Source organism: Calypte anna, chromosome 3, assembly GCF_003957555.1.
Source record: "Calypte anna isolate BGI_N300 chromosome 3, bCalAnn1_v1.p, whole genome shotgun sequence".
Lineage (NCBI taxonomy): Eukaryota > Metazoa > Chordata > Aves > Apodiformes > Trochilidae > Calypte > Calypte anna.
The window spans coordinates 75,224,753-75,368,931 of record NC_044246.1 but is presented as its reverse complement, the minus strand read 5'-3'; the positions used below and the strand labels follow the sequence as shown (position 1 = coordinate 75,368,931).

General features: G+C 41.3%; 2 protein-coding genes across 4 annotated transcripts; one reads left to right on the top strand and one right to left on the bottom strand.

The window, feature by feature from the left end:
- The first annotated feature begins 26,552 nt into the window (after window positions 1–26,552).
- Window positions 26,553–27,863, top strand: POU3F2 (POU class 3 homeobox 2). The gene has a single exon (XM_030447909.1). It carries the CDS (start codon window positions 26,553–26,555, stop codon window positions 27,861–27,863), a length of 1,311 nt encoding a protein of 436 aa, XP_030303769.1.
- Window positions 27,864–47,929: 20,066 nt separating this feature from the next.
- Window positions 47,930–108,183, bottom strand: FBXL4 (F-box and leucine rich repeat protein 4). Of its 3 annotated transcripts, XR_003987404.1 has the most exons (10): window positions 108,100–108,129; window positions 102,302–102,322; window positions 101,088–101,606; window positions 91,737–92,082; window positions 83,013–83,257; window positions 73,127–73,340; window positions 62,835–62,906; window positions 61,342–61,654; window positions 52,850–53,762; window positions 52,309–52,328 (listed from the first exon to the last, which is right to left on the bottom strand). XR_003987404.1 is itself a non-coding variant. In XM_030448220.1 (9 exons), exons 3-9 carry the CDS (start codon window positions 101,594–101,596, stop codon window positions 53,599–53,601), a joined length of 1,863 nt encoding a protein of 620 aa, XP_030304080.1. In that variant the 5' UTR covers window positions 101,597–101,677; window positions 101,985–102,322; window positions 108,100–108,183; the 3' UTR covers window positions 47,930–53,598. The 3 variants fall into 3 exon arrangements, 2 of the variants coding, with proteins under 2 accessions (XP_030304080.1, XP_030304081.1); XM_030448220.1 differs by having other exon boundaries at window positions 47,930–53,762; window positions 101,088–101,677; window positions 101,985–102,322; window positions 108,100–108,183; XM_030448221.1 differs by having other exon boundaries at window positions 51,965–53,762.
- Between the last annotated feature and the right edge of the window lie 35,996 nt (window positions 108,184–144,179).

The following is a 144,179-nucleotide window of genomic DNA, read 5'->3' as shown; positions in this document are numbered from 1 at the left end:
TCACCCCCCACGAACACTATTAAATCCATGAGAATCAGAACAAGGAAATTGTCAGGGAGAGGCTGCGATTAGCCAGGATCTCGGCTAGAAAAATAGTTTATGAATTGTCATAAAAATTTAAAGCTCAGCCTCACATTAGCTGCTGCAGTGTCTCTGCTCCCACCTACAGTACAGTTCATCTCCCTGTCTTCATCACTGACTGTGCCACGTACAAGGGGGAAATCTTCTGAATGTTTCCCCAAAATTAAATGCTGAAACAGCATATCATTATTTTTGATATTCAAATCTATTATTAATAAGCTATACACTACAAAAAGATTCAGAACATGAGTGATACGTCTCATAATTCTGACCTATTAACAGAAGTACACGAGTCTCCCTGGACCAAAAAAATAGTTGTTAAAAAAGATGAATCGCTTACTCAAATCAAAATAACATGACAGTTCCGTGAAAGATTTCAAAATAAAAGTTAATAAGTTAATGGATTCATTTTATTCCCCCTAAGATGCAAACAGACAATGCAGAACAGTCAGACAACTTCCTATTAAATAATATGAATCAACTACTCCATCATGTTTATATTAAGCAACAGGCAACAATGGGCTCCCTGATAATGTAGTAGGGTGAGCCTGCCAGTAAGACAGCAAGGACAAAGCACACTCAATTTTCTTTGGAGTCAATGAGTACATACCTAAAAGTCAGTCGTTTACCTAGTGCAGGTGGAGAAGTATTTCTCCAGACCAGGCCCACTATTTAAGCCATCAAAACCTTTCTGCTTTGCAATCATTCCTGATCCTCATGCTTCAAGTGGGACTCATCTCTCCAGCTGACCTGTCTGCCACATCAGGGCAGAGTGTGGGGAGCCCCCAGCACCCGCTCTCTCAAACACCTGTCCCAGGAGACAGCATGGTTCCCTCTGAGGATACCTAAGAGATGCTGAGGGGAGCCCAGGTGAGCAAGTTGAACTAGGCTGCTCACTTTTATGTGGCAAAAATGAGGGGAGAGGAAAACCACACTCAACCTATGCTGGAGAAAAGCATTTCTCAAAACTTTGATTCAAAAAAGAATGGTTTTTCCAGTGTGAGGAGAGTACAAATAAAACATTTCCCCGATATAAAATAATTCTTCTGGTTTCTTTCAACTGCTGTAGCCCAGAAATATTCCGGAGGAGACACCTGGGAAGAGAATTGCCTTTGGGGAGTGGAGTGACTTCCCATGGCCCCATGGAAGTTGTGTTCAGATTTGGATGCATTATGTGGGTTTGATAATCAAAGTCTTTATATGCACAAGAGTTATTTTAATAAGAGCAAGGGGTAACAAAAAATCTTCTCATAGAAAAAGGGCTGCATTTTATAGGCATAAAGACTTTCTTTACCTACTCAGAATAAAGAGATGTGGAGGTTTTAATGTAGGAAATCAAGAGGTGAAAGGATAGGAAACAATTTGTGGTTCCTGCCATTTAAGCATGAAAGGGGCACATGAAGAGGCATTGATTTCAACCACACCAGGCTGAAGGGTGAGGACTATTCACACAAGAAGGCTCTGGAGGACTGGGCTTGTAAACTGCAGCCTCTTGAACAAAAGACTGGGGCACCTTTTTCAAGAGTACCTAAATCTGGTTTTCAAAAGGACCTCCCCCCCCTTAATGCACTTAGGATGTATCTACCCTTTCCCAACAGAGCCTTGGTTAAGAGTGGGGCTTTGCATCCCTAACAGAGGAAGAGATGAGAGGGGCTGTGGCCAAAGCAGGGCTCTTGCAGACTGCTGGTGTGGAGCTGGCTATACCAGCGTGGGTGGTGTTCTGGGGGCCACACAATATCCTACGTTTTTCATTCCCTCAGGCCTTTTCCAAAGTTACCTTAAGCTTGCAGCAGGGGTCTTATGGGCTTTAAGCAGCTACCAGCTGTATTTATGTGCTTTGTCCCTTGAGTAGGATAAACAGGTTAGCAATTAACTCAAGCTTCCTGACCTCTAGTTGGATAACCAGATTTCTAATTATATTTTCAGTGGCAGTGAATCTCAAGTGTGACAGTATCTGAAAGTTTTCACTCCTGTGTAGTGTCTGCAGCTCTATGTGGAAATTGGCAACCAAGAAAGTACTGGTAAAACAGAATGCAAATTTTTACCCTTCCTGGTACTTCTGTCTCCTTAGCATTCCCAATTTTTCCATTGTGCTGCTCAGAAAACACTCACCCTGACTGGTGATTCCTAGTACACCAGGCAGCTCACATGGAGAAGCAAAAGATTCTGATAAGTATTTTATTCAAAATATTCCTTTTTATATAGTAAGATCTTTATGGTAGAGAATATTCACAGGAATCAAGAAAACAAGAGCAATGACAAGACCCACATCCTTTATAGATTGTTTTCAATATTTTCTCAATAGAGAACCATGTTGGGACACTTTTTATTTCTTTATACAGCTATGGAAATATTATCTATGATTTTTTAAAAAATTCTACTCTGCTACTTACTCTAGGAGCATAACTGACCTTCAGAAAGGTGATATAGTTGGAGGGACAACTCTGGAACTGGCAGAGCACATCGAAAAAAGAGTATCTGGATGGCCTAATGCCAGAAGCTAACAGTGACAAAGCAGAGCAATTTGGAAAATCAGCTTGCTGTCATCCTGTATGCATGTAGCTCTTGAAATAAAACAGTGATCTAATATAAAGGAAGTATATGGATTTACTCTGACAGCAATGCCAAGCATCCATTCTAAGCAAGTGTCACACAGGTTGTTTTTTTAAGGGGGTAAAATACACAGCAAATTAACTACATTCACATCTTCAGAAGAAGTGATGTTTGCACTGATTTTTCCATGTGATTTCCTACTAGCTGTACAGAAAATGCATGTCTGCCTCTGACCCCACTTCCTATTTCATTAGCCATATGAACTGCTCTTTTTGAAGACAGATGTGGATGTATGGTTCAAGACCTGCATCAAACACGGAGAAAAATAAACAACTTACTTAAAACAAGATTCTTTATCATAATAGAAGCTGATTTCGATTCACACCACAGATACTTCCACATTTCAGGTTTCTGTGCAGTGAATGGATTAGTCTGGAGAGCCGTGCTGAATGTCCCCTTCACTAGGACAAATGGGCATTTACAGACTGGTAGATTCCTTCCAAAAAAGGTGGAAACTAAAGTAAGATGTGCACACAATGAGGTAATATCCTACAAAGGACCATGGCAAAGTCATTTTAAAAGTCTCATTTTGCTTCCCTCAATAGAAAAGAAACAAGGACAGGGGTGAGCTGATTAGTTCCTGCTTAGATATTTCCCTCTCAGTTGCCTCCTTGCTCCTCTCACCTCTTCACCAATTCTGCACAGCAGGAGCCAGTTGATTACACACCTGCTACCACCCATGTTCTTTTTTTTTTGCCTGCTCTACCACTGCCTCTCCTCCCAACAAAAGTTACTCACACAGTAACTCTGGAGAAGAGATACCCAGTGAGCTGCAGTTGCAAGAAATACACATTTTTGCATTTATGTAGAAAGAAACCAGGATGATTGTGGTACAGAAAATAAGTCAGATGTGTTCAGAGGGAAGTATACCTGAAACAGAGTGCAAGAAAGGAGGAGGATAAAGAAGATACATGTGAAATATTAATTGGTCTTAACTTTAAAGCAATGGAATAATTCTTTTCAGGGAAAACTGTGGGATGATGACTTAAGGAAGAGCCTTACAGGTCCAAATAAACTGTGTGAAAGATATGCCTAGGAGTCAGTTCATGCAATACATCTTAGCAAGGGATTAAATACAGGGGATGAGAAATACAAGGGATGAGAACAGACCCAGAAGAAAGGCAAAAGTGTCTGTGAACTTCATGCCCATTCCTGTCATGAGATTCCAGGCAGAGCAGAGCCTGCTCAGCTTACATGGCACAGCCATAGAGCTGCCCAGATGTCTGCCATGTAGACACAGACACAAAAGGAACAAGAACACAGGAATAAAATTGTTGCAGAGCACAGATTCAGGGCCCTAAACAAAGGTTTTAAAGGAAAAAATAATGGATTATGTCATGCGTACCTCAGAGAGCAAAAATATGGGGATGATTCTGTTCTTCAGCTGCCTGAAAGACTCCCAAGTCAATCAAGAATAAATAAGTAGGCCAAGTATTCCAACATGAATTTGAAGTGAATGTACAAAAAGAGATGTTCCATGATTGAGTCTACCCAACAGCCATGTTCTCTTCCTTGCTAACCTGCTTCTAGGATTTAACAAAAAAAAAAAAAAAAAAAAAAAACCATGAAAAAAAAAACCAAACCAGACATTCTGTTTCTGAAAGTTCTGCCCTGGCTTTGTCCTTGGCAGAGGTGAGGCAGGCTGAATTCTGCAACTAGCTGACCAACCACAAATACTTTTTGTGCTGTGAGGCAAAGGCAGGAGATCCAGTGGTTGCTGTTGAACAGCCAGCAATAATAGTGCGTGCTCTCCAAGAAGCTTTATTTTTTCCCTACCCCTAGGTTGGAAAATAATTGCTGCATGGGAGGAATGGCTTTTTAATGACAAGTTATATACAGATGCCAATATTCATATAGTTTGAAAAATTAGTACTAACCTCTTGGGCAGCTTCAGAGAATTTTTTCCTGTTGCAAGACGAACCTCTCTTAGGGCACAGCGCTCTGAGGTTCAAACAGGTGTTCCAGCAGAAGCTCACAAATAGTGCTCTGAGTCTATTGGCCTCAGGGTTAATTAGCCTGTCTCAGTGCTACTGCCCCAGATTCCACTGACCTCTCCGCTGGCTTGCTCAGGAATGAGCTGAGCCTTTTATTGGCCCCCTAATCCTGCTCATGCGCAGTTGGGGCCCACCCTAATCAGGCACAGGTGGGCTTAACACAAGCTCATGCCCACTCCCTGGCAATTAGTGGCACCTGGTTGCCTCATTTCACTACATTTTCCCCTTTCCAGCTTGTGTGTTAAATGCTTTCACAATCCTGTTAACAAATCTCCTAGACAACTAAAAGTTATCTACACCAGATTAAAGCTAGCAATGAAAAGTGGCACTCATCCATTGACATGATCCAAAGATGCCATCACACATAATCACACTTTTAATGTATAATAAAACAATACTTCACACATTTATGGAGTGGAATAAAACCAATCTATTACTGGTGCTTTCTAGTTTGGTTTAGTTTCTTGGAAAAATAATGTCTTAATAAGAGCCCTTCTCACAGAACTCATGCAGGTCTGAGTTAGAAATCAGAAGCTGAATTTATGAAATAACCTTGGCAGTAAATAATAGCACTCCTACAGACTGGGATTCATCACACACCTGTGTGGTAGGGAATGGAAGTCAGCTTCATCAGACTTAGAGTATCAATCACTCCTAGGATGCAAATTCCATGAGATACGGAAGGTTACTTTACATAACCAGCAGAAAGTATTTGAATCAATGTAATAAAAGCCTCTACACAGCATAGTATGACCTGAGAGTGTGCTTAAGAACATTCTTTTTTAATCATTGTACATATGAACAGAAGTAGGTGGGTGCACTAGCTCCTAGCTGTGGACATACTACACTTTATTCAAAGATTTATTCAAGGATGTCAGTCGTGAGTGTTGACTCTTGTCAGAAGAAGTCTCTCTTTCCTACAAATTAGCAGCAAAAATCCCATGCCCTTCACTAAGGGTGGGTTTTCCACCTTCCGTGTATTTTTAGTGCTCCACTTTTGTGGCTGGGACTGCTGCTTTACAAGTGTCCCCAAGGGACAGAGAAGATTTCACAGCCTGCAGCTCTCCATAGTCCTGTCCCTGTCTATTCCTCCATAGGCACCCAAAGGAAACACCTCCATTTCCATGGAGCCAGCAGCCAAGCTCTGCTGACAATTCAGCCACTGGGTGAGGTATAGAGGCAAAAGCTAATTTTTTTTTTTTTTTTTTAAACATCCAGCCCAAGAGGTTGGCCAGTCCCTTCTGAACAGCTGCCCTTGGAGGCCGTGCTGGGGCAGGGGTAGCCAGCACAGCACCCTCAGCTGGGATGCTCAGCCCTTCACTGAGCTCTCTGTGGCAGTCAGAAAGGTAGTCAGGGGTTCTGCTGTGCCAGGCAAACACTGCAGTCAAAAGCAGACAGGCTGCCTTACTTTTTTTTCCTTCAGTACATAATGTGATACTTAGGTTCCATTAACTGTATGTACAGTCTCCTATTTACCCTGTTATTTGGTAAAACTGTATATCAAGGCAAACCTCTGTATCATGTATATTGCAAGTGATTTCTGACACCAGGATACCTCAGGAAAAAAAAAAAAGATGCATATAAAATGGAAAAAATGAAGATCTCTTTTTCATTCATGTATTTTACTGTCATCAAAGAAGTACAAATATATACATAAAAACATAAATCTTAAAACTCATTTTATATGCCTTTTATATAGTAAACAGAAGTGTTTACCTTCAGTTTCTTATTTTATTTCTTTTGAAAGGAGAGAAACATAAAAAATAGTTTTAAAATTAGGCATTCCACTGCCACTTCTTTTCTATTGCACTATTTATTGATGCTTTGAGGTTGCAGAAAAGAAAGGATGTAAATGGCACTTCATTCCATAAGTCTTTGGGTCAAACTCAGCTGTCTACCATGCTGATCAGGTTGCCTTTTTTAATTTGGCAAGGGCTAGATATAACCCATCTTCATATTAGATTTTGGAATATAATCCTTGTTATCTAAGCCCATCTACACCTGTCAGCATACAGATTTCGATTTTTCTTGTCTTGTAATTTCTTTTTTTTTTTTTCTTCAGTTTCATACATACCATCCCCACCCTCACTGATGTATAAACTATCAGGCTAAAAGATAATAAACTTGTTTCGCCTGCATAAGCATTTTGAAGTGAAGCAGTTTTTATGTTATAGGTTTATCTTTTTACTAAAAGGGAAAAAAAAAAACAACACAACAACATTGGAAACAGTTAAAATGTTATGCTTAATGCTGACTTACTATTTATCTTTTTATAGCATCAAATCCTAAAGAGCATGCTGAAGAATTACTGGAGAGGAACAAGGGCTCTTCCAATGTGAGAGCAATCAGATTCGGGCAGTGCTGCTGCAAGGCCTGCACGGGAGCACAGGGACAGAGGGCTGGGGGGATCTGGGTGCTGCAGTCACATCCAGAGCTGGTTGAAGTCACTGCCAGATCCACTATAATGCAACTGAAGGTCTCAATTCAGAAAAAAAAAAAAAAAAAAAGAGAGAGAGAGAGAAGAAAAGAACAAAAAAGAAAAAAGAAAGAAAAACAAAAAGAAAAAACAAAAACCTCAAAAACAAAGAAAATGTAAAAAAAAAACACAAAACAACAACAACAAAAAAAACAAACCTTACAGACACATTTAATTCAGGGCACATCAAATCACCAGCATCATCTACCTGCTGGAAATTAGGTACATATCTAAATCTTGAGAGGAGCAGAGCTTTCCTTGCTATTACATTTCCATTGGGGCGGGGGGCCGGGGGAGGATGTGGGGGTTGCATTCCAGAGCACAACAGCAACATTCATAACAGCCTTCATTCCTCCTCAATAATTCTTCTTCCTATGTTATACAGAGCAGTCATTTAATATTTGTTTCTAGATAATTAATTTGGAAATGCTTTTCAGTAAAATTGAACAGCTCGCTGTGTATTCAGCATGTACCACAGGAACCTGGATAACCTGGGGCTTATGCAGTGCAGAGACAGAGACAGAAACTATAGGTAAAATGGAGAAAATGCAGATTAATAAAATTATTTTTTAAACTTGAATGAACCAGAAAACCTAATTTTCCTCTTTGCAGCAATGGCTCATCTCTAAGAGTTGGTAGATGCAGACCAATCTGTTGAGTATCCAGTGTGCAACCAAGAGTTCTGCCTTTGTTGTGCCCTCACTGAATATTATGAAACATATAAGACCAGAAAAATAAAAACCCTCTGCTCTCAGGAGTTACATTTACTCTACTATATACTTTTTTTTCTTTTCTTTTCTTTTTTGTTTTTTTTTTCTGGTGGGGTGGGTGTTGGCAGTTGGGTTCAGTGATCTTAGATGTCTTTTCCAACCATAACAATTCTGTGATACTCACCTCAGACTCTCATTTTGAAGCTTGATTGAGAAGCAACTGAGAAGGAGGAGGGATTTAGCAGTCAAACCCTGGCTCCTTGTTATAAGGTTTCTGCAGCTGTTCTGTGCCCATTGGCATAGACAAGTTGGGTCATCAGAAAGTTCTCCAGCCTCTTCCAGTGACCTCATGTCTCATAGGGCCAGGAAGGTCAGCATGAAGCCCTGCCATCATGACAGGGGAAAATATAATATTAATTGGAGTCTGTGGATTATCTGCATTGAGAAATTTGGGGGCACCAAGTGAGGGTAACTCAACGTTGCACTGCACAATACTGTTCTCCTCTCTCCCTGACAAAATTAAAAGGGGATGTTTATTTTCATTTACAACCAGAAGACTGAGTGTAATGAGTCTGTGCTCTAGCAAATAATAGGTAAGATTTCCTATCCTCGTGAGGGCTAATTTTCAATGATGAATGAAGATTTCCACCCACATTATGAGGGAGGCTTTGGGATGAAAATAATGCACACACAATGCATGGTTAGTATCTATCATTGCCATGTGTAACTAAAATCTTTCAAAACACATTTGGTCATTGGATAAGGGATCACTCAACTTTGGATGTCCAGCCTTCATCAACTGGGGCCAGACATGTGATCACACAAGAACATTTTCATTTATACACACAAGAGAAGAAATTTAATTCTGGCACACTGTAACTTTTGAAGGCTCAGTTGTTCAACCTTCATACCCCTCAAGCAGATGGAATTCGGGAGGAGGAAAACTATTACTTGCTTTAAAATAAATCTATCACTGGGTAGGAGAAATAAGTCCTCCACTCACAATTAGCATTGTGGCACTATTCCTCGTTTGAAATACTGGCAGTAACAGGCTGTGTCTTTTATGCAGTGCTCACAAGTGGTGTATGGGAGCACGTGCAAGCACTGTCACTTCAAAGCCAGAGACAAATGCAGAGAGGTGGCACTCCTGGATTTTGTCCTGTGTCCCTTAGGAAGCTATAAGCCCCCCCCATTCCATTTCAGTCTCATACTCTCTTCTATTTTGGGCCCTAAATCTTCCCTTGCCCTCGTAACTTACCCTGTTCCTTCTCTGCTTTCCCCTTTCTCCTCTTTTCCCTTTCCTGAACCCCCATCTTCCCTAACATTTTTACTACAGTCTTCCCTCCATCTTTCTGCACTCCAGGTAGTTTCCCTCTCTCCATTACTCCAGCCTCACCCTGTAAGACAAAACACATAAGATCACAAGAAGATGACCCTTACTACACTTCCCCCACCCAGAAACACAGAAATATAAAGTCACCAAAAAGAGGTTGCAGGGAAAAATCCTCCTCCAACCCACTCACTTGAGATCTTTCTGCATCCATGATCTGGTCATAACCAGGAGAAAGAAGAGGCTGAAGCATGTTAAATGCATGGGGAACCTGCAAGGACTGTATTTGGCCCAGGCTAAACAAGGACCAGTAAAAATTTTCAGAAATACCATAGTTTGGTTAAAGGCAGTTAGTTTTTTGTCCTACAGAATTCTGGGTTTCTGTACCAAAGCATGTGGTACTAGATCTTCCCAATGAAATAATTGTGGCAGCTTGCTAGGATGTTCAAATACATCATGTTTCCTTGGTTTCTCTCACTGAAATAATTGAACCAAAAAACTGACTGCTTCCAGGACAGTTTGCCTTAAGTCATGGACTAGCCAAGAAAAAAAAAATAATAATAACAAAAAGAAAAAGAAAAAGAAAAAGCTCTTTCATTGTTGTAAGTTTGGCAAGGCTATATAAAAAATACTGCCTGTCCTGGGCATTAAGAAACTGCAAATCAGAGCATGCGCAAAAAGCCTCACAGATTAGCTGTAAAACCAAGACTTTTTTTTCCAACAGCTGTAAAAGCAGGCACCTGCTGTTAAGGTGGTTTAGCTTTCTCACTGCATTTGCAAGACTTCCTGTGCACACTTTGTAACTTTGCAAGCTTAAGAAGCATTCCGTTTGAAATGGAAGATAGGCTGCTTATATTTTCACTTGTCTCCTGGATCTTGATCAGGATGAAAACATCAAGCACTGAAACATTCAAAACAAGACAGATGGCAAAACTATATAAGCAAGAGGAAGCAGCATCTTATGATGCAAAGCATCAAGGAACATACCTATAGGTGATAACACCAGTGTGTCTATCACGTTCCTCAGATCTCATGATAAAATTCCAGCCAATGAATCTCAACTCTGTGGTAAGTTATGTGTTCCTTTTCCACTGCTTTGGATAATATTTCATGGCAAAGCAAGTGATTTAGAGGTAGCAGTACTCAATATAGCAAGAATAGATTTCAGCTTCTTTCCTACCTTGCTTTTTTTCTTGCCTAAACCTTTGATAAAGCTGTAACATTTCTAACCTGGCAGCTGCCCCTAACAAGTCTCAGTGAATTCTATAAGGATGTGCATAAACATTGAGATCAAGGCTGAGACAATATATGAGGAAGGACTGAGAGGAGTGACACCTTTTTGGGGCCAGGCTCCATGGAGATGCATACAAGTGCACCTCTGTGCAGCCCCCAGTACACTGGGAGCTCTCTGGGGGCTCCAAGCTGCAGCAAGGATAAGAACCACACTCCCCTCTACCAGGTTTGCAAGAAAGAAGCTCGCCAGACAAGCTGCTTCCAGAAATGCCAGACCTGGCTGCATTCCGGAGGGGAGGGAAAGTCCCTGGGAAAAGGACTACAAAAGGAAATCTCCTGGGTAAGCTCCTCTCCAGTCCACTCCTCTGCTCTCTAGGCTGTCATGCTAGCTGCTGGTGGCACTTCTTCCTCTGCTGACTCTTTTCACAGAAACTGAGATTAAGCATAATAACATAATATGTGCTGACTTAATATCCAGAGGAGTTGCTAAGAGAAAAAGAAGAAACATGAAGAAGACACTTAGATGGACACTTGTTCCTGAACTTCCAGATTCCTGCAGCTTCCAGAATTGTTTCCTGAATATGTACCTTATCCCCTCCTGGCCCACTTTCTAAATGTCAGACTTTGGTATCTTAAATGCAAGGATGCTCCTTACATATCCAAAACTTCTTGAGACATATATGGTGAGGAAGTGATTGATATTACTGCCAGCAAGATATGAGTTGGCAGTCTGATAATAATAAACTGAGCTATATGGAAATAGTGATGGAAAGAGAGATATAAAATGTACAGGGCAAGAATCCCAAATATCTTTTCTTTAAAAAAAAAAAAAGGGGAACATTTCAAGGAAAGTATCAGCACCTGTTGTTACATGCTAAAGGGGAAATCTTTCCACTGGATCCACAGGCCAAGTCTGAGATAAGCAGCTGGAATGATAAGTTATCTCTATTGCAGCTGAGGAAATATAGATGTTTCAGATGCTAATGGTGTGTCAGCAGGGAAACAGACACACAGCAGACTTGAGTTAAGTAAGCCTGGGAAGGTGTTTGTTCGTATACAACATTTGCAGAGAAGGTGACTCCTTACCTCACTCCTGGCTGCCCAGAGGAACTGCTTATAAGCAAAAATATGCTTGGACAAGTCAAGCAGAAAGGTCAGGTGGGGCTGGGGGTGAATCCCCCCAGCCATGACAGCCTTCCCATCAGTGCTGATGTTCCCCACCACTGGAAGCATCTCAGGAAGGATTTCAGCCTTTCCCTCTGCTCCTGCAGACCTCCATGCCTCACCATCACCCTGCCAGGCTCCTGCACTGGCACTGGCAGAGGAAGAGCACTGTCAGCTTTCAGAGAGTACAACCTGCTGCAGATCAGAGGAATCAGAGGCAACTTGTGCATCCTCTTGCACTGGGCTGGATGGACAGTAGCTGAACTGTTCCCAGCAGATATTTGTCCAATCTATTTTCAAAATCCTCCCACTGCCACTCTAGGCAATCTATTCTTGTGCTTCCCAACTGAAAGTTAGAAAGCTGTTCTTAATGTCTAATCTAAATCATAAGTCAACTTTAAAAATGACAAGTGTGGTTTAAAGTTTCAAGATTTTTCCTAATAATAAATGTGGGTTTCATTTTATTTATCTGTTGGTTGCTGCACATTCAGGGTACCCTCAAATCACTTTTTAAAGTGTCCCTCCAGAATCATGATGTGTAGAAACCGTATTATATTTTTTCACAAGACCCAAGATTGTAATTTAATTACATAAATCCAGGAGTATTAGATTTAAGAGAAAAAAAAAAAAAAACCTGTGATAAAGTCCTTTGAGAGATGCCAACACTTAATTTAGCTGTAAAAAAATCTACTTTAACTATTCTAATCATGTGAACATTGCCTTTCAGTAGATATTTGGCAAGATCCCACACAAATGAGTTAATAGCAATAGAGGTAGGCTCCACCAAAGATGAACCCATAGAAAACTGTGACTTGGCTCTCATGCTTGAAGTCCAAAAAATATTAAAATAACTGGACTCACTTTTTGCTTCAAGCTTTTCCGAAGAGCAGAACCTGGTTGCTTATCAGCCCCGACACAAATGCAGAAATGCAAGGAAAACACAGAGAAGCTCTTATTCTTTATGTCAATGGAATCAGATGTGAAGGAAAGCTACAGTACCTCAACTTTCTAGGTACACACAGCTGGGCACTGAATTGTCTCTGGAAATGATCATATTCAAAATTTACACCCTCAAAACTTGTTATTTATCACTGGAAATGTCTAACTTTTTACCTAGGGTGTTGCATTAATTTTGCTTAACTCTAGCATCCATAATGTTGTGACCTCTTTGTGAGTTACCTACCTAGGCAATGCATTTCAGCCCAAAGCAGACAATTAAACAGATCCAATGAACTGTGCCTTCTCATTTTCTGCAAGAGGTCCTGGTGTTGCTGACATCTGAACAGAGGGAAGGAGAAGGAGGAGAAGGAGAAGGAGAAGGAGAAGGAGAAGGAGAAGGAGAAGGAGAAGGAGAAGGAGAAGGAGAAGGAGAAGGAGAAGGAGAAGGAGAAGGAGAAGGAGAAGGAGAAGGAGAAGGAGAAGGAGAAGGAGAAGGAGAAGGAGAAGGAGAAGGAGAAGGAGAAGGAGAAGGAGAAGGAGAAGGAGAAGGAGAAGGAGAAGGAGAAGGAGAAGGAGAAGGAGAAGGAGAAGGAGAAGGAGAAGGAAATAACGTGGTAAGAGAAGAGAAGCTTCCCCTGCCTACCATTTTCTATCAGCAGGTTAAGGCCAGTCCCTTTCCAGGTGCCCACTGGTCTGGACTGTAATTACAATAACCTGGAGTCCAATTCCAGGTTGAGAATTCCCGCTGAAAGAAGGGTGTCAAAAACTGAAGCATAGCAACACTGAGCTTCAGCCCCCCTCTGGGTATCTGTCTTACACTGCTTTTTTAGTTTCTTTTCTGTACCTTCATCAAACAGGGGAAAGGGAAGAGGGCTTCTGGCTATCCTGCACAATTTGACTAGTGTTCCTACCACACCACATTAAACATTTGGCATGCAGCTACCATCTTTGCATGTCTCTGAGTAAACATATGTATCTTTATGTATATATATATATATATATGTATCTATATATACGCATAGCACTTGCCTTTTTTTAATGGACATAACAGTAAGTTGCACTAAAACAAAAAATCCCATCTGTCCATCTTTTGCAGTCTAACCTAAGACAATAAATATGGTCCAATGCAAGATCCAGGAAAATTAAATTTAATGAAGAGGTACAATAAATTCTATTAATTGTGTCTTTTGATTTGAAGGCTTGTAATTTCCAAATAGTCTGTATTTCCACCCTCAGCATGTCTGCAGGACATACTGCATCATGCTAAAAGGTTTCTCCTGTGTCTGGAATAGCCAGATCTGCCGTGGTACTTACCCCATCTGAAGCCAGTCCCTCTCAATCCTTGGACTTTATTCTTTGCTCCACTGTAGAAGAAAATTCTGCCTGTACCTGCTTTTCACACCACGTCTCCCCCTTCCAACTTCCAGAAGTGAACCAAATATGCATCTCTGTCTTCTTCTTTTTTCACCCCACGCCTTCCCCTCCAACTCTGTGCCAGGGAGCTTTATGCCTGACAATACCAAGACTCTGACCAAGTAGCACAGAGCAGCCAGGAGAGGAAGATGCAGGCTGTGTGCATCTCCAGCAGCACTGCACTCAGTTATTGAAGGTTCACACATGCATTCAGAGGAGTGAGAAGGTTTTTCAGGAAGGAGAAAACCCTCAAGGACACCTGCCACTGCTTTGCTGCATAGATACAACTTGTTTGCTTCCAGGTTTTTTCCAAATCCCTTTCAACTTGACCATAACAAGTTCTCCTTGCAGCCTGGAGCCTCAGTGCCCAGATCTTTGTTCTCATTCCCAAACCTCTGAGTGACAACGGAAAAATTTGGCCTTATTGATACAATCTGGCAAAAATTATAACCAGATTTTTTTTAACTAAAACTGTCAAGCAACTAAAGCAAGAGGCAGCTCTGCCACTCACACCTGTAATGACCAGGATTCATTCAGAGAGGAGGTGAAGAAAAGAGTGAGGTCTTCATTTTCCAGCCTTAAAATAAAAGCTTGTAGATTTTAAAAATTATTTCTCTTTTTCAGCAGCAGTGAATAGAGATCTCTCCCAAAATAATTTAAGAACACTGGATGCTGACCAGATTTTATTGGATATTTACTGGATTAATTTATTGCTTTCATGTAAAAGATGTCTTTAAGAAAAAGGAGGAAAGGATATAATGGGGCAGGAGCACAGGAAGCCCTGCAAGAAACATTTGAGAGCTAATAGAAGACACTAAAGCCTCTAAATTGCCCTTGAATAGATCAGCCTAACCATGATGCACCAGCCCAAGAGGTCTGACCCAGCTAAGTCAAAACTCTGGAGCAAAAGGACTATCCCTGGGACCCTTCTGTCTGTATAAAGACCTTCTCTTTCAAGAGGAGTGCAAGTTGTCCTGAAGCCATAGCACGGAAAGCAGACTGACAGAGGGTCTCCCAGGATTATAGGTGCCAAATGCAAAAGCTATTGTCAGCTCAGAAAATTCTTTACTGACAACGCTGAAGAAGAAAATCATGTGTTACCAACCACCCTCACCACACATCCCAAAATGTGCCATATGGCTGAAAGTTCTACAACTGATTTTGCCGTTCCTCGGGTACTGGTGTGAATTGACAATGAGTCTAAAATATAAATTACATAATCTTTTAACTTTTTGTGATATATAGCATCGGACAGCTTTGCCTGGGACAATCCATCATGAGCTACTCTTGTTGACATTTTGGATTCTCTCTTCTGACCTTGTCCTTCCAGCACAGGCATAATTGTGCTTATGATAATTTTATTCCCAGTTAGGCAGTGATTTTGCACACCTTTGAGTTACAGAATAACTAAGCAACCAGTCCGCTGTACAACTGCTGAAATGAGGCACCTTGAACCAATCTATGCTGAAGTGCAGTCCAGTGTTGTAGCAGTAAATAAAAGTGAGTAAACTCACCTCTCCCAGTGCACATAAGTAGCTTAACTCTCTTTAGTCATGTTTACTGTTGACTGTACCACAGGTGAGATCTCAGCTGTGGGCTCCCTCCTGAGGAAACACCAGCCATGTGTTTGCACAGGAGACAACAGAGAGGGGGGACACAGAGCTGGGGGGACAGGGACAGTTTCTACAACCCAGTGCTCACTATGTGAAGGGTCCAGCAGGCAAAGGAGAGGGGTCCAGACTTATGTCTGCCACCTAGCTCACGTGCAGAAAGCTTCACATTTCAGTCAGGGAGCTGGTGGTTCAGGAATCATCACTAATGTGTCCATGCACACATACCATCACGGGGGTTGAGGGATTTTTTTTCAGAGATGTCACACTTAGTAATTACCTAGGGTGATGGGCAAATCTTTTTTCTTGACTGCTCAGTGTCACTTTAGTGGTAATATACAATTATGATGGTACATGAATTATTTGAGCTGCTCCCTTCAAAGACTGATTGCCTTTCACAGGCTGTGTGTGGGAGTGGCAGAGAAGTCCCTGCTGTTCTACCTGGTGATGGCACCCCCAGCCAGTCAAGCACAGGAGCAGAAGTGAGACCATCTTTTCACCTTTAGCAGTGCTCAAGCCAAGGTCTCAGCCCACCCTGCTCTTGACACAAGAGAGTGAATTATCTCCTTCCAAATGACCTCTTTTACACAAATGTGAGAAAATCAGCTATATTGCAAGGGTTCAAAATTAAACTTCACACTGTCACTCAACACATCAAAGAGAAAGGAACATCCCAGCACATCCACTTCTGCATTTTCAGGGAAGAAATGGCTATGTCAACTGTAGCCTCCTTTCAACAGAAAATTTTTAGACCAGTTATTAGATTACCATAACTATTAGGCTATTACACTCCTCGTGTGATAACTGGGTAACCAGATGAGTGCAGGTGTGTTTTACTTGAAAACCAGAACATCACCCACTTACTTCTGCCTTCATCAACACATTTATCATCCCCTTCAGTTCTGCCACTAAAGCCGATGGGAAGAGATGGAGGGACAGGAATCAATTTGACCAGGAGAAAAAAATAACCTTCTACAGAAACTGTTGTTGTAAACTCGAAGGAGTGGCAAGTAGGAGCTATGCAGGAAGCTAGTTGGTTTGGGTTTTTTGTTGGTTTTTTTTTTCTGCTTGCCATGATGTTATTTTGTGTTGTTTTCTGTATCTACTTCCTTTACATGTGTTTTCAACTCATTCTGGCTGCAGGGGTTGCTGTTCCTGGAGTGTGAATATGTTGCTGGAGACACTACTCAAGTTCATAGACTTCTTGCATCTACTAACTTCCTCTGCCCTCAGCACTCTTGACACCTGTCAACCAGACTATTTGCCATCAGATTTTAAATAAAAGGTATCTGTAATTTATTAGAAAGACTTGCTCCCTGGAAAATAGAAATTTGTTTTTAGCAGTGGTCTAGCTGTTTGGCCTAAGCTTCATACCTGAAGGAGAGGTGCTTCTGAAGCTCAGGGAGGCAGCCCAAGAACAAGACAGTTTCCTCTTATCTCCTCCACAGCCACCTCACCTACTCGGCTTCTGTAAGCTGTTACTTAACATAGCACTAAATGTAATTGGTTATCAATGCAGTCCAGAAAGTGAGCAAGAGTTACTAATAGGCAAGACATGGATGTTTTAGACAAATTCTGATGCTCACAGAGAAGTGGTAACACCGCAATAACAGAAACTGAGTTTCAATTGAGTTGAAAAAGCAATTATCTGGTACTATGGAATGAAGTGAGAAGAAGGTAATATTTTATAATATTATCATTCCTGTTTTTCACAGCTTTTTTAAGGTGAGGAGGGGTTTCTGTGACCTTTCCATTTGACTCTGAGGCCACCAAATGCCACTGCTGCTCTGCTGCTCTGCTCCTTTGCCGAGACAGCCTCTGAATAGTAAAGCTGAGTTTGATCCTGGCTTTTTTTTTTTTTTTTTTTTTTTTTTGGGGGGGGGGGAGCTTTCCTGGAGGCTCAGCACAAATGTAGACACGAGGAAGGACCGGAGAGAGGTCACCATCATCCCCTCCACAAGGCAGAAGATGCTGCAGAGAAGATAAGGCCACAGGGCCACCCTGCCCAGCAGGTGCACAGCCACACAGCTCACTCCCACTCTTCCTCCTCTTCTTTTCTTCTTTTTTCCTTTTTTTTTTTCTTTTTTTCTTTTTTTCTTTTTTCTTTAATGTTTAATTATTTTTTTTCCCTGCAGAAGTGGAGGTTAAAACCCTGAAACCCGAAACTTTGAAACCGAGCTGTTTGGCCCCGCCTGTGGCACGGCCCCGCCGCTCACACCCGTGTCCGCTCCCTGCCCCGGGCGCCGTCGGGATGGGGCGGGAGGGAGGGAGGGAGGGAGAGAGGGGAGGTCGGGCCGGCGCAAGCGGCTGCCTGGGATAACAGTGACCCGTGGGTTATGGGTGGGTGACCGCGGAGCTGGAGGAGTGAAGGGGGAGGGGAGAGGGAATTCTCAAACTTTTCCCCCCCTCCCCTTCCTCCCCCGGGGGTTAGGAAAAGACAGAAACCCGCGTATCTGCGTGGGGGAGCGAGGGGGAACCGCTGAGGTTTTATTCTTGAGAGAAGCAATTAAACACAAATTAGTTTCACTCGGGCGGAGGGAAGATAGCTCTGTCTCTCTGTCCTTGCTCCTCCGGGGAGGCCAGCAAGTGCAGCCCGTGGGCCAGCCTGGGTGCCCGGGGCCTGCCTCAGAGCATCCCCGAACGAGAAGCTCCCGCAGCCCCATCCGCACCCGCGCACTCTACGCCCTCTTCCGCCCTCACCGGTCTCCGGTGGATGGTGGGTGAGAGAAATTCAAGCTAAAGGAGAAGTTGACCCCGAGCTGCTCCCCGGCCCCGCTCCCAGCCCCCGCGATGAGCCCCGGGTGTGCCCCGGTGCCGGGGCAGCGGGACGGGGCCAGGAGCGCCCGCTTCGGCCGGAGTGTACCGGCGACCGAACAAGCTTGGTCTCCTCAGTCTGCATTTTAATCCTGAAATCTGGAAATGGAAATTGTTTGATGTATGAGGAGACGTTATCTAATTAGGGCGTAAGAAATTTAATCTTTCCAGCAGGCAGGTCATATAATTAATGTTAATTTAACGCTCAAATTCTCAGTCATTAATTTTTATTCTCTTAAATGTAGTTTGGCAGGGCCCCCTGATCCATGGCAATGGATTTTACTGGATGTAAGAGCACACTTGGTCTTTGGAGTGAATTACTGCAGCCCTTCCTATCCCAATAACAAGATCACATCATGTATGCATTATTAAGCCATGTAATTGAATGGTCCATAGTTTGCATATCAGACTATTAAAATAATGTGTTTTGCTTTTCTTCCAACACGTAATGTTAAAGCCTTTGCGAATATTTGGTGATTCTGATAATTATCACCAAATTACTACAAATGTTCTCTTCATTAACGTGATTTCTTTCAAGCATTTTTTAAAAATGTGAATAATGCATTAAGTGGTAGCTTCTAAAGTGTTTTTTAAATAAATCTTGTCAACTACAATTCGAGAATGAGACACACAAAAGAGAGAAAGTGGGAAACAACAGTTGCATGGGAAGAGAACAGTTCTCCTATAAGATTGGAAAAGACGACTTGGCTTTTTTCCCTATTTCAGATAAGTGACCGTACACCTTTTAAGTTTCACTTTATCGGGAGCAAAAGTGCATGCAATCTAAAGAACTGTCGATTGCAGATGATACAGAACAGATGGAGGAACAAAGTTGGAGCTTTTCCCTTTTCAGGGAATAGATGGGGACACAGGCAGACAGACAGAGAGATTGATTTGAAAAGATACTGACCTCTCTCCTTCAGCTGCAATTTAACTTGTCCTGGAAAAAAAAAAAAGAAGGAAATCTGCCTCCTCCCCTGCCTGCTTTCCTGCCTGCTTCCTGCCTCCCCCCCGCTACAAGTTCGCACTGTCATCTGAACAAACTGCTGCGCCGATCTCAGAAGGTGAATAATTCTCAATTAACTAACTAACTTTCTTCTTGCCATCTTTAGTCACTCACTTAACTAAATCTTAAGCCTTCGAGACCTTTCATTATTGCCTTCCCCCGCCACACTATTTTCAAAGTTCAATAGCAAGGCAACAAAAAACACTGCTGCAAAATAAGAGTCTCTTTTAAAATTAAAGAGCTGTTCATTTGCATTAGAAGAAGTTTTTTCCCCCCCCTCCTTTAAATTATTTAGGCACATACACACACACACACACACACACCCAAAAAAAAAAAAAAAAAAAAAAAAAAAAAAAAAGAGAGAGAGAAAGAAAAGAAAGAAGGAAAAAAAATTAAAAAGCGCACCAACCCACAAAACTCCCCACAAAAACCCACGCAGTTCATGTCAGGATCAGTATCACGGATGCTCTGCGGGGTGCGAAGCCACTGTAACCAAGTGAGTAAGCGCTGGATCAGGTGTGGTGTCGGGCTGTGTGACTCGGGACATCCCGCAGCGCTACGTGTTTGCTGCTCTGCAGCCAAGATGCGCTCGGGTCCCGCCGGGCCGGCCCCACTTCTCCTCGCTCCCGGCTGGCGGGCGGGCGGAGGAGGATGCGCGGTGCGGGAAGGTGCTGAGCGGAGCGCAAGGCCTCTCTGCGGGGCCGGGATCGGAGCTGGGGCCGGGGCCGGGGAAGCCTGGGCTCCTCTGCGCACCAGGAATTCGGGACGGCCCAGTGGCACGCTCTTATTTTGGTTGGGAGAGGGCAGAGCTGCCGGCTGGATCCGGGAGAGCGGACGGAAGCGAACTGTGCTCCTCTGTTTGGTTTAGGGTTGGGTGTTTTTTTTCTTTCCCTTTCCCTCCTCTCTCTCTCCCCTTCCCTCCTCACTATAGCAACCAACGCCAGCCTGACAAAAATGCACCCTCTGTGGACAATGGCCCAGCCTTTCTGCTCGCCTCGCTCCTCTTCTTCCTCGGTGAGCGAAAAAAAGTTTCCAGCTCCTCCGCCCTCCCCCGCCCCTCATTTTCCCTTCTCCCCCTCCCTCCTTCCCCTCCGCCCCCTCACACACACACACTCACACACACACACACAGGGGCAGGCTCTTGAGCAAATCCCGACGCGGGGCGACAGGGCCCTGCAGGGACCGGGTCGACCCCCACGTGGGAACCGGACGAGGGGCGACGACATGACATACAAGTCTCCCTCCGGGGAGGGGGGACCCCTCATCCCCCCAGCCTCCCTGACAGCAGGGCAGGAGATTTCTGCTCTGCCTGGGAGAAGCTGCCCCCTGTTTCATTGGGCTGGAGTTTAGAGGGGGGGGATGAAGTGATGGGGGAAAGGGGTTGGCAGGATCCCCCTGGGCCGCCCCCAGCCCCGTGGCCATGTGCGACACAACCCTGCGCGATTGGGGCCGGAGGGGTGCGGTCCGCAGCCCCGCGGTACTCAGCCCCGGACGGCTCCTCCCGGGATCGTCGCTTTGGTGGCGAAAAAGAGCATCCCCGGTCTGTAAAAGCTTCTGCTTTGCACCGCGAGTGACAGAGCGTGACAGTGGCGACCGAGAGCGCTCTGAGAAGGCGCTTAGGGAAAGGAGCGGGTAATGTGTCCAAAAGTGCCCCGAAAGCTGGAAGAGGGGGAGGGAGGATCGTGTCCCCCAGAGAGAGAGGGACGCGATTGATCTGAGCTCTTTCCTGGGTGTCTGCTTGTCTCCATCAGACCTGATCTCTGAATGAAACAAATATAAAAGCAACTGTTGGATTTTTCAGAGAAGAGTGGGCACTTTTTTCTCTCTCTCTCTTACTACTTATTTTTCCCCCTCCTTTTTTTTCCTTAAAAAACAAAACAAACAAACAAAAACCCAAAACCAAAACAAAACAAAAAGCGGGAACAAACTGTTGCTGTGTTTCGTCCTGCACAGTTCTCCGGATGGCGCAGACTTTATAAAGTCCCGTCTGAAACCGCTTTCTCTTGTCGGAGAGGCTGGGTCTCCTCCCCTCTCCCGTCTCCCACCAATTCACCTGCTTTTCACTCCAGAAGAAACAATCGTCCAGCCCCATGGCGGAGTGGTCATTTCCCAGCCAGACTTTCGAGCACTAAATTGCAAACTCTGCAGCATCAGGGTCTGTCTCCGAGAATTCAATAAACAAGCTGTATTTAACTCCAACCAGAATTTATCTCGTAGTCTGATGGAATTTGTCTTTTTTTTTTTTTTTTCTGCCTCTTCCGCTTCTTTTCCCCCCCAAGGCCTCATATTCACCACTCAAAATTTAGCAGCCTGCCTTTGATAAATTACTCAAAGTAATCCCTACAACAGCTAAGTCTGAGTAGTTGACGTTGTGTTAGAAGTCTTCATAGCGGTATCTGTCTATAAAATATTCACTTGCGGACTACAAAGGGTGGATCATTTTTAATGACAAGATTCAGAACTAGAGGATGAAGGGAAAAGATTAATATCCGTAAATTCAAATAATTTAATTTCAAATATTGAACTTAGAACATTATATCCTACCAGTTTAAACAGTGATGCAGATAAAATAGCAGTCTCAGATGAATGAAGTGGACGGAAGAATAGAGTTGTTGGAAGTGTTGGAAATTAACATTAATACAAACTTTACAGGGACTTTTTTTTTTCTTTTTAATTCTACACTTTTCTATCTTCTGGGATAATCATTATTCTAGCAGGGAAAAAATGTATATGATTTTACACGTGTGTATATAAATGCAGGGAGAGAGATTTTCTTTCCTCTAGAGATATGTGAAGAAACCTATTTAGACGGCGGATTTTAATTTCAATGGGTAATGTGAGCTTGTGCAATCAAAGTTATCAATTTCTGTCCTTTTTGTTTAGATTTCTTAGTTAAATGTGTTTGTTATATCTACCCCGAGGAGAAGCAACTTGAAAGTGTAGCTTTTGAGTCATCTTATAAATACATCCCTGAGGCTGCGGTTCTTGCAGCTTTAAGCAGTTTTCATTAAAGCAGCCAGCTGCCTCTTTGTGTAGATTGGATTTTTTAAAAGCAATCACTTGTGAAGCCCCGGCCTCAGTTTTGTCTCTCCGCAGGCCCTTAAAGTTGAAGTTTCATTCATGGCTTGGGTCTCTCCACCAAATCAGACTCCTTGGAGCAACACTGGAAAGAGCCACACCAAAGTGCAGGCTTGAATACCTCACAGAGAAAGGTTAAAAAGGAAGCAGAGATCAAAACAATCCCATCTCACAAAAGGTGCATTAAATGCTCCCCAGTAATAAGCACAAATCTTCCAAGTTGGCCTTTAAAGGTTGGAGCACCAGGAGCCTCACGTTTATTGCACCCAGCAATTCTCTGAGCAACTCGCCGCGTCTTTCCACTTCTAGTGCATTTCCTCCTAAAACAACATCTAATGGGAAGATAATAGAGACGCAGAAAGCAGGCGCGGGGATTTTTTTTTTTTCCCCCCCTCCTTTTCTTTTAGCTGCGTGAGCCTATCTCAAGGCTTTTAAACCAGAGTTTAAAATAAGCTTTTCACCTCCAAACAGAACAGGCATATGCAACGTATATCACCCACTCTACAAACACACGCAATCTTAAAAGCAGGCAGGAGCGTGTGTTGGAAGTGTGGTCCCCCAGCCCCCCAGAGCCGGAGAGGCTGACGGCTGGGAACCGGGGCTCGCTAGGAATGAGCCGTTTTCCTGCTGTCCTGATGGAAACACAGCTTTCTCTCCGGCATTCAGGGAGCTGAAACGCCAAGGGAACCCAACGCCTGGCAAGCCGGAGCCCTCAGCCGCAGCCCGAGGCCGGTGGTGGCAGAGGACCCCCGGGCCGGAGGGCTCCCGGACGCTCCAGCGTCCCTCAGCACGCACCTGATGTGTATGCAGCACCTCGCCTCCCAGCCAGGAGAGAGCTCCAGTTAAGTGGCACTCTATGTATTTTATAGCGAATATTCTCGAGTAGCTGCACTGCAATGAAGGAGATATCAAGGAGGCCTGTCAGTTCAAAGCTTTTGGGGTTGTTTGAAAATCTTCTTCACGTCAAAGTAAGCAGCCCTAGTATTTGAACAGCTGCTTTGAACAGTGAAAAGGGCTGAGCTGAATCAAAACACTGCAGTGTCTGCCCAAGACACCGCATCACCTTCAACCTGCTTTTATACGAGCAGAGAAAAGGAAAGAAAGGCTGGGGAGACCTCTAATCCCGCGGGGTCAGATCCGCCAGAAAGGGGGCACATGACTGTCTCTTTCACATCCCCAGCTCCTCGGTCCCGATCGGGTCCCCGAGCGGCGGCCGGAGCTGGAGCTGGAGCCGGAGGCGGCGGAGCTCCGCGGTCGGGCGCTCGCTCCCCGCTCCCTGGCGCTTCCCTCCACGGGGGGAGGACGGGAGCGAAGGATGCTTAAGGAACGGTATTAATGACAGGGCTAACAATGATGGGGAGGATGAGGAGGTGGAGTCTGCGGCGGCTCTGAATGCACCGGCCGCGCTCTTCGCTGCTCCCAGCTGCGACTCCATAGGCGTGCGCTCAGCCGGGGAGGGGGCAGGAGGGACGGCGAGGGGCTTTGCTGCGAGGGTCGGGCTTTGCCCGCCTCCTCACGCCGTGTTGCTGCTTCGGCAATGGTGTGATTACCGTTAGCCTTTGAGATTTGCCGCTGGGGATGGAAGGGGGGGACAGGGGTAAGAGTCAGGCAGGACGGTGACTGCAGGCATCACCTGCCAGGAGACCAGGAAGGAGGGAGGGCCGGGGGAGAGATCCACGACAGGAGCAGGGCGGGCTGGATGGGGCTTTTTCCACCACCCAGGAAAAGGAAAGGAAAGGAAAGGAAAGGAAAGGAAAGGAAAGGAAAGGAAAGAAAAGAAAAGAAAAGAAAAGAAAAGAAAAGAAAAGAAAAGAAAAGAAAAGAAAAGAAAAGAAAAGAAAAGAAAAGAAAAGAAAAGAGAAGAAAAAGAAGAAAAAAGAAGAAAAGAAGAAAAAGAGAAAAAACTGATGGCTGGAGCTCGCTGACCCCCGCGACCTGTCTCCTCGCCGTGGCAAACCGCGGGCAGCACGGTGCTGCCAGCACCCTACGGGTGTCCGTGGGGCGTGCACACGCCGTGGGGCCGGGGCACAAAGGAGTTCCTTCGGGCGGTCAGAGGCCCCTCGAGTAGGTCCGGGCTGACTATGCACGGCATGTTAGAGGCGCCCGTAATGACGTGGCCCCTCGTGTCGCGTCCACGCGCGAACTTTTGGCAGCGGACTTGGAGGCGGGCTGGCGGGAAAGCCGTCCCCGGCAGAGCCTGGGCGGCCTCGGGAGAGGGGCGGGTGTGGGGTGCAGGGATGCTCTCCCACGACGACGGTCCCCGCGATGTTTTGGCGGAAGCTTGCTGCGGACTTGCCCCGTTGTTTTGTTTCAACTCACTGGCTTACACCTAATTGGGAGGAGAGACACGAGAAAATCAGCATCAAATTATAAAATTCCTGAGTGCCCCGTTGTTTCCACACGGGAAACAAAAGGCAGAGCTTCACTTCAGAGGCAATGACTTCCCTCCCCTCGACACAGGCGGCACAGGCAGTATTGTTCTTCCTTTCGCCTGTACGTCGAAGAAAGGAGGGGGATTGGGGGGGGGGGGAACCCTTAGGAAGAATCTCCACTCTTTCATGGACTAAGTTTGCACCCCCCGCTCCTCCTCCTCCTCCCTCCCTCCCCACCCCCCGGCAGAAGGAGCTCTTGATACGCCACTAAACTAACGAAACGAGGTAACTCCTGCTGCGCCCCTTGTCTCAGGGCACTGGATATCCTGTTTATGCTGCTTCTGTGTATATGTTTATGTGCAGGAGCCCATCCCCCCGCTCCTCCACACCCCCACGCAGAGTAATATTTCCAGGCAAGGAGCCTTTTCCAGCGCTCGCGTTAAATACGATGATTTATAAACAACTCGCAGAAGAAAGCTGTTTCTTGTTAGTAGTAATAAATTCCCCGGTCCGCCCTATTGTATTATTTCGATGAAGATAGCGGGAGCCTGAGACGCGCACCTACCCCCGTGAGCAGCTTATTTTCGAGACAAAGCTATGGCTTCCAGCTCAAAATCGGGCAGTGAACTCTTTCCACAGCGGCCGGCCCGGTCGCTGCTCATTCCTAGGAAATCCGGATCCAGTTCCAGGGTCTCCTTCCTTCCTTCCTTCCTGTCCGGGCCGCAACTTCTTTTTTTTTTTTTTTTTCCTTTTCTTTCCTTTTTTCCTCCTTTTAATTTTTTTCTTTTACTCTATCCCCCTCCTTTTTTTCTAATTATTTTTTCCTCTTCCCTCTTCCCCATCCCCAAATCTTCCGTATGGATACGGAGCCTCTGAGGCGAACCCGCAAGCACCCCGTCCCCCGTAGACGGGACAGGTAAAGCAATACCACCTGCGCAGCCTCGAGGTGCGAAGCCCCGACGTCTCCGGCGTCGCGGTATGCGCCGGAGACCACCGGAGCCTGGAAGACACCGGACAGTGAGGGGGCCGCCCGCTGCCCGCCCCCGGGGGCGCGGCGCTGTCCGGCCCCTCCGGCGGGGCTGTCAGCGGGGCGGCGCTGCGTGCGCTCGGCCTGGCGGAGAAAGTTGAAGGCGAGCGGTCGGCCGAGCCGGCATCCCCCCGTCCCGGGGCAGCACGGGCGGCCACGGCGCACAGACCCGCGGGGCCCCGGCAGGGTGCGAGCAACAGGAGCCGGCGGGCGGAGCGGCGGCGGCAGCAGCAGCAGCCTCCCGCCGGCCGGCCGGTCTGGCGGAGCGGGGCGGGCCGGGGCGTGGCCGGCGTCCGAGCCCCCTTCCCTTCCCTTCCCATCCCCTCCGCTCGGCTCCGCTCGGCTCCCGCGGCCGCCCCACGCCCCGCGGCCGCAGCTCCCCCGCGCCCCGTTCCCCCTCGGAGTTGGGTTCCTAAGGGGCGGTCGTGGGCGGGGCGAGGGGCGGGGCTCCGGCAGGGGGGCGAGCCAATGGCGTGCGGCGGCGGCGACGGTTGCCAGGGGCGCCCGCGTCCGTCAGGGCGCGGGGAGCCAATGGCGTGCGGCGGCGGGGCGGGGCGGCCGCGCGTGCCTTCGCAGTGGGCCCCGCCGCGCGGGCCGGGGGGGCGCGGGCGCCGCGCGGCGCCCGAGGCGAAAAAGTAGCTGTCAAATGCGCGGCGCCTTTAACCGGCGCGATCAGTGCGGCTCGGCGAGTCATGGCGACCGCAGCCTCCAACCACTACAGCCTGCTCGCCTCCGGCTCCCCCATGGTGCACGCCGAGCCGCCCGGCGGCATGCAGCCCGGCGGCGGCTACCGCGACGCCGGCGCCCTGGTGCAGGCGGACTACGCGCTGCAGAGCAACGGGCACCCGCTGAGCCACGCTCACCAGTGGATCGCGGCGCTGTCCCACGGCGGCCCCGGCGGCGGCGGCGGCGGCGGCGGCGGGGGCGGCGGCGGCGGCGGCGGCGGCGAGGCGCCCTGGTCGGCGGGCGCGCTGGGCCAGCCCGACATCAAGCCGGCGGTGGTGCAGGCGGGCGGGCGCGGCGACGAGCTCCCGCCGCCGCCGCAGCACCCGCCGCCGGGGCGGGCGCCGCACCTGGTGCACCACGGCGGCGGCGGCGGGCACCACGCGGCGGCCGCGGCGGCGGCGGCGGCGGCGGCGTGGCGGGCGGGCGGCGCGGCGCACCTGCCGCCCGGCATGGCCGCGGCCAACGGCGCGCAGGCGGGGCTGCTGTACTCCCAGCCGCCCGGCTTCACCGTCAACGGGATGCTGGGCGCCGCGCAGCCGGCCCTGCACCACCACGGCCTGCGCGACGCCCACGAGGAGCCGCCGCCGGGGCCGCCCGGGCCGCCGCACCACGGAGCCGAGCACCCGCCGCCGCCCCACGGCCCCCACCCCGGGGCGGGAGGGCCGGCGCCCACCGCCTCCGCCGCCGCGCCCCCCGGGCCGCCGCCGCACCACGACCCGCACTCGGACGAGGACACGCCGACCTCGGACGACCTGGAGCAGTTCGCCAAGCAGTTCAAGCAGCGGCGCATCAAACTGGGATTTACCCAAGCGGACGTGGGGCTGGCGCTGGGCACCCTCTACGGCAACGTCTTCTCGCAGACCACCATCTGCCGCTTCGAGGCCCTGCAGCTCAGCTTCAAGAACATGTGCAAGCTGAAGCCTTTGTTGAACAAGTGGTTGGAGGAGGCGGACTCCTCCTCGGGCAGCCCCACCAGCATAGACAAGATCGCGGCGCAGGGCCGCAAGCGGAAAAAGCGCACCTCCATCGAGGTGAGCGTCAAGGGCGCGCTGGAGAGCCACTTCCTCAAGTGCCCCAAGCCCTCCGCCCAGGAGATAACCTCGCTCGCGGACAGCCTACAGCTGGAGAAGGAGGTGGTGAGAGTGTGGTTTTGTAACAGGAGACAGAAAGAGAAGCGCATGACTCCCCCGGGAGGGACGCTGCCGGGCGCCGAGGACGTGTACGGGGCCAGCAGGGACACGCCGCCGCACCACGGGGTGCAGACCCCCGTGCAGTGAACTCGCGGCGGGGGCGCCCGGCCCCTCCTCCTCCTGTCCTCCTTTCCCTAACTTTTGATTGTCCTCCTTTTTTCCTTTTTGTTTTTCTTTTATTTTTTTTAATTATTATTATTTTCTCCTATCTTAAAAAAAAGAAAAGACAAAAAAAAAAAACCCAAAAAACCCCAAACAAACAAACAAACAAAACTGCGGGGAAAGAAACAAAAAAAAAAAAAAAAAAGAAAGAAAAGAAAAATGAAAAAGAAAACAAAAAGAGCGAGCGAGCGAGAGGGCGAGCGCTAATCACAGCAGACAGACAAAGCACCTGCGCCGGACTGTCCCTTAGACGGCAGCAGGTGCGATGCTGTATTTTGACCTTTCCAGGCAAGTGCTCGTACACCGGAGTGGAGTGGGTACCGCGCACAGGCAGGCAGGAACCGGCAGGGCAGCGGCAGGGCGAAGCGGTTCGCACAGAACTCCCTTGCTCCCTTGGCTAAAAAAAAAAAAAGAAAAAAAAAAAAAAAGAAAAAAAAAGACGGGGCTGCCCGGCCGGGGGAGGGAGTTGGGGGGGGGGGATGGCGAGAAGGGAAGGAGGAGGTGGGGGGGGGTGGCGCACAGCCACTTCGGGTCCCCTCCGCAACCCCCTCCCGCCACACAAAGGCAGATTGCATTGTGGAATGTCGCTCGGTGTTGGCACATGCTGCTGTGTTTATTTTCTGTGGATCCCCTGTAGGAATATATATATTAAAAAAAAATAAAAAAAAAAAAAAGGAAAGAAAAAAAAAAGAGAGAAAGGAAAAGCTATCCCTTTTGACGTAGACAGTATTTAACCATACCAATTTGCACTGCAAGAAAATCGAAGTTTACATAAACAAAAATTTTTTTCTTTTTTTTCCTTCCTTTCCGACCTTAATTTTGCAAATGACTTGCATTTTCCATGGTGAGCGTTAGTCAACCAGTGACCGGTCTACAATATGTTACTGTGTTTTAGCCTTTGCTTTATGTATATATGTGAACTTTTGTTATAAACAAGTCTTCTTAAATATGTGTAACGCTTATTTTCTCCTTTTACCGTAGCAAAAAGAATGAGTATATCTGTATGTATGTATACATATGCATGCGTGCATAGATGTACATATATACACATATATATAAAATCTCTATATATACACATATAAATGCACCACCAGCTTCCATTCTCCAGAGAGGTGACTCTCTTAATTGCTTAATATATGCCTTCAGTGGCAAGAGTTGAGTTTGGAGAAGGGAGAATAATGCAAATCGACAAAGTAAACTTCATTTTCAGGCAGTGTTTCCGGGGGCCGAGGTGCAGGCAGAGAGGGAGGAAAAAAATATAGGCAGCCCTTCCAGATTGTTACAGTGTGGGAGAGCAAGGCCCAGTGTGGGAAAGGCAGAGATGAAACAACACATTTCCAGAGTTTTCCTGGAGAAAGTGGCACTTCCATGAGAAGGAAACGGGATTTTTTAGCTTCACCCCTACCCTAGCCCCCTTCCCTTGCTCTCTTTCCCTCGAGGCTCCCCGTGTGTGCCTTTGGAATCCCTGGTCCCACTGCCCAGGCAGCGTGTGCCCATGTCAGCCCCCAAACTTTTTTTCAGTGAGCAGTTTTGCAGCAAGGCAAAGCCAGGGAGAGCCTGACGATCTGCTGGGCCCGAGGGGGGGTGTGCCCGGGTGCTTACACCTGCGTGTAAACACACGCTGCCCACCCCCCATCCCTGCTCTCCCACGGAGACCGTGTGCGATTCTTTTTCTCTTCTACTTTTCTAAATTTTTTTTCTATTCATATCTAGCCCCCACCCTCCTCCTCTGGTCAGATTGCGGTATAATTTATTGAAGGAAAGGACCAGTTTTAACTTGAGCAGCCTTGTGTCCTTCACAGGGGAATGAAATGAAGAGGGGGGAAAAAATGCCATTTTTTTTCAATCCGCCTTTTTTCCTTGATAGTTTTAAAGTGCATTTCGTGATATTATCTCGATGGGAAATGGCTAACTTTCAAAAAAAAAAAAAAAAAAAAAAAAGATAAAAAACCCACGGGGACCCAAAAAAAAAAAAAAAAAAGGAAAAAAAGAAGGAAAAAAAAAAAAACAAGACAAACAGCTCTAAAGGGAAGCGGAGGAGCGGGACCTCAGAGCAGCGCATGTATGTGCGTGTGTCTGCGTGCGTGTTTGTGTACTTATGCACACACACAGCTATGCATATACATTAGAGGAACTTTAAACTATGATAGTTATAAATTCATAAAGGGATCATTTAGTCAGCACAAACGGGTGCTATAGTGACAAAGCTTTTTTATAATCTAAAAGTTTACTTAGTGGAGTGTTGGACAATTATGGAGAAAAAAGCAGTGAAGCATTCTCTCGCAGGACTCTCCTATAAATATTGCATTCAGTAGCTAAGGCTTTAGAGTATGTTTCTCATTGTCTTTTAAAGCGCCTGTGATATTGGGTTTTCTTTCCTTCTTTCTTTCTCTCTCCCTTTCTTTCTTCTTGATAAGACAGATGATGATTTCTAAGAGGCACATGTATTAGCCTTTTTCCTAGTTTTCCAGCAATTGTTACAAAGATCGGGGCACTAAGCTTTTCTCTTTTCTTCTTTTTTTCTTTTTTTTTTTTTTTTTTTTTCCTTTTTGGATTTATTGAGCTGCTTGTTATTTAAAGTATTGAGGACTAGCGCCTAGTGAAGTGAATCAGATCAGGGCTGATCCAGTGGTAAAGGGAGGAAATGAACTTTCAGACACTTATTAATACGTGCGTAAGGTCAGAAAAACAGAGTCGAGAGGATGTTTGAGAAAAACCTCAAACTCCAGATAGGTTTACTAAAAAAAAAAAAAAAAAAAAAAAAAAAAAAAAAAAAAGTTACCACGCAAACCTTACCACTATGTATATATGTTTAATATTTGTCCTTTGAAATGCAGAAATAGTTTCAATGTTTTCTTTGTCTATTTTTTTTTTAATGCTACCCAGGGAAATATTTTCATATCATTTTTAAGTGGCCTGCCTCCATGTATATTTATTTCTTTGAAAGCAAACAGGTTCTGGAAACTGTTTTCTGTAGCTTTAAATGAGTAGGTGAACAAAATCTATATGGGATGTAATTTTTTTTTTTGGTTCAGTCTCTTTAAAAATACTTTGTTTTGGTACATTTGGATGTGCTTGTGGGGAAAAATAAAAACGCAGAGATCCTTATATATTTATGTTAAAGTAATATTTTATTATCTACATAAAACAGAAATGCACAATACCTTCATAGTTTGTTCTAATTATTGAAATATCTTTATTTTATTTTTAAAGATAGCACAGATTTGCATAGTTCTTAAGATTTGGAGGGAGAACACCCCAGTACTTATACTGAGTTGAGTTCTGTGTAAAAGCACCGCCATTCCTTTATATTTCATGGAATTTTTGGAATAAATTTGATGCCTATACTGAAGGGTTCCATGCTCATGACTTCCAGGCTCTTGAAGGAGAGCCTCAGGAGCTGTGTTCATTGTGTCTCTCCGCAGATGAACCGCAGCGGTGTGTTTGGAAGCTTTGATTTCTGTGCGGGTAGGGGTGTTCTGCCTTGGATGCTGGTGGGGAGATTTGCTCCTCAAGTTAGTTGCGTGTTCTGGCGGAAGGCGTGGAGGAGAATAGACTCTCCTCGTTTCCTTTTGATAATCTAAGGGGTGAGAGGGGGAGGAAAAGAAGAAAAAAAAGGGGGAAAAAAAAAAACCAAACAAAAAAAACAAGCCAAAAGGCGGGGCCTAATTATGTTTAAAATCGGGAGGAACGATGTGGCTGCCCAGCGGGGCTGGCACGCCCGGGGCAGGCGAGCTCTCCCCGGGCTGGGCCGGGCCCTGGGCCCCGCAGCGGCGGCACCCAGCCGGTGGTGCCGGGGCTTTCAGCTTAGTGGTCTGCGGCTCCGTGTGTGTAACAACACGGTCGGGTTTATCTCGAGGGGTCCCGGCTGGGGATCAACTGTGCTGGCGTTTTGGCGGGCGATATCAAACTGAGCGGTGCTCGCTTATGCGGCGGTGCGTTCGAGTCCTTTTTGGCCGGTTCGGTTATCTTAAGTGCAATATCCTGCTCTTCTCCCACCCTTCCTCCTTCACGATAGTTTCTAGGCTTATTAGATTTAATCATCTTTTCTAACTCCTAGTCAATATTACACTCATCCCGAACAGATTCACCTAAATGATCTTATCAATAGTTTCGAAGAGAAGTGACAGAAAGAAGAAGTGTTTTGTGACCGCAGACGTGCTGACGGGTAAAATGTTGAAGCCGGCCTATGGATTTAAAAGTCCTTGGTCAATAGCCCGCGGAGCCAGCTGCAGAAAGCGAGCAGCCTCTGCCCTCTGCAGGACACTCGGGTGGGCGCCGAGGGGATTATGTCGCCTTCAACGACAGGGCCCCGCTATCGTCGTGCGCTCCCGTGTCGGGTGGGCAGGAGGTGACTTGGATGTACAGTGATAGTGTTAGTGCCCCGCTCGGCGGGACAGGCCCAGCGCTGCGAGAATGGCCGCCGGGAACCGGTGTCGGGGCGCGCAGCTCGGGGCCCGGCAGCCCTCTGCGGAGAGCCCCGAACTGCTCCTCCGGGGATCTTTGCCCTGGGAGAGGCTGACCAGATAGGAGAGACTTCTCTCGTCCTTCCCGGCTGGTTGTGTGGAGGCCGCTCGTTTGCGGGGTGAGGATGGGGTGTCCTTTTGCCTGTTTCCTTGTCTCATTTAAGAGAAAGAAAAAGGGAAAACGGTGTAGCCGTAGGATGCACCTTCTGCAGGTGGATGTCAGGGTGCGTGGCAGCTCCCCGGGCTCCCCCACCCTCATTCCCAGCAGGGGCTGTCTGTTGTAGATCAGATGTCAATAACAAAAGCTCTGTTTCCTCGGGTCGCTCCCTCTAATGGAGGCCGAAACTGGAAGGCGTGAGGAGATTGTGTATCCCGAAGCCCTTGAGTCGTAGTTGCCCCCCCCCGTGTCCCCGGCTACGCGGGAGAGAGAGGCAGCGGCCGGTGCTGCCCGCCTCGGGGAAGCCCACCGCCGCCCAGCCCTGCCTGCTCTACCGAGGCCGGGCAAGGGGTAACGGGGGTCTGGAACGAGAGCAGCGGGGGAAGAGGAAACAGTGCGTCAAATCCTCCAAGTTGCGGGGCAGGCTGGCGGGGGTACCTCTCCAGGTGATGCGCTCGGGACGAGCAACTTGCGAGAGCCCCGACGGGGACAGAGGCCCCGGTCACCTCCGGCTCCTCACCGCCGTTTCTCTCTCCGTCTGGTTTTGTTGCCGGGATCTCGGAGTCCCCTCCCCACCCCCTAGAACCCCTTTCCAATGCTCGGTTCCTCGGGTGTGCTACGGGCCTGCGAGAGGCCCCGGGCATACGGCGGGACAGGACGGGCTTGTCTGCGACTTCCTGGACTTGTGCCGCTGGCCTTGGCCACGACCCCCAGCCTGGGGTCGCCCCCTCCTCATGCCCCTCCACCGGGAGAAATCCCTCTTTCCCCCGGCTGCCTGCCTGTGCCAACCGAGGCGGCCCCAGGCCCCAGAATTTTCTCAAGCCTCCTTGTTGGGGGTCTTGCGGCTCTTTGTTCCGGTGCCGTCGGTGCTGTGTTTCTCAGGGACCGAGTGACCTGCCCGAGGTGGGGAGGCGACTGCCCCGATTGGCGATGGGGCCCGGAGGCGGCGGGGGGAGCGGCGCTTAGTCCGACTTAAACCTTTGAGTTTAGATAAAGCCATGGGGAGGATCCCAGACTGGGCCAGGGCAGCGCCTTGCGGGGCAGGGGGATGGGAGCAAGGACGGGGGAAGTTGTCTGCGGCTTCAAGTAGGGTGGACAAGACAGTGGTGACCTTTTGCTACCTCGAAAATGCAGAGTGAAAGTTGTGGTCTGTCTTGGAAAACGTGGCTCTCCCGCATCCTGTGCTCCTTCGTGGGTTATGTGTTTATGTTTCGGTAGTGGAGGAAGCCCCCTCTGCGGCTCTGGATTTAGTCCCGAGATGGGAAATAAAAATAACCCAACAAATTCTCAGAGTTGCGAGAGCGAAACTGGTACTTTGTTCTCGGGGCATGGCCATGTTGTCGTCGGGGACGTAGAAAGATGCTCCGAGAAAGGCGAGTTTCAGCTTGGCTCGGCCGCGCTGTCGGGGCACCCGGCAGTACTCGGAGAAGCAGGTACTTCTCCAGCGAAAATTAGAGCAAAACCAAAGCGTGCTTTAGCATATGGTAAAATAGAAAGCAGGAACTCTTTCTCAGACCCTATTTCTCATCAAATTAAAAACCAAACAAGTGGGCTTTTCGGCAGGCGAGTCACTGGGTTTCCACACCGCACCGGTTTTAGCCCGTCCTGACCCGCCAACAGCGAATTCCTCGCTACAAAGTCCGCGTAAATACCCCCGAAACTCGGCCGAGTGTCCCGGGGTGTCTCGTCGCGCCCCTTGGCCGGGGAGGCCGCCCGTGCCGACGCAGAGCCCCTTCCCCTCGCTTCCCCTTCCTCCCCCGGCGATTCTGCAAGGCCCGGGCCTCACGGCGGGACACAGGTGTCGGATCCTGCCCTCTCGTCGGCGGGCAAGGGAGAAGGATGGGGCGAGGGTAGAGGCGAAGGAGCGGCGGAAAGTCTGTGTCGGTGCTGCCGGGGGGGCGCGGCGGGGCGGCGGCGGGCTCTGCGCCCTTGTCCGGGGGTAAGGCCTCTTATCCCCGGGGAGCGGGAGAGTTTGGCCGGGGTTTATCCGGCCCCTCCGTGCACAGGACCGGTCCCCGCCAGGGCAGAGTCGCTGCCTGACCGGGACAGGAGGGTTAGCTCTGCCTCGGCCCTCGAGGGGTGCAGCCTATGGGGGGTAAGGGGGCCAAGCCGGGGGACCCCACTGCTCCCACGGTGGGACCGGGGTCAGGGCGGTGCGGGCTATTCCGAGGAAGCGGCTTCTGCGCCGGGGCCCGGCTCCTGCCCGGCTGCTGTTCTCCCGGCGGGCCATCAGCGTTCAGCCCGGCTATATCGCCCTATGTACCCCCGGGCATGTCCGCCCAGATGTAATTTTTTAAGGATTCAAAAGCCTGTAGGCCAGTGGGAAGTTGGCGGCCGGTGTTATCTTCTTCTTCTCCTGGCAGGGCGGTAAATCCTGGCAGGAAAAAAAAAAAAAACGGGCAGAGGCAGCTCGTAAAAGTGGCGGCGAGACCGCTCTCTCCCTCCTCTTTCCCGTCCCGTCCCGTCCCGAGAGTTGTAAGAGGCGCTCGTCTAAAAGTTAAGACTTGTTTTTAGCCAGCCTGACTCATTCATTAATTCCCTCTCCCTCCTTGATTCATTCATGTCTGCAGTCATTCATTGCCAAGTCCATGGAGGCATCAGCTCCTTGGTCAGTAGGGGAGACGTACAAACAAGGATGGTGCTATTTATTTCCCTCTGCCTGTGGATTTCTAAGACGTTCAAGCAGGCACAATCATTAAACTAATTTGTATTTGATTGTTTGGGCGGACGGGGGTGAATTTTATTGCACTAAGCATTCAAGCACGCACGCATCGCTGATTACCAGTATACATTAAATAAAGTTGTTTGTACACATTGTCTTACCACATATAGGCAGTCTTATTATTCTAATTACTCTAATTAGTGCATTGAAATGTTTTCTACTTGATTTGAGGAGACAGTGATTAGTTCTATTACTTCTTTTAACTCTTATTTCATGGAAAACTGTTGATGCATGTTCCAATTATCTTGTTTTTCTCTTTAATATAACGCGGGCCAAAAATATGATGAAACGATACCCTTGGCGGGCGGAAACTTTCATCTATTTTCCCTTTGTGAAAGAGCTTCCATTTTTTAATAGACCCCCTCCCAGCAGATAGACACTTCCCCCACCCCACCCCAAGCGATCGCAAATAATGATTTCTAGCCAAAGCAGAAGGTTTCTTCTTTACAATTTCTTCTGCTAGTGCTTTGATACTTTATGGTTGTAGAATTTACCTTTAAAGGGGAAAAAAAAAAAAAAGAAAAAGGAAAAAAAAGTCTGAGGCATATTTTCTGCGAATGTATTTCCTAAGTTTTAAATTAAGGTTACTATTAATTGATAAGAGCAGTTCATCAAACACGGTACTTGGATAGGGAATTGTAATTAAAACCTTAATCCCATTTGAGACTTTTTTTTTTTCTTAAACACTTTTTTGAGGGATATCTTCTTCTTCTTCTTCTTTTTTTTTTTTTTTTTTTTTTTTTTTTTTTTTTTTTTTTCCCTTTTCCGTGGCTGTTGCCGTTTGGAACACGGCGTAGGTAAGTAATCGGAGCTCAGACCCCACCAGATCAGGGAGGTTATTTCGTTATCAAAATACCCATCTCCACTATTGAGCCAATAGAGGTTTTGTGTCGACTTTTGGGGATGTGTGTGTGTGTGTTTTTGCCTTTTGTGTTGATGTGCCGGACACTTAAACCCAGCCGGTGACAAAGCAGGCGGCGGGGGACGGAATCTCGCCTTCCTCTCATGTTACAGACCCGGAGACGGTACCTCTGGGTCGTAAAAACACTGCTTTTATTGTTGGTGCCTCCCCCCACACCCCAGACGCCCACTTTAGTTTGTTAAATAAATACTTGAGGGGAAAAAAAAATGTTTAAAAATAAAATAAATTTTTAAAACAGAAAAAAAAAAAAAAAAAAGCCAACCGTCCCGTAAATTCTTAGAAGTCCTGGTCTGGAGGGAAATCTATGGAGTTACCTAGGTAAACACTGGGCCTAGGCTGCTTATACTTTTAATATTTAAACTGGGATTATAGCGGATCTGAAGACGCCTTCCTAACCTTTTCCAATTGCCCGTGCAAAGGAGAAACCCCGCAAGACACACAAAGGGCCGAGGCGGCCTCTGAGAAACGTCTCGGCCTCTGCTGTGGCTGGGGAACGACTTTACCACCACCCACCCCCCGAGGGACGAGGTGGCGGAGGAAGAGGATGGAGCAGGGGGGGGACGGGCAAGAGAATATCGGAGGGAAAGCCTCGTCTCGCCCCGCCGACCGGCCTCAGCATCAGAAGCCTTTCGGGAACACACCAAGGGGCCCCGGCTTCGGCTCCGGTCCAGGCCCCGGGAGCGGGCCCGCGCCCGGGGCCTGGACCGGAGCCGAAGCCGGGGGCTTGCGTGGAATGCGAGTGCCCCCTAGCGGCCTCCACCGCCAGCGTGACGGGAACTCCCCCGGGAAGGGCAGGGAGCATCACCCTCCCCACCCTTCCCCCCCTCCAAACACACACCCGTCCCTCTTCTTCTGGGTAGGGGGAAGGGGGTGCCTGAAATCCCATCGTTTCATAGGATCACAGAGCTTTTTGGGTTGGAAGAGTTCCGAAGAGTTCCGAACCCCGCCCACCAGACCAGGTTGCTCAAAGTCAAGTCCAACCCGGCTTTGAGCACTTCCAAGGTGGGGGCAGCCACAACTTCCCCGAGCAACCGGTGGCAGCGTCTCACCACCCTCACACTATAAGGAATTTTTTCCTAATGTCTAACCTAAATCTCCTTTCTTCCAGCTTAAAACCATTACCCCTTGTGCTATCACTACATGCCCTTCTAAAAAGTCCCTCCCCAGCTTTCCTGTAGGACCTTTCAGGTACTGGAAGGACACTTACAAAGTCTGCCTGAAGCTGAACAGCCCCAGCTCTCTCAGCCTTTCCTTATAGGAGAGGGGCTCCAGACCTCTGATCATCCTCTTGGCTCTCCTCTGGACTTTCTCCAACAGCTCCATGTCCTTCCTGTGCTGGGAGATCCAGAACTGGACACAATACTCCAGGTGGGGTCTATTGTGAGTGGAGAAGAGGGAGTGAATCACCTCCCTTGACCTGCTGGCAATGTTTCTTTTGACACAGCCCAGAATATGCTTGGCTTCTGGGCTGCAAGCACACGTTGCTGGCTCATGTTGAGCTTCTCGGTAATCAAACCCCCCAAATAATTCTCCAGAGGGTGTTTTCCATCTATTTTCAGCCCAGTCTGTATTTGTGCTTGGGATTGCCCTGACCTAGATGCAGGACCTTGCACTGGGCCTTGTTGGACTTCATGTATTTCAACAGACCCACCAAATGGCTTCACCAAATGTTCTTGCTGAAGTCAAATTGCCCTATACCATCGCCAGAAGCTTCTAAAAAACCTGAAAACCTTTCCCCTTTGGATGGAACCTCCATTTCCCAGGGAGGGAGAACCAGAGACAGCGTTGGTTCTCCGCAGGGCCATTTGGGTTCTCTCTCTTGTCACCCAACACACCAGCAGCCACCTGGCACAGCTGTGACACTGTCCCTAAGCTGCCTGGCAGCTGTCAGGGATTTGTCTCCACAGACCCAGACCCCAGCAGCAGCACTGGCTGGTGAGACCCTACAGGTTTACAACACAAGATGTATTTATTTCAGTGCTACCAGCATCATAACTACCACTTCCTATGCTATGCATATAGGTGCTGAAAATGTTAAAATTTTGTCACTATCGAGAAACCAAGCCATCCAGACATTCTGCTACAGCAGACTTCAGTGCACTGAAAACAGATAAGTGACATATCACGATCGCAGAGTCTCTTGCTAACTCAACAAGCAAATGAAGCTGAAACAAAACAAAAACAAGTTTTAGAAAGAAGTGAGTGTTTTGCACAGAGCTAATCACTCTAAGAACAGCCAATACTGTATCACTGAGCAGACATGGGAGAAAATAACCTGTTTTCCAGTTGAAGATCAGTTGTGGACCTGTTCAGATAATAGAAATAAGATGCTATGCATATGGCTGGAACTGGAAAGGTAAACAGTGTTACATCTTCCAGTACAGTCCAAGACTGCATCAGTCCTAGATGTGGAGATAGCTCTGCTTGCAGTAGGTAGAAAGCCCTGGAGAAGACTCAGCCTCCAAAGGAAAAAGCTGGCTGTGTTTCAAGGACCCTTCCTAAACTGGCAGATAAGTAAGGATTGATTTATTTACTAATGGGTCTGGGGAACTGGGTAACATTGACCTTTTACATACTAATTTTGCTAAACAACCTTAGTGTACAAGTTGTATCACAAACCAGATAGCTTTAATTTGGGGTGGAATCTAGGCCTTAAATCAATCAGTCCCTTATTGAACATATGCATGTCTATCTATTTGAATCGGGCAAGAAGGAAGACAGGAAACCCATCCTGATGAAGGGAGGGAAGCATTTCATGGAACCTGCAGTAGGTTGATTGGCCCATTCAGTTTCAGTACTGCCACCTCTCCAGCTGATCATTCAGAAAGACAACAGCAGCAGGGTCCAGGACACTTTAAGTGATGGATCTACAGGAGTAGGTTAGATTTCACTTCCTTTCACTTCTCGCAGGCTCTACCCACAAGGCTGAAATCCATCTCCCTCCTGGCCCAGCACTGTGACTCCTGTCACTGCATCTCCAGTGACAGGGCAGAAGGGGGCTCACCCAGAGCTGCTCAGCCTCAGCTGCACCTTCAGGTGCCCATGGCTTGAATCCAATGCTTCCCACATCCTCGCGGTGCTCTAACACCAGACTTGGACCTAACATCTAGCAGATCAAACAAGGGTATCTGCAGGAGGTGGTCAGCACCTACTAGTTAGTCCTAAATGCACAGCCTGAAAACACACATCCACAGGCTGGCACAGGCAGAGGGAAGCCCTGTCCTCTAGATGTACCAAACACTTTCTATTTTAAGATCAAATTCGGCAGTGTCCAGAGAGTCTGAGGTAAGAGAGACACGCTGTAGAGTTTGCAGGAGTTCTTAGAGGCAGCAGATGTGACAGTGGTGAGTACTGTAAAACACGAGTAATAGCCTCATTGAAATGCCATAGTCCCAACATGTTACCTAATACAGAGAGCATTCTGAATAACTACAGCCCATTTTCTGATTTCTGTTGGTTTTTGAGACAAAATACCCCCTTGCTATTTCTTTATCAGAGGGAGCAGCTTCTCTGCTTTTCCTGGGCAGATCCAGCTGCTCTGTGCAAGCAGGGCCACCACAGGCACTAACCATCAGGCAGATGAAAACATACAAGAAGGAGCTGGACTCCCCTGACACTTCCAAATGTAAACTCATAATCTATAGAACATTTCAGGGGAAAAAAAGGTTTTTTAAGGAGAAAGTGTGGTTTGGAAGAAAAAGATGTGCTAGGGAGCAAGGTAATACACTTCCTTGCAAAGAAGAGAGTGTGTATTTTCACTTAGTCTTTTACAAGACTGTATGGTGTTACAACATACTGTATGGTATGACACAAGCCACAGATCAACTGGATGCACACAAGTGATTCACCTGCTGATGTGTGGCACTAAACCACCCTATCCCAGAACCACAGTTGAATGTGTCAGCTCTACTAGCTGCCAGAGCTAGGGTTCAGTTCCTGCCAACTGAAAGATGTAAAAACCACCTAAGGACAGTGTCCTTAGGAACACAGAAAAAGGTGGGCTGTCATCCTACCCCCGTGCAACTGACTTCTTGCTCTCAGGTGACAGATAGCACCTGGTCATTAGCTGGAGATCAATCATCTCGATCCATGCCTTCTTTCTGAAAATCTGTCACTCTGAGCAGTGGAGGCAGAGCTGCGAAAGCCTCTGTGCCTTTTGGAGAGCAGCAGAACACCCAGGGATCAATACTTTAACTGGAAAGCTGCTGTCATTCTCTGAAAAGACTGAATTATTTAAAAGGATATATATAAAAAAATCAGAGCGGCATTGTAGATCTCTAGGTTTGATCAGTGACCACAGCATTTTACTCTTACACATCCTGAATTTCACCGATTTGAAGAAAATTATTTACTCTCGCATAAAATTTAAGTCCTCCCAGAATCTCATTAGTAAAAGATACAGTAATTATTACCTGATCACACCCAGATGGAAAGCGAATTACAACTTTAATAACCTATCCACAGGTCAACTGGCAGGCACAGCACTGATGTTGAAACAGTCCAGGGTTCCCACCTGAAGGCTGTGCACCTTCCCACCCCTTTTTTTTTCCTTCCCCAATCACATAGAAAAAATATTATCTTATGCTTAACACCAGGTAGCTCCTGAGAAAAGATTTGTTGGCAGAATCAAAGTTACAACAAATCAAGTTTATCAATGTATTGTATGGATAAAAATAAATATACAAATGTTGAAAATAACATGTCATTGCCTTCAATGAATCCTCAGTATGATGGTCTGGAAATTTTGCACACAAAACCCTTGCAGCTACTAAACAGAAGTGACTGCAAAAACACAGTAAAGATTTCTCTAAACAGAGGTAACACACTGTAAGTTCTCTAAAGTTCACCTCAAAGTGCACTCATTTTACATACCTTCAAAACATCCAATTAAACAGTTTAGCATTCTGACATTTTGCTGTAGTCACTGGAAGGGAACAGCTGCTCCCAGCAGCACCATCCTGGGAACAGGTGTTGGAATGGAATCGCAGGCACCAGACCCAACCATCTTCAGCAGCATCTGAAAGCAAGAAGGAGAACTGCTTGCATCATTCACACTTTCTTAAATGTAATGAAACTTTTAATTCCCATTCCAGTTTTCATTAGCTCTGAGCTGCTTTTGGTAATTTTCAGCAATTGTTACAGTGACTAATTTAGACAAGGTCCTCTTAATCGTTTCATGAGAGGCTTCCCACTAATGGCTGTCCAAATTATGTTTATTAATGGATACAAGTACTGAAAAAACCAAACCAGCCAAATAACAACAACAAAAAACCTCAGTGGAATTGCTAATCACACATTTCTGTGACATTCAGTATACTTTTAAAGTATAGACTATTTTGATCAAGCCCTGGGCCTGTAGCCAGTTAACAAGTATAATTCTGAACATCATTTATCCTTTTGCAGAGGAACTATTCTGATTGTACCACTGGGCTCCAATAGCACTCAGAGACCTATTGGCCTGAAGTTTGAACTTAAATTATTTTTGCATTTGCATCCAGAGAGATGGACACGACCTTCTTACAAAAATGCTGCTGGACTTATTTTAACTCCTAAAGAGGTCTGGCAGTTCAAAACTGCATGGTCCTTGTGTCAGTTCATTCTTATTTCTAGCTCTTCAAGTCAGTGAGGGAAAGTATTACATTAAAATCCATTGATAATAATAAATGTTTGCGTTGTCTATGATAACCATATTTGATTTTACCAGTGAATAAGCAATCACAGCATGCATGGTACCAGATTTACAGTGTTCTGTTTAAATTAAATGAAAACTGCCAATTGCATCTTAAAGTAACAGAAACAAGTTCATATTTTTTAATGTTTTCATGAAACCCCAAACTTTCCTCCCTCCCTCTGGGCATATAACATGTAAAGCTACAAGAGTACAGAGAACATGCTACAGCTTTCACTTCCCCAAATAATAACACACTCTTGCCAAATAATAATGTAATAAAGCATATTACAGGCTCTCAGGCATTAAAGTCTGGAAATCCTAAAATATTTTGGAATCTGGCTTTATCTATGCAGTTTTTAAACTGTTTGCACCGTCAGAAGTGCCACACAGAGGAACAGAGACACCTGACAATCTCCTGGTTTATGTGTGAATTTTCACCACTGTGAAAGCAGCACTGTGAAACAGGTTTCTGGCAGAAACAGGGCAATCAGAAATTACATCCAAAATGGCACTTGGCACATGTCAAAAGTCAGCTGTGTTTTGTCCAAGATGCACAGAAGCCAGGTCCAGTCTTATACTTCTCAATAACCAGTGGCACCAGCAGCTGGAACTTGCCACTGGAAAACAAGTTTTAGTGTGTCTGAAACTGTATTGGCCTGAGGCAAAGTTCTGACACAGAATCTGAACACTTCAAGTAGATGCTGGAGATTAAAAGTCTTAATAAAAGTTTCCTTAGATATGCAAGAAAACAAATCAAAGCTTCGTATTTGTTTTAGTAGGAGTGTTGTCTTGAACAATTAACAGTATCAGGCAAACCTAACAAATAAACTATGTCTAGAAGAAAATGGGCATTAATCAGACCAACACCAATTTCTGAACCAATAAAAACTTTTTAGATAATTCACAAAAAAAAAGGACAAAGCCCAGCAAAACATGGACAAAGCCAGCGAGATGGACAGTGGCCTTGAGAGCACCCTCAGCAAGCTCACTGATGACCCCAAGCTGTGTGGTGGGGCTGACATGCTGGAGGGAAGGGATGCCATCCAGAGGGATCTTGACAGGCTGGAGAGGTGGACCCATGCCAACCTCATCAAGTTCAACGAGACCAAGTGAAGGTCCTGCAGCTGGGTGGAGGCAATGCCAAGCACCCATACAGGCTGGGCAGTGACTGGCTTGAGAGCAGCCCTGAGGAAAAGGGCCTGGGGGATGCTGGTGGATGAGAAGTTCAACATGAGCCATCAGTGTACACTTGCAGCCCAGAAAGCCAACAGGATCCTGGGCTGCACCAAGAGAAGTGTGGCCAGGAGGTTGAGGGTGGTGATTCTCCTACTCTGCTCTCATGAGACCCCACCAGGAGTACTGCATCCAGTTCTGGAGCTCTTTTTACAGGAGGGACATGGATGTGCTGGAGTGTGTCCAGAGAAGGGCCAGGAGGATGATCAGAGAGCTGGAGCACCTTCCCTATGAGGACAGACTGAGAGAGTTGGGGTTATTCAGTCTGGAGAGGACAAGGCTCCAAGGCGACCTTATTGTAGCCTTCCAGTATCTGAAGGGGGCCTGCAAGAAAGCTGGTGAAGGACTTGTTAGGATGTCAGGCAGTGACAGGACATGGGGGAATGGATTCAAACCAGAGGAGGGGAGATTTAGATTAGCAATTAGGAAGGAGTTCTTTATCATGAGGGTGGTGAGACAATGGAACAGGTTGTCCAGAGAGGTGGTGGAAGCCCCATCCCTGGCAGTTTTTAAGGCCAGGATGGACAGGGCTCTGAGCAACCTGATCCTAGTGGGAGGTGTCCCTGGCCATGGCAGGGGGTTGGAACCAGATGATCTTAATGTCCCTTCCAACCCTGAAAATTGTATGAAAAGTTATTTGTTTCAAACTCAACATTTATGGTGTCCTGGACACATCAAGTCCGACTGATCACCTGTGGGAAAACAGTCTGCGGAGGCTTAAGGATTCCATGTGCACATCAATATGATTGTATGAAATCGCTTATTAGCAACTTGCACTCACTTTATATAGAGAAGCCTTGTTTACACCATCTTATCATGCAGGTGGCTTTGTATTCCAATTGCACATACCATTCTCACGGAAAGATTCTTCTCACATAATTATTTTCCTCTTCTGTTGCCAATTAAGTTATCTCTTCCCCAGTAGCTCATTCTCAGAAAGCCTCTAACTAGGCCTCAATAACCATTAACCCAATGTGGCCTAAATTGAAGTAAGTCAGGATTGCTCACAACCTGGATATTTCTGAACTGTTTCCCCAACAATCACCTGCCTCCTTCTGGTTCTTATTTTCAAAGCTGCAGAACTCTAACATCTTCACTAAATTTAAAGTCTATCATAATATTTAAGTTCCACAACATTTGAACACACCTGTATCACTACCTATATAATTAAAGGGATTAAGAAATATATTATGGTAACATAACTTTTGTTAGAGTAGGGAATTATTCTTGAAAGAAATTCAGTATTTTTTTTTTCTTGGCGGTCTCTCTTGGTACATTGCAATCTAAATATTCTACTTTATATCCCGTATATTTGTATATGTTGCCTCCAGCTCTGTACCTGGATCACAAACCATTTCAGGCAGCAAAGCACCTATTTTGTGCAATGCATCTAGTTCCATGTGCTTTCTTAAGGCTACAGCAAGCTAAACATTAGACAGTAATACACTTTCAAAAAATAAATCCATAAATAAATAAAGTTACCTCACAAATTTTTATGTAAAAACATCCAGCGTAGCTTCTTTCAAAATGAAGTGATAAAAATATGACCAAACTGTTCCTCTGAATGCATCATATTTTGTGTTTTATTTCACTATTTTTAAAAATGAATGCACAAGTCAAAGAATGTAGACTAATCATTTATGTTTTATTTATTCCTTATTTCATGTACACTTGGAATTTTGCAACACAAAGGGAAACAAATTAAGTGCAAAGCAAGATAAATATTATAGCTTGAATATATTTTAACACATTTCTGTCATCTCTGAATTAGCAGACACTGACAACTCAGGACATGACTTTCAACTCCTTTATACTGGCAGTAACAGAATAAACCTGTACAACACAGCATTATGGCATTTTAAATGATCCAACGTATCAGAATAAACCAGGCTTAATTTACTCAATAGAAATAATTGGTGTGTAAATACGTAATTAGCTTTTTAAGATAAAAATAAACCATCTTTGAGATCACAATATAAGGCATTAGATGATTTCTCTGTAGTAAATTAAACTGTTTAGGAATACAGGACTAACATCTCAGTTTTGTGTTAAAGGAAACCCTTACCTTAACCCACAAAAAACTACTGAGTGATGCAAGTCAAAGGTATTCAAATGAGACCCTAGAGGCCTGGCATCCATGCTTGAGCTGTGCCTGCATATGCTCAGAGACCTTTGGGTTTACAGAGAGAAGATGCAGTAGTCAAATCTGAACAGGAGTAATACACTAAGAACATAAATTCTCTTTACCATGGGTCAAGCGGCATACTGAGAGAGGAAAAAATAATTTTGAAATGTTATCAAGTGCTTGTGGAAGTATAAAAAAAGGACACAAGCCTCAGAGGGGAATATGAAAAAAAAAACCAACCAAAAAACCCAGCAACATGCAGGAAATGCTAAGGTAAGAAGAGCACGAAAGAGAAAAATGGGGTTAATGCTGAATGTGTATGACTTCTTAAATGACAGCACAGAGAAGAGATTTGGGATCTAAGACTGCACATACAGACACAGCTCTGAGAACACAGACTATATTTAGGGCTGCAACAGTGCAAAGTAGTGGGTGACAGCTTCGTGGGCTCATACAGCTTAACATCAGGAAGCAGTCCTGAAAAAACACACCAATGAACTACTGCTTCCACCTCCCACTTCTGGTGTTGCCAACCACTGCCTTCACCATGTTTTAAATTTGCTCTTACTAGTTTTGTAATCTAAACTCTCCTCTGTTGCTCAGAGGATCTTAGAAAATTTACTGAAGCCAGTTAGGCCTGGCATATTCTCCTATGTTCAAAGCAGCTCTTCATACTTAAGGGCTTGAACCACCCTCATGAGGTGAAAATAAACAACTTCAGTTTAGAATTCTTTACAACACAGTACTGAGATGAACTATAAAAGTTAGGGAACCTTGGAATATAATCAAGAGTGGCTATCTATGCTTATGCTACTTTGAATTAAAACTCTTGCACAACCAACATTGCTCCCACCTGCCGCTTGTTATTCTTCTCATTAAAGTTAAATGCCCTCTTTAATATCTGACTTGAGAGCGTAAAAACAAACACACAAATAAAAACAAAACTTTAAACAGTCAAGTACTAGAAAATAAAACATGTTCTACCTTCAGACAAGTCATTTTGTAGGGAGCAGTCAAGGTACAGTTGAATGAACAGAGCAAAGGAAGCGGTGGCCTTTGGGGAAAGCCCCATAAGCTATGGGGGTAATTGGGAACACCAAGGGGTAAGCAACTTCTTTTCTCTGAGCCTGCACATGCCAGGCCAGTACACACAGTTCAGGAAGCTCCTTTCCAACAGGAGCTTTATAACCACACAAAGGGCCTCAGCTTCCTCAGAGGTCAATTCAAGACCACAATTTAAGATTGATCTTCTGATCTGAATTACCCTGTGGAAGAACCTACCTACCAGAGCAAAGAGAACCCTAGGAGACTAGTTTAGTTTCCTAATTTTAGACATATAAAATTAGTTGTTACAAATACCCTCCAGCTCTAGAAAATGTGCTTAGAGGGAATTACCCCTTTTGTCCTTCTTGCCTTGTTATTAAAAGAGTAAAACTTGCTTTCTGGCCTAGCAGAGCTATTTACAGATATTGTCAGAACTATTGCTCTTCCTTCTATTGCTGCTGTTCTACCTCTTACAGAAATTATTCCCTTTAAAAGGTAACACAATCATAACATTCTTCAAACTCCTGTGGTTGCAGCAGAAACCAGAGCATCCCATTAAATCATGAATGCAGTGCAAGTAGTTTGTTGCTGGTTATTTGAGGGGGGGCAGGGAGAGACCTATTCTTTTTTAATTAATGCAGGTGCTGGGTTCAGATATTTAAATTTGAAGGCTTGGCAATGCCATTCCTCCTTATCTGCACATAGAAATAAATGTGAACAGATTTCTCCAGGCATCTCACACATGGCCCTTGTGAAGACCAGGGCAGTCTTGATTCACCCCAAGTCCTCTCTCTGCCTGAAGAAAATGTGGAATTCCACAAGATGCTAGAGCTGTAGTGGCTGTAGTGTTCACTCTGAAGAAGACAGCCCATCACATTGATTTAGCTGAGAAGTCTCAAGAGACAGCTGGTAACGAGGATTTATCTGCATGTGAGAATTAAATCAGAAAGTGCAAGGTCTGCAAACACACCAATTCCTAGGTATTTTAGTGGAAGGGACCTCTGGATATCACCTAGCCCAGCCTTCTGTTGCTCAAGCAGGGCCACCTAGAGCTGGTTGCCCAGGACCACATCCAGGATGCTTTTGAGTTACATCCAAGGAGGGAGACTCCACAGCCTCTGTGGGCAAGCTGCACCAAGGCTTGGTCACTCTTACCCAAAAACCATAGAATGGTTTGGGTTGGAAGGGACCTTAAAGATCATCAAGTTCCAACCCCCCTGCCATGGCCAGGGACACCTCCTGCTAGGATCAAGTTGCTCAAGGCCCCATTCAACTCGGCCTTGAACACCTCCAGGGAGGGGGCAGCTACAGCTTCCCTGCACGTGTCATCTGGTGTTCAGATGGAGCCTCCTGCCTTCCAGTTTGTGCCCAATGCCTCTTTCTCTGGTCTATGGGAATCTCTGAGAAGAATCTGTCTCCCTCTTCTTCTTCTCACCCACACCCCCCTCCTCCATCAGGTATTGCTATACATGGGTAAGATTACCTCTGAGACTTCTCTTTACCATTTTTACCCCGAAACAGCAGCTTATATGCCTTCAAAAAGGGACCACTTGAAAAAACCCTAAGCACTTCAGTCTTACATGTGTCTCTGCGTATGCATTCACAAAATCATTTCAGAGTATACCAAAAAATGCAGCTGGGTAGTGCCAGGTGAAGAAAAATATTTTTATGTAGTTCATAATGAAACAGAGACATCAGAAATTACCGCACAAGCATGTAGCCAAAAGGTCAACATTAAGAGCATCTAAATGCTAAACAGTGACTTAGAAGCATGAGCATATGAATGTACAAGAAACTAAATTTCTGGGAAAGGTAACAGTAGGTCTAGAACAACGCACTGACACTCCTCATAAATTCTTACAAATAGTGCTGGCCAACATTTCATTGAGTTTCAAATAAATCTGGGTGAATCCTATTTGTTTCTTTTCTCAGCTTTCTTGACAAATGCATTTCTTCGGCATCAAATGAAAAAGAGAGCTTTCAAATAGTTGAAGGTTTTTTATTTTATTATTATTTGTTTGTTTTCAGAAAAGGGGAACAAAACATGCACATGAAAAAGTCAAATCTTTACAAAGGATTTCATCCAATTTAGGATGTGTCTCCTAACTGTACCATTTATTATTCTGAAATGAAAACAGGACAGGGAGAAACCAGAGCTACATTACTCAAAATAAAGTAACAGTACTTAGTCCATTAGCTAAAAGGGAAAAATCTCACTTGTCTGCTATTACTGAAGTTGAATCTTCTTCAAAACATCCACTTCATGCTGAGGCCCTTCTCTGCAGACCATGAGGGTCTGTAACATGCAAGACTCATGCCTCAGCCCTTCCTAATGTCAATTACTACAACCTATCCCATGCTTGGTAATATTTAGTAAAGAGCTCTTCTTGGATTTCATTATCAAGTCAGAAATCTTAAAATCACAGAAATCATCACCTCGGTGAAGGACAAATGCCCTCGTTTGGGAGAAATGTTGACTGTGTCTAGCACAGATATGTACAGATGCATCAAACCAGGAATTTCTAGTCTAATAATTAAAAAAGCTGCAACTAATGGGATAACTGCAAAAGAGTAATAAGGAACATGTAAATCAATATATAAAGTCACCCCTGTACTCCATGTAATAAAAATGCTACATTTCATCTAGTTTTTGTAAATTTAGAAGTCCTGCAGATGTGACGTGGGACACTTAACCCATACAATGCAATAAGGATACACAGTAAGTACCAGGACTAAACAATTGTATGCATTTTGCAGATGCACAGTGGGGAGCATTTCTAATGACAGGAGAGAAGTTAAACTAATCACAGTCTTAATTATAGCACTATGAAAGATTATCAAAATAGCTGCAATACATTAATTAAGTCTGCCTGTTAATTTCATGCATTTACAAAACTATACATATAGCAAGTCTGGTACATGACTTTTCAGAACAAGGAAAGGGGATGCATTTCCACACACACACACACAAAAAAAAAAAATCAAAAAACCCCTAAACAAACAAACAAAAACCAAAACCAAACCCAAAAAACCCACACAACACCCAACAAAAACAACAACAACAAAAAAACCCAACAGCCTCCCCCTCAAAAAACCACCAACAAAACAACAAAACCCAAACCAAACAAAAAACCCAACCCAACCAAACAAAAAAACCCCAAAACACAAACCAAGACACAGTCATTGGCAAGGGAGTCAGGGGCATAAGTAAAATTTGGCATTTCAAGTTGTTAGCATCTCTTTAATTTGGTGCTTTCTGGATGGATTTTGGAGGGTTTTGAGGTTTGGGGATGTTGTTCCAGTCTTGTTTTTTGCTGTTCCAAGACAGGTAGTACAGCGCTAGATGGAATTAATCTGAGTTTAGTGTTTCAAAGCCAAATACCTAACCTGAGCTAAATCACAGTCTCCAGAGAGGCACTCCAGAACATGATTCATTCTACTTTCTTTAAATATCTACCTAGAGGGGAGATTAACAGCTCTCCAGAGGTGTCCAAACTCCCCCCTTAAAGTAGATGTTTAACTTTCAGAGAGCTAACATTCAGTGAGGTGAATTATATCACTGTATGCCACGATTACTGGACATCTTTTATCTGGAAAAGGTGGCACGAGAACTCTAAGAAAAGAACCAAGCAGAAAATACAAGTTGGTGTTTTTTGGGGGGGTTTTTTTTGTTTCTTTTTTTGTCTGAAATTTCCAAGATTTTCCAAAATCTCCAAGTACCTGGGGATTATGAAGTCCAAACATCTCTGCAAAACTGTTCTTCCATGTAAGTGCTGCTAATGTACTTAATAATTTCCATAGAGCTACCTAGCCAAACAACTCAGGATTATGAATACAAGCAAACTACTGAATTGAAGACTTCAGGATTTGGGAAGATGCTTTAAATGGTAAAATTAACACACCAGTTTTTAAAAGGACCAAAAAAATGACATATCTAGCTACATGCCATCTCACACCAATTTAATGCAAAAAGTATAGAAACCCCCATTTTAGTTTAAGAACATGACCACTTCAGAAAAAGACTTTTTTTTTTTTTTTGGACATGTTAGCAATGGGGTTCTTTTGCACATCTGTTGCCACAGCACATCTTTTACAGTGCTTCAGAAAGACAGAGAAGATGAAAAAATGAAAAAAAGATTTCCCCCTATATGACTGCTCCAGAAGGAGGCAGTCCACAGTTGTTATTGGAATTTGCATTCCCCCTACCCTGTAATACCTTTCACGTGTAGACAAACCAAAAGGCACTTTGGCAAAGCAACACAGGAAATCCAGCACACCTCCTGCCCAGGCTTTTCCTGCTGCCCAGCTGGAGAACTGTCTCCAGGTACAATAAAACAACAGGTGAAACCAGAACTGCTAGGAAACATCTTTTGCTTTTACATTCACTTCACAAAAGTAATTCTTACATGAAAAACTCTGAGATTTAGACATATATGTATTGGTATGTACACACATACAAAAATTTTCATATATATAAACATGTGTGTGTATATATATAATTTATGTGTACATATTATAAATAGATATACACACATAAGTATAAAATAGAACTGAAAAGACAGTGATCTACTCTTGCTTCTTTGTGTCATATAAAGAAGGTCTAAAAGCATGTTGTTTTCTTTACCCTGGATATATCAGAAACGTCAACCCTGGTCTCTCCTCTCCTTGCTGGAAGACTTCTTAGACATATAAAGCCATAGCTAAAAAAGCTTCTTACCCATTGATTGAAGGTTACAGTATACAACTATAGGTGGAAGTCTTTACCATTTAATTCTCACCTATTCGAACTATCTGTTATCAGTAGCTAAGTTTCATAATCTAAATAAAAAGCAGACTTCAATTTGTCTTTCAATTGACAGCAGTTTCTAACAAAAACAATTTAAAGAAGGCACAACATAAGGAAAAAAAAATCCATTAGTATGAACAAAATGTCAATTTAAACCTCCTTTATACTACCTAAAAAGCAAGAGAGAATAAAAACTTTTACACATACAGGATTACAAGACCACTCATTTGATTCATCACTGATGCTGTACAAGTGAAACTGTTATTTACCAAGTTTACCAGTTTGAAGGCACAATTGCTATCACTTCATTCACATCCCATTCTATTTACACTGAAAAAACAAACAAGAAGGATCTTTTAAGAAAGAAAAAAAACAAATGCACCCTGAGAAGTGAAATTTCACAACAAAATCTTTTAAAAAAATACTTTTCTTTGTAAACTCCTATTATCTGAACCTGTTTTCTCCTATAACTAGAACAATAATGTTCACTACTCAATTACAATGAAAAATATTACTTGCAGATAAAAAAAGCTAAATGTAAAATTCCAGAAAAATAAATCAATCCAATCCTGACTGAAAGAAATGAGGTCTCACACAGAGTAACACCCAAACTGGAATCTGTCAGTGGGGGAAAAAAAAATTAAAATCAATCTGAAGATCTGACAATGTCCTGTTTTCTGGGAAAAATATAATACACGGAATGGAATTGTGTAGTTGGAAATCCCACAGTGCCATCTGTGTGGAATAAAAAAAAATATCACAAAACCAACTGTGCATGTCCTTCTTTGGATATAGAATTCCCCAAAGACTGTAATATTTAAAAAACTAGTCTTTATAAAATCAGATAACTGTCCTGTAGCTGCTTCACAACAAGCTTTACAAAGGACTGGCACCAGCACAAAGAGTTCAAAGCTTTCATTCAGGAGTCACAGAGATTGTCAAATCTTTAATGATTTGTGGCAGTTCTATGGTAGCTGTTGGTTATTTACTGCATAAACTGAAGTTATTCTTTGTCAGTGATGTTCGGTGCAGCAACATGCTTCTGCCAGACAAAATATTTTTCTTCTTATTCCAGTAGGTAACAAGTGCCGTCAAGACAAGAACAGTGGAACCAATATCAAATGACAGGCTCCATTTCATAGTCCATATTCATCAATAATGGCTAAAAAGGTGCAACTATAAATTCAGGCTGTACAGAGCAACATGAGTATGTTGCTATACACTAGCAATTTTCTTAGAGATGAAGGGCTTACCATCCTTGTTGCTGTTCAGAAACAAAAAATAAAAGAAATTGTAAAATTACTGAGAATAGTTTGTTTTTTTAAAAAAAAAAAACACAGCAAAAAACCCCTTCATCCATGGAAATGCAGAAGGAAGATGCCTCTAGAATTTGTCCATGGGCTGGGTCCTTCCTTTTCCAGAGGCTAAGGTGTTAAAAGAGAGAGTACAACAGTACTTCGGGTGATCACCTCTTGGATAAACACACAAAAAATTAAATAAAACCCCAAACCCAAACCAAGTCCAATACTAAGGTTTGGCAATTATTAAATCAGGTATTATATTTCCATTGCTGTTTTACTGAACAAAGCTGTCTGGTTTTACACTTGACAGTAGATTTGATTCCACTATAAGGGACATTTGCTAATGCATTACCTAAGTTCATGTTTTTATGGTACTACGTATGATAACCAGATGTATCACAAATTAAGCCTTGACCATAACAGAAATTTGAAAAGAATATTGCTCTGGAGTTTTCCAAACATAACTGGTTAGGAAGTTAAGTACCTGACTCAAACTTTACATCCAATACCAAGATGCAGACAGTCATTTTCTCTTCCATTTCTTCTCTAGGTTCAGGTGGAAGATTCTTGCACTTTTCTGTTGTGTAGCTTAGGCTGGACTTTAAAGCATCACTACTTCTATTTCAGGTGGATGAAGAGAAAATTGCTTCAGACAGAATTCATAGCCAAAAGAATGAAGAAGACAAAGTGCCATTCCAACCCATTCTTACACAAGTTTAAACAGGTTCTCAAACAACAACTTATAGCCCAGATCATAACATCTTATACTACAGACCAAACTAGAATGCTACAGTATCTGTGTATGTATATAGAAATACATTTATATACACACACACAAACATATACATGGAAGGGCAGCACCCATCTTTTCCTTACTGCTAAATATTGAACTTCTGCTTTCACCTGGATATTAACACAGATTATTGTGTTTCACATCCAATAAAGGGATATTTAAGAAGATGTTTTCAGTTTTCATCTCATTCAAGTCACACATGGCTGGTATGTAAAAACATGCAGTGCCACCTATTAACATGGAGTAAAATGATCCTCAAGTACATTACCAGGTCTTTAAGAGATGCATAATATGTTTCAATGTGTTTTACCCATTTGTGTAGATAATTAATACTGTCCATTATTTCACAGGGGATTTATACTCTTCTTAAAAACAAAGTCAGCACAAATTCACAGGAAACAGTTCTGTCAAATGAATTCCACAGCAGCATATGTCGTGAGTCACTGGGTGAAACTCTTTTTTATGAACACATTAGGAAAGTTGGTGTTCAGTTCTAGGACAACTCTATTATCAATCTGTGAACAGAAGGACACATCAAGTAGAGAAAGATCTTTACAAGACTCCAGCAATTTTCTTAGAGATGCAGGGCTTACCATCCTTGTCCCTGTTCAGAAACAAAAAAATAAAACAAATGGTAAAGTTACTGAGAATAATCCTTTTTTTAATAAGTGTTATAAGTTAAAAGTATTAAAAAAAAAGCTGCTAATAGTGTGTCATGAAAAATGCTACTCTAACACAATTTTTATATAGATTATTTCAATTAATTTCGAATTATAAGGTTCTCAGAGACAGTGCAGAATTCTTACCTTCAAGAACGTACGTACATCCTGTACGTACCACCTGTACATTTGTAACTCAACTGCTTAAGTAACTCCATCATCTTCTACTTGGGGACAACTTTACAACTTCAAGGGGGAACTACAGAAGGCAAGAACCTACAGAACTTCCCAGTGATCAGATGCAAGCAATGCAGTATGGCCACACTCATGTTCTTTGACTCTCCTGCTGCCCACACTGACCAGCACAGCACACAAACTGCTGTGGGCTTCTCCAGTTCCAAACACATCAGCAAAGCTCCTAGGACTCTGCAGCAAGTGTGTGCAGGATGCACAATGGACAGACATTTGTTCAACAGACTACCAATCACACCTACACGTACAGAAAACACACTGTTTACCCCTCCTGAAAACACGGCCCCAGTGTTGCACAGGCCCAGATCAAGCACAGGATTCAGCCAAAAATCAAACTGGTTTTTATAAGCCTACATCCACACATCCATTATAGCTGATGGAAAGCTAATGAATACTCTCAAGTGGTGCTCAGCACACGATTCGGGTGACAGGACATTGGGATGTGATCCAGTTGTCTCAAGTGCCCTGTGCTCCTTGGGGTTCCTCACACTGTGTAGGACATCCCCACAGAGATGGCAGACAGGACACTGGACCCAGAGGAGGAGTCTTACTGGAATGGCTGAAAGCCAGGCAGGTTACACTGGGCAAGTGAACCAAGCTGGGATGTCTACAGTGGGGTGAAATGCTCAACAAGCTCTCCTGGCTCTAGAAAGAATTTATATATCCAACATGACTGCAGACACCTGCTGGTTAATACTTCAATTTACACAGCTCCATCTTGAGCTGAACTGCACCTCCAAAAGCCATCCAGTCCAGGATCTTGTCTATGGCCAGGGAAAATCATCCTTACAAAAAACACAAACCAAACCAAACCAAACCAAAAAACCCTAAACCAATAAATAAATAAAACCACTAAATCCCAACCCACAAGAGCACACTTTAAAGCTGCTTTTGCCTTTCACTAGTGGATCTTATCAACAGCTAAAAATTACCAGTTTAGGGAAATCTGAATTTACCTCTTGTGAATGCTATGACTTTCCTGAACTTCTTTATGCTTATGTCCCCTTCACATGAACTCTGTAATTTAACTATACAATGTTAAAAAAAAAATCAGCATTAAACCCACTGCCAATTAATGGCAATACTTAAGGGGCAATGAATCATGAAGACGCAGTGAGTGAGCATTCCCAGTTCACTATTTCTACATCACTCACAATCCTATGGCTATCTCACCTGTTCCCCAAGGCTGTCTGTTTTCCAGGCTCTTGTATCTCGGATCACCCATGTTGTCTTGTTTCTGCACTAATTTAGTACTTTGGAAACTGGATGACCAGAACTATACAGTGTACCAAGTCCAGAGTCTGGGCTGTAAGAAGTCTGTATAATGAGGTCTTCTGGTGTTTTCTGCTTTTCTCCCTTAAGAAATCCTAACCCTTTGGTTGTCCATTAGAATGATGTTCAGTAACAAGTTGATATTTTCCAAAAATTATCCACAGGATCACTTTCCTACAAAACAGTAACTAATATAAAGCTACCTCCCATATGCTTAGTTAATGTTATTATGCCTCATGTGATTACATTGCACTTGAAAGAACAGTTTTCCTTCTGCTTTATCATCTGTTTTCCAAGCATCATAAGATCATTCTGTAATTTTACAGCATGAAGTTCTTCAGCTTAAGATTTTTCTACCCTGAATAACTGTGCATTACCCTCTGGGGTACAGCACTATTCAATCTCTTTGCCTACATGACCTATAAACATATCAGTACAGACCTTTGTTAACCACAGTAGTGATGTTACTACACTGTGAAAAGATGATATATTCTTATCCTCTGTTGTCCATCTTTGAAATACTCATTAAAATCCAGACAAACACAGCTGAAGTACAAAACCAGAACAACCTTAGCTAAAGCTTTTGAAAACCCAGTCCTCTATGGATTGTATCAGTGCTCACTTCCACCAAGAGCTCCAAAAAATTCTAAAAGACTGGAGAGACATGACTGCACTATCCTCACAGGGATGCATCCATTCTTCAAAATATTGTAATTGTCTTCATGTCCACTACCTGACAGACTTTCTTATGCTGCTTTATACAGACTCAATAACAATCTTACTGCTTTGTAGCTGCTAACCTGCACCCTTTGCAGAAGATTGTGCAGTGTCTGTAGCCCTTCATTCCTCTAGTGCTGGGGCTGATTAAGTGACAGATCACCCACCAGAAAGACTTCCACAGCCCTCCATTTGGGTTCGTTTAGAACTGCTGTATAAATATAATTTATTCCTAACAATTTATTATTGCTCAATTTATTGATTTCTTCAAAAGCTGTCTGTATTAGCATACCAATTTAAGGCAGCTTCCTGGGCTAACCTCCTGCCTGAAAAGACTGGCTCTGATATAGAAGTCTCCTTGATCCCCATTGCCACAAACATGAATGGACAAACAGCAATTCTCCTGCAATGGCCTTTTTGTACCTAAGTGACCCTCCATATCTGGAGTATCTACCAACCTCAATAACTCTCCTGTAAAATTCTAACATATCTGAAATACAGTTTTAGCATTTACCTTTAGCCAATGTTTCCACAGTATCACACAGTGCCTTACTGTGATTTTTTTTTTTTTCATTTTCTAGAGTTCAACTTCCTATTTTCCTCTGAACAGGATTAATGTCCAGAGAGATGCCTCTGGTTTTAGTAGTCTGATGTACTCTAAGCTCTGTAAGCAAAGGGATATCCAAGTGTGGTTTCACTTCTATGGTAGGCTCTTGGATTAGTTGCTTTGAGGCATCATTTAGCATCACCTGAAAACAATCTTTGCCATGATAGCCCCAAATTTTACCTCATCAATGCAAAGGTAATCAAAGCTGGTCATCACTACTGTGATTTTTAACTCTCTTATCATTGTATGATCACTGTCACCATAACTGCCTGGAGGTTGCTTAAAGTCTCTATAGCCATACACAGAAATTCTGTAATATGCTTTATTTTTTATTTCATTTGACCATAATTTTACATTAGTACCACTATCATACTATGAGGATCTGCTTTTCCATTCCAACCAAAACTCCAGGAACACCACATTGCACTACTTAAAATTTTTCCACCAAGCCTTAAAATTGCTACTGCATCAGCACCTTTGTTTAAAACCAGTCTTGTTTACACATAACTGCTTCTAAGCTTCCAGGTCCAAATGTGCATTTCGACAAAAATGCTAGAGAGAGATGTCTAGACACAGATTTTTGGTGTAGGATGTTCTTCATTCCTTCCTACCTGAACTTCAACAGTTCTCCTACCATTTCATTTGAGACCATGATTTTTTAACAGATTTGTAACTAAGGCAACCATCCTAAGTGGCATGTTTTACTGCACCCCTTTCTCCTCAGACTTCAAGTTTTATGTTAGGAAACACCTTTTTGTATAAGCTAAAAAGGCCATCAATCTGGTTGGGATTTGGTTATTCACACCACAGAATAAGCAAACATCATCCCTAGTCTTAATTATACAACATAGAGTTAGTGCTGCATCTTTCTTAAAATGACATTCAAAAGCATTTCAGAGCGTAATATAGCATATTTGAAAGACTGATAATGTATCCTGATAGTTACCTATAGAGCACATTTTTCTAGAGTTTGGATACTTCTAGATCTTTGTTATTTACCACAAGTTTTCCTACATAGACTAGTTGGTCATTTCCCAGGATAGATAGCCAGTATAATGAAACCCGCTTTTCAATTTAACAAAAATGCTATTCTGTGGAAAAATTCTCTGGTGTCACCTTGGTAAAACACCCTTCTTATTAATGATTTCTTTGATAGAATAATTATGTTTCTAACTGTAAATAACTTCATTGAGATCTATCACATACCCAACTCTTCAAATTCTAGAGATGTTCGTGAGACTTGTGCATGATGGCTATAAAAATTGCTGGAGTCCCAATTTCTAAGCAAGGGGTAACCACTACACAAAAAATAGTATTTAAGAGTACAGACACTGAAGTTAACTAGCACTACTCCCTCAAGTGTTCTTACTTTTCCTTTCCTCCCCTACATCAGCCAGACTCGCCTTTTATTATTTACATTTTATTCCATCTATTGCCCACAACTCAAATTCTAAATTTTAACTTGCCATACATTTTCATGTTTGAATTGACTAACTATGTGTTGATGCTCTCAACATAAAGCTGAAAATTTTGACAGCTGGCAAGGGGGCAGTTGGGTTTTCTGTTGCTCAGGAAGGTGTGGGAGGTGTTGGTATGTAGACAGGAATACAAGAATTTTGCTGTAACAAGGGTGTCTACTTTTCATTACTCTTTTTGTGCAGGACAGGCAGTTAGGACTTCTGGAAACAAGGTCAAGATGATTTATTCTTCATCCTTGACAGCAGCTTGTAGCCCCACAGCAACAGAACTAAGCAGCTGATATGGCATACAAGAAAAACTTTTGGCACTGCCAAACCAGGCTGTCACCCAACTTATCAGATTGCTCAATACTGACCACAGTTTGAAGACTGGTTCTTAACTACAGGTATAGAGGTTTCCACTCACTTTTGGTAGCATTGAGAAATGTACATCATCACTACTAAACTGTCAGATGGCCACAGCTGGATCATTCTACTGCAGGGTGGAAACCTGCCATGTCAGTCAGTGGGGAAAAAAATGGGAAAAGAAGGCAGCTAAATATGTAATGGATTAAAGAAAGCTCAGGACTAAAGCTTCAAGAAGCACACCCTCATGTACCCAGTGACACACATCATTTTTCCTTTTCTAAACTGTCCTATAATACAGCAAATATGGATCCAAGTCATGATTTCTTCAGTTTTGTACATAGACATTACTTTATGAGGTATATTTTACACAGGCACCCATGAAACAATGCTTTAAATGGGCCAATAATTTTATGAACCCTTCCAATCTGGCAACTTTCACCCTCTTTGGAGTCCTCTGTGTAACAAGGGAATTGCCAAATAACAATGGAGAGACTAAGGTAGCAAACTGCAGGACCTACAACCTAAAAACAGCATTCAGGGTATATATAACATCCACTTTGTAACACTTAAACGAATCCTGAAGCTGTTGTAGTGATAAATAATCTACAATTGAATCAAGAAGTTTTTCCCTGACAGGTTCTAACAACTGCAGAGAGAAACCAGTGTAGTATTGTCAGTACTGGTGACTGCAGTGCAAGGCAAAACATTCTGATCCCTACTTAGGTAAGCGCCTGCATGTAGCAAAAAACCCTCAAGCTCTTACACTGCTTTGTTGAGACAAAAGAAGTTCCCCTACAGCATGCACTGCTAACCTATAGCAGCAATACTTCTATGCCCTTCACGATGCATGTAGAAGCCAGACATTTCTGTACTTGGGAGATGACAAAGGATATAATGAGTGCCTCTCGTTCATTCACATCATAGAGAAGACACACTGTTCAAGGTTACTCTTGCAAAGCTGAGCACTGACCCCAGGGCTCTGTCAGCTTCAGACCTGTTGTCACAATTCTGCAAAAGCACAAAAACATAATAAGCATTCATATAGCTTATAGTAACAGGATGGCCCTACATCAACCACCAAAAGTTAGAGCAGACAGAGATTTATGACTTTCTTGGTACTCCTGCACTGTGAGAGACCAGCTCTTTAGTTCAGACAACAGAGACTTCTGCATTTACATGGGAACACCTGGAAACTCTACCTCCAGCTGACACAAAACTGTTCTACTTGACTCTCTCTTTTAAGCACTGTAAACACTGTAATGGTTCCCATATTCAGATGAACAAATGAACACGGGATCCTTGCTGCTGCTAAAAAAAGCTGGGTAACTCCTTCAAGTATGTCTATTGACTCGTTTACAGAAGAAGACAACCTGCCCCCCACGCCCCAACTAGGTACTCCCCCGAATGAACAAAGTGAAGCCTGGAAGGTGGATATTTAGGTTTTTATTAACATCCTGCAGATAATTCAACTGGATATCCTCTGGAGGGCACCCATCTCAGCCCAGACTACAGTCTCATTGATAAAGGTTGACTACAAATCCACTTGATTCAGGATTACTGGGAAGCACCCAGGGAACAGAACAAATTCCTTTACTACATTCGGATGTTATTTGGCCACAAAAACCATCAGTAAGATGTTAAATTGAATTCAAACATGAATTCAAATGCTTGATGTTGCAACAAACCTCCACTGCTGGCTGAAGTAGCAGACTATCCATAGGCTCAACACAGCCAAACTACTCCTGGGGCAGCCTCTGGTGTACTGAAAAGGTCAGAACACTTTGTGGGCAAGACACAATGCTATTGTAGCAGACATGCATGGAAGTGGGTGGTCAGGAGAACACACGTGTTTCTGAAAGGCTCCATTCACTATAGCAGTTTGAACATTTTTCTGAATAGGGAAATGTGCCCTTGATAATCTAGCTACAAAACAGATTTCCTCAAGGATATGGAAAACACATTACCTCTTGTGCACATATACATCAACTCTCTACAGTTTGTGCTAGGTGGAAATAAAGTTTTATCTGTTCATCCTCCTTTCCCATGTTGGTCAGAAGGCAATGTTCTCAGTCAGATGAGTAAAACCTTATTTCATGGTAGAAGAGTACACTAGCTATACTCTAGTGACAATTAAACAAATATGGCAATTTTTTTTTTTTAACCAGAAATGCTTAAAGTCTTAAACTTGACTAAGACTTGCTTAATAACCCTGCTGCCTGACCTTATTTTAAAAAGCAAACCCTCATATTCCACTATTAAAAAAAAAAAGACTTGTGCAAAACTACATTTCTCAAAGTCCTTGAGTCCAAACTATTTACTTTATATTTCTAAAAATATTTTAACTATAGAAGACACAAAGGATTAGAAATTCACAATTTGCTACACTTTTTGCCCCTCATTACTTCCTCCTGCCCACCTTTACAGAAAGTCCATTTAAGTTTTGCTGTTAATTACTTTTTCCTCTTTAATGAGTCAAATTTGCTTCCTGGAAAAAATGACAAAGAAATTCAATATTGCTTGGTGTATCTGCATTGTGTAAAAGCAGTAACGTGTTTATCAATCACACAGTTGCGCTATATACTTTGTCACACTTCACAGAAATAAAGAGGAGAAGAAATCAGACCTTCTGATAACCAAGATATCCAGTTTAAAAAACTAATGTGATGAAACTGAAAATTATTGGAAAAATCTCACACTTAAATCTCAGTTTAAGCATTTCATCCTAAGCAATTAAATTACAAAGTTGGTATAAATCCATTGGATTCTAAGTCAGAAACTCACTGCAGTGAGTAAACCTTTCCTACATTTTTTTGATATGTTAAACCAGAAATATTTAAGACGTTTTCTTACCCAAAATATCCAGCTGCCGTAAACGTGTACAGTTAGCAGCAAGCTCCTCAATGTCTGTGTCACACACAGACCTGTTGGCCGTAAGAAAGAGTTTTTGCAAATTTGGGAGTTTACGTGCAAGGTTTGTGAAACAGCCTGTACTGCTCTGCAACGTCGGGCACCAGCCAAGATCAAGTTCTTCCAAAAGCTGGCAGCCTGAAGCTAATTCTGCTATTCCACTTTCAGTTATGTTTTTACATCTCCACAAATCCAGACTGCGAAGCTTTTTGCATTTTGCTCCCATCATGCTTGCTATAAGATCATAGTCTTCAATCTGCAAGAAAAGCAAATGCTTTGTCACATATACCATCTTTCCAGACATACATAGGTGTTTCAAGATTTGCTTTCTAACACACCTACAGATCTGTCTTGAACATTTGTCATTCCTAAAGAGCTCTGAAAATTACACGTGGTAAAGCACAGTGAGGTTTACTTTTACAAAAGATGAAAATAAATTTCCTAGTAAGCCCCTGACGCAGATGGTTTTAAATTCAATTATAAAGATCGGCGAAAATGCAATGAAAAGTTCATTTGCTTTAAAGATCTGCTCTTTTTATTGCATAGCTGTTCTTCCTTCAAAAGATGATTAAAACTGCTTTTATGACCATAGGCACTGTCACCATAAACACACAGATTGAAGAATGTGCTTATTCCCATTCTAGGTTGATCTGTTGCTCCATCTCCATATCGAAGTCCTATTAGTTACCTTCAGCAAGCCAAAGGTACTGAAACAGGTCACACTACACAGGCAGAAACAATGAAATTCACTATCAAAACTTGCTGGAACACATGGACTGTTGGAAAAATGACACCTCTTCTGTCCATGAGTTAAAGAAGGGAAGGCTGAGCCACTTCCACTTTGTCACTTGCTTCTGGAGCTAGGAGGACGGTCAGCTAGGTCTCCCTAATGAGTGACCTGAGGTGCCTACCACTAGGGACAGTGTAAGCCAGAATCTCACTACACACATCCTTGCCACGTACATGCAATACAACTCAGATCAGAGCCCTGCAGGAGTAACTGCTGTCCCTGTGTTCTCTTTAAATGTGCCCAGAAAGTCTATGACTCAAGCGGCTTTTGCTGAAAATAACTTCTGTCATGGTTATTACTGCAGGGTCAGACACAAGCGTTAGTCTGCTAAGAATGTTGATTTCATCTGAATACAAATGCACAGCTTTGGAAAGAAAATGATTATGCATTCAAAGAATGCTCCAAAACTTAGAAAGAGGCAGAGTAACTATGAGGAAGCCCACAAGTTATGTTTTAAACCTACTAAACTACTATGAAACCCTTAAGTACATGACTAATCTGCATTCATCTTGGACCTTTCAGGAGAATATAGTATAACATCAACTTAGCATTTAACATGTCTTTGTGCAATGTAAACCTAAGTCTAGTTCTAAAGCAAGTATGCACATATACAACCCCCAGCCCCCACCATGGAGTTAGTGCTCACCATGACGCAGCTGCCGAGGCTGAGGTGCTGGAGCTCTGAGCAGAAGTTCAGGATACTGAGCAGGGCTGTTTGCTGCCACGGAGGAACACATCAGAAGGGAATATGGAAAGCGAAACAAAGAGAAGAGGTCAATTAGACATTAAAGGCTGTCACCACATTTTCTGAAATACAGCTCAAAACTCCGTTACGGACACCACAAATGCCACTTAATGAGTCCCTGGGTACTCTCCCTATTGATTGGCCTGAAGCAAGGGTAATCGTTACAAACCTTTATGCAACTCAGTTTGGATGTGGTTTTGCCTTGCCCTGAAGATACCTATGCACCCATGACCTACCCGCTCCTTTCCCACAGGAGAGCTGCTGAAGGAATGTGGCAAGTTCAAACACCAGGCAAGGCCAGCCTGGAAACACAGAGGGCTGGCAATGTACCAGAAAGAAAGTGGAGGCTCTGACATTCACTGATGGGCTGCAGCCTGATGGAACTGCCAATAGAGCTGTGCGGCATCAGGACCAAGCTGGTGACTTTAATGTCAAAGGAGTCTCCATGCTGACAAGGATGCTGACAACCATTGAGCACCTGTCACTACTGCATGCAGACCAAAACAGATATAATGTGTATTTTACAGTCATGTTCCTGCCATTTAAGATGCCCATGTTTTTTTCAGAAAGTACGGCACACTCCTCAGCGTGAAACTGGACTGGAACATCAGATGCATCTAACAAAATGTAAAGTACACTGCTGTTCTGTTCCACAACGAGGGAAACTTTATGGGTTATTATTTGTTTCTAAGGTACAGAAAATACTCTTCAGAATTTTTTGTAGTCATACTTCATTCTGTAGTTGGAAATAGACAGTGCAAAAAAGAATGCTGTCTGGGATTCACATCACAAGTAGCTGAGAATCATATTTAAACCATTCACCACTTTAGGACTTTGTAATCTGTATGAGCTTGAAAACAGGAATTAGATTCACAAAGTATTAACCATAGAAGTCTGTTGATGTCTACAGTACATAGAACAGTTAGTAAAAAAGAAACCCTAAGCAATATATAAAGGGCAAAATAGTCTACTGCTAATAAGTGGAATTCCTATGAGAACACTGGTCAATGGTGCTTGTTGACAATATTTGACAACGATAGTACATATGGGTAGTATAATTTGTTTTTATACATATTAAATAGAAATTTACTTATTTTTCAGAAAGTTTATGGCAAAATGCTTTATTTAGTTTCCTCAGTTGGTTTTACTCTAATGAAATTTGGCAGGAACATGATCCTTTGTCATGCCACCGCTTGTACTGTTTGTAGTCATACAGCATGTGTGCTGGCAGACACAGAATAGGGACATAGAATGGGGTATCTATGAAGACCATTTCAAACATCTAATTTAGGTGTTTTCACAAAGCAATTAGAAACACTCAGCACTTGACATGTTTGGAACATGAACTTCCAACTTGGACTTCTAAGATTTTTCCCAAAGGCAGACTACAAGCAGATGTTATGAATCCTCACATATATCTTTGCAGAACTCTTACAAAGCTACTGTATGCTTTGCTTGCTTGACTTTCATTCATGTTTTTAAAGAAAAAGGTAGCTAGAGAATTAAACACAAGAGTTACTATTGAAGAAGTAATACTTAAGAACATTTTAAAGGTAGTGAGTGTGTAAATATTCAATACATTTTAAGTAATGTACTTCTTAACCAAATGCTTCATTTGTATCATTAAAAATTAATGAGTAGCTCCAAGAGAATGAGACATGGCCATTACTATTTAACCCAGTGAAAGCTATGAGCTTTAGAACCTACTCAGATGCACAAATTAAAAGCAAAATCCCCAGAACCTTCTCTACAGACCTGAAATATCAGAGCTTAATAAATCAGTCTCTGACTGCACACACAGTTCTAAAACAGGGCTTCTGCAAGTATTCAGGCAACTCCACCGGAAAGATTTGTACCCTGATGCATTCCACTAGAGTTCTTGGTAATGGTTTAGAGACTGAAATTTTAAACACTGACTTGAAAGGATGGGAAGCAGCAATTTCTTTCCATAAAATGACACAAACAGTGAAAAAGTGAACAGTCTGAACAGCCTGTGGGATATGAGATAATTCCATACTTCCTCTTCTTAAGAAAGGGGTCAAGTAGGTGGGAAGACTAATATTCACAGTTATCTTGATTAGATAACTGAGCTACTTTTGTCCACTTGAACATGAATTTGATGCATCTCGCATAATGCCTTTTTTAGTCCTTCCCTAACTTTAGACTGTCCTTCCTGTACTGATGTGCACTGAGTCCACATTTTCAGAGGTATTTTCACAACTTATAAAACCTACAGTATTACTTTAAAAAAATTACTTAGAAAAACACAAAAATGTTTTTAAAAAACACTAGGAATGAGGGTAAAAGAAGGGAGTACCTACTCAACATTCATCATAGCAGTTATATTAATGCCTCTTCTAGGGTCCACACATACCCCCACACACAAAAAAATCAGATTTTTTGTGTATGCCACGAAAGAAGAAAAAGAACCCTTTGTGCATGCCTAGTTGTGCCTCAGTCACTGAGGTGGCAAAGGACATGAAGGACATGAAGATAGCAGAAGAATGGCAACTCACAGAATCCATATGCACTACATATAGAAGGATTACCATTGTAATAACCTGTCTGATTCAAGCCATCTGTCATTACAATTCATCTCACTGCCTTGCAATCCGAGTGCTAACACACCTATTTAAGCAAAGGAGAAGAGCAATCACCCAACCCTGAAGCTGTAACAGGGGCCAAACTTCAGATGTTAGAGTGCTTTATATGAGTCGAGAGGTCACCCAAATTCTGAATCAGCAAGCTCGAACATGGAGGGAGTCTCATTTCACTTCCTCAGCCAAGAAGGGACAGTCAAATAAAAGACTGCTCATATAATGCTATTCTTGAGCCTAGCAGCCAAGTCATGTATAATTTAGAGATTTTTTTGAGTTTTCCCTGAATAAAAGCTAATATTTGGCTTCATACCTTGCTTCTCTTTAAACGGATTGGGAAAAGAAAAGAGTGGATATTATTTAAAAAAAAAGAACAACCAAAACTAAAACAACCCCCAAAAGGCCCCCACAACAAAAACCCACCCAGGAAACAAACTTAAAAGTAAGAATTACTTTGACTTGTGGAGTAATGTCTGGCATGACCTCAGTGGAAGAAATTTTTTCCACTATCAAAGCCAAGACAAAAACTTCTAAAATAATAATTTTTTATAAGATGGCAAAGCCAACAGGAGCAGTCCCAAGGGGCCAAATAAAGTGGTCTACCCTATCCTCCATTCCCAGGAGATGTTTTAGGTGAAGAAAACGCAGCTGAAGCTCTAAGAGAGAAGACCCTGACATCAAACTGACCAGAAGGGTCATGATGCTGCTGCTAAACACAACCTTACAGAGCAGGTTAGAGAAACATTTTAAAGTACAGCAGTTAGTTCTAAGCCTCAGTAAAGGGAAGCAGACTGCCTCAGCAGTCTCTGAAGTCTTTAAGAACAGTTTAGACAAGCACGTGTCAGAAAGAACTTCAGGAGGATTGCTCCTGTCTTGGACAAGAGATGAGATTACTGCTTGTAATCATAACTTAATCCACCTGAGAGAAGTGAGAGGTCTGGCCAAACATCAAAGTCCTCCACTCTGTAATTCAGGTCAGCCTGGAAGATGTGTTGTGTATACTTCAAGTAAATAACTGATACTGGACTAGCTTGGGTCCTGCCTCTCTTTACAAAGACTTCAGACATTAGACCTTAGACATCACACAAGTTTTGACTTAGATGTTGCACGAGTGTTGCTGGTTTGAGCAGCCAGCTCACCTGTGAAGAAATCAGATGCCAGAGTAACACACTTTGCAAGGCTGAATCTTGCTTGACTTTTTTTTAGGAATCTGTGCATTCATGATCCAGCAGAAAGTGCAAATAATTAGCAGTATGCTAAGGAAAGCATCCAACAGATAACCTTTTGAAGAGACATCATAAAAACTACTTTTAAAATTGTTACTTTTCAAGCTGGAAAGAAATAATGGGAAGTTTTCTCTGACATAAATTGGGACCTCTTCCAACCTCTCAATGAAACAACTCAAGAGACCAAATAATTTTCATTTTCTTATTCTCCTGCAATTTTTTTTAGTTAAAGTTTTTCAATGAAGTGAATGATGACAGAAAGTCGTCTTAGTCTCATGAAAGTCCACTTCCTTTCATCTTTAAAGATGGCTTTCATTGCTTGCTATGTTTTTAATCTGGGAGTTACTAATTCTCCAGTTAATTATTTTGTCAAAGATATGATTTATGCAAGACTTAAATTTTGGTTTTTTAATATTAAAAATTTAAGGGATAGAAAAAAAAATATTTAAGTCCTACCCCTTCAAAATGCCTTGCCCAGGAGGAAAACCAAAGCTGTATTATTTTTTGTATTTCCAAATGACAACCTCATCCCTCACTGCCCTCTATCCTTTTGTCTCCACTTAGATTCAAATACTCTTATAACATTAGTTACAGGCAGGTATCAGCATGCCTACATTTGAACACTCACAAGACTAAGAATACTCCATTTTTCCACAGAATCAAAGAATTAATGTAAAAATTCCTAAAGATAGTAATTTTTTTTTCATATGTAAGTTACTTATCTCTTCATCAAAAGAATGCATCTTGAAGAGTCTTGGCTGTAAGTTGCCTTTGCATATAGATTTATGAGATTGTTACATATAATACCAGGTTTTACCACAGTATTTACCCATGTGCTTAGGTAGCATTTTTGTCTTATTCTACAGAACTATGTAAAAAGATGGTAGAAAAATCTACTTTTAGATTAGAATGAGGGGTTTTAAGACCACATTAACAAATAGTACTGGATATCATATGTAGACAAGCTTATTCCACAATCAGTTTTTCACAGGATGAATAGGGAAAATATCAAAAGATTTGATCAGCCAGCTAGCCAAGAACTGTGGAGCCCCAAATATCTTAATCAACAGCTATCTCATGCTGGTGGTATACAGTTCAAACTTAAATTCCTCAATACATTTAGCTAAAAGTTGAGACAGCAATTAGGCAGTTAGTGTAGGATATTGAACAGTTTGTATGCATTTGATACTGTGTAGTTACATTTTGGGAGCTATTTATCTGACAGAACACCTGTCAATATTATTCCATTTAGTAACAACCAATAATCTGAGTGAAAATTCAAGACAGAAGATTCACCCTTGCCTAATTGACAAGGGGTAAATGTAGTAATGAGGAGGGAACTCTGTAGGATAATCTGTTTTCTCTCTTCCTAATAAAAGCCACAGACTTTTAAATGAATTCCTTAAAATTTCCAGAACCTGAGAAGCCAACAGAAAGAACTCTAAGGCCATGCCTTTCATGTCTCTCTCATCCTGACAGTCTCATCTTGGAAGCCACCTGTTCAGCAGGTAAATCCAAATATTCTCAGAAATGCACAGAAAGGTTTCTCTGTTTATGATCTGAGCAGTAGCTTCCCTTTTGCTCCCCAAAGGCTTACATTTACAGAAAGGGAGGTTGGGACCAGCTTTGAACAACTGTGGAACAGACTGGACCAAAACACCTCAAACTTCAGCACACACACATTAGGAGTGCTGCTTCTACAGCTGCACATACAAACCCCCTTCCTGTGCAACCACCCTGCCTGGCACACAGGTATCACTGCACAGACACCACTTGGTACAAAATTACTTTGGCAATTCTCACAGGTAACACAAGGCCTCCAGCATGCAACAGACTAGGAGTACTACTACAAGTACCACCTGTGGTAAAACCCCCCAATAAATTAACCAAGAAAAAACACATGCAATAGCAGACAATTTTATTTCAACCTGAGTGTTGCTACTGCTATAAGAATCTGCCATTACAAACACTTCATGCAAATGCAAAAGGTGATCATTAAGATTGTAAAAAAAATTTTTAAATCTATATAAATTCAGAATACTTCCCCCATCCCCCTTTCTTTAGCATTATACAGCACAATAAGAAAGCCAAATCTCAAACTTTTTGGATGCAGGTTTCTTTTTGGCAATGACCTTTTCAAAAATTCTTTGGCATCTGCTGTTCTAATATAGTTATTAAAAAGCACATCAGATGAAAAGTCAGAATTCTGTAAGTGTCTATTGAATCTATTGAAGATTCATTTTGAAAAATACAGTGGGGCAAATCAATACTGCATATAAAAAAGTTTAAAAAAAAATCTTCTTCATGAATTCCAAAGTATTGTACCCTGACATCTAAAAGCCAACCTCCTGGAGTCTCAAACAAGCAATTCATCTCACAGAAAGAAGAATGTAATATGTTAATAATATAGATACAAAAAGATACAGAATTAGTGAACTATGAGTCTTATCTAAATCTGCTCCAGCAAAGAAACTGTAAATTAAGCTTCTGGTCATTTTATTTTTGTTGTCCTGGGGTTCTGTGTGGTTTGTTTGCATTTTTTTCCATATATAAAAAAATTTTATATTCCCCCAAACAGTATTGTAAGGCATTAAGATAATTTCAAAGTTATGTACTTGTTGGTACTATGATACTTTGAAACAACTATGTTAAAGATATGAGGGAATTTGAGAGGTTTAGAGGTGAGACTATATGGGTGCTTAAAAAAAAAAAGTCATTGGTTTAATCAGTTAAAAAAGAACACAAAATTAACTTTACATACTTACTCAGCCCTAGCTTTTGTTTTCAGAAAAAGTTCTCATCTATTGGCTTCCCAGAAAACATACATTTTCAGACTACTTGTAAAATTTTGTGCTGGAAGGATAAATATTTATCCTCAGTACCTTACTTTTGACAGGAAGAACACATCTTGGGAGAGTAGATGAGCCTTCAATAAAACACAAAATACATACTATATTATTTCTGTACACTTTAATTGGATGTAGAGGTCTAAAAAGCTACTCAAGTTGTTAACTTTCTTTCGATTTCATCTCTTTTCACTTTCGTGAATGCTAGTTTTCAGTTAGTCATGCTACAAGCTGAAAATGGCAGGGAAGCACATGCCAAATTAGAACTCAATTGTAGCCAAATTTGTCTTATGCTTAAGTTATTCAGTTCCCTGAGCCAACTGGTGCCATTTCATGATGAAGCAAATAGAAGTCACCTCATCCTTTACAAGGAAGTTCTTGTAGCCTGAAGGAAGAACAAGATACCTAGGCAGTGACAGACAGAAATAACCTCTGAAAGTCTCCAATCATTTAGTTCACAGAAATGCTTATACCTTTCTTAAGCAAGCTTTCTTTAGCAATCATTTTCTCATTTTTTCCAAAGGAAAAGGCTCAGTTTTATAGCCACCTGAACTTCCTGCAACTTAGAAAAGCGTGCTGTCAAGTGACAGTATGGCAAGTCCTTTTACACACCTCTGTGTAGAGTACCCTGTACAGCACCAAACACATCAGAGAACCTCAGTGTCTCAGCTGAGACACTGCCACAGCTACAATGACAAAGTTGCTGTTACATGCATTTTATGGACAGAAAAAATGTAGCATACAGAAACAGTGCATCTCACAACTGGCTACTGGCCTCATCATGTATCAGGAGAACAAAGCTCAAGAGCTATGTCTTCAATTAGTGCCACCAGCACCAAGTCACAGAATATCGGTGGAGCACTGGAGTGGGAGTTGGAGGGGGTGTTGGAAATGACACCTGGAGACCATTTATCCCAGTCCCAGATACCTGTCTCCAGCTCATTGGCCTCTCCAACCAGGAAGAAAAAAACCTGTCAACAAATGTAAGAGCCAGTCCCTTTTACAGCTTCTGTCTGTAGAAGGAGATAAAGTCCCTCCGACCCTGCCCTTTATTACCACAATCACAAGTGTATTGAAGTGATGCTTTCTGGATATAGACATGAACACAGACAAATTTTATACACAGATTCAAAATAAATATGGCAGCAAAACCAGTTTTCTCCAAATTACAAGCTAGCAACAGAACAGGAAAGAAACATGATGAACAGGGAGAGAACTAGAATATACATGTTCAAAATCAGCCTCCCACCCCAAAAAGTACTTGGATTCTTTTGGGGATGAAGAACTGGACAGTGAGAAAACTTTTGCCTCCAAAACTTTATGACACCAGTTTAAAAACAGTTGCAATGCAAACACTGTATGAGCATCAGGCAAGAGAAGAACAAGAGTACAGAAAAATGAAGGTGGAATGAATCTTGAGATAGATGTCACCTTTCAAAAGTCAAAAAACTTGCTTCCTCAAAGAAGGTTCACTGTAACTTGCAAGCTAGTTTTCAGGATGTACAGGGGCACCTTCTTGTTCTTTACAGCTACTTGGCAGTGCCAGGGACACAACAGGGACTGGGACACAGCAACACAGCAATTACTGAATTAAGTCAATGAAAATAATAGTCTCTGGAGTTAATTCAATTACTGTACTTTGGTTTTGCTTCATTTGGTCAAATTATGCCCTCCCTTATGTCTGCAAATCTATTTTACACCTTCAGTCTTCTCCCTCATTCTTCACATTACAGGCTAAACTCAGCCCTCTGAGACTGACACAGGATCAGGAGGCACCATCAAGGCCCTGTGCTGCATGATTACTGCCACCAGCTCAGCCTCCTTCCAAGAACCCACATTACAGAGCTAGAGGCTTTTGCTTTTTTCCACTATTTTTTTGCAATTCTTAATCCTGCACCCAAGGCAAAGAAATTTCATCCAAGCAGTCCAGACAGTAGCTCTCAAAAGTGTAACATGACCCGTATCAGGTTATTTCTGAAAAGCTGGTAGAAAAATCTTTAAGGCAGCATTTAACTCTACTGTTGTTCTGTTGTTCAGGGTGTAAGAAAATAAGAACTGTCACATTTACTACCAAAGTACTTATGTCTCTTCTCAGTATCTACAATTTTCAGTGTCCTCTCTTACAGCTACGCAAGGTCCAAATTTGCTCTTGGTTAAAAGTATTCAAGATAAAATTATAAATAAAACACTTGCTTTAAAATTTGTGCATAAAAGTCCTTTGTCCACTGTAATTTGATTTACATTTAGATTTTGATATTTCAACTGTAATTTTAATACCAACTTCTTCACACATTATAAAGAATGCAGAATATAATGCAATATGAAATATGTAAGTTTACATTAAAATTTACACCCAGCAATACAGAGACTGTAATTGTGGCTTTGGTTTCTTTAAAACACAGCTTTGGCTGTACTATTTATATGAATGGAATACTCCATGATAAGCTTTAAATTAAGATAATATTCATACTCAGACCAAAAAGATATGCATTGGCAATTACTGTATACAATAATACCTCCATTGTTCATTGTATTCTTCAAATGTATCAGTGCCAACAAATGCTTCAATTATGCTGTGAGCACACCCTCAGTGAATAAATATGAAGGCACTGGAAGCTTCAATTCAGAAGTTTGAAATTGGTTTCATACACAGAAACTGTCATTTAATAAGTCAAGGAAATGACACTGTATATGGCCTTAAAAATCATAAGGGTTAGGATCAAAGACCATAAACTTCTTCAGATGGTACAGCTATCTTACAAAACAGCAGTGCAGTAAGTAGCACAACACCAGAAAACTTTTCACTAAAAAGTTCCAATTATATATTGGAACTTTGATGACAGACCATAAAAATATTTTAAAATACAAAACTTATTCAAAGAAAACAGCAAAAATAACAAGAAACTGTCATAACAATTGCTCAGACAATTACATAATATGTTCTCAATTTTATTAAGGTTGTTTTCATCAACATTTGTTTTTTTCTGTACTTAACAAATAAAAGTCACTAACAGGCAGTTAAGTAATTGTATAAACAAAGAAATTCTGTATTGTAAGTGCAAAGTATTTTTAAAAATTGTATTCCATGTCTCAAATACTGCTAATATAAAAAGACAGTAGGAGTCTAATAATTAGCAAGTCATTCTAAAGGAGAGTATATTGAGAATTACAGAAAGTTACATAACATGACAGTTTCCCAGTTATATTGCCAAACACAGCCTGTCTGGAGTACGCTTCAAAACAAGATAAAAGCTTTCACGTTTGTGATTTCACTACGCTGCTTAAAACAGCTGGTGAAAAGTCACTGATCTTCCATACAGACTTTTTACTTATTTTTATTAAATCCAGAAGGTACTTTAAAAAAAACAAAACAACCCTATGGTTTTTGAAACTACCTTTGAATTTTTTTAATTTGCATATAAAAATTGAACTAACTTAATTCACATCTTAATTGATGAAAAAATATAACTTTACCAGGATTTAAAGTAATTATTGCAAAAGTTAAAAAAAATATTTGTTCCTACCTCCACTTTTGTTCGGTAGAGAATGAGACGCCTTAGGCTGCCCACTTTGGCTATGTGGTTGAAAGCTTGGGGTGGTATTTTATCACATGATGAGAGATTTAATTCCTGAAGATTTGGACACATTTCAGTAATAACCTCCAAGCATGTTTCATTGAGGAAATGGCCACAAGACAATTCAAGACGTACTAGTTCAGAACCACAAACCTTCAAGAACCTGTAAAACATACATTTTAAAGTGAAAAGGTGAGAGTCTGGATACTGTCAAAAACTTCAGGAAATTTTCAACAATGGGAAGCCTGCAGATCACAGCTATTATGTCATCTCAGTTAACGAATAGAAAACATGATTAGGTTAAAGTAAATTAATCATAACCATGATGAAGAAGTTACTTCTGAAACAAATCTGTACAAATCTAGAAGAGACCAAACCTAGTAGGTGTTGAGTTATTCAAGAGCACTATTATAAAACCAAAGGTAGTTTGAGAGTCAAGGCTGTTTCATTAACTTGATACTGTACATAACCTAGATATTATACAATGTTTGGTAGAAAGAAATATTTTACTACATTTTTCAGAAACATGGAAAACTATATAATGCTGCACATAGCATAAGGAGGCTCATGTCACTATAGCAGCCTTAAAAAACAATCCTACCTTGAAAATTAATTGCAAAAGAATCATTGGGGATGAAAACAATACAGAGAGGGCTTTTTATTAAATAAACATTAGTCTTGAAAACTGTTTTGGTTTAGAAAGTTCAAATATGCTTTGTTCTTGTGAATTGTTCTGAGATAATGGAGCAAAGTACAACACAGATAAAACATGAAATGCTTTTGAACAGTCATAAAGCCACTTTTGACAACAACCCACAAGTTTCCGCCAGTAAATTCAGATTCTCTTTATCTCACAAAAATCTGCAAGTGTAAAAGGGGTTAAACCTATACTTTCAAATGTACGGATATTGAGTTCCTTTGATTAATAAATCAGTCAAAATCAACAGCAGCTGTTCTAGAACACAGAGATTCCTAAGGACTATTCCATGAGTCTCACTGGAATTTAAAAAATGTTAAAGATATGAGAAGACAAACTATCCAAAATTTAGAAACTGATGGTCTCTGCATGAATTAAACCTTCTGTCTGACATCTTGCACAAGAAATTCAAGCTCTATTATATCTAATGCAAGCTTTAATTAAAAAGCATAAGCTTATGTATGACCCTTTCTATTACAAAGATCACCTTCAAACCCTAAATCAATCACTATTCTTCTAAGTTTGATATTTAATAAGAAAAATCCCCACACATTTGCAGTGATTTTGTTGAACTTTAATAGGTTCTCTAGTAGAAAAACCTAAGTTCCTAACCTATGGGCAGCACTGGATTCCCCTTGTTACTTCCTACAAAAATGGAGCTACTTGTGGAAAGCATTAGTTCCTTAAAACAAATATTTTGATCTGCTCTATTAGCAGTTCTATCCTAGAAAAACCTTCATGCAGACACAGACAGCAGCTTTAGGTTCTGACACTTTCACTGCAAAGTTCGTATTACTTCTTAGGTTTAACTGATAGAAAAGCCAGAGAGATAGGAGACTTCTGCTTGCACAAAAACTCCTAATGCTGCAATGAAACAGGTATTAGGACAGGTATAAGGCTTGGCTCCTGCTGAAACAAGCTGCTGGTTTTAAAAGCAGGCACATTCAGGGAGGGGTTCCTCAATGATGGTAACATTAGCACAGGACCTGAAGTCTGTCTTTCAAGATCCTGGTTTTCAGACCTTCTACTTTCCTGATTTTTTCATTACTTACTCAATTCATATTTGCCATTCTTCATCAACTTTTGTTATTTATTTCATCTTGCACATTACAAAGCCTTAGTTTGATTATGCAGATCCTAGACAACAGAGGCAAAAAGAGATTCCAGAATGGCATCTCTATCCTGGAAGGTTTCCAAGAATCAGTTGAAATACTGTCTGACCCTGATCTAGCATTGGGGACACTGGCACTTCAAGTGAGAGCATGGAGCAGACAACCTGGAGAGATCCCTAATATCCCACATTTTCACAGGCCTATGCAAACAGAAACCAAGAGAGGTCTGAGACATGAAAGGGGAGACCATAAGCTCCAGAATCATTGGGCTTGTGCCAAGTATGGCCTTCAAATCATCTCTTCCACTATTTTTGTCAAAGTCTCCAGTCCCTATTTAGAATTTACATCATTTTGTAAAATCAGCACTTATTTGCTGTTTTAATACTGGGTAAAGTGAATCCATCTAGACTGGTAAGCCTTATGGGTGTCAGAGCTGAATGACATGACAATTCACAACAATTAGCATCAAGTATTTTAAACATTAAACTGTTATTTTAGACTAGCAGTAGAGTCCAGCACTGCCATGGAGAAATACAGGATGGAAATCTCCAAATCTCCTAGAAATGAGAGTAGAGACACATGAATCCATTATTGATTACCAATTAGCCTATTCCTCTATTTAATGAGTGCTTAAACAATACATTCACGCAGTTTCTTTCATCAAGAAATTATCAGGTTTGTTTGAACGGTGATATTTTCCAAAAAACCTTGTCAATTGCCACTTATTAAACCTCTAGCTTTTAATTTGCTGGAGGATAAATATTTTATGAATTAGTCCATTACAATAACAGATGTTAGGTTAACTGCCATAAAATATAACAGCGCTTGGCCGTTATAAATGTTGGTAAAGATCACCATTTTTCTCCTACTAGGACTGTGAAAAGTTAACATGACCAGGTCAGGGAAACACACAGGTAACCCCCTAGAGACCTGGAGAACTCCACAAGCTTAAGGGAGTTATTACCCTCGTAACATTTTATTTGAATTCATTACACTTGAAACACACAGACAGAGCAAACACAGCAGTACCAACAGGCAGTGCACTTCATAGCTTTGCTGGTCTTTTTGGAAAAGGTTATTTAGGAGACATTAAACAGAAAGGCAAGGGGGATAAGGGACATGAAGGGGGGTAACGAGCTGACAGGCATGAAAGTAAAAACATGAACAGAAACATGAGGAGGAATCTGAGGAATGCACCAACTAGCACAGGGTAGAGAACATCAGTGAGAACTGCAGAGTTCTCTGAATGATGAAGGGACCCCAATCGTTATTTGCACTCATGAGGCTGCTCAGGACAGAGGTTTTTGTTAACATCTTTTTACACAGATCTCCAAAGCCATCTGGCAAGGTAGAAAATTGTTTCTCATGCTTTCAGAATACGTGTGCATGGTATTCATAGTTCTGAGACTTAGCAGACGCTGGATGTCTGGGTCTGACTTGGCTCATTTGAAAACAAATCCCCAAAAAAGCACCTTCTACCCAAATCAACCTATCTTCAGAAGCCTCTCCTTTAATCACTGACGATTGACTGGCTCCTATTTTTAGTCTCTTTTCCTTTCTGCACAGCCATCTATCCCTTTAATATTGCTATTATCAATATTTCATACACAATTTCTGATGTGATTTCTCTTCATCCCTTCATGTTTATTATGAAATATGACTGACTAAACAACCTAGAATGAACATGTACATTTGTTTTGCTAGACACTGGATTGGTCCTTTTTTTCCAAGTTTATCCTCATCCTAGACTGCAGTATTTCAGGGGGGGTTTTTGGCTGTTGTTTTTGGGGGATAGGGTTGGTTGTTTGGTCTGGGTTTTCTGTTTTGTATTGTTATGTTGTTTTTTTTAATAAAAAAGCATTTTCCATTACCTTCTCCCTGCTCACATGAACTGCTGCTCATTTCCCCCCACCCGTTTCAGCTTCAGCTTTTGGGAAGTTGGTCCTAGTGAAAACCTTCCGAAATATCAAATGTATCTATCAGCAGTTAGGAAGCTGTTTTTCATGCTGATGTTAAACCCACCATGATCAGGAGGTCACTTAGTCTATTAACAACTTCCAACCATGTAATTCATGCCTATCTCTTAAGCATATCCAAGGAGCCTAAGATCTACAATTAAAATAGTAAGGTACAAGAGATAGCACTCTTTGTGTCAGAACTAGCTGGATAAGACCTTCCGAACAAAATTCTCAAAATACCTTTAGACATATGCTTGTTAATGTTGTGAGCATATCACATTTGCTCCAATGGTTTCTAATGGAACTTTATTTGGTCTAAAACCTACACTTAGCTGTTAGCATAATCATAAAATCATAAAATAATTTGGGTTGGAAGGGACCTCTAAAGGTCATCTAGTCCAACCCCCCTGCAGCAAGCAGGGACATCATCAACTACATGGGATTCCTCAGAGCCTCACCAAGCTTCACCCTGAATATCTCCAGGGATGAGGCCTCAACTACCTCCCTGGGCAACCTGTCCCATTTTTCCATTATTCTCACGGTAAAGAATTTTTTCCTAACATCCAACCTAAATCTACTCTTCTCTGATTTGAAACCATTGCCCCTCATCCTATCACTGCAGACCCTTGCAAACAGTCCCTCTCCAGCCTTCCTGTAGGCCCCTTCAGCTACTGGAAGGTCACTATTAGGTCTCCCCAGAGCCTTCTTTTCCCCAGGCTGAACAACCCCAGCTCCCTCAGATTGTCTTTGAAGGAGAAGTGTTCCAGGCCCCTGATCATTTTCGTACTCAATACGAGCACTCAACAACCCATGGTTCAAAGTTACTGAAACAAGTCAGGAAACAAATCTTTCCTGAACACAAACAGCTACCTAGTTTTATATTCCTTCAGTACAATTAACCCAACAGGTTTCAATCATGCTTATTTTACTCAACCCATTTTCAATTAATACCTTGGGTACTCATTTTGTAGTCATTAACATATAAACCAATGACTTTGGTGTTCAAAGGGAAGAGGAAAAGGGGGTAAGGCAGGAGGCAAGTTCCATTTAAGAACAACATTGGGCTAGATTGTTTGCTTGGGTTTTTTTTGTCTTTAGCACTTTCCCTTGTAGTGTTATCTTGCACTAGCATCCAAACCAGGGGTGTTACCTCCGTTACGTGAGAGATACAACACTGTCTCATTTTCCTAGCCTTTCTTGCTTGGAATCCCCCTTCTAGAGCCAGTATTTCATGAAAATAACCACTCCAGTTTGCTTCAAGCCAACCACATACTTCCTCCAGCTACTCAGGTCTCTGTTTTCCAGAGCCTGCCAGGAGACAAGAAAAATGTCAAAGAATCCATCAATAAATAAATAAAAATTAGTTGGATTTTGTTCCTCCTCATTTGATTTATAGGATCTTCAGGTCTTCTCTTTCTTACTGTATTTCTACCTATGTGATTACTTGCACAAACTCTGCAGAGCACTTCATTATCCTGACCTGTCTTGCCATTACAGTCTTACATTTGATCCAGTGGCTCCAGAGTCACCACTTAATATACCTCCTAAAGTCACATTCAAGTATTTTATATTCACAGTCATGCTTCTCCTTGTTAGTATTGCTGTGTTGCACAACAGCAGCATCAATTACAGATAATTTCATTAAAAGTGTTAATTTTGGTATAACTGGACAACAAATGAGTACATAAGATGTGGAAGCATAAGAAAGAACAAATGGTAATAAAAGTGCTGGTAGAGCTGTGTGTGCTGGTGGAAGTCTGGTTAGCAGATCAGCAAGATCCTTGAGCATGTGTATGTGCAGTTTCTCAGGAAACAAAAGATTAGAAGATGAAGGACAGAGGTGACCCAGGATGGTCAAACTACATGCTGGACAAGTTGCTCTGGACACATGCGTCAGCTGTCTTAGTCCATGCAAGTACACACAAGAGTGAGAGGAGTAAAGGAATTTTGCTTTTAAAACAAAAGTTACCTTCCCTTCCTCTCAGCTATTCTAATTTTCACAATATTTTTTTCTACCCTAGCATGTATTACACTTTTTTGTGTCAGCAAACCTTAAAATATTGCATGCAAGTAGGGAGGATATTAGGTACCTGTCCCTGTGCTTTTCTCAACAGTGATTAAACCATTTCAATGAAAACATGCCAAACCAAACATTACTTAATCTCAGTAATAGCAACTCTAAGTTTTACTAAAAAAATGTGGAAATTAAGGTATGAGTCAGAGATTATTTGTAATGAGAAAATCCCTGTAAAGTAACACACTGGTCCTATTTTCTGTGACTGAGATCTGATGTATGATTCAGTTATTTCTCTGCCTTTCCTGCTAGTTTGACTGGTAGTAAAGCCTCAGGAACTTAAACACTGTCTAAATACACCTCTCAAACTGCAACTAAAGCCATGTAACATTAATAACAACAAAATTGTTACAGAAATATACCTGCCTGTGCCTGACATGCAAACATTGCATCACTAACCTGAAAACAAACCACTATTAATTCATTTTCACAAAATGAAATGCCAGAGGTAAATAAAAATCCAAATACCTCAGATAGTTAAAGCAAAAGAGTTAGCAAAACAAGCCAATGACGTTGTCAGTGATACAAAGAAATTTGCATGCAGAACTCAGTTTTTAAACTATCAACCTCTTTGAGCTGTTTAAACCCCTAAGAGCATTTATTCAGCATCTTGACGTTTAGCATAGCTCCAGCCAACTTGCCTCACTTTTCCTATATAGGTCTTACCCTCCCACACTGATATTCCCCTGGCATGAAGAAATCCACCAAACCCCTCTAACACCAAGAGAAATGTAGTGCTGTTTACGTAATGCTTGCTGAGAAATCTTTGTTTATTCCCTGTCATTTTGTATTCCAGACACTTGAGACTGCACAGATACTGATTTCATTTGTCTTTCACTTTTCCAAACACTTTTAGTTCAATCTGAACGAGCAAGTTTAGTTAGTTTAAATTACATGCTGAAATGAAAAATTTATGATAGTCATTTTTAGCCTGAAGGAGTAGATGTTATCAATAAGTTAAAACACCTTCAGCTTTGCCTCAGGATGTTAATATGCCTGAAGCATTTTATCTTCCCATGGTAATACAGTATTTGCTTCAGTCACATGTCTTAAAATCACTCTTTTTAAAAATTTTATTCTTCAATACACTTTTGCATGAAAATATATTTTTTAATTATCTTAGAATCATCTCTACATGAATCTTTTCAAGCAACGCACACATTTACACATGCTAGTTCTTTTAAGACTCTCCTAAGAAACCACAGGAAAAAAAACCATATTTCAAAAGCTATTTTGCCAAAACAAAATTCAAGCAAGAACAGCATTTAAATGTGCCCTGATTTGCAGAAATCATAACCTGAACTGTACCATTGTGAGAAAGAAACGACCAGTTTTGAACCAGCAGTGTCAACTGTAACACCAAATACTGAGAAAAGTGCAAAAATACAGAAAACAAACTAAAAGCAGGTCCTTTAAAAAGTGTAATACTGTTACATATGAGGACAAGGTGTCTTGCTTTAAGCATTTTGCCATTTAAACACAACAGTATATTTGTAGTCTTTGTGAAGTTATTTACAAATTTCATTTAGCAAATGTTTTTTCTTCTTGAACTGAAAAATATGGGTTGGCCTTTCGTAACAGTCCTTCAAGTTCTTACATCATCTTCTCTACGTCTCTGACTGGTTGGCTTGACAGCCACTTCTGGTGCAACTTAACACAAAATTCATAAACCTCAAGTATTGGAACAACAAATTTAGGCCCATTTCAAGTAAAAAGATGACTTCACCAGAGATATCCAAAATAAAAGATGCAGCTCAGTACTGCATAGGTACACCTCACTGCCTTATTTAAAAATTTTATTTGCAGAAAGAAATTGAGATTACTAAAACCAGAGCGGGAGCCAAAGAGAGCAGGATAAACCAATAAACTGAAAAGAAAATTTAAGCATGAAAGACAGTTCCTTGGAAAGTCGAAGTACCTCTGTTCTTTGGAAACTGTTTTGCACAGTATTTCTTACCAGTCAGGCTGGGCGAGGAATGTCTTGAAGTTCAAAATAAAAATTGTGGGGTTTCATGACTACATCTCCTGAATGCTGCAATATGCACATGGTGGTAGTATCTTAATGAACAGCTCGGGTAATAGAACTACAACAGTATTTGGTAGATTTCTCCTTTAAGGTAGCATCTTTCATTAGGAAGCTACTTTTTTTAAGAGTTACATGAATGCTTTTGAAAAGCATGTGTTGTTCTAATAAATCTCCTGTACTAATAGATACTTGCATAGCAAATGAGCAGCAAATTTTCTTTCCCTAGAGGCCAGCAAATCCAAGACATGACAATGAAGAATGCCAAATGAAAATAAGTGTTTAGAAATTTTACTAAAAATGATACTTCTACAGAAGAAAGGGTTGCAGAATTACTTCTTTGTTAGGAAAAAGAAAACTTCCAAAACCCTATCTAGTTGCAGTGGAGAAATTTTGATTCAGAAGTGAAAATTCAGAGCTGAAGTCAAACCTGAAAATTATTCAAATTTACAATTGAACTGTATCTTCCATTCCCAGACAGCATCTCTTCCTAGAAATCTGGATAACTTAACAATTATGCCAATGTCCAGGAACACTTTTTCCACATTATGAATAGATATCATCCATTACAATACAAAATTATCATGTTTATTTACAGATTAACTGTCAAAGAAATATATGTATTATTTTAGAAATGGTGACTACAGGTAAGTGCTGTGATTAGTTCAGCACTTCATTTAAAAAGGATTAATTAATAATAAAGACATTTTCAAATAAATGGAAGCCAGAAATAACAACAATACAAACTGCAAAGTTTGTAAGTCTCTGAATTAATTTCTTTCAATAGTGCAAAGACTTTTAGCAACACTGCATGTTCAAAAAATGCCAATGATTTAGTAGCTAAGTATCATAAAGCAAGCATTTCATTATTTCAGAATTGAATTCTCAATTAAAACTCCCACATTTACCCTCTGCACAATGTATCTAATATGAAATCCAAACATAGAAGAAATGTTTGTAACCCATTCAACAACTATCTGATGTCTACCTCCTTTTTCTACCACAAAAGAGTACAGGGTTTTTTGCTTATACTGGAAAAAAGGAAGCAACACTCATCTTGACAATTTCTTCAAATTATTGTACTTTCCCAGGGAAGGCACCCAGGAATTAAAGTAAAGAGAACGTCTAAATACTTGATTTAACTTTTTTATTCAGAAAACAAATGAGAATTAAAATTCTTTATAGATATACTAAATATTTCTGTTCCTTATCAGTCAAGTTCTGCTTTCACCTGCCATTGCTGACTACCTCTTAGCTGAAGCTGCAATTTTTGTTTAAATGAAATGCACTGATAAGATGCTGTTTAACTAATGCAAATGAGTAAAGAAGCAAGAAGTGATCTGCTAAGAAAGCAGAGAACAAGGCTGTTATACAAAGAAGATTCCTCGTGAATTTGCTTTCTTAATGACCTACAGCAACAGTATATTTTCAGCTCAGTGGAAGATGCACACGCAAACCCCCAGTTTCCCAGCAGAGCTAATGTTTTAAATCATTTTTATTAAAATATTTGCATTTACATTGCACTCCAGTGATTACTTAGGGCCCATACTTTGTAAGCATGCACTGCAATCAGTTTATTACTGCAGCCATTCTAATACAGTCCTACTGATGAATCATCTGTACAAAGAACAACCACACACATTTCCTTCATGAAAAGGACTTTTGACAGCTTAGTTCTACTGGAGACTTTTAGAAGCCCAGGAGAAAGCAAAACAATGCTCCCCTTAGAAGAAGCCTTTCAGTCACAGGCAGTTTGGCACATGCAGACTCTACATATTAAAATGGACTTTGCTGCTGTAATGACTATATTACCATTTTAACTGTTTGTTTTTTCTACAGCATAACAATTACACCCTTATAGTAAACCCAAGACACTGTCTTTCAAGAAGGTTTCAAATACATATTGAAACTACTGTGCAGCAGCTCTGCAAATTGAGCTTGTCAAAACACTTCTGTACATTTAGCACTGACCTGCTAAATCCAGAAACAGAGATGGCTCCCCTGTTTCCAGTCCAAGATAAATTCAGCCACTGGATGAGAGTGCAGCGAGACTGTAGGTATTCCAGAGATGTGTCATTAATCCTTGCCCAGTAAGGTTGTAAACTGAGATGAATGTACTGTAGTGGATCACAGCAATGTTGATATAGTAGCTTACAAGTTTGCGCTAGTCTACACAGGTCTGGTACTGTGAGGTGACTCAAAATCAACTGGATGAGCTATATTAAAAACAGAAAAAAGTCAAGAGATGGTCATACAGCACTTGAAACGCAAAGGGAAAACTGCAAAGGAATAAGAAAAGATGTTCTAACTTCAAAGCAAAGTAAATCCTTTTACTTAAAAGTAACTTCTCGAATAAATCATTGATTAACTATTAAAGAGGACCGCGCTGCCTTCTCAAATTGACAACATATTAGACAAGAAAGGAAAAGAAGATCAGTGTTTGAAAGTGACAGGATGCTTTCAAATTAGAAGTTTCTTTACCCATGCTAATTTAAACAGTGATATATATGTAAACACTATGTTTACATACTTCCCTTCACAATGTCTGCACTGCCATTGATCAGAACACTGAGTTGGCATCCTCCTTCTCTGGATTTGTTTTTTAAGATGGCAGCGTATTTGCAGAGTACATGGAAAAAACACACTGTGTCCCAGTTTCCGCACACCCTGAGCTGATTTGTCTGCTTCTTGCTCCAAAACTCTGTGTTTTGTCTTCTGTCTTCTACCTTATGTAGAAGGTAAGCTAGGTAAAAAATTCAACATATTCAGATCTGCTTTTATGAAACTATCTTTTTCTTGCTGTAATACTTGGAGTGCAATTCTATGCCAGACTGAAATCTGAAAAGCAAAACCCCTTCTCACCTTTACCAGATAGAATAATTTCAGCTTCAGAATACCTAGTCTGACTATACCACCAAGTTTTCCTAATGACTTATCTCACACGCAGAAATGAAGAAATATCCCCCATTTCCTATCCTGCTCTGTTTTCCCTTCCACAGGAAAATCATCACAGACAGACACATAAATACTTGGTTTAGTAAATTAGAAAAATACTTTAAAAATATTGCCTTAATTTAGAAACTGAGAGAAAACGCACTTGTAAAAAGAAATCTAAAACTGAATGTTTAATAGGGCTGTCTTTAACAGCTCTAAGTTCCTGCACTGCAGTTTTGTAGCAGTAAACTGACCAAGTGTTTTGAAGCAGAGTGGGAAACAATAAATTGCAGAAATGAATTGGTGTAAATTATAATCAAGCAACCCACAAAGCAGCTTAAACTCAGGAAAGTCCTGTGGCCCTTTCAAAAATAACATAACATTTAATTTTGATGTCTTGTAAGGATTCATAACACAAACCCACCAAAAAGTAGAATAACATTGACATAAAATGAAAATGAAGCTTTTTGTGAGATCCTAACAGATTGTTCTTCCAATGCACCAGTTTATTATGCAGCTAGCTTCCGCCTCCCCTCCTCCCCCCCTTCACTTTTGGAAGAGAAAAAACAAGAAAACAATCCAACTTCCTGTGAAATGAAAAATGTTACTTCCTACTCAGCTCCAGATTTAGTATTTGGATTTTGAACATAATCTATTACTTCAAAAAAAATTTAACTTCAACTCCAATGCCAAAATACAGCGTTTGCATATAGTACAGTTTCTCTCAAGCTCGATTTCAAGCCTTCCCCTCTTTCCCATAAAAACAGCCCAGGCTTTTTCCCTCTGCAGGTGCCTGGAACTCCTCACCTCAGCTTAATTCCGAGGACCCACGCAGACATTTCAATGTGACAGCAATATATGTAAGTATATATGCATATATAATGATATATAATATATATCATTATATATAATATATATTATAATAACCAAGTTTGCTCCCAACTGACATTGGACATTTTGGTATCTGAGAGAGAAAAAAAACTAATCAGGAGCTAACACAGATATAATTCCAAGTTCAGATCTTGATTTTTGCTTGTCTTATAAAGACCAATACTTGAATTTAAAAGTTGTGTAACAGTTTTGCTTAGCATTCTAATAGTAGATACCTACACATACACCTATTTTTCTAAGAACATCAGTTAACTTCAAATAATTTTCAATATTCTGAAAGACAGCTTTAAATTATTTTGCAATCTTTTTCCTAGTCCATGCTTCATAAGTCACCTAAATACATATTTTCTAAATGCCTTTTAACTTGATTTTTCACATTCTTATTAAATTTTCTCAGAGCAGAGAGCTTAGCAAAGGCTGCATAGTTAGCTAAATTTATGTTCATAATTAATTTGGTGTAATAATGCCTGATAGAAACAAAATAACACAAATAACATCCAATGAAAAAAACCTGTTTTGTAACTTCTGGGCAGTAAAGTTAATGATGAATGAAACTATAAATTTCTCACCAATGTCCCTTTACACTAATTGATGATTTCAATGAGAGTTTCATAGTGTATGGGATGTTGTGACCCTCCTCACCTAATATAAATCTTTTACCACATGAATATCTTAATCAGAAAAATAATATTTTTTTTTTTACTGAAATGATGCTAATTCATAATATCTAGAATGAAAAATATAACAAAATGCCACTACTATGACATTAAGATATAAAGTACTTCTTTTCTGGCTTTTGATTAAAAAAGATAACAAGGCCCAAACCTACAGGCCAAGAGCCATTAACTACTGCTAGTTGGAGTCTGGTGTCTGTCAGAATTTCACTTTCTATGTGTGTTTACCCTACCATAAAGTACAATTTGAAAGCATAATGCATGTGTGACATGATATACTCTGTGGTGCTACACCATGTTCATGGCAATTCCAAGAATGCTGCAGTGTTGACTATCTGCTTTGAGAACTAATTTTGTAACAGTTTCTAGCAAAGAACAGTTTCTATTCTGTATTTATGATAAATTACTACAACCATTGTTATTTCACACTTTCTTATAAATAGGTCAGTAAAACCAAAGATTATTGGAAAACCAATACAAAGTAGCATAAATGGGAAAAAAAGATACAATTTACACAACTCTAGTGCCCTCCTTAGACTATGATGGACCAAAAGTACAGAAGTACTTTTTTTTCCCACCTTCCAGGGCAAATACAGCATGTGCCAGCTTAAGAGGTGTGGTGAGATCAACACACATAACAGTGGAAACCTCCAAAAAGAAGAGGTTTCTAAATCAAAGTTCCCCACAAAAATTCAACAAACAGCAGTATACAAATTCATTCTGTGCTGTTTTAGCACAAAGAAGAAGCTGACTCGTAACTGATCCATGCGTGTCTACTGTCATCACAGTTCCTGACCGCAGCATCGTGCATATCCACATGTACTTTGAATTATCAACTTAAAAATACAACTTTAAAACCCCAGACATCTCATCTACTGCAACATTCACTAATAAGCTCAAACAGGATTTCCGCCACACTCTTCAATACATGAGGCAAAACCTTACCAATGGTGTAGCTTCCTAATAGTGTTACCCACCTGAAAGCTTCTTCAGCTTTTTAAAGCTTTTTTTTCTGACTGAGAGCAAGCAATGACCATTTGTACCAAATAGGTATTTACATCACTTTGTGGATAGAGCCCAATAATGCAGATTTGGATTTGGTTAGAAAATAATTGTTGGACAGTGGTCAAGCCTAAAGGATCTGCACTTTCTACAAATTTCTTCTTTCAGTTCTTCAGTGTGAGTCCCTCCAGTCTGAAAATTCATTGGCCTAGGAAAATCACTCATTCAGAAACATGCAAATGCAGGTCTTACACCTTTTTTCTTTCTGCAGCTGGTCTATAGCTTAGACTCAAATTAACTAGAATCGATATTAAGACATGCTCAGATAAAGGACAAAAGTGCACAAGAAAGCAAAGAGAAATGGTAGGAAAGAGAAGATGGTTTTCTAGGGATTCTGACACTCCTCAACATACTTTCAGAAAACAAAATCCCTAGTGTCACAATCCTACAGCTTGCACCAGCAAACACATACACATTTAATAAATAGCACACGTGAACACCTGAAAAGCGCATCTTGCAACCGTTTCACAGAGCAACCATTTAAGTGTCTCTTTTCTTTATTCTAAAATATTTTCTTTATTTTAATAATATGCTTTGGCAGAGCAGGCTTTACATCACCAGGCTGTAAGCTGTGATGCCCTGACCAATGAAAAGCTGTAAGGGTTTTAAGCCTCTTCTTGAAAAGAACAGGCTGCACAATCGAATAATCAAGACTCCAGAAGGACTAAAGAGAGATCTTCTTCATGTGCCATTGCTCTGAGCTCAGACTGCTACAGCAACTAGCAGTATATTGGCCATTAACTGAGCAGAATCTTGTGCCATACGGTTATTAGCTGCTAAGACAGCTTTTAAGCCCCCTGTGAGCTTCTCTTTCCAAAGAAAGGCATCAAATCTTGCTGATTATCTGAAAGCCTACAAATATTTATTCTGGAAAAATGGAAGAAGTTTACCTTTGAGGGAAAAAAGTGTACGATACTTAAAAATGCTCCTGCTTACTGCTGCAACTCTTGTATCTAAGGTTCATTCCAGGGATGAAGATTTTACGTTCAAGACCCATTTTCCTGAACACAGGTGCCAAATCCACATTTAGTGGTGAAATTCACTTCCCCAGTAGACATGAACAGCTCATAAATGCTGAGGAAAAAATCTTCAGCTTCAGGAAAAACTGGCTTCAAGGAATGACAAAAATGTCATTTATATTTTTAATAGAATTTCGACATAAAAAGATATCTTTCAGACTGCAGCATGCTGAATTTCCTCTGACTCTCCTCTCTGAAGAATCTAAAGTTAGGTTCTTGGTACCTGGCACATCTTTATGACTCTCAAACTGCACAACAGGTATGGCAGGCATTCACCACCTTTCTCAAAGGCTTTTAATTTGTTCAGGCTTTTAGGTCTCAAGCATTCCTCCAAAGGCAACTAAGGGTAAAGCCTTATCACTTCCACCTTACAAGCAGCACAAGTTAGTCAAAGATAACTGGAAAGAAAGACAAGGACATGCAGTCTCTGCTAGAAAACCCTTCCTCAATTTTACGGTAATTCTAGGGAACAGATGATGGTACAAGTGCTGCACAGCTGCTCAGGGCTGGTTAACACTGTCCGTGAGCAGGAAAGGAAAATTCTCTCACTCATTTCACCCAAGATTTCACACTTTTTCCTAAGTAAGTCTGTGCCCTAGGAGTCAAGAATCTCTCTTCTGTTGGCAAGAGCAATCTAGACTCTTACAATGGTTTTTTTGGCTGCTCACACTGTTGCAAGACATTCCTAATGCCATTCCGAGGAACAGCACAATCTACAAGCAGATAGTCTGTGGAAGTTTCAAAAAGACACTGAAGGTAAAACAAAGGCTGAAGGAACTGCTACCTACATTAAGATTAGCATATAAAATCACTCAGCCTGTGTGTTCTATGAATAATGGAGGGTTGTATGAAAAAGCCTGAAGCAGCTCAGATTAGGAATCTGAGCACAGGTATGAAGACTTAGGACAGTTACATGTTCACAATCAACATGAATATATAAAAAAACCCAGAATTTTTCATGTAATGTATCAGTCAAAACTGGAAGGAGTCAGCAGTTGTCTGTCTTCAACATTACAAGGATTGAACACTTCCCCAGAAAAATCTGACACTTGTGAGTCTTGAAGACAGCATGCAGTGTACTGTGCCCATATCAAATGCAATACAAGACTGTCATACTACAAAGTACAACATTTTTGTTGTTCTGATACCCAAACCTTTGAAGCTGGACCAAGGAAGTAAGAGACTGGGATTTCTGCCATTACAAAATCAGTCCAGAAATAGTAATTTGTAATTTTCTCATAAATATGCCACCTATATTTTCAGTTTCTTTATATCAAAGAAGAAAAAAATTGTGCTTGGTATTGATAGACCATATAAATGCATTCATGAAAACAAACATGTTAAAAAATGGATTAAAAAGGAAGCTGGTACACAAACAGGAAGGCAGAAAAGCACAAGAAAAAATATGAAGGTAGAAGTTCATAGGAATAACAGGGCCACACAAATACTACTTAAAATATAATCTTAATATGTGGAACAGAAAGGAGATTATTCAATCTTTATGACAGTCTACTATATATAAATTAATTTATCCAGCCTTTCAAACAAGACTTCCTACATTTAAATCAAGTTTTCTCTAAAATTCATTTATTTGAATGATTGGTACCAACACATTCCCAAACTTTCAAGCAGTTACACGTTTTAAGGTGCTCTGGAATCAACTTAACCTTTGGATATACAATGTGCTTTCTTTAATTCAGTACTGTTATGCAAGCATCAAGAAAAAGAAATAATATATTAAACACTATATGGATTCTGGGGAAAAAAACATCACCAGCAGAACTAACTCAGGATGAATCACAGAATCATTAAGTTGGAAGGGACCTCTAGAGATCATCTAGTCCAACCAGTTAGTACCCTCATTTATTACTCCATTGCAGAAAAAAACCCAAACCAAACCAAAAAAACCAAAACCCCACCAAAAACTCAAGAACTGAAGACTACTTAAAATAGGACATAAATACAGAGGAGAAAGACGGAGTTTTAAAATTCTCTTCCTCTTTTCTCTTTACAAGAGCAGCAAACTTCTGCAAATTATTAGGGCACATGATCACCTAGACATGGCCTTCATGTATTAAACTGGGATACTTACAGACATAAGTTGTGAAAAAGCAAAACACTATTTTATTAGGTCATGTATTTTTGAAAGTGCCCTGCAATTGGTGACAGCATTCTTCACCATCTTTGCTTCTTTTTCAAAAGTGAGTCTAATTCAAGAACAAGAACTCTGAACATTTGATGAGTTACTGCAGTAAACAAACATTTGCTTCTATGCCAGACAGCAGTACTCCAAAAAGAAGGAATAATCATATCTCTGCCCAAGACCAGAGGTCTCACCACCAAGTAAAGGCTCCTTTCCACTGTATGCAAATTCAGTTTACTTCAGGAGAGGCGAAGATAATTATTTCATCTATCAATTCTTACTCCAACTACAGTACTAGCCTCTGTAAATGGCTACACCTCAATGAGAATTTCCTGGCCTGCACACAATATTCAGCAATCATACTTCATAATCTCATTATACTGGAAATTACAGGAAAGAAAATGTTTGTCTACACTGACTCTGAGCACACTTGCAGCTGCCCCGCTGCCAGAGAATCTGAAAGGAGTAGTTTCTTCACAACAGCTTTCTGTGCTAAAGATAAAATAAAAAGTAGCAAACATAAAATTAAGACAGTGTATAGAAGCCTGGCTATAATACTTTTTACCTGCATCATGATTCAATATTTATCAGGATGGAAGAAGATTATTTCATAGTAACAGGGAATTTTGGCAGTTCCAGGAACAAAGTTCTGGGGTTTTATGAGAGATAAGAGGAAAAGAAAGTTTTAGCCTTACCATTTCCACTTCCAGCTCTCAACTCGTTTTTTTCATATCTCTGTATCAGCACACGCTGCCTCATTGGGCCTGCCTCACTTTTCCTTTATGATTCAACTGCTCTTTGTCTCAGCTTCACTGCCCTTTGCCTGCAGTTGGAGAGTTTCCATAGAAAGCAAAGGGTATAGCAGACTCTGAACTGGTAACAATCTTCAAAGTACTAAGAGAAGGCTAAGTTGGTATGTGTGGTGCCACTACTCTTCAGTGCTGAAAACATGGAGCTCAGTTTGGCTCTAGCTGAACCAAAAACCAAACAAGAACAGATAAACATAAGAATTCGTGTAATGAAGAAAAGGCTTCCTTAGCTTTTCCCTTGTTTCCCTTTTGTTCTCCAATAGAAAATGGTGGATGTATTGCTAAGTAGTTAAATGACAGCAGCCAATCACTTTATTATATAAAAGGCTACTCCCATCTTGATTGGTGAGATGCCTGCTCGAGTGACTTCACATGATGAGGAGGAAAAGGGACACCCAACCATAGCCACTGAAGGGTAAGAGGTATCAAGTCCCTATATATGAATTCTTAAGTCTTTATGATCCTTACAAAACTACAGTTATATTATCTCATTGCCTATAGGCAATACTTCAATCATTGTTCTAGAACTAGTATAAAACCTACTGATAAGTAATTTGTAAGTACTCAACTAGCTTTGTGTAACTGTTATCCAAATGTTTAATTTTTTGTATATTTCACTGTTATTTTCTTGTTTGTTATTCTGACACTATAATTCTGCTACCCTAATATCTTAACACTCATATGATCCAATTTATATCTTCTTAGTCTAGCCTTAAAGATCCTTTGTTGTTTACAATAAATTCTGGTTTATACATTTCATCTGCTATTTTGTTTCATCTGGGACAACCTCCAATGCAAATCTTCCTTGTCAAGCTTGAGGATTGAAACTAGTGGGCAACTACCAGAAGCTTCTAAATCCAAGATCTAGGAATTCAAGGCTAGAATAACTGGTGTAAAAACTGTGTGAGTGGACAGGTTCTTGAGAAATATGCAAAAACTAGCAAAGTGGTTTGCTAATTAATATCCACATATGGAAGTAGACAGTTACATAATTCAAAGAATAGCTATACAATAACTGCAGAAGAGTCACAAAAGCATGCAAGGAGCTCTAACTGGAAAAATGAAAAATAAAAAAAAATCTTGACCAGTACACTACAAAGCATTTTTGCATGCACCCCTAATGATCAAGACAAGTACTTTAAGTATAAACAAGCGTTTCTTACCTCATAAGGCAGTTTGTCAAAGTATCCATTGGACGGCCATTCCCTGAGGGTAACAATGCTGAACTGTTTACTGAGGTTGTCCATTCCACAGCCATACTTGTCTTCATCCTCATCTTCATCAATATCATTCATATCAATCATCGAAGTCTTAAGTGAGAGCACAGGTCTCTCTTTCACACCATGCAATACTACTGCATCCAGTTCAGTATAATAGTCCAGAAGAGAGCTGTTCACTTCAATTCGGATTAAGTTTGTGGGAAAGTTGATCTGTTTGATACAAGGTGTGAACTGCCGAGCCTGGGGACCATTCACCTTTGTAGGTACCTCTGACCAAAGGATTTCCCACCTGTGGAAAAAATATTGCACAGAGAGACAGTATAGACATTAAAATCAGAATTACTGAGAGGAATTCCTGAACACAGTAAGAGTGCTTCTCTGTCAGAAGTATTTAACAAGTGAGAAACATGGTTGAAAAGACAATGAAAATTATGTTTTTGTGTAGATTAGGTAAATATCCTAAGGATGAATTTAACAGGGTGTATTAATTCATGACCTTAGCATACTTCCTCTGCATTGCTAACTAACAAAACAAGCTGTATACTCACAGTCAGGCACTTCTGTTAGAGTACGGTTATTTACACACAAGTTGTTCTACAGGTAAGGTAATTAAAACAAATGGATTACAGATGTCTCCACAATGATGGTGTGTTAGTGTTATGTATGCAGGGAACAAACAGTCTTGCCATGTAACCCAAATATACATTCAACTGATCTCTCACTAAAGTTTTTCAGAAAAATTCAAGTCTCTTGAACATTAAACTTCTTCAGATTGCAGCATTACAAATTATTTTTAAAAAATCTTAACTTTAATCTTTTTATTGGTCTAGGCAAGAAAACTATTACTTTTAAAAAGTAATTCACTGTAAAATTACTGAGGAAAACAGAATCCATGATGGGGTCCTTTGCAAAAAAATTAGAATTTCCAAACTGCTAAACTGAAAAGTTTTTTTCTCCCTCATCCAGTGACACATACATCCTTGTTTCACACACAGACCTTAAGTTACCTCCAGTAAATTACAGTGCAACCTGCTGCCAATTGACTAATCTGGAGAATCAAGTCTTATATAGATTAAGTTCTCAGTGCTCCCAAACTTGCCACAAGGCCTGAAGAAAGAAACAGGGTCTTTACATCTGCATGGGTGTAGATCCCCTCATCCAGTGCATGGATTTTTGAGATCCTTCAGTCATTTATGCCCAACTTTTCTTCTCTCAAGTCCAGTTAATTCCTAAGGAAGGAAGCCTGCAACAGCACTGCTGCTACTCTCTTTGACAGTATGCTTACAGCAATGTCTCATTCCATGTACATAACTCAGACACTTTTACATTTACTCCACTTCTTTCTGATCACCCTAGTCCCAGCTTCAAGCATTTCTCTCAGGCTACTTGTCCTGTCACACGTCTCAAACACTGCATCTGCCCTCTAGTACCTCAGCTTTCCCTACCAGATACCACTACTCTGCTACAAGTACTGCTCAACACTGACACATACTGCATAACACACATGGAGAAAAATATTTAAAAAATAATCACACATGCTTTATTTTCCAGAAATGGTTAAACTTCGTCCATCACAACAGAAAGTAAAATGTATGTAAGGATTTTCAATAAAACACAGCACACAGTATAAATAATGCTTAGAAGCTTCATATTTGCTACTGTCTCAAAGATAGGAAAATTTATCTGTATCAGCTGAAACTTCCATTTCAGGATAGACATTTCAAAGTATACACAGGTAAATTTTCCTATCCTGCATAGAGCCTCTCTCTACAAATACCTTACAGTAGAATGGGAGGCCTGCAGAAGTCTTCTGTCAAGGGAAAAAAAAAAGTCATGAACTAAAAACAAATATGCAAGACTGGTGAGTATATGGCACATCAGAAACTTCCAGTATAGAAGCACTGACAACTCTAGCCTAAGTTTAATAGTTTTTATAGGAGAGATTTATTACTACGAAGATTTTGTTCATCTAGGAAATGAATGTCAACTCATGGCAAAAAGTAACAGATAAAGTCCCACTGCCAGGGCCTCTCAGACAGGTCGATTCCCTAAGCAAATACTTAATGTTGGCAATGCACATGACCTTTCTTGAACACATCCAGTTTGCCATCTGACATTTTGCTTAAACACTTTCATATACCCACTCAAACTATCCTTAGGGAAACTCAAAGGCTATTTTTTCACTAATTTAGCACATGCCAGACCATCAACTTTTAACAGAATTTGCGTCAGTTATTGACTTCTCATTTGGTGCCCCGGAGAAAGGATCATCTATCAGTAGTGGAGCTGTGGAAAAAAAAAAAAAAAAAAAAGCACCTGGAAGTCTAAGTTCATCAAACTTCAGATGAAAAACCACCTTCCGCACCTGGAAGTCTAAGTTCATCAAACTTCAGATGAAAAACCACCTCCTGCAAGCAGCGTCTCTAGTTCTCAGTCTTTTGTAACAAACTCAAGAAAAGGAAAGACATGTAGCTTGACTTTATGATGTTGTGAAACTCCCCTTTATTGCTTCTGAACAAGACCAGTGACTAACTTCCACTGCCCGGTCACACTGTTCTCATCAACAGCCCATTAACCTAAGAGTTTGCTGGAAACCCTCAAGTCTACCAGGTTGATTTGATATTTGTTTCTATCTTGGTGGCACTGCGCACAAGAACAGGCGACAGAAACTGCTCTGAGTCCAGGGTTAGTATATTTGTATATTCTGCCTGAGTATTGGCATACTCTTAATATGTAATTCATCTAGGATCAGCACACTGACACTTAAATGACCTAAATGTAATCTGAATGAGAGTGAAGTCTCCACAGTTGGAAGTGGGTTTAAAAAAAAAAAAAAAAAAAAATCCCAAGAGGCTCCAGTAAGAACTACATTTCTGTCCTGGACCTTTTTTTGGAGGGGGTCTATCCATTTCAAACTCTTTCAGAAGAAAGACATTTTGACAGTAAGCTCTGGTTGGAGGGTGTGTACCAAAATCAGTTTCCCTACTAAGGATGCCTGCATTTCTTCCAAGAAAGAATGCTCAATAAACTATTTAATCCAAAGCAAAGAGACTGAACCCAAAAACTACCTGTAAAGAAGTCAAAGGAATTTTCCTCCTCACACCTCCCTCTCAGAGTCAAATGACTGAAGGTAGGACACTCTTGGTCCCTTAGTTCTTCAGATATACAGTGACAGCTGACAAAAGATGTAGCAACGAGAATGTTTTGGTAAGTTTCACCAGGAGCATGCTATAAAGCCTCAGTCTTAACACTGCCATGCAAAGCTTGAATGAGAGGTAGTAACATTCATATTATTTTCTCTAATGATTGAAGAAAAATGTATCTTTAAGTGAAGTTTTTCCATTCAGCTTTAATGGACACGGTTTTCATATGAGACTTCCCTCTACTTCATGAAGATATCAAGAAACTAATTCTGCTCAAATTTCTGATACTAAACACTCCATCCACCCACGTGGTAAAAAAAAATAACCTAAAAATTCACATTCTCTTCTCACTGCAAAGGAAAATACAGGCTGGTGATTTTTAGACTGAGAAACATATTTGCAAGGCATGTGTCAAATGAGAGCACATATCTAATATTGGTTTAATTTAATGGGATCATCCATGAATAGCCCTGGTTACTCCTGAAAAAAATATATAATAAGAAAGATTGTTTGAAAAAGTGGCTCCTAGGAAAAATAATCAGATTCCTCTGCAGCGAGACAAGATTAAACTTTGTCCGCAATCTGCTGAGATTTCTTCCATTGTAAAATTGACATTCCTGAAGAAACTGAATAAAACACTACGTGGTTTTCAAGTAGAAAAATTAAAATACCTTGTCCCAAGAAAAGTTGCAGCTGTGTTAAAAGCCAAAAGAGGTCAAAGTTTCAGACCAACAAGGAGAACATAAGGAAACTCAGAGAATAATAATACCATACCTTAGCTATAATTGCAATATCTGCAACAATTATAATCATTATATGTCCCATACATCCCATTTGCTCTTATGCCCCCAAGTGCTCTCAGCACAATCTCTAGGTTACCTACAGGAAAACAACTACTGCCTGGTAAAAAGCCAGGGATGCTTCAGCCCACTATGTTCAACACAGCCTTCAAAGTTTACCGCAGGCCACATCTGCAAGTTCATAAATATAAAAAGCAAGGAAGACTGATCATGACAACAATTTTAGAACCATTCAGATCAGGGTGATAAGCAGAGTTCACAGCAGCCTAATTACGTTGGGGAAACATGCAACAGATTTTCATTGCTACTTTCAGAGTTCAATTCTAAAATACCAGAGAGAGCCAACAGAACTCCAAAAATACTCAGGGTATTTAAAACAGCAAAAGATATTTGTAGTAACTGCCTTGTCCATATAAGCTTTTTGCATGTTTCTCAAAAATAACTGTCCCACGCACCCAGAACTCATCCTTCTCCAACAATAATCCGGACATGAAAAAGCTGTTTCCCTGAAGATGTCAAAACAAGTTATAAGTAAGGATGCAAATAGCTAGAACCTCAGTTGTGTGTTACACATCAGTGAGCTACAGCCCTGGAGGTCTCTTATCACACTCCACTGTGTTGATGGTATCAGCAGTGTTTTGGGTGCCTTCATCTGAGGTTCACAGGGAACAAAAGGCAGAAGAACCATCTCAATGCCACACTCTACAAATAAGACATTCAGGATACTTCAAATACAGTCCACTGCCTTTTTGGCTTTGCTCCCTTTATCACAACAGGGCATTTTTTCCATCAAACATTTTGATACCCATTCTGGCTGCCAGAAAACAAATCTGCAATATTCCCAGCTGGATTCCCACCTCCAGAGAGACAACTATTGCCTAAATGCAATGAATTTCCTAATGGAAGCTAAGGGAGCCTTTTACTTTGGCTTTATTACTCAGTCTGCTCTTCAGATTGCAACACCTTCTTGAAGCTTCTATAGGCTTCAAGACTTTCAGAAAGAGAAAGGAACCTTGCATGCAGCTCACACAGCTAAAATAGAAAATATCAAACCAAGCTGTTAAACTAGAAAACTGAAATTAAACTCGGAATTTTGCTCAAAAGAGCATTTAGCAAAATTCTAAATTACACGAAAAAACTGAAATTGAATAGAATTGAATGGCAGTAGCACATATGGCAGAATTCTGCCACTGGTACTTCTGGAACTGCTCTCAGTTCAATGATCATGGTATCTCACCTGTGAGAAACAACTCAGTGTTATACTTTATCTGTGGAAAAATTAGGAAAAAATAATCACTAAACAATCTCCAATCTTCTAAGACGCCATCATTGCATAGCAGTAAGGATATATGCTGTGAAACATGACTCCAAGTACTGCCACACATCCCAAACTAGTCACAAAGCTCTGATTTTTTTACTTTTATAAAACAATATGAATATGTGGAGTCACTATAATGTACATGAGATAAGAGAAACTGTCAAATTAAGTTAAAAAAAGACCACAACAGAAGAAGAAGAGGGACCTTTTCTTTTTTTCTCCAAATTAAAAAAAGCGAAAATATTTTTATTAAAAGAAGTTGAATAGCTCCTGAAAAAAATATTCATGACCAGAAACTTCTCCTTTAAACACACACAAACTCTTTCTGTCTGATAGCAGCTAACTATGAGGGTTACCAGAATGATTCAAAAGGGCTGACACCAAAGAAGCCATTTGGCAGTTTCCAAGAGTAAGCCTTCTGGGGAAATGAGAAGGAAATAGAAAGAAAACATTCCCCTCATCACAGAAGTTAGATACATCTTACCCATCAACTTAATACACTATGAGAAAATGTACAAAAAAATTTCTCCTGGTTGGGTTCAGCTCATGCTGCTGTCAGGTGCAGTGTCCCCACCACACCTCTGTGGAGCTCTGCTCCTTCCACTGGCTAAAGAGGGACTCATCATTGTCACCAAACCCTAGAGTACACAGAACATGCACCGCAGTAGAAAATCTCAAGACTACACTAGTTTAACAATCATAGCGCAATAAAATACAAAAAGGGAGGGATTTCTTCACCACATAAAAACTAAGACTGTATGCTCCAATATTCCCTTAATCTCAGATTATTAAATTTTGCTCTTATTTCCTGCAGTCAGATAATCCATGTAAGAAATCCGTACGTAGATACTAACATATGCTAGTATGGTTTAAGAAATTACCAAAGACTTCTCACCAGTCAAGGCATGAGTGGCACTAATGGAAAGCACAAAAGATAACCATGTGTAAAGACAGCAGTTTCTCTGACACTGATGATTTTTAAAAACTGCTTTATGCACAGGAGAGTGATGTAATGTCTTCTGTATTCAAGCAAAAGATATGAGAGGACAGAGAATTCTCAAACTGCTGGAAGCTGGTTAAACCATAATAAAAATACTTCAGATTAACTGTTGTGTTTTAAGGACTAGAATTATTTAGGAACAATTATATTCCCGTCTGAAAAATAAATGCTTGTTTCCATTCCATGAAGAGCTGATCCCACCTCTAAAGAGACTGAATAAAACTGTAACTGACTGCAGTATTCAGTACACCAGCAAGAGAGGAACATAAGTAAAGGCCTTTTTCTGATCACCTGTATACATAGTTCTTTCATGCAACTGAAGCATAAAGTGATCAACAAAGGAATAAACTGGCCAGCTATGCAGGCTATTGCCATTTTCCTACAAGAATATATAAAGTCCCTTTAAGCAAGGACTGCAGTAAATGAACATACAAGAGCTTCTTGTGGGTTAGAAGCTTTTGCACACAGCTTAGTTTTGGATAAGCTGATGTTTTAAATACTAAACAAAGAGAAAACAAAAGATTACTCAGCTGGACAGTATAATCCATTGAGCATAACATTTAAACAAGTCTCAACAGATTTTTTCCTCTCAGTAGTTATGACTCCACTATTAATATGGCCTTCTTTTCATATCTCAGTAAGAACTGATGAAAAACAATCTTTCTAATGACCTGTCCTTTCTACACTGGTGTTCAGGAAGATATGGATCCAGAGCCAGCACCTAAAACAAAGCAGCACTTTAAGGTTCTTAAGTAATAAATTGATTCAAAATTGAGTATTAAAATAGTCATAAGAGGAAAACCAGGTTCTAAGTACCCTTTGAGTAAGTGGAACACAGCCTTTTTTAACACAATAAAACAGGATGGCAGTTCTTCAAGCCCAAATCATCAGTTAAACACAGAATCACCTGAGATTATCAGAATTATTCCACCTTCAAAAAAAATTCTTAGCTGACATCTCAAAGGATTTTTGGAACTGAAAACAAGAGACCAAAAACTGAAGCAGAAAAAAGACTGTACTCCTGTAGCTCTTCACATGCCCCTCACAAAGGTGGGGGCGGTGTGTGTTTGAGAAATGGACAGATAAAAAACAATGCGTATCTCACATGGACAAAGAGTTCCTTCACCTTCCCTTCTAGACCATGCATGTTTGTCTCTATCAGAAAAAAGAAGACAAATCAAACATGCAGAAAAGCTCTGCTGAGGAAAGGTAAGCCAAAAGAAAACCAACAACCCTCCATACACTTCGTTAGCATCAAGACTGCCAAGTATAGACAACTGGTTCTGAGGCTCCCTGAAAGACAACCAGCTTCTCCCAAGTAAGTAAATGTAGGTAGACAGAAGGTACTCCTGCACTCAAATTAAAAGTCCTACAGAAACCCAAACCTAAATGCGTGTTTTTATCAACCAGCACTAGCTGATTGCTTGGAATTATATCCTTGTATTGCCCTGAAGAACACTCTTACTATTACCTTAACAGATTATTATCAAATTACAGAAATAATCTTCCCATAAATCCGTGCTATAATATAAAATACAGAAATAAAATCTACCACAGAATTATAGAATTGTTGTGGCTGGAAAAGACCCTTAAGGCCATCAAGTCCAGCTATTAACCTAACTCTGCCAAGTCCACTGCTAAACCATGTCCCTAAGCACCATATCTACACATCTTTTAAATACCTACAGGGACAGTGACTCCACAACTCCCTGGGCAGCCTGTTCCAGTGCCGGACAACCCTTTCAGTAAAGAATTTTCTCCTAATATCACAAAATAAAGAAGTAGTTCACAAAGCGGCAGAAAGTCATTTCACACTAACTTCTGATCGGTATATATTTACTAGAAAGCTCTGAAACAAACAATGCACTAAACAAAAATAGATGAAAGAAACCCACAAAATAAATTGAGACTTTTTAATACATAACATGATACTCAATTTTCTAGGGTTTATGAACAAACATCAACAGCCTAGAAGCATGGGACACCAAGTTAAACCTAAAATGCTTTTAGCTGTGTCTGTAAAAGGCAGGTCAGGGAAAAAACACCCAACACCCAAGCTAACACTCTTGTATCAATGAAGTGTGCATTTTAAAGGAATAAAATTATTTGCTGGCATGTTAATTTCTACAGGATACGTTTTGTTAAGTCTTTTATCAGTTGTCCTTTGCATTATGGGTTTAGTATAACTTCATGTATTTTTTGATGTATACTGAGTACTTAGAATATACTGATAGCTTTTCCCAATGTTTTTTCCCTGCTATGTGCTTTATCTGTTCTCTTTCTCCTTACATTTCTATTTCTTCACTTCCTCACTAGTAGCTTCATGCCCCATACACAGTGTTGTTCCTTATTATCTTACTATTCCCAAAGTCTGGGGTCCCTGGAATTTCATCAGGATTTCTTACTATACAGAAAACCAATAGGATCAAATCAGCTTCTTTTAGTTCACGAAGCATATGTAAAAATGAAGTGCAACTCACACCCTTTGATCAGACTAAAAATAAAGATCAGAAAAATGGCATCACCTTTTGTCTGACTGTTCTGTGCTTCTGATTTTGGCCTCATTTCCATATGAATAGTTACAGTGCCCAACTGTACTACACATACAACCTAAAGCATGCAGAGAGAACAATTTATGGCTACTTGAAGCAGCATGGTACAGCAACTGTGACTCCACAGCCTCTTCTACACGATTTGCTTTTCTTATTGGTGAAAGAACTCGTAACAGTCATTTCAAAAGTGATTTTTGTACATAACATACGTAATAATTACTGCTCATAAAAATTACAACACAAAAACTATCATTACACAAATTAAATCTGATATTAGGATCTGCATTAACTCCCACCAAAAATCCTCACCTCTGAAGTTGCTTTAAAAATATGTCACCACACTTTTAAAAACATGTAGAAATAAAGAAAACATTAGTGGCTCAGATCCAAACAGAAGTACTGGGAAGTAAAGTTTGTTAAACAGCACAATTTGTAGTATTTAACATCTTACAGGAAAGCATAAAGAAGGAAAAAAAATTACCTTACTTCAGCTGGTGGATTTTGTGAGTAAGGATTTGCAGAGCATGCCAAAATCCTGACTACAGCTCCAGGATGATACGTCTCCAGAATGTGCACTGCAGTGGGATAAACTGGTTCCTCAAAAGCAAGTTCCACATAGTCCTGGCTACAGAAGGTGGGTGGTGTTCTCTTGAACGGCAGCCGAGCACTGGGGCAATGATCCCACCAGGTCCCGTAAGTTCGAAAGACCGCAGTCTGAGTAAAGTCACCAGAACTTGGGTACACGTTTGGACTACCTGCTAAATTCCACATGGTATACGACATGCTGTTTTCACTACCATAGTGAGAGCTGAAATCCAGCACTTCTTTGGCATACTGAACTATTTCAACATTGATAGGTAAGGCCCGGGTGTTTGATTCAATAGCCCTCCGGCTGTTCATTTCTCCTCTGGTCGCTGTCCTAGCTCGGCGCCGAAGGCACATATAGTAAAACATGCTCAGAACTGTTAACATGGGAAACACTGGTGACATCTAGATAGGTCTTAAGAAGATGCAAAAGGTCAGGACTCCTTTATAAAGTGCATTAACTGCTTGTGGTGTTTTGGAAAAGAGCTGATAAAACAGAATGAATAAAAATTGTAAGCAGAAGAAACATTCTTAGAAAACAAACCATACACTTTCTAATATCCTCTTAAACACAATACTGTTACAAAAACATTCATGAACTATAACATTTTATTTTAAGACAGTTATTTTGTTGAAAGAGAAGTGTAGCTTCCAAGTTACTGTGTTTTAAAAAAGAGATTACTATGAGAAAGATTAGCCAAAACTAGCCCTCAAGCAACAAAGAGACTAATGGTTAAATGAAGCATTATTTTCAGGGATTTATTAAGAGAAAAAAAGTTCTCCACTGACTTACAGAAATGAAATCAAGTATGAAACAACATCTGGCCGTTGCACTAAACAGCTGTAGAAGAGTATCTGAAGCTTGACACAGTCCACAAAAATACTGTCTTTACCCTTTGAAATTGTTCATAACAGCATTCATTAATGATAGAAGGGTCACCAGTTTCCTGAAGGATGCTCAGAATTCATTAACATCATCTTCCTTTAAGCCAAGCAACAAAGTAAGTCTTCAGAAGAGTCCTGGCATGAGAAGCAGATTTTCCCATAGAAAGCATTTTATTTCTGATAAGAGGAAATATTTTCATTTATAAGTCAGCTAGACACATATACTTGAGCTGCACACGAGGTCACCTAAAAAAATCAACACAGAACATATTTATCATTGAGGATGCCACTATATTTTATATAATATATAATTACAAAAAAACCCCATCCAAATAAGTAAGCAGGTTTGACTATTAGAAAAAGTCAAACTAAAGGTCTCTTTACTAAATTTTCTATTTACAACAGTGAATAATATTTATAGCTCAATGTTGCCTACAGGACACAGCAGGGCTGTACCGTGTTCTCTGCTAATGAAGATCCTCTTACATATTCTTCTCACATATTTAGCAGCCACTCTATAACTACATGATATGAACTGTTACCATGATTTACCAATACACAACAAAATGTGGTTACCATCTCTGATTTCTGCTAGCAGTACACAATGCACCTGAGCAGTAACACATCACTCCAGAATTCACAGCCTCCAGCACTCTTCTAGGGAGACTCTCACAAACTTACCTTCAGATTAGCATGTTCATGAGATTAGTAAAGCTAATAGAAAGAATAAGGAGTAAAGCTTGTAACCTGTTGGAGGCCAAAACGGGGATGACTAACCATGTCTCAAAATAGAACAAATGTTTCTTCAACAGCCTGTTGCTGGTTTGATTGCCATAATAGACATACTGTGGTAATAACTGAACCAACAGAGGTGACTCTTCTTCTGTAGCAGAAGAGTCAACAATTAACTAAACAACAATTAACCTGATGCCTCACACTGCCCCGCAGACAAAACATATATTTAATGCTTGCAATGGGTACAAGTAACATCATACTTGATATCAAGTTTTTGGAAGCACAACCTTAAAGTAGGGTAAATAATTAAACAAATGGAGGCCAACCAAACTGCCTTTTAATGTTTTCATATAAATCCACTGTGCATCCACTCATTTTCTTAGGTAAATTGCTTGTTTCCAATACTCACAAAACACACATAGAACTACAAACAGCTGTCTCTTGCTTGAATATTGCCGACAAGAAGGAGCTTGCTGTAACAGATGCGGACAGGCTGCACTATTTGACCCTCTTACTCATGACAGTGAAAGAGTTTACTAACAAAGTGTTCACTTCTCATTTTCTTGCCTCTTCTATAATTAGATTTTTTGTTTAGTTCCTGTCCTTCATTCAGTTTCACATGTTGACATAGCTGTCAACAACACGAATTACTCTTGACATTCAGTGTAGAAGAGAATGCATAAGGCTATTTATTGGATCCACTTCAAGCTCTCCCAGAATGCCAAAACCTAATAATGTTGCATTCCCTCCAAACATCCTGTTGAATAACCCTTTAGAAAAGGCACTGGAAAAATAGCAGCACAACCCCTATTTCTCCACCTTAAAAAAAACGCCAAAACCCAACAACAAAACCCAAGAAAACAACTTCAAATGGAAAATTTTATCTTTTCAGCATTGAGCTGCTAAAAGATGTAAGTGAAGATAAAAAATACATTCTCCCTCTGGATTATTCCCATCTTAAGAAGAAAAATCTATTTACGGAATATGCCAACAGACATTAAACTTCAAGGATCTTACTGCTGTCAAGCCCTGGAATGATGTCTAGACCAGCATACCCACCAGACTCTAACTCAAAATTTCACTGAGTAACATGGTGTAAAGGCTGCTCCACGAAAGATACAGCTTTAGAGAGCTCAACTTCAAGAAACATTCAGCTGGGGTACTTCAAGATCAGGTGGAAATCTGTTATCTCACATATGCATGCTACACTTCATGCCTGCACTGCAAACCCCAGCCTTCCTCTGGCCACAGTCTGGAGCTCTTGCAGCAGTGCAATCAAACCAGCTGCGCTCCCTGTCAGCGTTTCAAAAAGCAGCATAAGGGCCTGTTGGTTCAGACCTGTACGTCACATAGCTGCCCAGTTTAGGTCAGGTCTAACAGAGAAAATAACTTGCAATCTCGCTGCCAATTTTCTACCAGCAGAAACATTCATTTGGGTCATTACCCTTCTACCAACATGATTTTTATAAAACCTGTAAATATTTGATATTCTTGAGACCACACCACTTTGTCAATTTTGGATGACATCAGTCAACAAGCTCAAGAGTGGGAAGTGGAGAGAAACAGAGCAGAGCATTTGGCTTTCATAAAAACACATTAGTCAAAACAGCACAAATAGAGGTAAATGGCTTCTGAAGAATTAAAAGCAAGAGAGGATTTTGTAGTTTATAACAAGTAAGAAGAAACAAAAAAATATTCTAGAGGAAGGATAAATAAGCATTAGGACTACAATACAAATAGAAATATATTCTTTTGGTGTTTTAAGAGAAGCATTAAGAATTGTGTGTAGTTAAAAAGAAAAACGAAAAAGTTGAAAGATAATAAGCCAGTGAAAGAATTACATTAAACACAGGTCAGTAGGGACAGATGATAGAGATACTTTTTCAGTAACTACCACAGGTCAAGCTGATTTCCAATTAACGGGATCTAACTTTGCAAAAAAATATAAAAATATAAAACTCAGGCCTGTGCAAAGTACCAAGAAAAACAGATGCAGAATATGTGCATGCAAAATGTCCTCCCCACAGACCATTTGTTTATTTTTAAGAAACAGATTTGGACCTATGCAACTATACTTTCCAATCTCTGGCAGTATCTTTGTCCTCGTGTATATTATTAATTTTCTTTTGTACTGACATAACTATGGCAAACAGAAGCTTCATCAAGGTTTCTTTTAAATGTAGCTCTTTATCCTCCTCCCAAGCAGCAGCCTTCTACACCTTCTCTTTGATTTGTTTCTTTCATATCATAATTTCTTTCTGTCAAGATACAATTCCTTGCACTGAAATGCCCCTATTGAATACCTTCAGCAGCCACCACAGACTAGCACAGAGGGCACGATGGTTCAATTAGAAACTGAAAGCAGTACACTATGAACATACAGTGACGTGAAGGCTGTTCTATGCCTATGTCTCCGTTTTGCACCTCCAGACTGGACTCTGTCCCCAGTCCCTCTTGGGGCTGCCTGCACTCTCCCCTCCCATCTCATGCCTTGCACAGACCCATCTGCTTCACAGAAACCTCTCCAGCTGGCACTGCTGGGGAGCCACGTGAGTCCCCAAGCTCACCCAACCAGATACCAACCAGTTCTGCAAGCAAGCATCATTTTCAGTGTGCTCATCTCCCCAAACCAACTCATTGCCAGCTAACCCGAAATCAGTGCTGGCTAAAGGGGACAGTCTGACTGCAAGTGTCCCAGGCTAGAGCAGCTCCAAGTGTTGTGGTATTACCTATGGTTTTACAAAAGATGCATGAGACTCCAGAGAATCAATTGGCCTAGACCTGTAATAAAACTTTCCTAGGAGAGCAAGACGCTACCTTCTTTCAAAGCACATCACAGTCCCTCAGAGTACATATAGTCTTTCCTATTCATTATTTAATTGCCAACTATTTCAATTACATAGGTAAATGCCCTTTCTCTATTATGATTAATCCTTCTTCCTTCATACAGAAAGTATGAAATCCTTCTCCACATAAAGTCTCCCAAGACTGCAATTCACTGTTTCCTTCTTTGAAACACAACAAACCTTCATAAAGGAAAATGTCTTACAGCTTCTCTATAGATTTCAGGGCAAGAGGCACTAATAAACTAATGCATTCAAAAGCAATAGATCTTTTTATTTTTATATTTTTTGGGGGGGAGTTTATTTATACAAATCTATTTTCCAGCTTCCAAGTTGAATCATCCTATTGATGATTATTGGTATCTGGTTGTTTTTGCAAATGCAGCTCCTGAGTATTCACAATTTCATCCCATGAGAGTAGAAACAGGACATAGTTACATTCACTACCTGGACTGCTGGAAAAAGGTGGGAAATATACAAAAGCTACCAGGGGTTTGGGGGCATATAGCAGACATTAGGCAGACATTAAATATAGCAGACATTAGGCATGAAACAAAATGAATTATATTTTGTCCCTGAGACATCCCTGGCAATGCTTGTGTTAGACAAGAGTCTGTACTATTTCCAGAGAATACTAGGTTTGATTTTTAAAGTCAGAGGTAATAACTCCTCTTTACACCAGCTTTATCAGCTTTGCTAATCTCACACTTGGGACTACTGTGCAGAGTTTTCCTTCATTTGACTGTAAAAGAAACGGCAACATTGACAAATTACAGAGAACATTTAAATGACAAAAAAAAGAGATTGTATTATCTCTGAAGAAAGATTCATGCAATTTAATATACGCGTCTTAGATAAAAGATGGGAAATCTCTTAATTATCTTAGTACATTAATGCACGGTGGGAATACTGGAACCTTATATGACAGGCTAAAACAGTATTCTTACCACAGGTTAGTATCTCTCTCTGTTAATTACCTTGATTATTCCAACATCTACATTCAACTTGTTCAAACTAGAAGCTAATATTAATTAAAAATTAATATGGTCTTACAGCATGCTTTAAACTCAAGCCCCACTTGGTGCTTTTCTTCCTGCAGTGTGTTCTGGCACTAAAACCATTGCTGCTTTACATATCTGCAACCTACAAATTCAGTTTGGGGAAAAAAAAAAAAAAAGGGACATAATGACAATTCTATCTACTTGAAATCTTGCTTCTGTTGCCATTATGAGCAGCAAAACATGCAGAATCCAAGAATTTCAGATTACTTCACTGATCACCTGTTTCTTCCTGCCAGAACCAGAACTGACTGCGTGGTTTAGCATTTCAAGTGCAATGGAGGCAAATGTTCCTTAGGCATCTATTGCATGCCTCAGGTGACCACCCTGCCTTCTGGAAGCTGTCTTCACATGTGACAGAAATTGTTTCTCAATATGTGCAGATTACCAGGTATCCTCTTTTAAAATTGACTCATTCTGCACAAAGCCTAAAGTCACCACCATCATACCACTTCACGTTGAATACGTGCCCTATGGTGAAGCTCTCCCCTGCATGCCAAAACAGTAAAATAAATTTTTTATATATATATATATATACATAGACATTGACCAGTACTTTTGATGAGAAACTGAAGTGCATTTCTCTTGTCATTTTTCTCCTCACAGTGCTGAACTATTTCTCCATAGGGTCTCATTCTGCCTAACACTTACTCGCCTTACTCGCCGGTCCCCTGCCTCCCCACAGCACTGATGGCAGCTATCAGGCCACGCAGTTGCCGCTGCTTGTCCATTCATCGGCCTGCACTGACAATAAAGAACAATCCACACGAAGGCAAGCACCCCAAAGTACATAGCTGAAAACAAACAAATAAATATGGGTAGGTAAGACCCTACCCTGCTGCTGCTGTGTTGTAATCGGGCAACTGAGGTAACAAGGTGTGACTCGTGTAACACGCAGGGACCTCGCACCGACCGAGGGCCCGACGCCCCCAGAGGGATGAACAACCCCTGTCCAGCGCCGCTAGCACTATCTGCCTTCACCACTGCTCCTTCGTTCACTCTGCACCCCTCGAGAATCAACGTTCCGCCCAGGGGAAGGGTCCCGTCAAGGCCTAGAGGCACCGCCGGGGCCCCCAACACCCGGCGGGACCGCCTGCTGCCGCCGCCGGCTCCCTCCCTCAGCCGCCCACAGGGGCCCACCACGACCCCGCCAACCTCCGCCTCAGCCGGGCGGGCGGGCACACACACACCTGCGGCCACCCCTGGGCTGCTCCCGACCGGGCCCGGCGGCGCTGCCAGGCCGGGCGGGGGCGCGGAAAGGGACGCCGAGCACCTGCCGCCCCGACGAGGTGAGGCGCGCGCCCCCCACCCCGGCTTCATCCCTAGGGGAGGGTAACCCCTCCGCTATTCCCCGCCCGCCCCTGCCCGAGCGGAACCCCCACCCTACCCCGTCCGGAGGGCGGAGCAGCTCGGGCCGCGCCGCCGCCGCCGCCGGGCCAGGCGCTGCCGGAAGCCCCGCACGGCAGCAGGGGCGGGGGCGGAGCGGCGGAGGAAGAGGCGCCGCGGGGGCGGGGCTGCCAGATGCGCGTCCCCGACAGCCTCGCGTGCCCGCGCTCTGAGCGCCCGGGGGGGGGGGGATGGAGGTTGTGGCCGTTGCGGCGGTTGGTGAGGGCTGAGGGCGGCGGCGGGTGGGCCCCAACGTGGGCGGACGGCTGGGTGCCGTCTCCCTTTGTTTATTTTAATAGAAAGGCGGCGAAGGGTTGTTGTTCTGTTACTGTTCGGTACTGCAAGTCCTCTCTCTCCGGCTTGTGTCGTTTAAGCCCTGGAGCTGCGAAAGGCGGGTGCTGTGAGCTGCCCTCTCTGTAAGTCCACCTGCCCGTGGCAAGCGCCAGCTCAGGAGCGTTCTCCCAAAGTTTCTTCACAGGTGGCTTACAAGTCTCACCCTAGCCCTAGCCCACCCGAGTCACGCTTTTAACGTGTTTGTTTTGAGACCCGGGCATGTCATAAGGTTTTATGATTTTAATTTATGTTAACGAGTCCTTGCTTCATCAAATTTCAGTGCCCCTTAGGTCCCTAAGTGGCATCTCGGAAAGGAAGCGTCATGTTTTGTTTCTGTATCCCTTAATTTGGTAGATGTGCCCAAGCTTTTTTGCTTCTCTCTCAACTGGAGCTTCTGATTGCAACTCCTGCAATGATGGCCAATATGCAGCCTGTCTCATCTCCTGGTACCTCAAGTGATGTTCCATGCTGGACGGTAAATGGGACTATTCGCTTACTGTAGAACATAGTGATGCTAATTTTGTGTATGTGGTCAAAAAAACCCGTAAAACACAGGAATCCCAAAAAGATTCAAAACACTTGATATCTACAGTACATTTTGTATAATACTTTAATATATATGTATTTATACAGATATAATCAATTGCAAACATAGAAATTAAAAACTTAAGAAAGACTGCTTCTGTGTTGCTAACTGTGGTAGCAGAAGAGGCAACTGTACAACCCTGCATCCCACAAGATGTGTGAGGGTCACCATTTTATAGGTGATTTGTATACCTGTGCACACATTCAGAAATGCACATACATACATACATACAAGAGGGCAGAAGGCTCCTCCGGTTCCCCTGCCGGTGTTCTGAACCCTAGTTCTACCCTACAGGCAGGTGCTAGCTACAAAGTGCTTATAAAGATGTTTTCATACAATTGTTTTCCCAGGCAGTGGCCACCTCAACCTTTGAATCTGTAATTTAAAAATAAACAAACAAACAAACAAAAATAGAAATAAGGCTACAAGTAAATTTGATGAGTCAGAAAATGCATTAGGAATGAAGCTGAACTTTTGCATTTTATTTTGTTTATGTTGTTGCTTTCATTTTAGATATTGTATGTATACTATCTCCCCTTTCCAAATAAAATTAAGAGAAAGGGAACACTTGGAAGGCACAATTTATCTGATCCAATGGAGACTTTTATTTTAGCATTACATGTTTCACCTAAGAACAGAACCTTTCTATTTCCATTTCTTTGATTCTGTAAACAATACAGGAAACTTGTCAAATAACAGTGAGGCTTATCTTCTGTGCATTCAGCAAACTAAATCACCAAATTAATGTCTCAACAGGATCCTTCTTCAGCTTTTGCTCATTATGATAGGTAGTGCTATGGCTTGCTTATTAGGGGAAAGTTTTTTTTAAACCAGTAGGAATATTGTTATTTCAAAAGTAGGTGTAAAGAATGGAAAGGCCATGTAACTGGTGTGGTTAAATGTGATTCAGTTATGTCTGTGTCTGTACCAAAGGTGCATAAGGGAATAATGCAGATAGTGACATTTCAATTACTTTTTGATTCCCAAGACCATAGCTGGGTCTTGGATCCACAGTTAGGTACTTGTCACCTTAAGGTGCCATTGTGATGACTGATAAAAATGTCCAGAGGGAAACTTTCTAAAGGAGGAGGCAAAGAGTCTGCCACATCAGGTATTGTGTCTGGTGGTTGGAGCTCCAAGGCTCTCTCAGGTGTCCAGATTCACTTTCCCAGGCAAAGTCATCATTTGAATAAGCACATGTACCAAAGGGATTTTTTTATTAGAAAGAAGATTAAGTGTTGAAACTTACCTGGGCTTTAGGTAAGAGTTAGGAGACAGGTCCTCCTGAAAATAGTGACATTTCAGTTAAGTTTGAAAAAAAAGAGAAGTGTGTGTTGCTATTTTTCAAGGTACACGCTGAGGAAATATTTTTAAATAAGCAAATCATGCAAAAAACTATCTGGCCTGTAAGGTAGTTCTGTGTGGGGAAACTCCTTATCTGAGTTCTGTTACCGATTTGCAAAGCTTTGTATTTTAAAGTGTTAAATTGAACCCTAAAAATAATGAAAAAATTTTAATCAGTGAGTTGTCTTTAATACAACAAACTTAGACAAGTGTTAACTGCAAAGTAGCACTGAATGCCTGTGCATAGCACTGTTGCCATTGGTGTGCGTTGTTCTCTCTGGCTTCCTCTGATCCCAGGATGTTAACCCAGCATGGGAATACTTACTGACTTTTGGACTGGCATTACTGCTTTTTGATATGTCAAATTACATATATTCTTTGAAGTGGAAGAGAAAGTTTGCTAAGTCAATGAGACTTATCACTTAGTAAACTTAAACACGTGTGTAGGTGTTTCCAAGGGCCAGGCTTCACAAGTCATCGGTTCCTGTGTCAGCTTGAACTTCTGTTTTCCAGAGGGACTTTTTTATTCCCTGTGGGCTTTTTTCCCCCTGTAACAATATTTCACAAATTTCTCTATTCACTATGAAAACACCATATTGCATTTTAATCATATTTGCTGCATTTCATCTCTATTTTCCTGTACTTTTACTGAAAGATGAAGATGTGACACAGTTCTAGTATGTGCTTAAATTTTAAACACAATTAAAATACTGCAGTATTTCACCCATGTCTCTGCATGCTTGCCACTGATTCTCAGTAGATCCCACAGAACTTAGACTCTAGACTCACTGGGGCAAGGCCAATGTCTTGCTATGTCTCCTGTGAAGCACCTGGAATATATTATCAAGTTATACAACAATAACAGTTTCACCATTTGAATGGGTAAGCAGTGCCCTTACTGTGGAAGCATGCCACAAGATAGGTAATAAAGCTTCAAGCAAAAAAGCGTAAAGAATGAGAAAAAATCCTACTTCATCAAAATACAATATAACCTGGACATATGTTTAAAAAAATCTTTCCTCTTTTTGTCTTTCTTCAGAAATATGTGCAATACTCCCATAGCCTGGAAAGGACATGCTGACTGAAGTTTTCATGAGGTTTCTAATGAGGATTAAGGAATCTGAGAGAGTAAAATCTACTGGATGCAAGAAGGTTGTTGCATGAGAATCTTAAGACAAGTTTTAAATCAGAATCCTTTGTCAGCAGCAGTAGGATTCAGTAAGCACAATATGCTAATTTTAACCAGCAGTAGGCTTCATATAGGGATCTAAAGAGACAGAGATAGATACAATCTTATTAAGCTTTTGTGTTGACACTGCACAGCTTGTTACTGTATTCAATTGAAATTTAAGTGGGAATGTAAAAAATCATCTTAGCAAGATATACAGTAACACTGAAACCTGAATAAAAATTGAAAGAATGAGTACGAAATTCTCTCAGCCCTTGGGCTACCACCATTTTCCTGTTCCAGCAAACGAGTAAATGCTCTAGGTGTCTATGCCATAAAAACTTTCCCAGAGGCAATTCTGGCAAAGCACCTACTTTCTTCAAACCTGACCCGTTGCTTTAACCTTCTGCATGTCAGATTTCTAAAGCTAAGTACTCTGGTGCACTGTTAGCTGCTTCTAGTCTCTAAGTTTTCCTTGCAGCCTGCTAGGAGTGCAGAAGAGTATCACAGGCATGTACACTCAAGGAACAGGAACAATTGATTCCCACTTCACAACAACTGGAGAGCTGCAAGGTACCTTTGAACAAGATCTTGTTGTAATTTCATGATGCAAGTTCTAATAATTATCAAGTCTCAGTGTTTTTTCAGGCTTATATTGATTGATAGTAATGGCTAGTAAGTTCAAGCCTCCTTTTCATGGCAGTACTTTTTCTTTAGAAATGTATTTGCCATTTCATATTTTCTTCCACAATGGCTGTATGAAATTACTGGCAGCAAGGACTGGTGATTTTGGAAGAGATGTGTGTAATGTCCACACTGTGGGGTTTTTAGCACAAAACCCAAGGGAATAGATACAGCTGCAGTGCAGTAGCGAGGTGTTTGCAGATCTGAGCCATATTGATTTCAATAACTATATGGCATCTAGCCTCACAAAAAGACATTGTTAGCCTCTCATCAAGCATCACATAACTATTTAAACTCTTTGTAATAAGTTTGTATGACCAGAGATATTTTTATAGGTCAGTTGTGTTCCAAGCCTACAAAGCTGCCAGTGGCTCATCCACTGCTGCCACATTTCACAATAGCATGATCAGTCAAATTAGAGTTCAGCAGAGCTGAAGAGATACAGATGCTAAACAGTAAGGTGATTCGACCCAAGGCTTAGAAACCTGAAAAACTATGAAAAGTACTGTGAAGTTCATAATGCTGTTCCAGTCAGATGAATGTGAGCATTGCTATCAATAGCAATGAATGCAGAAGTTGGTGGTGGTGCTTTGCAGCTGATTTCTTATGCTTCACAGTGGATCGGATAGGCAAAAGTTTTCTTTCAGAAATAACGTGCACCTACTGCATGCAGCAAAGCTGCTTTCAGCCTTTGTTCTAACAGTAAAGTCATGTGCTTATTGTACAATTCTCCTCTGCTAAAGAAATCATGTAAAGATAAAATGTAGAAGTGATGTATTAAAAGACAATATTAGAAAATGTACCCATAAAAATTTGAGGCTTTAGTGCTTACTGTGTTCTGTTTGTTTGTTTTTAAAGGAGGAAAAATACACTAAGCACATCTCAAAGTTTATTTTGTGATGGAACACTTCAGAATATGTATTGGAATTCAGCATCTTATTTCATTGCCTTCTTTTAAAAGAAAGTTATTGCTGAATTTTAGTGAAGGACAGTCTGGGAGCTCTAAATATATGCAAGCACTAAAAAGTCATGGAAGATCAACTGCAGCTTGGGCAGTTCATGACCTAATGACCTCTTGATATACCTTAGAAATCCTCCTCAATAAGCACAGGCACAAAAAAGAAACTCATTTTCTCAAAGAGATAAGCTCTGTTCATCATCATCAGTTCAGTCCTCTCAGAGTTGAGGACAAGTGGCTTTGGATCATCAGTCTGGGTTTATCATTCAAGCCTTTTTCCAGAACATAGAGCAAACCAGGAGAATGGATTGAGAAAGAAGGCTCCTCGAGCCTGGGTGGGTGTGTAAAACTGGCAAGAGGTCTCTAGTTCTGTCTGCTTCTTTGCTTCCAGCAGATAATGTGTAAGAAAAGGGACTGCCACTTCCCTGAACACATAGGCTTTTAGCAGCCAATTTCAGGAAAGACTGAATGAGCTTACTGAGTTTGTAGCCACCTTCCAGTCCTTGCTGTACCAACACCTAAAGTTATACTGCTGTATATATAAATATATGCAATATACATAACTGTAATATACATATACGCACACACACCCCCCTTCCTGCCCACATTGTAGGAAACACTTGTGATCTTAGTTTGTGAAAGTCCCTTTAAGTATGGATAGAGTGCAAATACAAAGTAACAGAGGAGACAGATGGAGCAATAGAATCATAGAATGCTTTGAGTTGGAAGGGACCTTAAAGATTATGTAGTTCCAACCCCTCTGTAGTGGGCATGGACACCTCCCACTAGATCAGGCTGGTCAGAGTCTCATCCAGCCTGGCCTTAAAAATTTCCAGAGATGGGATTTCAACCATCTCTCTGGGCAGCCTGTTTCAGTGTGTCACCACCTTCATGGTGAACTTTTTCCTAATGTCTAATATGAATCTACCTACCTCTAGTTTTAATCCATTCCCCCCAGTCCTACCACTACCTGAGAATGTAAAAAAGTCCTTCACTGATTTTCTTATAGGCCCCTTTAAGATACTGGAAGGCCACAATAAGACTCCAGTCTGTAGTCTTCTCTTCTCCAGACCGAATAACCCCAACTCTCTGTCTGTCCTGACAGGAGAGGTGCTCCAGCCCTCTGATCATCCTCCTGGCCCTTCTCTGGATACGTTCCAGCACATCCATATCTTTCTTGTAATAGGGGCTTCAGAACTGGACGCAGTATCAGAGGACACTGACTATAGAATAGTATAGAAGACACTGAACTGTGTCACTTCAGAAGTAGGAATGTATACCACATCAGTATTGAAACAATCAGAATATTAAAAAATCCAAGAATATATATATTCTTTTCTTTATTTCCCATTCTTCTCCACTAATTACACTGGAATAAAAAGAGAATAGGCAGCAATAGCAAGCAACATAGTGTCATACTAGCATGCAGAGGAATTGTAGTGGGCCAGACATCTACATCTAGGTCCTCCATGCAACATTGCCAGGGAGAAATACAGGAAAGAAAGAATAAATACTAGCTAATCCCACACAAGAAAAACTAGGCAACTTGTAAAAATAATTCTTTTTCTACATCCACACATCACTATTGCTTTGGAAAGAGGACTCAGCATAATGGGACACAATGGTTCCTAGCTATAAAATTACCAGCACTGTGAAACTTTAAAGACACAGATGTGTTCAGACTGAGTTAAGCATGATGGAGTTGAACACTGCTAAACCCACATTGTCTGTGATTTTATCAGCTATGGATTGATTCTTTGTATGTTAATGAAGACCTATGTATCATTTTCTTGATTAACTTCAGGCTTACAACTTGTTACTTTAGCATTAAACAAGATTTAGTTTTTTGAGCTGTTGCATCTGATACCTCAATTATTCATCCTGGGAATTAATGTACAATTAGCATGAATTCCTCCTCCCATGGAAATTGATGGTTATGTTAATTTGGAGGCAGTTGCTGGAAGAATTCTGAATAATGAAAAGACTGGTATTAATATATTTGTGTTGGATACAGATCAGACTTTGTAAAGAACAATGTTTGTTTGGTTTCTTTAATGTAGAAATGTCTTCACAATTTATTTATTCCACCCTCTCTTCATTTTCAGGCTACTCAGCACATTTGACAATGATTTCACTTAATTATGACCGTTAAAGATGTTTTACCACAAATATGTTTAAAATATTTGTTCTACTTCTGTACTGATTTGTACACTTCTGTATGAGAGGGCAAGTTACCCCATTATAAAGTGTCCTCATAAGGGGGTACAAGGAAGATCATAAGTAGGTCAGTTCTTCCAGGATCTTTTTCCTCCAACAGATCATGCCTGAGATAGGACAGTGAGTACTGTAGTACAGTGGTACTGTAATTAATTAGTTCATCCAAAAACGAAGTAGCAGTGTACAGTGGCTAGGAACACTGGAATATTTTTTCATGGCAGTGTGAATTCATCCCTAGCTTTTAAATACAGCAGTTTCCACAGAAGAGCAGTGTTTGCTTTGACTCTGGGTCTTGGGTTTTGTTTTGGCTTTTTAATGTCTATTTAATGTCTATTAATTTCTCTGCCTTCTGGCACCAAAAGCTTTCCTTAATGTTTGGAGGGCATAGCTAGGAAGAATCAGTTCAAACCTGAAGTTGCAGTGACATCTGCAGCTCCTGCACGAGTTAAGGAGGCTTGGGATACACAGAAAACTGCATTTGTGCATGCAGCCCACTCCCATGAAGGGGACATTAAAAGTTACTTGGAATAACCAGCAAAATGAAACAGGTTTCTTTGCTGCCTGCTGTTACCTTCTGGTATGCAGTAGTGAAAGATACCCAATGTTGTTAGTAGGATTTTCCCCCCTCTTCTATTATTATAACCCTTTAGACTGAGTGTTGTCCTGTTCTGGCTTCCTGGCAATCACTTATTCTGGGCACATTCCTGAAGGTGGCATTGTTATTGACTGAACGTACTAACTGCTCGAGAAAACGTTGATTACTTCACATTCCTGAAAATTAATCCTGAAACCTTCCTGAACTATGTTAATCAACTCCTTTAACTTTTTCTCCAGTGGAGAAGGTGGAGGCCAGCAGTGTCATTGAAGAGCAGATGCTCCTCCCTGTCTCATTAGCACCTTGCCTTCTACAGTTGCAAAATCCTCCAAACCAGGAGCGCTATTTATAGCTTTTACAAAGCTCCATTAGTCTGGCCTGTCTCTGCAGCTAACCATTTGTCTGCCTTTTCCTCTGTGCTAAATCAGCCCCCTGTGACAGCACCCTCAAGACCTGCAAGAAACAACGGCTCTGGAATGACGTGGCAGGCCTGAAGGAGATTGATGGCAGCTGGAATGCTGGGCCGGTGGGAGCATTTAAACACATGAGCTTCTGAGAGACTGAGGAAGGGAGCAGGAGTATGAGGGTGATAAAAGGGGAATATGGGGGACACAGGAGGGAGGAGAAGCAGGGACTCCCATAAATAAGAGCTGGCCAGATCCCAAGACAGGAGGGTAATCTCAAAATGCCTATAAAGAGGATGCTGGTAACAAATTATTTTTTTAATATGTGTATTCAGACTTCATTAGGAGCAGAATAAAAAGGGACATACTTAAATCTGATAATAGAAGCTATATTATAAAAAAAAAATTCTTCCCTGTGCTTGCAGTAATTATTTTCTCCCAGCCATCTCGGCATGATTTCACAAAATCAAATACTGTTGCTGGATTATTTTGTGATCAGCAAGAACACTTGCAGTCCCCTGTCTGCAAGGTATGTCTTACCAGACAGCCTTGTAGTTCTGAAATATCTGTGGAGGATTTTTCCTTCCACATGCAAGGCAGCACAGCCTGACTGACTAAGGATATTACTCAGAAGCAGCAGGCCAATCTTCCTCTACACACTGGATACTGGAATTAAGGGTCATTATTTTGAGTTAGAATGGAAAATCCTGTATTCCTGACAGTAGTGATAGCCACAATGACAAGTGCTTTTTTATGATGTTAAAAGGCAGGGACTTTTGAATGTTGATAGCAGAGGTATGCAGTACAAGTTAATGCTGTGGTGCAGCATGTAGCAAGTATCTCTGTATGTACTCCTGGCATATAGTGATAGCTTTGCACAGAAGTGGAAATCAGATACTCTAGGTAGAAACACCTAGATCTGCTTCAGCCAGCTGAGTGACCTTAAATATCTGTCACCTGTCACCTATCTATGTAGGCAGATGCTCTCCCATCACAAAGGAGGATTAATGATGTTACTTCACAAAACTAATAAGAAAATGAATCAGTTAGTGTTTGATCCACAGGAGCCATAAAGCATTATAGACATTGTTTTTAATTCTTCCCTCTACATTCAAGCTAATAAGCAGTATTATTCATATTCATACTATTATAAGATCACATTATATTTCCCAGATAACCCAAAGCATCTTTTTGATACACTTCTTCTTGCTACTTTCCAACTTAGTATTTCTCTTCCAAGCTACCTGGATTACAAAATCTTGGTTCAATAAAACACAAAGGTTAAAAGATACAGGCAGGTAGGATCATGTTCCTCTCCACCCCCCAAGAAATTTTGAACCTATGGTTGTTGCAATAAAAAGAAGCAACAGATACACCCTCCTAATGCAAATAAGAATTCTGATTTGTGTTTCTTTTTGCTGCTTTTTTTTGTTTGTTTGTTTTTATTTCTTTAAGTAGTATTTCTGGTTATCAAATCCATGCCTTCCTCAAACAAAATGGGCCATATCCTGCCTAATATAAGCATTAAGTGTCCTAGGAACATAGCTTGAGGAAGAGAGAGGTCCTGTTCAGATCTCTCAAACTACTATTATATTTCCTTTAGGAAAAAAGAAAACAATAAATCACATTTTTATTTCCTTCTGTTACATGCTATTAGCCTTCCTTATGTGAGATTCTTTTTTTAAGTAACTAAGACAGCAGTTCATTTGAAGCTTCCATTAAAAACTTCTATAGTACTGTGTGAATCATCCCAGTCCACCCAGTCAGAGTTTCTTTTTCCTTGTAACTTTCCATCTGGATTCAGAGCATTTTGAAAAATCAGTTCTCAGTCCTCCAAGGGTTAAATTTCTGCTAACAAATATGGACTATTTGATATGAAAACCATTATTGTTTGATATGTCAAATAAAACATTTGTCAATCAAAAGTCTTTAAGCACTGGGCTATGTGACATTTACTCTTTTATAAACCGACAAAGTCCCTGGTGGCATGCCTTTCTTCCTCTCATTTAAATAGTGGTAGGAGAACAAATCACACTTCAGGGCAAGTTGATAACTGCCAGTCACGATTTCTGCCTTGTTTACTATAATGAGGAGGGTAATAAATGCATCTGACCATTTCAGCTGGCATTTGCATAGATGAATGATTTGTCCAGTCAGTCGCTCTCCAGTGATTTGGGCCTTTTTGTCAGCACAAAGAGCATTCAGTCTCCCTGGAATTTACAGCAGCCAAGCTCTCATTAGCAAACATCCTTTACCATGAATGATTCAAATAATTACCACTGAAATAATAAACTGTTTCACAAAAACATTTTATTTGATGGCTCCAAACATCAACTTTTCTGAATTGTTGACATTCAAATAAGCCAGAGCGCTTCATTGTTGAGCAACAATGATCCCCTTGTAAAAGGGTGGGCATTGTTTTACCTCCAGCAGACCTTTAAACTTGGCCAGATATCAAATGTGTCCCTCAAACAGCCAGCCAACGTGCTGGGTAATCAGAGGGCACATACCAGATGGAGCTGTAGTAAAACTGTATGTTCAGGCTTCCAACTAATTTTCACTAGATTTACTTAGGATACTGTGAGTGTAAAATTCCAGACTAATTAGCAGCAAGTTATCTATTTGCATCTACAGGAGTTGTATAATTATTAAATGCTTCTGCTTACACTGAGCTCTCAGTTCTGAGTTCCCTTCTGTAATGATATTCTATGTGTATAATTAAGTGTTATTTGATATAGTTTTGGAGTTCAATCAAATGAGCAAGCAACAATTATATCCCATTATGATCTCCTCTAGTGCCTGGCAATATGAATGATGTCACTGCATTTCCAAACCCATAGCATGAAGCTAAAGGAATTTCCTGCTATCACTCTCCTTTACCCTTTCTACCATGCATAATTAGAAAAGTTTTATTAGTTAATTTAGGGTAGGTCTGTATGCTACAGGTTTTCATAGGCTGCAGGAATGTATTCTGTTTTCATTGCAGCGTTGTGTGTATGGCTATGTGTATGAAATTATTATCTTAATATCGAGCAGACAGGATTCAATTGCACATTTTATGCTTTTCTTAACTGCAAAATAAAAAAACCACAACAACAGAATGGGGAAATATTTCACTCATCCTAGCACATTCTTCATTTCATGATTTCACTTTCACATTAAGGTAGGATAGGTAACAATAATCTCAGACAGCCTAATACCTGAGACCTTGCTGTTCAGAAATAGAATAACTGAGCCCTGATTTTCATTTACAGACCTTTTATATCCCCCTAGCAAGATAAATTGCTTATGCTTCCAAGGAGTGGTAGAGAGCTCTTAAAATATGTGAAAATCAGTAAAATTAAATACATTAGAACACATGAACATGAATGTTATTTGCAAGCTGTAAAGTGTGCTTCTTAAAATATAATGTCTGATAATTGTTCTGAGCCAAGAAGGCAAATATTTAGAACCCAGCTTTTCATACTTAAGCATTTGCAATAAGAGGCACTAATTCTGCCTCATTTTTATTCACCCAAGGGTAATTCCCCATGACAACACCCAAATTTGGGACTATATATCCTATTTAAGCACCAACCTTTTGTGAGCTGAATCCAAGTGGATAAAGTTATTTAGATAAATTTTACACCATCTTTTAGCTTTCCAAAGTTTTCCACAGGGAATTCTTCAACCAGCCAAGACCATTCAAGTCGAGCCTAGTCTGGTGTTATCTTTCTTTTTCCTTTCTGTAATTTGTAGTCAGTACCTAGATGAAATAAACTACTTCTCATTTTCCATTTTTGGCTTCTCAGGCACAACATCAGAAGGAAATGAAGACATTCTTTAATAATTCACTTTTGGCGGATATTTATACATATATAAGTATATATAGATATATATATTTTAATTCTAATCCAATTTCTTGTTGACAGAGCTAAGGAACAAACAGAATTGGCCAGAGCCATGTACAGATGACAAAGTGCAAGGAACATTTTCAACACCTCCTGGTAGACCCTTGCTCTAATAGATTGAAAGGAATTTGCTATCTTGCAGTGAAGAACAGAAAAAGCTCAACTAACAACAACACTGCTTTTCAGAGCAACCCTTTTTATGTGTCAGCAGGAAGAGAACCTGCATACTCATATTTAGTTTGCTCTTTGTAGTCTTCTCCAGTAAGGAGATCACGCTGATACCAGGTTGCCAACATGCCACTGGTGAAAGTGTTGTTTCTGCCATCATTAAGCTAGACTGTAAGGTTGATTTAATTAATTAAATTATTTACTTATTTGATCTCAAACTGCATATATCTTAGACATCACCACAATTAAGACAGCAATTTAAAAAGTGACCATTTTTAATAGGAATGAAAAAAAAATCAGAATTTCAAAATTTGGAGTGGGATTCAGCTCTGGATATAGATGCATATGTTTAGAAGTCTATGTAGGAGGCAGATACCTGTAGCTAAGCTTTTGTGTCAACAAATAGAGACCTTGTCAGCACTGTCAGGAGGCCATGGGGAGCAGACTCGGGTCTCCATTGACTGTAAGGAATAATCTCCACAGGTTACAAAGGAAGATTAGATAACATGACCACCTGTAGAAAGCTCCATGTAGGCAACCTAAGGCTCTATTTAGTTACCTAAATATAGGCACTTGGTGTTATTTGGGTTGTTTTCTGGTGTCTAAGGCATCTGCACAGGGTTGTGGACAGCTTGGACCAGGAGCTGGAGGCTTAGTGCAACCAGATACCCCTAAAACCCATGCTGGCAACTCTAACCAAAGTGATCAACATTGACCTGAATTTTTCCTCAGGTCCCTAAATACAGTAATGCTGAAAAGTCCCAGCTCTGACAAAACTGGAGCATCCTGCAATTGACTTAGGCAGAATAGGTGTCTGCCTAATGCTGCACACTGCTGCTGGCTGGAAAATAGCACACAAAGTGCTATTTATGTATACCTCAACTTCTTGGGCATCTAACACCTTCCTTGCATCTCCCCACTCATCCTCCTCTGCTGCTGACAGTTCTATCTTGTAGCAAACTATGAGATCTGGTCCTAGTACAAGAAGAAATTACAGAAAGGAGCTTTACTTTATTTTTCCAGCTCACCTTGTTGTGCTTAGACAAGGTACATGGTTTAGCTCACCAAGACATTGCAATTACTTGTGTTTGAAAATACAGTTGTAGTCCATTGATAAATACTTTTTAATTTCTTATGCATGTTTTTCTGTATAATGAGGAGACCTCCTACGTTATTTATGACTGTTCTTCACTTCTGCAAAAAATAAACATAGAAATACTATGTAAACCTAGTGAAATGAGTAAATCAGGCCGGTAGTAGTAACGAAAGTGCCATCTGTAAGTACCAGTAGAGTGGATTATAAGAAGTTTCTTCAGATGACCTTCTGTATTACCCTTCATTGTGACAAGGAAACCCCAATTAATGCTCACAGAACAGAAAAATGTTACTTTTTTTTTTTTTTTTTTAATCCAATGCTCTGACAAGGTTTTTACTGGTAGCTTTAAAATTCTAAACACAAAAGCTTTCTGTAAATGTGTTTTGTTTGCAGTTGTATTATCTACAGCAAAATTGGTTAATTAAAAAATGGAATTGCAAAGTACCTGAAAACAGTCTACCTGGAACTGTTGTTTTTAGAGTTCAATTCCAACTATTTCAAGACAAATTTTAGTGAAGCAGCAATAATATGCAACCTGTAATTTTATCCCAAGCAGATATCACCCCATATAAAAAGGGGTTGTTTTGAAGATGCAAAATGTTACAGAACAAATTGCCCAACAAATCTGTTATAAGACTTCTCAAAGGGAACAATATATCAGTATATGCTAAGTGATTCTTATTGCTTAGATAAGGGGGGTTCTTCTAGAGAATTGTGTAGTATAATTACTTCTAGTTGTCATGGCAAAAGTAGACATTTCATTAGAATAACCATACACTACAATATCCTCAGTTTCTGGTGAACAGGTCAGTTAATTTTCAGTGATATCCAGACTAAGTTGTGAGTTTATTCTGACATACACAGTTTATGTTGCAGCAAGTGCTTGAAGGACTTGAAGTATTGCAATGAATATGAAGAATTTCTAAATAACTTTAGAGTTGTACTCCAACCAGTCCATTATATTGCATCTTACACTGTTGTCTGGCTATTTGTACTGGATGTTCACATTTTTCTCAGTGTGGTCTTCCCCTGAACACTCTGGTCCTTCTCTAGTAGTATATTTAGAAACCATCAGAGTTATGAATATATTATGTACATTAGGTGACTCTCGGTTTTGTGATCCCATTGCCTACTTGACCTTTGGAAAAGCTTCAGCTGAAGAGCCAACGGGAAAAGGAGACAATTCTCATAAGAAGCAAACTCCTCTCTTTCAGGGTGGATGCTTTCACAAATGATGTGTTTATTGCCAAAGGTAAATACTCAGCTTGCTATCTTCACAAAAACAAGCATCAGGGTCTTATGATCGGGACAACAATTAGATTTGAGAAACCTGCTCTCTCTTCCCCAGTGTGTAAGACACAATAAGTGACCACTTATGAAGCCTGTCCTCATTAGTCTGAAGTCTATGTTCTTTGTGTATGCAGACTTACTGTTTAGGAGCTAAAAAAAGCTCAATGAGCTTCACACAAGACATAAATCCCAGCTACTGAATTCCCTTGTAAGTCATGTCCTCTGAAAAGCTTTGTCTGACTCCTCCAGAGGTGAGTCATTTGGCCTGAAATCTTTTTGTCAGTGAGCCAGAATCTGGTTCCTGTCTTCTTTTATATTCCTCCCAAAGAGCAAAAGGCCTCTAATGACCTCTGGCTACTCCCCAGGTGCAAACAGAGTAAATCAACCCCATGACTGTGCCATTACCTCAGGGCAGGTGCCCCCAGGGGCCTTGCTGGAGAATATCATAGCTCCTTTGCTTCTTTGCAGCCCAGACCTTGGTCAGATGCTAAGCCAGTTTAGGAGCTGAGATGCACTCTCTGTTGCTGCAGTCTCAGCATTTTCTACATTTGTACTGCTCATATCCCTGTGCCATATAATCTCAGATGAGTCTTGGCTACCCAAGAGAGGGAGATGATGGCTCATGGGTGGTAGAAAATGTATTTAATGTGCAGAGAGGGGATAGTGGCACAGACCATAACCAGCTTGCAACGTTGTCAAAACACAACAGCTACAGACAGCAGGGTGCAGAGGAACCCCTGTGTCCCACAGATCAACCAGAATTAAGAAGGTGACAAACTCAGAATATTGTTTAGTTTCTTTCCCATCCAGCACCCAATACCTTCTCATCAGCTTCCAGCTAACCTGACTCTGGAGTCATAGTCTTATTGGAAAAATAAAAGAGGAGCTGTGTAAAAAGCTTAGCATGGAGATACTATACCTGACCCCACCTGGCAGTATGAAAACTGATCTATAACAACTGAAAATGCAGAAAAAGTCTGCAGAAGGCCTCAACCTCAGAAAGGTAAGTGCATCCAGGGAGCCCTTCCTATCCAGCACCAAAGGTATAGCTTCTGTACATGTTATTTTGCAGTAATCAGGGTGATACTCTGCTGTTCTGGGAGACCAGAGCTGCTGGGCTTTCTCTTGGGAAATTGCCCTTCCCCTGTGTACCTACACTGCAAAGTCCACAAATTTGACTTCATTTTGCAAGAGAAAGTAAGGAGTTAAACTCCCCCTGTATTAAATGAAACTGTACAAAAAGGATGTGACTCCCACATATCCCAAACTTTCAGATGCCAAGCATATTTTCTTGAATGAAAGCCTTTTAAGTATTTTTCACTGGAGGGAAAAAATGCATTTCAGAAGAATCAAAATCAACAAAGAGATTACAGATAGCAAATATAACACTGCACATATTATAAAGGACAAATACGGTAAACATGGATGGCTAATTAAAGAAAATCCTAAGAATGTCTTGAAACAGGATTGCTATATACATTTCCAATGAGCCCGTCTTTAAAGGCTATTAGAAAAGCAATGGAATATCTTGTTCTTGCCTACCAGAACTGTTTTATCAAAAAGCTTTTGGTTTGGGAGTTTTTACAAATTTTACAGTACTGCTTAGACTTTCCAGCTGCTAATCCAGCTGCTTAAGAAATATTGTTAAAGACAGCTGCTGACTCTGATTTCTCAGAAAGGAAAGTTCAGAAGGAAATACTCCTTTCAGGTCTCTCCAGATCACCCACAAAATACCTGTGCCTCTTCTGGGTCAAGTGGTGCCTCTGCAGATTTTAGATGTAATCATGAGTCCCTCCGTGTATTTCTTCAATTTGAACTACTGAAATAATATGAAATCTGTGCTGCAGCCCACTGGAGCAATGTTTCTACAAAACTGAGGGTTTCACCTTGTGTGTTCTGAAAGGTGATGTGAGGCTGCAAAGTGGGTGAGATAGTGCTGGAAAACTGTGTCAGGCAGGAGGAGCCAGACCTAATGCAATCTCCTCCACACTGCCTTTCAGGAGCAAACCTGGGGAGTGAATTCAGCAGGGAAGGTACCTGTGGCTTGTCTGTGAATGAGGTGTCTGCACTGATCCAAGACAAATCCAGGAAAAGGAAAGCAGTTAGCAGGGTGCATAACTGTGGCCCAGAGTGAAAGTGTCTTCCTTGGTCCTTGTTCACATAGTAGTGGACAGATTCCCATGGCCATGTGAGACGCTGCTGGCATAGGGCAGAAAATAAAGCTGCATCTTCTGAATCTCAATCCTGCTACTCAACCACTGGATAATTTCTTCTTCACTTCACTTACTGTGAAGAATCACCTTTTAATAAAAATTAAAACCAAAACCAGTTCTACTTTCTTAATCACCATTTAGTGCTCTCAATCAAGTAAAACTTTCCCCCTTGCTCCCCCGATCACTTCCAGCTCCCTACTTCTTTCTTCCAGATTTATAGCAGAAAACCCATACACAGAATGGGACCCCATTTCTCACGTGCCAGCTATGAGTTTGTGACAAAATGAAAAGTTCTAGTCCTTCCCAGATATAAGAGACAGGGACACGGGGCTAACTTCTGGGGAAAAGACCCAGGGCCATCTAGAAAAGAGAAAAACTTCATCATCAGAATCTAATGCACTCTGAGTATCAGCAAACATTTCTACCTGTAAGTTAACTTTGACAATATAAACTGGTGTGGGTTTACATCTTCTCCTAGCCTCTTTGACTCTGATGAAGAGAAGCTCCATCGACCCTAAGACCCTGTTTTCAGCAGTGTCCCATACTACAGAAAAGTATGAGAATAGCAGAAACGCATAGCAATATTTCCCCCAAAATACTATCCTAGCAACAGCAATTTGCACCTTAGGGGCTTTCTAAGCCACAGGGAGTGTTTCATTTTTAAAAGTCCTTGGTGTATTTCTCTTCCATATGTTGATCCAAAACGGAAACACAAAATACTCAGAGACACTACATTTACCTGTCTGAATGCAGGATTGAGTCAATGGAATAAAAATATCAGGAAAAAATTTAAGCTTGTTTATCCTTGTGTAGAATAAGCTTTTTTTTTTTTTTTTCATGCTGATGGTATCACACTATGCACTCAGCTGAAATTTTGTTTTGTTAATGTGTATAATGTGGATACACCAGAAAAGTCAGATTCAGCCTTCATGAGGTCAGTGATCTTCCCCATTAATGCCACTAGAAAATTTGTCTCACCGTAGCTTCCTCTGCTTGAGGTTTCCTTTATAAACAAGGCTGTAAAGAAATACTGCATGTATCCTTGGGTTGCAGATATAAATGATGGAGTTTTTTGAAGAGAACTTGCTCAGAAGTGTCAAAGATAAAGAACTACATGCTCCATGTTGCATTTTAAAAAGTTATAGAATAGCTTGGATAGCCTTGTGTGATGTTAGATAGTACAATTTCATTCTGTTTAAGAAAGTTTGCTATCCAACTTTATCAGGCTCCATAAAATTTCAGTATATTTTAAAATCTATCTAAAACAGCAAGAACACAGATATGTGCAACACCATGAATATAAATGCAAGCCATTTAAAATATATCTAAGCGAGCAATCCAGGAACAGGCTGATCATGTGGGAGAAAAACAGATAATCTGAATTTGTCTATATCCATGTCTCTCTGTGTAAATATCTATCTATGCATACTCATAAATATTTCATCAGGATCTAGTTTGAATTTGGATTCAGCTCCTAACCTCGATAGGCAGAGTTCACAAATTGCCTGTTCAGTGATCCTGCTTTGTTTTGTAAGTGTGTAAAGATGTGACTCTCACAACAAATATAGAAGCAAAAAACCTCAAAGAATAAAAAAAACAACAACTACAGCCATCTGAAAGACAATACCTTCCATTCTGAATAGTCCAACTATTGAAATCCCTATATTCTTGCTGCAAGGTGCATTATGAGGGGTAGTCAATTCACTGCTCAATTTCATATTAGAGGGATTGAAGCCAGGGTCTGGTTTCTAAATAGCTATTTCTATTGACCTTTGTGGAAGACCATCCAGGGCACTCACTTAAAACACTGCTGAGCACCTCCCACAGCATGTTTGTTCTGTGCTTTGGGGGACTTTTTGTAAATCAGGAGCAGTATCCATAAGATATTTTATCCCCAAAGAGGTTATTTTTTTAATATCTAAAAATTTAGAACACCAGTGACATTCTTCTATTTGCTTATATAAAATTAATTTTGTTGTTATGAAATAAGAGAGAAACAGGTCTTGCCACATATTTTTAGCTCATCTTTTCTATTCACTTTTTTTTTTTATTTAAAAAAAAGTATCTGGTGCAACATATGTGTTTAAACATTTGGATCTAGGAAATAGAAATTTTTTGCCTATGAAAAGAATTTTACTGTGAAAATCACAGGTTTTCTGTATTCTGTTAATTCCAAACTGGCTTAGGCTAAGAAGAGATATTTGAATTTTTTTTCTAAAAGCTGACTTTTCAGGTAGGCGTAAGATCTTAAAAACAAGAACTTAGCAAACACAGCTCTAGGATGCTGCTGCAGAGATAAAGCAAAGCCTCCACCCCTGCATGACCAGCAATGCTGCCCTCCAACACACTGCCTTGACTGAGCTCAGCCCTGGGAGCCCTCATGCTGTTACCAGGCAAATTGCCTCAACAGGAGAGGAAGGCACCAAGGGGAGATGAGAATGTGGCTTTCCAGAGTGATTGATACCATTGCTTCAGAGGAAAGAGTGGCTTTAAGTCTCAACATGAGGCTATTCTCTTGCTTAAGCAATTGCTTGTCTCTGCCTGATGGTGAAGTTGGAATAAGAGTATCTAAAAATCAGTGTAAGATAAGTAATGATCATATGTACATGCTTTTCTGTTTTCCCAATTATAGGATCCACCTGAGAAGTTGGAGCCACTCAGGCTATGTATTTTGTTTGGTATCTAAAGAAAGGGAACGGGATGTGCAAAAGCTGCCTGGAAAAAGAAATATATATTCCATCATTTTGAATTAATGGGAAACCCTATAAATCTTGATCCTCATTAAACATATGTTTCTGAATACTTTCACCAGGTGTTTTATTTATATATAACATAGATGTGTAACAGTAAGCAAAAGTATTGATATATGGGGAAAAAAATAATTTTTTTCTCCTCATGGAGCCTCACAGAGAAAAGCACTTCAAAAAATTGCTCAGTTGTCTTTTTATAGACTGATTTTTTAATGAATGTTTTTTTCTCTTCTTACAATTTAAAACAGTTGAAAACAGACTGAGTGAAATGTACCTCCTGTTACACAGTACTTCCAAGCCCTTGAGTAGCTGAAATGACAGCACACATGGGCAGCCCCAGCACAGAGCAATCCAGGCAAATGTGCACACAACACAAAGTTCACAAACTTAGGTCCCGATTCAGCAAAGCCCCTAAAACATAAGCATAATATTAAGGTTACAAATAGTCCCAGTGAAGCTAGTGGAATTATGTTCCTCCTACTGAAGCACTGTGTTCTGAGGCACATCTGCACAAACAAAGCCATATAAAACCCCATCTATCTTTCAAATAGCTGCTGTTGACAGCCTCTGAATGCAGACAAGTATGCCCAGTGCCATTCTGGCTTCTGCTGGTGTTATTGCCTGTGTCACCCCGGCGTCAGGCCAAGGGAGCACTGGCAGCTGCTCTCGAGGGCCAAAGGAGACCGTGATGAACAGGAGGGAAGCAGGCAGAAGGGCCACATGGAGCCGTAAGGAGCAAGGGGGAGAGATGTGTCGGCTGCATTAAATCCCCTCTCTGGAACCATAAAACTGGGATTTTCCCCTTAATAGGGCTCTCGGTTCCTCTGTAATGTGATCTGAAAAAAAAAAATTACAGCATTAGCAATGAAGGAAAGGAAGATTCTTGAAGATCTAGGCTGATTTCAAACTAATTTGACCAGGCTGTTTCTTCATTAAGACAATATTCTCTTAAATCCAAGAGATAATATTTATTCCAGTGTTCTGTTCCTTTTAAAAGCACGTGGCCTCTTTCTGAGCTTGTCTATGCACATTGAGAGAGGAGGACTGGAACAAAGATCTGTCATAGTAATCTGCAAAGAGATATTTGCTGTAGGGCTGTAATTCACCATGGCGTGGAACAGTTATGCAGGTGCCTCTAGCATCCCTGTCCCCTTAGGGAAGGATTAGATAAGGCTTCCAGGGCCTCTATGCTCAGACTCAATCTAATCTTCAGATTGTAGATGTTTGTCTTGAATGTATAGTGTGAAGAAACTCTACCCTTGCTGTGCAGCTCTTGTTTTCAAAGGAAACAAGGTCTATGTTCTCACACTCTTTATTTGTATGTGTATCCACACTGTCTCTCCATCCCCCGGCACCATCTGAACTTAATCTTTTGGCCAGTTTTCACCAAACTTGACAGAGAGGTAAGAGGCCCAAAGACACAAGCTCCTACAGTTCTCTGAAAGCAGGCAGATGCCCAAAGAGAGATTGACCCAGACGGCTGGCAGGCATCTGCCTTCAGCCCCTCCTTCACAATGCAGGCTCCCTTGGCAGAGGGAAGCTCAGGGTACCCAGCTGTGATAGAGGCTCACTCCAGGAAAGCCTTTTAGTAGACACTTGAGAATCCAAGCAGAGACACCCACCAGACCACAGGTAACCAAGCTCCCACCAGCGAGGGAGCCACCCTGCTTCCGAACAGAAGAGCAAAACACCAAGTGGAAGGTAATGATGCTTGTTAACGGTTTTAGTCTATTTTTACTGGTAAAATCTGAGCACTCACTGGTGCTGTAACTTTCTAAGGTAGGTCCCAGGATCCACCTGACCGTGCTGTTCAGTCTGCCCACCCTACAGCCAGGGGGAAGATAAAAGCAAGCATATTCTGCACATCAAGCTGGTTCAGTTCCAGCACTGAGCGTGGACCTGCCTGAGTGCAAGTGGAGCTGTCAGCTCATACAGGCTTCACTGTCAAGGGCTGTGTCATCTGTCAGTGTCGGTTCCAGCTCACTGTACCACGTAGAGGTGATGCACTGGTGCCTCCCAATTGATAACACGCTGCCAGAAGCATGTTACTTTCTCATCTGTCTTCTTGTAGCTGTCAAAACTGGAATCCATTAATTAGTTTGTTCTTGTGAATTTTAGTTGTTCTGAAGACATGTAAATTTCAAAGTAAGATGACACGCACACACACACACAAAAAAAAAAACAAAACAAAAAACCAAACCAAACCAAAACACACACCCCCCAGAAAAACACTACAAAAGTGACAATAGAGGGTTCAGAAATCCTAAGTGGCAGTTGCTATGAATGGTAAATGCTGGCTGCAAGAACTCCATCTAAGCGAGTATAATGATGTGGCTACTTTCACCACACTGCTTTTAATGAGACTGAGATGCTTACAGGGGTGAGATGCAATGACAGCTAAAGAAAGGGAAAAAAACCAAGACACCAACTAGTGAAGCCAGCTGGGTCAAGATGGCTCTGCTTGTTGTTTGTGTAGGGTGCTTTTCTTCTACTTTATATGTTACTTTCCAAGAGTGGAGGGAAAATTTGACTGAGCTTTATTTCCCAGTATTTTGCATCTCATGAAAGAAAGATTGTGACTTCAGCAGGAGATTTTGCCAGCTCTCTGGGTTTAAGATGGGATGCTTCTCACTCTAGCAATAGAACGGACAGTGCTATCTCTAAACAGAACAGCAATTCCATTGACATTTCAAATGCAAAATACATACATTTTTATTTTACATGGGTACTTCCATCCAGTCCCTCACTTTCTTAGGATGTGAGGGGACAGGCTTAAGGTAAAAGTTTCAGAAGATTCATAAGCAGTTCTTGAAAAGTGAGTAAGGAATTGAGGAGCCTGCATTGAACTGAAAGTCAACAGGACCCCACTTCAACTAAGTATAGTGTAGAAATCTTTGAAATGCCACCACATGGGCACAGCCTTCACACCAACCTCATCAGTAGGTTTTACAAGAACTTGCTAGCTCTGCCACAGCCATAGAGGCACAGCAGACCCAGGTGGGTACCATCACAGCTTGGGCTGGAGCAGCCATCAGAATTCTCCACACCATCACCATGTGAGCTGCCATGGGCTGTCCTGTTTCGGACCTCAGTTGGTTTAAAAAATGGGAATTAAGCTCATGCACCACTTGGTGTTTCTGAAGTTCTCGTCCTAAGGAATCTTTTGTACAATCTAACTTCAGTTTCACTGTCTTACTTCCCACAAAACCCTATAAGGTAGTCTACCTATAAGAAGCTACATACTAAAAATGTCAGTAATGTAATTCCTTCTACTAGAAGGACAATTTGCTAATGCTCTGACTAGATAATATTTGTTTCTACATTTTCAAATGTCATAATATTTCCCTAGAATCAATCCTCAGAATAGCTACTTCTCTCTGAAAAACCAAGAAATCTCCTCCTTTTGTCTCTAATTATGCCAACCAGGACATACAAATATATTCACCCAATGTAAAAGGTAGGACTATATATTAACAGATAAGACAAACCTGCTTCCAGGAAATCAGATCCATTCTTTGCTTTTGCACTGGTTACAGAAAAGGAAATGAAGCCAAAATTTGCAATTCAACAAGGTTACTTCAGTGACAATAAAATACCTTTCATCAACACTTTATGGCCATTGTACTTGGATATCTTCATTTGCATGCATTTCCCTCATGTGGCAATGCACACTTTCTGAGGTATCTGTACGTATTTTTTAATATCCATTGAAAATTTGGCTCGCAATCAGCTGTTTAGTGGTTTAAGTTTATTCACTCACACAGGTAATCCGTGGAAGAGCAAGCATTTTAAATGCTTCTCAGAGAAATAAATAGCAGTGATATGTGTATTTTGTGTATTTTTTGTACTTGTAATAACCCATTTTTGAAGTCCTGAATTCTAAAGGCCTGGCACCCATATCTCAATGCTATGTGGAGGAGTGAAGCTATGTGATTTCTAACCATATTTGAACCTTCTTGGAGCCCTTGCTGTTTTCTGTGGTTTCTAAGCCACCCAAGCCCTGCAAAAACAGCAGGTTGCACACACCTGGGTCTAAATACAAGTATTTGCAGAAGACTGTGCCAGGAGGGAAGCAGCAGCCAGCTGCAGCCTCTCCTTGGTCCTGCTCTTTGCTCCTTCACTCAGGCTGTCACTGATCCTCTTCCCCTCACCAAGGAGCCCTGAAAGACAAGGAAAGTGCCTGCCTGCCTGTCCCCAGCATCTCAGCCCCAGGCAGGGTGGGTGACAGGCAGACTCCTTCCTGAGCTGTTCACCTGCTTGAAAGAGGGACCCAGAAGAGACAGCAAATGGCATCCCCCCATGTTGGGAGGCTGAGGGTTACCCCCTCTATATGGGAAGGAAGCACCAAGCACAGCCTAGAGGTTGTGCACACCAAAAAGCCTCCCTACAAGGCTGGTTAGGCTCGGTCTGTTTATAAACATCTACATTTTTATGCACTGCAGTGATGATGTGGGTCCTCCATAGTGCCCATTCTTCTAAAAATAAGCAACAGCTACTGTGGATATTTTTTGCCTGATTTTGGAAATCTTATCAGTCAAATAGCAGCAAACAGAGCCATATGAATGGTTGGCTGTGGTGCACATGAAATCAGAAGTGTTTGGTAGACAGGCTCTCTGTAATGTTAGTAGCAAACCAGGACCTTCTAGAAGGGGAGGGTGCTTATGAGGAGAGACTGTCTGACCCAAGGAGAGCAGCAGCCATCTGGCTGGGTGCTCTGATGGGAGACTCCATTGCTTGCAGATGAGAACCAGAGCCATGAGACTGCCTCTGCATCCCCTGTGCATGGGTCAGGCATGAGAGCAGGCCAGCTCTATGGTGCCCATATGGGGACAGTGAAGTTTGGAGAGACTTCAGCTCTCAGCTAGACATTACACTGTGTCCAAATAATCTCTCTTACGTTCAGGGAGCCAGGTAGTCATACAGTGTAAACATCCTTTCACCCCCTCAGTGCTTACTCACATCCCCACCTACATCAGTCTGTGGCGAGAGAGCAGGGCCAAGCAAGGAAAAGGTCAAGAGCAAGTCTGGGAGGAACTGATATCACCCCCAGCACTGAATGCAAAGTTTTACCTTCAGTTGTCTGTTGGTTTTAGCTCAGGATACCTGGGCAACACAACCTTAGTGACACTGCTCTGTCACAGGCTGCCACAGCCCAAACAGGGGCACCAGAGCTCCATCCCCATGGACATCCTAGGACTCCTGGTGGGACTTGTGGGCATCATGATTTCTGTGACCATCCTCTTTGTCCAGAGTCAGTATCAATCATGTATCTCTATGCCACTGAAGATTATAAAAAAAAGCATGCTGGAAAAAAAACCCACCTCAATGGGATTTGTCTCCAAGACAGCCAATAGAATGGAAATTAACAGCTCGATTAAAGACAATCTCATCATGGTCAAGTAGCAATTCATAGGTTGGCTATCAATAACATAACCAGTTGTCTTATTGTAGAAGATGGAAACTAGGTTGCCCTGAAACAGCCCTACCTCTCCCCATGGACAGGTGGATATTCTCCCAACTGTTAGTTTATAATACAGTCCTTCAGAAGAACATTTATCTGTGAATACTTATAGAAGGTTTCTGCTTTCTACGGTGGATGGAAATTCATACTTTTATTCACACTTTTTTCTTAATGACCTTCTGCCATAAAAGCAATTTGCTTAGTCCACTTCAGGTGATTTTGCATGATTTGCAAATCTAATTTTTATCTCTACGTCTCACATTTGAAAATCTTTTGCCACCATATTAATTTAACATTTTTATCTTTTACCCACCAAGACAGCTCATCATGACCTTTAAATTCACTTACAAAGGGTAACCCACTGGTTAATCTGGACCAATTGGCCTCAGTTACACACTTGGTGACAAACCATTATTTCTACCCCAGTTCTTTAATTGGCCAGAATGCTCTTTTTTATCAGATATATTAGCTGTCAGAAGTGCCTGCTAGCCTTTGCATACTTCCTGGATAGTGTCCAGGTCATTAAAGCAACATTTTCTGTTCAAGTCTGGAATATTTATCCTGCACCAAAATCCCAGCTTTCTCCCTGCTTTTAATTAATTAAAGCCTGAAGAACGCTGGATGGGTCATTCTACAGGCGAACCTTTTGAAATGGAAAAACTGATATAGAATATTTCATGCTTCTTTTTCTTTTACTCATTCAGCAGTTTTGCTTCACAAATCACAATTTTATACTATTTAAATTTCGTCTGCTTGAAGTATTTTACTTTTATTTCTGCTGAATTATTTTGCACTACAATAAGGCAGGCACAGATTCACGGGCAGGGAGAAATAGCAGGAGCCAAAGAGGCTGTAACCCCAGCATATGTTGAGGGAGCAGCCATACCTCTCTGTAGTCACCCCTTCCATCTTCTCAGGGATGTAGTCTCAATAGGACTGCATCCTCTCAGGATCAGAACCAGCTTTTGAGAAAAAATGACACCCTGCAACTTTGGTCAGAATTCCCACAAACCTCCACAGCCCTGCCTGCAGGGGAACAACCACACAGCTGAATCCCACCTCATAGACTGTGATGGACCAATAGATACACCTCTTCAAGATGCTTAGGCATTACTTTTACACCTAACACACATGACTCACCCATATCCCTTTCTGTATTTAATGTCTAACAGAGGTGCTGGAAACTTTAGCAGTCCTTCATCCCTTGAACTCACAGAGCAGTAATATCCAGATTTTTATGGCCTTGGTGCTACACATATTTTATTCATCAGCCAAAAAAACTGGTTAAAGTACTATTTTACAATGAAAATCTGTTTACTTCTTGATTTCACTGTGTTTTTTGCCATTCATGACCTGTATTCTCTGTCAGCGGTTCACAACAGAATCAAAAAGTGGTCTCTTGAAAGGAAACGTGGTAAGTATGGAGATTCCTTAACATTTATGTAGTAAAATACTGTTCATTAAAAACACATCTTGTAATATCTTTTAGTGTCTCCTTTATGCCAGTCCTCAACATAAAATTCCAAACTCACCCTATGATAAAAATGGATTGACAGTCTTCAAAATGTCATAAGTTTATTATAGTCTTCCTGGTGTCCTGTTAATGTGAAACCGGCCCTGTATCATTGAAAATATTCTTCATTAGAAATACTTCTTGCAGTTTCATGTTCTTCCAGCTTTAATATTAACATTCTATGAAGTGTAAGACTAATGTCTAAAGGTATGACAAATGGAGACGTTATCTGAGTGGAAAATGAAAAATTAATGTAATACTTCTATTCTTGCTTTGTGTTTTTGCCTTATGAAGCAAAATCAACAATTTTTTAAAGTAATGGGTTTTTTCTAGATCTTTGCTTCTTGTGCATTTTCCTTTCCATATTTGCTTTATTCCATATTTAGATTTGGATGATCTTTGAATAGCTGAAGAACATTTCAGGGAGAGCTATGTTCCTGGTTTGCTGAGATCAGGGATCAAACGTCACTAGTGTCTGCATTTTACCCAGAAAAACCCTATTTTTCAAGTAAAATAGCCACTCCTAAGTAAAGTCATGGGAGCTGCATGACCTAAATGAGGCATAAGGGCTCTACTAGATGTGCTCCCTATTGAAACCTGCAGTGTCAACTACAAGCAAGCCCTTCAATCCCCAGCATGTGGTACGTTTAAATGCTGTGTAAATACAGCTTTCTCACTTCCATTTGTCTTTGTCCTGCTTTTGCCATGGTGCTGCCAAGCAGTGCTGGAAGCCATGGTGGGGCTGAGCATCCAGGCTTGTATGGGAGCACATCTGCCAGAAGGCTGACTGAAACATTCAGGAGGCGAACAACAGCCTCAGTGATGAAAAGCAAGTCCTGCAGTTCAGGGAGTCTGCCTCATCTGGACTGTGAGAGGCTGCTGGGATTTTTAAGCCTCCTGTATTTTTTGCAAGCAGAGATGTCATCTTTGCAAAGGATCAGCAGATGCAGTTGCAGAGATCCCCTTCAGGATGAGGGATGAATTTACTCTTAGGGAACAATTTTGCAGTAGCTCAAAAGAAACTGTAGCTTGGCCACATGTGTTTTTCTCTTTTTTTCTCTCCCATATGTTACTGTAAATATAAGTCTCTCAGAATTGGCTTTCATTTTGGCATCTAAAGCTGGTGCTGACGTTTTTTTCTGAAGACATGGATTTTGGGTCTGTTGTGTTTTCTTCTTTTGTTAATGGATAAGCAGTCTACCTTTTGCACAACCAGTGAATGACAAAATCAAAAAGGAGGGAAAACCAAACTCCAAAAAACAGGTTATGCAAAAACTAAATTTGTTTAGAAAACCCTGAGTTGGAACTCCTTGTAGTTATCTGCATCAGGTTTTACTTACATGACTGTATTTTTTGACACAAAACTTCTTCTACAATCAGACAGAGCATTCTTCAACAAGTTTGTATCAAAAAAAAAAAAAAAAAAAAAAAAAAAAAGGAAAAAGCCAGTCTCTGAATATATCTTAGAAGTGGTAGGTAGTGGATGGTGAGGCAGTGAATCTCAAGGGAAAAAAAAAAAAAAGAGATTGTTTCCAATCTTCTTTGATGAGAATAGTATGACAAAAATTAAGCTTGTTTTTGGACCATGAAGATACAGCCATGAGGTGCATCTTACAAGGCATGAGAAAAATTAGAAAATTTGCTTTTTGGACCAGGATGTGAATAGCATTTACAGAATCTAACACAGAATCTGGAAAATAAAGCATACCAAACAAAGGAGAAGAAATTAAACTGCACATAGTCAGTGAGATAGTTCATTGTCTTCACTCAATTTGATATGTACAATGGCTGGGCAAGTGAAAATTAAGCTTGAGGTATTGCCTAAATTTCTAATTTATAGTATAATACAGCTTCATGTGTTTTCTTTGGAAGCAAAATACATATGACAGGAATACTCTTGCTCAATTATATCCAAAATCCAACTAGACAATGAGTGATAAAGAAAACTAAGAATCGTAAGAAAATCCCCATGTCAACATGCTTAATAAAAATTAAAAAACAAATCGACAAACAAAACAGATGTATATTAGAGGACATGTACTAATTGCAACTTTTAAAAGACCTATGCATGAGAATATTCAGAGTAGCTCCAAAAAATCCCAAATCCTGTACGGAAAAGTCATGCATCTTGCTAAATTTGAAGGCACTACCTCAGAGCATTTGCACAAGAAAGTCCCTCAAATAAATTAATTTTTTTAATGTAGAAAAACAGTCATTCTGATAACCTGTCCTCAGAATCAGCTGAGTCATTTTTAATTGAATTCTTCCAGATCAGCCATCCTGAAATAAGCCACTGAATGAAAAATTTCCACTCACGTGGTCACAATTTGTCAGCAGAAAACAGGATCTGTCCACACAGGGGATCAGCATACTCTGGGCATAGCTGGACCTTACGCTGTTGTGTTTTTGCAGGTGGTGAGCACTCAGTCTGGATCCCCCCAGTTGTTAGAAAACATCCCCATTCAGCCATCTCCAAAAAGGGTTTATTCCAAAGGCTGAGGAATGGTTCTTCAAGTGGCAGTACCTTTGCTTTCCTTGGAACTGAATACAGTGCCACTTTTCTGGAACAAAAAGTGTGGAGGACTGTGACTCTAAATGTCAATTTTAGCACCAAATATGGAACTCAAATTTTGTCTCAAACTTAATTATTCATTTTTTTTTCACTACATAAGCTGATCAGAAATTGAATTTAGGAGACCTTCCAGGTAATTATAAACTATCTTCTGAATTATCTTCCTGAAAAGAAGGGGAATAAATCTCCTTCAGTGAAAGCAAGATAAAACCAGGGTTAATTTATGCCAGCTGGGTCCACAATAGTTTACCCTTCTGCTTGTCAGCTGAACTGCTGTGCTATTTGTAATGTAATAGTTGTGCAGTCTCTCAGGATATGTACGTGCAATGTGCTGGTATTCCAGCCCCACGTTTGCTATAAAACCAGCTCTGATAAAACCAGCACTACAGGTAGGCATAACAGCAGTGTTAGTGCTAAGCTCAGTGTCTGCAGCCTCCTCCACATTGTTATCTGTTGGAAGCTGAACACGAGCCAGCAGTGGGCCCAGGTGGCCAAGAAGGCCAATGGCATCCTGGTCTGGATCAGAAACAGCATGGCCAACAGGTCCAGGGAAGGGATTCTTCCCCTGTACTCAGCACTGGTGAGGCCACAGCTTGAGTCCTGTGTCCAGTTCTGGGCCCCTCAGTTCAGGAAGGAGATTGAGGTGCTGGAGCAGGTCCAGAGAAGAGCAAGGAGGCTGTGAAGGGATCCAGCACAAGTCCTGTGAGGAAGGGCTGAGGGAGCTGGGGGTGTTCAGTCTGGAGAAGAGGAGGCTCAGGGGGGACATCATCACTCTCTAGAACTCCCTGAAAGGACGGTGTAGCCGGGGGGGGTTGGTCTCTTCTCCCAGGCAACTCTCAGGAAGACAAGAGGGCATGGTCTTAAGTTGAGCCAGGGTAGGTTTAGGTTGGACATTACCCTTTACTGAGAGGGTGATCAGACATTGGAATGGGCTGCCCAGGGAAGTAGTGGATTCTCCATCCCTGGAGATATTTAAAAAGAGCCTGGATGTGGCACCCAGTGCCATGGTCTGGGAACTGCAGCGGTAGTGGATCAAGAGTTGGACTTGATGATCTCAGAGGTCCCTTCCAACCCAGCTGATTCTATGATTCTGTGATTCTGTTGAGCTCATGGCTTGTTTGGCTGCTTTTTAAATCATGTTCAGCCTATGAACTCTTCTGGATGTCAGACTGCAGCCATGGATCTGCTGCTTGGAGCTGGAAGCATTTGGTTGGATTTTACAAAGATCTCATATAAGTAAAGTACCATGGAAAACAGGTGCAAACCATTGACTTTTCCTAGAAAACAGCTTTGAAAACTAGGATCAGCTTAGGGGGAGTATGTAAGCTGGGGACAATCTTCGTCCATTTCACTGTATTTCATTTCTGATCTGTATTAATATCAATCCTAACCCGGCCCCAGTGGGACATTACTATGAGTTTTCTCTAAATCGGTCAGAACTCCTGAACCAGCCATATGGTGTGGAACCCTGTTTGTCTGATAGCACAGAGTCTATCTTTCACAGCCCTGATGCACATACAAAACTGTCTGCTTTCACTGTTTCCTAGCAGTGTTGTAAATATAACTGAACTTGTGAAAGAAACAAGGTGTTAATTGGTGGTGTACATATTCACCCTCATAAACGTCTGCTCCTAAACTCCTTTTCCTGGTTTCTAAGGAAACCCTTATTCCTTAAAATGGCCAAGGTTCTTGCTCATAATACAGTTTAAATTCTTAATCATCTAAAGCACTTTTTGCTTGGAGGGGAAAGGTGTAGATACAGCCCATCTGTATATTCAACAGCTACTTTGAACTTGGAGGAAGGGAAGATTTTTTTTCGGCACTGCCTGTAGGAAGCCATCAATTCGCACATTATGGGAAATGTGATACTGTATTTTCAACTCCAGCTCCTGACTTTCTTAATTAAGACTGTGCTAGACATGCCAGAAGACGGGGTCTGTGTGTCTGATCATGTGCAGGCAGATAAAAACAGTTGCCTGTGATTGCTTCACTCGTCATACTCGTTCATTTTATGAGGCTGTACCAAGATGGGTCAGCATTACACAAAGGAAAGACCATCACCAGTGACTGCACTGCCTTCCCTACACTTGGGGCTCACATTGCTTTGCTTCCCCACCACATCCCACAAGCCAGAATGAGCAGAATTATCAAACCTGGGGGTCAGCTGCCTATTGATGCAACCCTAGACAGTGAATCCTCCTGGGTTTTCCCTAGCCTAAATCACACTAATTTGGTAAATCCCTAGGCTAATGTTCTTTTTCTGTAAGAATAGTTGCTGCGTTGGTCAGAACAAGATTAAGGTTTACAAATAAGAGCATGTGTCTATTATACAATGCTTGATTTGCATTATAAAAGAATATGGGGAAAAAAAGAAGTATTAGAAAAGCTAAGAAGAAGAGGCCCAGATCTGAACAGACTTAGTAGGATACCTGAGCTGATGAGTATGTGAGTCATGTGCCCGCTGACCTAGACTCTGCACTTCAACTATCTGCCCCTCTCAAAACTCCATGTCCTTACAGCTATTTGGACATGAACTGATCCTTTCCCTTAACAAAGGTAAAGGGAGGGGTGCTCATGGAAGCCACTGAGAGGTTTTGCTGCCCCAAAGTGACCATTCCTGTCAGGCTGATCCTTCTCCTGGCAAAACTGCATGACACAGCCTAAGAATCATCTCTTTACTATTGCAAGAAAAGCTTCACAAAAAGAAAATGAAGTGATTTTGTATATGCAAATAATTACTGAAAAAGCAGACCTGTGGGTCTGCCAGATCCTTTGCTCTACTAATGCCCTTAAGCTTCCCAGGGTCCTACAAAGGTGACCAATGCCCACTGGCACTCAGACATCTCACAGGTTCAAGACATAAAAGGAAGTACCCTGATATTCTGAGGCACCGAGTCTAAGTGATATTGCATTATTATTCCCATCCACTGCCATCCCTTCCCAACATGTTTTTAAATTAAAGAGGAAGCATGTTGTTTTTGCTGGGATTACATATTTCCCCAGAGAAAAAGGAGAATTGTTTGGGCTGTACCATAGTGTCTGAGTCACTGCCAAGGAGGCTACAAAACCATGTGGATAAACCTGCCCGATTGCAGGTGGACAACTTGTTGTTATCAAATAACTCTCCATCAGTCTTGTCTTTCATCCTTCCCACTCAACAACTGCCTCGATAGAAATTACTGAACACATTTTCACTGCCATAAAAATTGGCCAGAGCTATATTTCTGGATTCCAAGAAAGCTTTTGACAGCCAACCATGATACTTTATGTAATAAGTTGTCAGCATACTGTGTATCACCTAACGCTGTCACTTGGCTTAGGTCAAAGCTGTCAAATTGCCAGCAAAATATTGTTACTAGGAGCACTAAATCTTCTTTTCAGCCTAGTCCTGTTGGGGTCCATCAGACATAGTCCTTGGTCTGTTATTGTTTACGCTGTGGATAAATGACCTACTACATGAATATGCATGAAAAACAAAGCTTACGTATATGTAGACAACATTGCCAGCAGATGCTGCAGTCAGATTTCAGAGAGATCCACAGGCTGGTAGGGGAGGACCACTTATGGGCTGCTTATGTTTTTGAAAACACACATATAAAATGTTTCAGATCAGGATACAGACTTGGAACTTCTGAATTATACTTGCAGGTCATGTTTACGTTGTATATTAAATTAACATCTGAGTTATAGGTTTGACCCTTTGACTGTGAAAGCCCCAGCTGGATTGTGAAAAACTCAGGCAGCTCCAGGGTGAGAGGCCAAGAGATGAGAGGTGAGAGAGACACCTGAAAGGGGGATTTTGGGAGCTGCCTTGCCTGCCATGTGGCTATGAACAGCTCTGATGCAGCTGAGTTCTGAGGACATCTAGTCCTCTTTTTTTTCCTGCTTAGCTGACCCTGGACATGGGGAAAGGAGAGGAGGAGGAGGTGGGAGAGCCCATAATAAGAAGGAGATTTCAGCTGAGATAGTGAGATCACAAAGCCTGAACTGTGGGTGTGATGCTCACAGCACAAGGCTGGCTTTGGTAAACAGAAACAATTTTGTCTCTATTATATAAAGAGAAGATTTAAAGGGACCAAAGCAATGCATTATCTTCTCTTTTCTTAAATATCTCTAATCAGCCTTTTAAAAACACAGTGTTCCTAAAGCACCTCACACAAAAAAGTAGTCTCAGAAGCACGGGACTGTTTTAAAGATGTGTACACATCCATCACAGCCAATACACCCTGCAAAGGGTGCAAAACAACACTGCACTCTCTTGCCATCAGCTAGACAACTACGGGGAGGTGAGTACTGGTGCCAGTGTGATTTCTTCTTGACCCCTGAAACTCTGGCCTTCTGCTTCTAATTTTGTCTGCATTGATACTGAAATTTTACATTGATGAAACTCTTTTACCATCAATGGTAGTAATTCTCCTTTAAATTGTAATGAGCAAGAACTGAGTCAGGCCCTTGGAGAAAGTACAGCACTGAGGAATTCTTAAATATCATTATGATGTAATGCATAGGAAAAGAAGGGAGGAAGGTAGCCAGAAATTCAGGCCAGGAGTTTCAAAAATAACCAGTGAGTCGAGGATCCTTGATTTCTAGATGCCTGGCATAAGGCTATAGAAAAGGTCTTAGTTTTCATAATGCTGAGCTTTAACCTTGTCTGAAAATTAAGTTCATTTATTACATCAAAGTTCAATACAGAAGGTTGATTCAGCTTTAAAAAAAAAAAAGCTCAGACATTGTTCCAAATGGGATGAGAGGGCTCATTACATCACCTCACACCAGTCCATTCTCCCTTGCAGGAGTATTCTTTATCCAAGATACCTACACTCCCAGTCTCAGCAGCTGTGCCTGGACTGCTAAACTGAATGGGTCCAGGAGCTGATCTCTGGCTCTGCAGCTCAGAAAAGCACCAGGATCACCAGATGCATGGCATCTGGATCTGGATCTGGTTCTCCCTCAAGTCCCATGGGATGCTCCTCCAGGCCTGGGATATAAATGTGGCATTCTGTTTCTGTCATTGTTGTGTTTGGCACCAAATCATGAGGGTCTGCAGCCCGTGACAGTGATGTTTTCTTAGCAAGAACTCCAGGCCCTGTGCATGGGGACAGGCAGGGCATCAGAGAGAGCATCCTGTATACCCTCAGGACAGAGAGAGCCAAACCTGATGTCCCTCGCTGACAGTGCCAGCCCAGAGGAGGGACCAGCCACCCCACAGCACTCCTTGAGAGAGAGAAGCCAGCATATATCACCAAGACATGACCTAGCAGCTAAGTAGCCTGGATGGCCAGCAGTCAAGCTTGTTCCCTAGCCCTGCTTTATTTAGCGGCGCAGACACTGCCTTTGACAACTTGATTTTTTGCTCTGAGAGGGAGCCCAAGGCTCACAGAAACGTCCACGGGGTGTAAAGTGTGACTGCATCTCCTGGATCACCCTGCCAGTGCCATCCAGGCGTGACGTGGCCTGCAGTCCCCTCTGCTGCTGCCCACCGCATCCTGGGAGCCCAGCCTGACACTGGCAGTAATTTGTGTCTAATCCTGGGGCTGCTTGAGAGATGAACAAAAGGATGAAATAATCTTATCTGGCAGCTTTGTATATGACTGGGAGGAAAAATTCCCAAACTCAAGTGCCTTTTTTTTCCCTTTAATATAAATCAGCCGTTAGGACCATTTGCAGATAAATACACTTAGTTTTTTAGTGTTTGGGTTAATGATTTTATTTAAATGGCAGGAAAGGTTCTACCAACTCTCCACCACTGATCCTGTGGTCAACAACTGGGTACAATTATTATGCCAGAATACATTCTTATATTAATGCTGATGTAAAGACATTTCAAAATATAAAGCAGCGGTGGATGTGTTGTGACTCAGAGCAGAGAATCAAAGTCACAGCATGGGATGGCAATAAAGAAAAGAATACAGTAATGAGGAGGAAAGTCTAAGAGAGAAAAAAAGGCAGCACTTGACAGACTCTTTGCAAGTTAGAAAACAAGCAGTTCTGAGAGCCTCATCGTTAACGAAGCCTAGTTTACTATGAAACTGTGTCCTATATTCCTATTCCCCTCCTCCTTCACAGCACACATCCCAAATCCCAAATCCTCACCGTGTTTCTTATGTCCTCATTACCCTCCCACAGCATTTTCCCCTTGTCCCCCTCATCCTCCACCTCTCCCAGCACTGTCATCTCTCCGGTGTCCCCTGGGCCACCCGAGCTGCAGCGTGCACCCCAGGTGGTCCCAAGGGATGAGGGTGCTGACCGGCTGGCTGATCGGCACCTCCTGCTTGGCCAGCTGGCAACCAAACCCTGCAGATAACTGCAGGGCTCAGGCTCCTGCTGCTGAGCTCCTCCCCAAGGAAATCTCCAGCACAGCATTTCCTTGGATGTCTCTTCCCGTTGCAGATGCTGCTTTTCACAGTTTCTAATAAACTCACATATCTGAGAGCTGCAGTTGGTAAAACTTGGTTACTTCAGTCATCAGTGGATTAAAGAAATTATGAGGATGGGATGGGTGGAATCCCAGACAGAACAGGTTTAAGTCTTTTTTTTTTTTTTTTCCTCTTGGAAAACTGGATCAGAATTCTTGTCCTGTATCTACTTTTCCAAAGAAAACCACAGCAAACATCTCTGAACACAGGTCTCAGCTACAGCCTTATTAAAATTCTTGCTTTGCCTTTAAAGAAATATATTCAAGCTAGCTACATTTTGGCATAATATAAAGACCACATAAATAAAGACCAAAAACTAAAACGCAGCCTCAGACTCCCTCAGTATTGGTATGAAATGGAAAAAGTAATGCTGCCCTCTATATAAACTGCAGCTGCATGCACAGCTCAGGCTGAGCCTTGGCT

Coding starts and splice junctions, on each gene's coding strand:
- POU3F2 (XM_030447909.1), top strand. CDS start 26,553: ATGGCGACCGCAGCCTCCAACCACTACAGCCTGCTCGCCTCCGGCTCC.
- FBXL4 (XM_030448220.1), bottom strand. CDS start 101,596: ATGTCACCAGTGTTTCCCATGTTAACAGTTCTGAGCATGTTTTACTAT. Junction 83,258..91,736: donor TTGACAAACTGCCTTATGAG/GTAAGAAACGCT, acceptor TTTTTAATATAG/CTCATCCAGTTGATTTTGAG. Junction 61,655..62,834: donor GCCTCGGCAGCTGCGTCATG/GTGAGCACTAAC, acceptor CTTTTCTTGCAG/ATTGAAGACTATGATCTTAT.